The sequence below is a fragment of the Desmodus rotundus genome, chromosome 2 (genome assembly GCF_022682495.2).
Source record: "Desmodus rotundus isolate HL8 chromosome 2, HLdesRot8A.1, whole genome shotgun sequence".
Classification (NCBI taxonomy): Eukaryota; Metazoa; Chordata; class Mammalia; order Chiroptera; family Phyllostomidae; genus Desmodus; species Desmodus rotundus.
This window is the reverse complement of record NC_071388.1, coordinates 173,220,371-173,364,549: the sequence shown is the minus strand read 5'-3', so window position 1 is coordinate 173,364,549 and position 144,179 is coordinate 173,220,371. Positions and strand designations below refer to the sequence as shown.

The 144,179-nt window shown below is 39.8% G+C and overlaps 3 protein-coding genes and 3 pseudogenes across 10 annotated transcripts; 2 read left to right on the top strand and 4 right to left on the bottom strand.

The window, feature by feature from the left end:
- Positions 1–10,758: 10,758 nt before the first annotated feature.
- Positions 10,759–35,199, bottom strand: INPP1 (inositol polyphosphate-1-phosphatase). 2 transcript variants are annotated; one of them, XM_024564216.4, is made up of 6 exons: positions 34,435–35,199; positions 20,451–20,716; positions 18,052–18,112; positions 15,252–15,452; positions 12,637–12,811; positions 10,759–11,502 (listed from the first exon to the last, which is right to left on the bottom strand). In XM_024564216.4, the coding sequence occupies exons 2-6, from the start codon at positions 20,652–20,654 to the stop codon at positions 10,935–10,937; spliced, it is 1,209 nt and encodes a 402-aa protein (XP_024419984.2). In that variant the 5' UTR covers positions 20,655–20,716; positions 34,435–35,199; the 3' UTR covers positions 10,759–10,934. The 2 variants fall into 2 exon arrangements, with proteins under 2 accessions (XP_024419984.2, XP_045054285.2); XM_045198350.2 differs by lacking the exon at positions 34,435–35,199 and adding an exon at positions 34,238–34,413.
- A 9,449-nt stretch (positions 35,200–44,648) lies between these two features.
- Positions 44,649–46,762, bottom strand: LOC112307646 (actin-related protein 2/3 complex subunit 2 pseudogene; annotated as a pseudogene).
- Positions 46,763–47,466: 704 nt separating this feature from the next.
- On the top strand, positions 47,467–106,821 carry HIBCH (3-hydroxyisobutyryl-CoA hydrolase). Of its 2 annotated transcripts, XM_071220682.1 has the most exons (15): positions 47,528–47,662; positions 56,893–56,935; positions 64,154–64,245; positions 66,300–66,440; positions 68,165–68,249; positions 72,391–72,462; positions 77,103–77,155; positions 83,585–83,663; positions 84,049–84,194; positions 86,651–86,737; positions 90,770–90,828; positions 91,497–91,578; positions 99,196–99,315; positions 103,157–103,190; positions 106,211–106,821. In XM_071220682.1, the coding sequence occupies exons 3-15, from the start codon at positions 64,240–64,242 to the stop codon at positions 106,324–106,326; spliced, it is 1,080 nt and encodes a 359-aa protein (XP_071076783.1). In that variant the 5' UTR covers positions 47,528–47,662; positions 56,893–56,935; positions 64,154–64,239; the 3' UTR covers positions 106,327–106,821. The 2 variants fall into 2 exon arrangements, with proteins under 2 accessions (XP_024419990.3, XP_071076783.1); XM_024564222.3 differs by lacking the exon at positions 64,154–64,245 and having other exon boundaries at positions 47,467–47,662.
- LOC112307850 (hypoxanthine-guanine phosphoribosyltransferase pseudogene) lies at positions 71,009–72,232 on the bottom strand (annotated as a pseudogene).
- Positions 106,822–107,792: 971 nt separating the features above from the next.
- C2H2orf88 (chromosome 2 C2orf88 homolog) lies at positions 107,793–131,286 on the bottom strand. 6 transcript variants are annotated; one of them, XM_053918872.2, is made up of 3 exons: positions 130,458–131,173; positions 116,757–116,870; positions 111,257–111,421 (listed from the first exon to the last, which is right to left on the bottom strand). In XM_053918872.2, exons 1-2 carry the CDS (start codon positions 130,992–130,994, stop codon positions 116,790–116,792), a joined length of 618 nt encoding a protein of 205 aa, XP_053774847.1. In that variant the 5' UTR covers positions 130,995–131,173; the 3' UTR covers positions 111,257–111,421; positions 116,757–116,789. The 6 variants fall into 6 exon arrangements, with proteins under 6 accessions (XP_045054454.2, XP_024419988.2, XP_024419989.2 ...); XM_045198519.3 differs by lacking the exons at positions 116,757–116,870; positions 130,458–131,173 and adding an exon at positions 131,184–131,286 and having other exon boundaries at positions 107,793–111,421; XM_024564220.3 differs by lacking the exon at positions 116,757–116,870 and having other exon boundaries at positions 107,793–111,421; positions 130,458–131,144.
- Positions 131,287–138,930: 7,644 nt separating this feature from the next.
- On the top strand, positions 138,931–142,293 carry LOC112307647 (rho GDP-dissociation inhibitor 1 pseudogene; annotated as a pseudogene).
- Positions 142,294–144,179: the final 1,886 nt, after the last annotated feature.

Here is a 144,179-nt window from a genome sequence, read left to right as displayed (position 1 = left end):
ACTCCATTCCTCCTTCAGATCCCAGCTAAAACATCATGTCCTCCATGGACTTGGCTTGCTGCCGCTCTATGGCTCCACGCACCACGTGGCCCTTATTAAAAGCTATTGTAGTGACTGTTTTCCATGCTGGACTATAAGCTCTCAAACCCAGAAACAACTTTGTCTTGTTCAAGATTTGCATTATTTGTATTAGGTTCATGTAGCAGTCCACATCCAGTGGTTTAAACAAGATAAAAGTGTGTTTCTCCCTCATATAAAAGTTTAGGTAGATAGGCGACTCAGTGGGTTGAGGACCAGGGGATTTGTGCTCTTCTGATCTTATTGTTCTGTCATCTTCAGCATAGAGCTACCATCTCAGAACCCCACAAGGCTGCTCCAACTCTTCCCACTGTGATCATATCCCCGTCATTGGGAAAGAGAAAAGGAGAAGGGGAATGCTTCTTCCTCTTCTCTCGCACATCGATGTTTCTCTCCCTCTCTTTCTCCCTCCCTTAGCCTCTCTCTAAGAAAATAAACAGATAAAATCTTTCTTTTAAAAAAAGAACAGAACCAGAAGTTGTACATATTACTTAGTTTTCAATCCAGTGGCAGAAATCTATTGTGTGGCAACATCTAGCTGCAAGGAAGGCTGAGAAATATAGTTTTTAACTAGTACCCATATGTACAGATAAAAATTCTATTGCTAGAGAACAGATACTGGGTGCAACTAGCAGCCATTGTAGCCACATCACAGAATTCGACTGTCAGAATATGATTGTGTAAGTAAAGGGAAAGTCATGGAAGGAATAACATTGAGCTCTTGACCTTGATTGCCCTGTGTAGGAAGAAATGGAAGGGTCATGGAGGGAGAATTGATAAGTATTTATTGAATAAATGAATGATAATAAATACATAAATTTAATGGTGACAATAGTAATGAAGATGGTTCCTTTTAGCTTCGCCTACCATCCTCCCTTCTTTGCTTGGCATTGGGTAAATGGAGGAAATAGGACTTTTACTGGACTTGAAAGATAAGTTAAAATGTAAATAGGAGGCTATCTTTAATTCTGATATTTTTTTGCTTAATTCTCTTGAGTGTTCCAGAGATGGATGATTATATCAGCCTACAAATAATGATACTGTGGTCTCCTTTCCAATAGATGTGTCTGTTTTTTAAAATATTATTACATTGGCAAACCAATTATAAATATTCAGGATGATCAAAAGTTGTTTACTTGTCTTATTGCTTTCTTTACTATGAGGCACTCTATAGCTTTACCACTGAGTATGAGGATGGCTATTGCTTTGAATACATAATTCTTCATTAGGTTACTAAAGTGTCTTTCTATACATGTTTAATAACAGTCTTTAGTAAATTAATAATAGGTGTTTTAATTTCCTTCATGTATTTTCTAAGATGTTTTCTTGTCTGTTCCCAATCCAGTTCCACATCTTATGTTGTTTTTTGTCTTCTAATTATGGTCATCTTAAATGACAATCTACTGTAGTGGATCAGAGAGTTAAACCCTTGAGATAGCAGGAGTATAAAACCAGGTCTCTTCCATCAAGAGGCTTGTAATTTACTAGAAAGACATGACTATAAATAGGTCAATTATAACAGAAGGTAGCATATGCTATGGGTGGTACACAGTTTAACTTTTCATTATGGTCCTCCTCTCCTAAGGAAAATTTATTACATCCTTATGGCCTAATGCAGAAAGTTTCAAATCTTTAACCACAAACACTAAAGTCTTGACAGGTTTTTCTCCTTGGTGTCTCTCCAGTGTTTCCTCTTCCCTATCCCTACACGCCCACTCTGCCTACAGCCCTCACGCAGCCGTCTCCATAGTGGCCTGACTGTTCCAGCCTTGCACATGTATCTAGTAGAATCCAAGACACTTAAAATGGAACTCAGTTACGTGATTTTTAAAATATACTTACCTTTTAATTTATAAAATTTTTATTATAAATACATTCAGAAAAGTGTGTAAGTCACAAAGGTAAAATTCATAAGTTCTAATAAATATAATACAAAATTTGTGTAATCATCTCCAATACCCAAAATTGAACATTACGGCACTCCAAAGGCTCCTTTTGTGATCCTGACAAGTTTCTGCCCCTCCCTGTTACCCAACGGTGACCATCATTCTGATTTCTAACCCCACAGACAGGTTTGGTCTGTTTGACCTTTATATGAATGGAATCAAACAGTATATAATCTTTTGTGTTTAATTTCTTTTCCTCAAAATTACATTGCTCTGTGTAGTTATTTCATTTCCAATATACAAAGAAATCACATAATTCTTTTTTGTTCTTCTGTTGTTGGGCATTTAGATTATTTACATTCTTTGGCAATCACAAATACTGCAGCAGACAAAAACAGTCCTGTATTTGTCTTTGGCACACATATATATGAATTTCTGTCACGTAGGAGCATAATTGCCAAATCACAGGATATACAAGTTTTCACCTTTATTAGTTAGAACCAGTTTCCCGAAGTAGTTACAAAATTTATACATCTACTCTCAGTTCTTACTTCATATCCTTACTCTTAGTATTGTCAGTCTTCTTTGTTTAATCTCTTATTTTGAAATACTTTTATACTTACAGAGAAGTTACAAAGACAGAACACAGAGCTCCCCCTACCCCAGCTTCCTCTGATGTTAACATCCTACGCAAACGCCCCACAATGATCAAAAGGAAGAAATTGACATTGCGGTCAGTGCCCTCACTGAACCCTGACACAGACCTGATTTTGATCTCACTGGCCTTCCACCGAAGCTTTCTGTTCCAGGATCTAACTAGGATTCCACGGGACGTTTATGTCGTCTTAGCTTCCTCCAGTCTCCAACAGCCCTCCAGTCTTTCCTTGTCTTTCATGACCTCCATACTGTTAAAGGGTACTAGTCAGGTAGTTGGTAGAATGACCCCCAAGTTAGTTTTACTGACACATTCTCATGGTTAGATTGAGGCGATATATTTTGGAGAGGAATGTCACCGGTGATGTGAGCTTCTCAGGTCACATCAGGGAGCACATACATCATACATCCCGTGACCTGCAACGTTAATCTTGTCCCCTTGAGTAAGGTGCTGTCTGCTAGGTTTCTCTGCTCTAAAGTCACTGTCTTTTTCCTTCAGAGAGTCAACAATATTTGGGAAGAGACACTTTGATGCTTTGTAAATACACTGTTTCCTCCGAACCCTTTATTCATTAATTTTAGCATTTATTGGTTGTTCCTTCTGCAGCTATTGTTACTGTGATATTCTAATGGAGATTTTCTATTTTCTGTATGCCTTCTATATTTATTAATTGGAATGCTTTTGTACAGAAATGTTTTCACTTCTTTCCCACTTACTTATTCAATTATTTCTTATGTCAGCACTGACTCATGGATATTTATTTTATTCTTTGACTTGAAATTCAATACTATCATTATTTGTTTTCTTTCTCAAATGGTTCTTTTGCCATTGAGTGTTTTTTTCAGGTTTATTTGTGTCTTTTTTTTCAGGGTGGAATTTGAGTAAAATTTCTTCATTTCAGCAGAATTTTAAATATATAAGTAGAATAATTTTGCCATGAACTTTGTCAAAAGATCTTCTAAAATTAGTCTTCATATTATTTGGTTCATAAACTTGTTTTTTATTATAGTAAAAATATATAACATAAAATTTACCATCTTAACTACTTTTCAGTGTACTGTGCAATAGCGTTTAGCACATTCACGTTGTTTTGCAACTATCACCACCATCCACAAAACTCATTTTTTAATTTTAAAACATTTTATTAGAGTATAAGATATACATACAGGAAAGTATACAAGTCATCAGGCTAAAATTCAATGAGTTATAATAAATAAAATAAAAACACTGTGCAAACATTACTAGTACCCCAAAAGATTTTCTTAAATAGAATATAAAAAATGCAAACTATAAAAAATAATAAATCGGATTTCATGAAAATTAAGAGCTTTTGCTCTTCAAAACATAATGTTATAAAAATGAAAAGGCAAGGCATAGAATGGGAGAAATTATTTTGAAGAATAGATCCAATAAATGACTTGTGTCTAGAATACTTAAGAACTCTCACAACTCAACAAGGCAGACAATCCAATTTTAAAACTGGACGAAAGGTTTCAAAACACACTTTGCCAAAGAAAATATGTAGATGGCAAATAAGCACACGAAAAGATGTGTGGTGTCATCGGTCAGTAGAGCCGTGTTTCCAACGGGTCAGTTTTGCCCCTGCACCCTAGACTTCTTTGACTGTCACGTCAGGGGTGGACGATGCTCCTGACATGCAGTGAGTAGAGGCTAGGGATGCAGCTCAACTTCCTACAATGCACAGGACAGCCTCACGTGCAAAGAATTATATGGTCTGAAATGTCTGTAGTGATAAGGCTTAGAAACCCTGCATTACAGAAATGCAAATCAAAAGCACAATGAGATACCAATATATGTGCAACAGAAGATGAACAAAGAGGTAAATAAAAGGACTGAACATACCAAGTTTTGAAGAGAATGTGAAGGAACAGGAACATCATACAAAGTTGGTGGAAATATAAAACTGTTATACCAGTTTGGGCAGTTTATTAAAAAGTTAACCATAAATCAATCCTAGCTATTCCACTCCTAGGTACTTCCCCAAGAGACATGAGGGCATATGTTCACACAAAGACTTGTATATGAATGGACATTGCAGCTTTATTTGTAATAGCCAAAAACTGAATACAACTCAAATGTCCATCAAAACTGGAATGGAGAGACAAATTATGGTTTACTCATACAATGGAATACTAGTCAGCAATAAAAAGGAACAAACTATTGATATTCACTAATGAATATACAAACATACAGCCCTGATTGATGTGGCTCAGTTGGTTGGGCATACTCCTGTGGAGCTAAAGGTCTCCAGTTTATTCCCGGTCAGGGCACAAGCCTGGGTTACAAGTTCCATCCCCTATCGGGGCGCCTGCAACAGGGAACGGATTCATGTTTCTCTCTCATCTTAGTTTCTCTTCCTCTCTTTTACCCTCCCTTCCCCTTCTCTAAAAATAAATAAATATTTAAAAGTTTAAAAATATATATCCAAACATACATGAGTGAATATCAGAATAATTATGTTAAGTGACAGAAGCCAGTTACACCCCCTGCAAAAAAAAAGGAGTTCAGTATGCTTCTATTTATAAAACTTTAAAAATGCAAACTAATCTATAGGAACAGAAAGCAGGTCAGTGGTTGCCTGGGAATGGAAGTGAGGTGGGTGGGCCAGGGAGGAGAGAGAAGGAAGAAAAACAAATGGACATGAGAAAATTTTGGAGGGTGATCGATGTGTTCATTATCTTGATTGTGGTGATGGTTTCAGTGGTGGTTCGATCAAATTGTACACTCTAAATATATGCAGTTATTGTATGTCCATTGCAACTCATGTTCTGTGTTAGTTCCATGTTAGTCGTGTCTTCTCTCCTCGTCACTACTAACTGGACCACATCTTAGTTTATAAGCCAAATGCAACTCTTCAGTACTAGATCGAAGGGAAGTCAGTACTTCAGAAGAGTCGTGACTTTAAAACTCCACGCAGTAGAAGTATCCCATATTGGATGCTTCCAAAGAGCCCAAGATATTGCATAGAAAATTAGGAAATTTCTCTTCCTTCCTATATAAAGTTGTTGTTTATTTTTATAATAAGCTGTCATCACCAAGAATAATCTGTACACATTAAGAGCCAGAAAAGTACACCTACTTAACACTCATCCTCCACAACTTGCTGAAGCATTCTTCCAGAACTTCTAGCCAATGCAATAAGAAAATAAAAGATGGGTTTATACATGCTAGAAAGGAAGAAACTAAATCATATTATTTGTACCATTTGATCATCCACCTAGAAAATTCAGGAGAATGTGACCAAAAAATTATTAGAATAATAGGTTTATGTAATACAGCAAAGGTACAAAATTTAAATACCAAATTCAGTGTTCCCTTAAAAACAAACAAACAACAACGTAGGGTGGGAAAAAATGACACCATTCAGAATAACAAGAAAATCTTTACTATTCTGGTCTCTTCCTCTGAACATTTTCTAGTTCTCTGTATCCTTCTCAGTGTTATCTTGGGAATCAACAAACCTGTATTTGTGACCATTATGCCTTTCTGGAGAAGCTGTCACCATGGGATCCAGAGTGTCATCATTTTCTCTTGACTCAGTGTAATACCTTGGCTTCTATTTCATTCAGCAGCTCAGTAGAAAACAATGTTCTGCATGGCCTGACTCATCTCACCATTTGTTCTCGAGGACTTCATTAATACGTTAACTTCAGTGAAAGGGTGTTTACTATTGAAAACGTTCCAGCTGTCCACTGTGGGACCCCGCATCCTTGCGGGCACTAGTTCCCTCCTTCCTGTGTGTGAGAGTCTCTTATAAAAGTGAATGAACTGGGAATTTGCTAACTTTCAGGTCTCTAGCCAAACAGATTCCCTATAATCTATCTGTATACTCATAAGCCAAAGGTTTTCATCTTCCTGCTTTTAAAATATTATGTAATAAAGAATGTTTTACTTTAAAGCAAAATGTCTATGGAGCAAACATAGGCTTTTATGCTGCTATTATTGAAAATTGGATCATAACGTCACTGTTGTCCTGCGTGTCCTACATTAAAAATATGATGACACGGCACACAGGGAATATGAAGGGGCTGTAATTCTATGTGCACTTACCTAGATTAAAACTTGACTCTATTAAATTTAATATTACTAAAATAAAATAGGAAAAAGTTTACTTCCTTAAATACCAGGTCATCATCTTTTTCACTGATAATAAGAAATAAAATATCAATAACTAATTATTCAGTTAATATTTACTAGGAACTCAAAGTTCTGGTACAGTCTGTACTGAAATGTGGTGGGACAGAGCTCAGACAGAACAGGCCATGATGTTAGGGAACTTGCAGTCTTAGCAGAGAAGTAAGTACATTAAAGAATATTTCAGGAATGTATGTTGTTTGAGGAAAAGCAGATGTCCATATTCAAGTGATCCCCCTTATATTTTTCCATCATACTAGATGTCTACTCCTTTGGAGATAGCTAGATATTTGAAACTAGCTCCAGTGTCTTAACATTTTGTCAAATATTTTGGGGCATGTTCATTCATTTAACCAGTATTTACCAAGTGTTTACTTTGTGACTCACACAGCTCTAGGCGTGGGGAGCACAACCGCACATAAAACACCCCTACCCTCATCAAACTTCCATTCCAGAGCGTCCTTATAACTTGTAGCCCAAATGCTACTATTTTCCTAAAGAACTGTTGTAGCAACTTTATTTTACTGGTTCCCCTAGTTATAGAAGTAATTGTTGTATATTGAAAACAATGTATGGTGATACAGAAAATGAAGATTCTTTTGTAATCCTACCCCTTGGCATAATTACCATGAATAGTTTGGTGTTTATACTTAGAGACTATAAAAGTATTTTTTAATATGCAAATTGGATCATTGTTCTATAAATTGTATTTTTTTTCACTTAGAACACAGTCTACCAATACAGCATACCATGAGTATGTTTTCATAACAATGCATCTAGACCTAACTCTTCCTTTTTATTGGTCACATAAATACCATTATATATAGACTTAACTTATTTAACCATTCTTCTATTGATAATCACTGAAGTTATTTCCAGTTTTTCCATTATGATTTTTCCATTATGATTAGTATTTTGTTGAAGAAATCTTTGCTTAGCTTAAGGTATTTTCAAATTCATATTGTGGGGCCTACAGCCAGACAGAGAGAGCCCCAGTGTGCAGCTGTATCACTGGACTGGGGAGACAGAAATTGGAGTTTAGAGACTTTGGGCAGCCAATTCCTAAGGGCTTAAGATCCCCCCAAAAGAGGGTATAGAGCTGTGAGCCTGGTGCTCTGTGTGCAGTTTCCCCTCAAGGCCTTTTCAGTTCCTAAATTGTGCGTGCTCAGGGTAAAAGGCTGAGAAACCCAGCAAAAATCAGCTCAATGCAAACAATCTCAAAATCTAAGGAGAGCCTCACGTGCTTTTCTTTCTTCATTTTCTTGGGGAGGTGGGAGGCAGGAAGAAGGCCTTGAGTGCCCTGCTAAAGCCTAGGAGCCAGTAGAAAGCTCCCAGAGGGTTGTAAAGGAAATGAGGGCCTGGCTAGGAATCAGTTTATCAATGTTGGCCTGGAAGAAAACCTGTGACTCTCCTGCCAATGAAGAGACTGCAGCAGGGAGTAGTGCCCCCTCACAGTCACACTCACCCACAGCAGCAGAGCTAAGACTATGACCCCTAGTCTCTTAGAACTCCTGCAGGCACTTAAAGCCACATGGGTCGTGTGTGTGCAAGAGCAGGTCAGCGGCAGGAGAGGTCTGCCCAAAAGTGGTGAGTTGGAAATTTGAAAAATGAAAGGATGTTGGAGGCCAGGAAATGGGAAGAGAGTGGGGAAGAAGAGTTCAAGGATAAGAACAGAACCCAGAGTTCTCCCTCAGGGAAGAACATGGAAGAGAAGACCTAGAATGAGAAAGTAAGAATGCTAGAGGAGCCTACTGGGGAAGGGGCAGGACGGGAAAGACGATTGCTATGGGAGCTGCTGAGTTTCATGGACTGGAAAGACGTGGAGATGGAAATGGCCAGCAGGCAATTGGAAATAAGGGCCTGCAGTTTAAAGGTTAGGGCTTTTACCTATGCCAGTCCATTCCTTCCTTTGTTCTCTCCTCCTGTCCATCTTCCCTTTTATAAATTTGGAGATCAACATATAGTTGAAGTTGCAGAAATGGATGAGATCATAAAGAAAAAAGTTTTAAGCATGGTGTATTTGCTTTCACTATTTTTTAAAACCCAATATTGATCATCTGATTCATCATGAAAATTAGATGTCAAGGCTAGAATCCCAGAAAAGGGGTCATCTGGATATTACTTGTCCGTGTACTGCCTGCAGGATGGACAGTAGGTAGAGTGCAGTCCACTCCATGCCTGGACGTCTCAAATCCTTCGAAAGCTTCTTGTGTTGAGTTCAAACTTGCTTATTTACAATGTTTGCTCACTCGTTCTATAATTTAAATATTTAAACTTTTATCTACTTTTCACAGTAAAATAGTACAGCTCAAGGAACATAGTATGCCTCACTAATTACTTACAGTTGGCCAACTAATCACCAGCATATAATTATTTCCAAAGAAGAGCAAAACAACCTGATCTACTTTTTTTCATCTACTAGATTTGAAAGCTTGATGCCATCTTTCATTGGCAAGAATGTGGGAAATGAACATTCTCACTCTCTGTTGGTGAGGTACCAATTGACACACCTGTTCTGCAGGACCCTCTGCAAAAGGCCCCTGAGTTTAAAATGTCTGTTTTTAATCTAGCAATTCTATTTCTGGGAATTTATCTTAATGAAATAATTAAGAGAACTGTTCAAATATGCACATTCATCAAGTATATTGTTCATTGGCTTGTTTTCATTGTAATTGTTTTCATTGAAGTATAACACACCCACAGTTAGTATACAAAACTTAAGTGTATAGCTCAATGAGTTTTTACTAAGTAAACACACCTGTATATCTGCCATCGAGGTACAGAACAACAATACTGGCACCCCAATCTGCCACATGCTAGCTTATAATATATCAGTATGGTAAATTGATAAAACTATTTGTCCTGGGGAAAGATAGTATCAAAGTTATGTATTTGCCACTGTAATGGTACTCTATCACTAAATAAATTGTTGAATCTGACGTATGCAACAAAATACTATTAGAGTCTGACTTATTTTCATTCATTTTTAATTGTCAAAAAAAGATGCTGCTGCAGGAATATACTCTGGCCCCCAGAGGGCGCAGGGTGGAAAGAAGTCAGAGCTGAGTTTTGACGCCACTAGATGGCAGCACTACCTCCTTCCCAGGGCTGCTGAAGAGAATAGGAAGTGGTCTAGGACATTCAATTAGGGGTGCTAGAAGACGCAAGGACTGTACATATTTAACTCGACCTCTTTTTTTTTTTTCAAGCTCCATGGCCAGTTTTCACTTAAGAAAATATACCTTGTTATTTAGGGGCGGGTGTTGCCCAGAGCAGAAGGCTGCTGTGGGTCATCTGGTGTGTGGCAGGATGAGCCGAGGCTGTTCTCCCACTTTCTCCAGGACTGTGCGCTCTGTTGGTGGGTATGTGTGTGGGTGAAGAGTGGGGAGAGGATGCTCGGGTCCCAAGACCTGGGTTTCTCAGGGGACTCTCCCTCTGGTTTTTGAAGTGTAGAACCTATGCAAAAATTGCAGAAACCTCTACTCTGTCCCCTTCTATCTTTAACTACCAAGATGGAGTGTGCATGGAGTGTTGGTGAGGGAGAATTAGAGAGGACAGGTGTGTGTGTGTATGTGTAAGAGCATTACAGTACGTATGTGTGAAAGAGGGTGTGAGCGTATGTGAGCAGGTGTGTGTGGTGGGAGGGGGGTGCTAGTAGGAGGCTTCCGGCTTTAATTCCTATAGCAAACACAAGGATACTGTTGAAAGTATATGAACTTGGCTAACTGATGCATCAGACTCACAGTTCTAAATGTTCTGCAGAAGGCTGAAGCTGCAGACTTTCCCTCGAAGACAGGAAACAAAACACAAGCACAACCCCCTCTTGTGCTCTCCTCATTTCAGAAGCATTTTATTTATCACAGATGTTTAGAGGAGTTTTACTAACTGGGCAGGTTTTCTTCTTCTTTCTTCAATAGGTTAATGAAATGTTTCAAGCAACACTGATAGCACAATATTTACTATAAGAATTCACACATCTGTTATTGCATGAATGTCATTTATTTATCGAAATAAACATTATTATGAACACATAATGGAAAAATGCTCCTCAAAAGAGGAAGGTGACCATTGACCATCAATAGACAAAGCTATCTTCAAACAATAGAGATGTAGGACAGTTTCACAGTTTGGTCTATAATTACACTGGGGAAAAGGCTCATCTATGTGTGTGTATCCGCAGGTGCCAGGTTTTGGATGAGGAGGCTCAGGAATGTCTCCAGCTGCTTGCGTGATCTGTATGCAATTAGTCCTCCCCTGTTGGCCCAGCGATCCACTCCACTAGTATTTTCATTTTCCACGTGGTACACCAACTGTGGCAAATCAGGCCCCGTTTCTAGATTTCTATCCAAGCATTCTTTGAAGTCTACCATTCCCCCACCCATGGCCCTGAGTATGGCATGAGCAGCACAAGAGTCCCATTTGAATGTGGTATCTTCTGAAAATATATAAAAGTCCACAAGGCCTTGGACAACACACAGGCTCTTGTAACCAGCCCCAGCTGCCCGGAAGATGCGGTCTCCACATACACGTGACAATGCAGCTTTGATGGCCTCCTTTTCGCTGGTGCTAATGACAGCCGAAAAACGGTGAGAGAATTCAGCCTCCGAGCTGGTGTTTTCAGTCAGCTGGCCGCGAGATTCACTGCCGTTCCTTTGAGAGATGGGAGGCTGATGTGAATGGATGTTGGTTCCCATGTACGAAAGGCCCCAGTAGCACTGTCCTTTCCACCTGTGGAAGAGAACTTTCAGCTTGTGGAGGTAGGTTATCACATTTGTTTTTTATTATCCATTTTGCTTTCCAACCTCATGATATGAAAACATATTTAATGTAATGAATCTCAATGCCCTTAAGCCTAGACTTAGATATCAAGTAGCTACTTTGTTTCTAAAATTTACTTTGCGTGCAGCTGTCTGTGCAGTTGCAGACTAGGAATGCTTTCGGTGTCACAGCACCGTCCCATCAATCCAGGGTGAGGCTAAAATACTTGGGGGATGTCTGGGCCTCTAGGAACACAGCAAAATCTCATTGCCACTTTTGCCATTTAAAGTTTTCTAGGGAAAAAGATGAACAGATAGATAATCTTTTTTCAATCTGCTAGTCATTTACAATCCTCATAAGTTTTTTTTTTTTTTTCCCCACTTGGTAGCTCCTTTTCATTGTCTTATTCACAAGCTCCACTTCAGCTTTAACATGTATTTAACAAATATGTAATCTTGTACAAATAGAATGGTAAGACCTACTTCAATGAAAACTCTGAAACCACAGAAGAGCTGCTTGCTCCCACCTGGACTCTGCCCTGCCCTGGAGTCAATCCCAAAGCACGGGCCATGGATTGGAGGCAACTGGCAGCCCTCCACGCCCTGCACAGGAGCCTGCAGGACAGGGACGAGGGAGGAGGCTGACAGGTCTATGAGGATGGCGCCCAACAGTAGGTTCTAATTTTCACATTTTGTTTTGAATTTTTCTAAAATTGTGTCAGAGTTCCACAGGCTGTGTAGTAACAGCAATTTTCTTATTCCAAATGTATTAGAACACAGTGTTACCACTGCTGTAATGATCTGGTTTTGAATGGGTTCTAGGAATAGGGAACAGGATTGCTACATTCCAGCAAAACAATCATTTCTCCGGGATATTGTTTCTTTTTAAAGTTCCTACCAGCATGCACTTAGCCCCAGATAAAATTATGCCAATAAAATTATGCCAAATAAAAGAACTTTAACTCAAACATGCAGACTTTTAGTAGGAATACTCCCAAGGTATAAAGTCATAGGAATGTCATGTGGAGTGGTAATCTTGACATGAAGCAAAGCTGAGGCTGTAAATTCTAAAAACCATCATATTCCTAAAGTGTTCATCTTTTACCTGAGGGTATTTAGGTCTCGTGATACGAAAGGCTGGTTGATGACTCCCATCAGGGGCACCCCAGTCTGTATGTCATAGACACCAATTAAAATGGTGACGCACTGAAGGCCACTCGGGAAGATTCCTTGGTTGGATTCAATGTCAGCAGAACCCTTTATATACTGGTAAGTTGAATCTGAAAATGAAGCAAATTTGTTTGGATTCAGGTAATGACTATTGAGAAAATAGTGAATATATCTATAAACTCTGTCCTATATCATTTCCTTCTAATTTACTAACTGCTGTGGTCTGAATGTTTATGTCCCTCCAAAATTCTAACCCCCAAAAGGCATGGTATCAGTAAGTGGGGCCTTTGGTAGTGCTTAGCCATGAAGGTGTATCAGTGCCCATACAGGAGACTCCAGGGAGGTCCCTAGTCCCTTCCGCTGTGTGAGGACATGGTGAGGTACTGGATGTGAGCCGGGAACTCAGCACTCCCCTAACCATGTTGGCGCCTTGATCTTCGACATCCAGCCTTCAGAGCTGTGAGGAACACACTTCTGTTGTTTATACGCTACCCAGCCCATGGTATTTTGTTATAGCAGCCCCAGCGGACTAAAACAGTAACCATTTGTTTTTTACCTTTGGGAGTCACTTGTTATTTGACTCTTGTACTCCCCTTTTAAGCTACTTGTGTTTGATTTTCCTGATTGTATGGGAACTCGAAGGGAGGGGTCAGGTCTACGGTTCCTGTGGCATCTAGCATAGCACCGTGTATATAATGAGCACACAAAATTCATCACGTTGAAGGCATTTAAAAGCTAATAGCTCAGGACAACTGGTGGGAGTTTTTAGAGCTCTTGCTCATCATGGGACAAGTCCAATGTGGATGAAAAAGCCTCCTTACAGGAATTTGTCTGCGGTGAAATTACATTTTTTTTGTTTTGGTCACTCAAATTAGGGGGAAAGAGACAATTATGGTAGCACAAAAGGAAAAAGTAATGGGGCTCCTGTGAAAAAGCAGCTGAGGAGCTAGGTTTCTTTTAAGAGATGGTGCGAGCCAGCAGTTGACTGCCAGCATCGAGTGAGGTAACACCCAGTAAAGGATGTGCTGGGCAAAAGGTCAAGAGGGCTAGCTCACAGTCAATTCAGGATAGAACCAAGAAATGGGAGATCCCTGTCCTCAGAAATCTTAACTGATGCTGATGCTTTAAGTGATAAAAAATTCGGAAAAGAGTCTTAGTCTGCATTTATAACCTATTGGCTGAATGTTCTATTGGGTTGGCCAAAAAGTTCATTTAGTTTTTTTTCCATATGATGGCTGTATTAGCACCTAGAAGTCTTTAACTTCATTTGAAGCACTTTTGTTAGATTGTATTGTGACAGCTCTCATATCAGCGTGCATTTTAAAAACAAAATTGGTGAACTTTTGTGCCATTTTAATATTTAAGATGGAAGAAGATATGCAACATTTTTGGCATATTATGCTGTTTTATTTCAAGAAATGTAAAAACACAATGGAAACGCAAAAAAAGATTTGTGCAGAGTATGCAGAAGATTCTGTGACTGATCAAACGTGTCAAAAGTAGTTTGCAAAGTTTCTTGGTACTGTTGACATTCTGGACAAATAATTCTTTGCTGTGGGGCTGTCTTATGCATTGGAAGAAGTTAGCAGCAGCCCTGGCCTCTACCCTCTAGAAGCCAATAGCAGGAGATAGCCAACATACTCAAAATACCCAAATCAATAAGTTATTGGTGAAAATGAAAAATGTCTTTTAGTTTATGGAAAAAACTAAACAGAGTTTTTGGCCAACCCAATGTAATTCCTCCACGACTGAAGGCCTTTCTATAACACTGTGTAACGTGCTTGCAGTGTGGGGAAGGTGGAGGAGTCTGCGGCACAGCGCAATGAATGGTGCCAGTTGTATGGGGTGGAATATGCCAGGCAGGTGGGAAAGAATAAAAGGAACTTCTGAAAACTGATACCTAGGGCATTGTATTTACAGCATCTTTGAGATGAGGCCTACACTTTTAAAAGGATGCGCTGCAGATTTTGGTTCTATCATAATCATGATGAAATAAATAAATACTGGGTGAAGTTTATACAGGGCTTACAAACTACTGCTCATGAATCATATTTAGCTGTGCTTTGGTTGGCCTGTACAGTGCTTTTGAGTGCTTGTTTAATTGAATTAGTAGGCAGTGCTTAAAAAATGGAGAGATCTTACTTAATAACCTGAATTTTAGTTTCTCTTTGAAAATATGAAGATCTGGCTTGTGCTCCCATGTGGCAAGTATCTGCTGAAGCTGAGTGCTCTTTAATTGGCACGTGTGCTCAATTAGGTACAGCTGCTATCACGTCGTTCTTCTCTCAAACTTAGCAGTCTGGCCCCTGAAGTCTTTAAAAGATGACTTCATTCAGCTTTGTATGTGGCACAGATACCACAGACACACATATCAGTTATATGTTATAGATACACATCTGTTTATAACAGCACATCACAATAATTTGTCATTTTAAAAGTTTAAAATTTTTTTAACTTTCAGGAGAGTTAAACTACATTCAATTTTTATTTTTCTAAGCCTCCCCACCCCAAAAGGATTATTAATAAGCAAACACACTATCCGCTACTTACCTATGGGATCCACCCAAATTCCCAGAATGTCCTGTGGAATGGTGATCTCTACTGAATCCAGAGTTGGGTCGGTAAGGGCAACATCCTGATGTACAACCTTGGCTAATGCTTCAGATGCCGACTTGTTACCATTTAGGACCTTGCTAAGAAGCTCTACTGTTTCTTCCTCTGTTGGACACAGTCTCAAGATAATCTTTTCTCCTAGAGTAGAGACAAACTAAAAGTCATTAATTTCAAGAGTTGCCAGGGGGAAAGAAAAAAGGGGGGTGGAAAAAGCTGTGTACTTAAGACTGGGTGAAAGCAGCCTATCCATATGAGTGGTTCCTAACCTGGCTAACTGCCGGGGTCATGCTGGGGTGGGGGGTCATAAAGTCACAGATGCCTAGTGGTTACTCATGCACTTACTATGAATAGTGAGGGATGGCTTCCAGGAATTAAACCTTCTCCCCAGAAAAATGCCTGCAGGGGCGCATGTATACAATTTTGTATGCAGTAGAAGGGGCTTCATGGACCAGTTAAGAACCCCTGAATCCTGAGTCCTTTTGACTTTGTAATATACATAGGTTCCCCAGATGTGTTTGACTATGTTATTGCAAAGAATGGTATTTTTGTCAACATTTCAAAGTGCTTCTACCTCTTCTATGGTGCTGCTTTTAATGAAAAATGTTTATGCTCAGTAAAGTAGTAAGATGAAGTATACTAATCTTTAAATGTAGTAAAACTGTATGACTTGAAACGACATACATAGAATAGTTCTCCTCTGTGAAACACTGGAAATCAGAATGTAAGCCAAGCTGTTTCTCTGTGAAACCACAATTTACCAAGTTCAGGTGCTTTACCATCACTTTAAACACGCTTCTTAGCCTCTTGGCCAATGTGGTTTCCAGCTCCCATCAAAGGTGAGGAAAGAGGCTGGCAAAAATAGGCCATTTAATAGCAACAAAAAGTGACAGCAATGGAGAACATAAACTTTTAAATATTAAGGAAACATGGCACCTTGGGGCTTTTTAGGAATATAGACAAACACTCCTAGCTGCCTGAGGCAATCCAAGGACCAGCAGAGTCCGCACCACCTGGGAGCGCTAGAAATTAAGAACCTCGTACAAGTCGGTAGTGACGAAACAGTCACAGGGATGTAAAGCACCGTGTAGGGGATGGAGTGAATAACATGCCATGACCGTGTATGGTGCCGGGTGGGCACTGGGAATATCAGGGAAACACTTTGCAAAGCACGTGGTCGTCCAAGCACCACGCTGCACACCTGAAACTCATGTAGAAGGAATACTGAATGTAAATTATAATGGAAAAATAAAATTCAGAGTCCTCTTAAAAATAAGAAAGAAATTCAGAACTTCAGGCCTCATTCCAGACCTACAAAATCCCGAGGTGACTGACATGACTATTAAAGTCTGGGAAGCACAGTATAAATCTATTACAGTGAAGCAGCCGGAAACACTCAAACTCAGTCCAGTTATATTCCAATTAAATTTGAGTACTAAAGTTGAGGAATAATAATAGTGACCACTGCCACTTATTAAGCATCTAATCTGGGCTCAGTAAAGTCTTGGGATCATTTAGAGGAGCACGTCATCTCACATCACACCTTTGCTTAAAATTCTCCAGTGAATTTGCATCACGTTAGAAGAAAACCCAAACTTTTTCCTACAACCTTCCATGGTCTATTCCTGTCTCACCCAACAGTCCTTCCCCTTCTCCACATTTCAGCCCCTCCAACATGCTAAGCTCATCGTCTCCCTCAGGACAATGTAGGTGGAATACCTTTTTGCCCCTATAATTCTAGGTAAGTAAAATACTAAAATACTGTGACTGTTTATGAAGTAGTCACATATGGGATTTGAAGTACAGGGCTTGTTATGAATTAGTCACAGGTGGTTTTTCTTTTAACCTTCAGAAGCTTAAATGGGATTTTCCTTCCTTCAGTGTGTCACAGACCTAACTGCATCCTACATAGCGCATGCAGAGACAAACATTTTTTCCGGAGTTAATCCAGAAATTAGTTTTTCCTTTGTAAATGTGCCCCTAGATGTTTAACTTTTTGTCACAGGATTAGTGTTACAGTTCACTATTTTAATCTCCCACCATTAAGCAAACAAAAAGCTCAAACTAAAAATAATTTATTTCTCTGAAAACAACCAGGTGGTGATTTTGATATTTTTTTTCTCTGTACCACAGGGAATGTGGAGGTCCATCAAAGGAGAATCTGGCACACAGGAAACTAATTAAATAAGGCTTAAAACCTGGTATTAAAAGGAAGATTTTTATTTAGTCCAACTCCCTTCTGAGAGGTTTGAGAACAGAGAGAAGTGACGTGATTTGCTCAAGATCACACGGGATTTAGGAACAAGGTGTCCTCTACCTTCTCAGCCAAGGTGCACGGCCCCCCAGCAGAGCCACAGATAGGTTCAAACCTCGGACCTGGAATTGTCGGCACAGGTGTGGAGATGTACGTCCTTCTGGGGCATCTGTAACTTCCATTAGGCTCCCAAAGGACCATGCAAGCTTTTGCAAGGTTAAGTCATACATTATTTAAATACTACAGAGTTATATCTGAAATAATCCATGTGGCTTTGTTAAGTAACTCTACATTAGGTACCATATTTCTCTGAGTTAAATGGCCTGGTATTCTGAGGTATTGAATAAAATCTAACATTCAAATATTAATATATTGTCATTTACATGAAAGGCTTCCAAACATCCATTGATTTTATAATGTAAATTGAAAATTAGAATAGAAAATATGAATTAAGTTACAAAAATACATTAAGATTTGTATACTTACCCAAATCATTAGTAAACTCATTGGATTCTTCTCCAAATATTTTTTTTTCCAAGCCTGGAAACTGAATAATTCAGAGTATGACAACAAACCAAAAACAATAACAATAAAAAAAACCCTATTATACATGTTCAATTCTGAATAGATTTCCATTTTATATTTCAAATTACAGTAAATAGCACAATTGGATCTGAAATTTAGAAATTTACAATTGTGGAAATCAATCTAAGCATAAACAAATGAAGTCAGCTTGGTTCAGTACTTAGTTTTCTAGTATTTTCCTGCTCCTTTGCCCTTACGAAAAGTCCAAATCGTGGTAGAAGTCTGGTTTCCTTATGTCCTGTTGAGTTTGCAGAAGTATTTCTAGAAACTCCTATTTACTTAAGGACCATAGAGTTAGAATGTTTTCAAAGGAAATATTTTAACAGTTGCTTTTACATAGCACCCTAGTGGCTTATACAAGTTAATATTATTCATCAAGTATATAAAATTATTACTTGAGACTGAGTAGAAAGGATTTGTAAATAACATTACATTTTTGTTTTCATTTTTCAGGTGTGTTTTCAGCACCTGTTGGAAGTATCATGCACCTTCAGGGTAGGAAGGTGATGTAGCAAAAAAGCAGAGGGAAACATTTTATTGAGCAATAATGTATGCATCACTGTAGAATGAAAAAATCTTCTCTCATCTTCGCATAACCAGAAAGCTTTCAGATATATTTTGCTTCTGGCTTTCTCTACAGTAAAGATAATTTTTCTCAAAATATGTGCTGAATTATAATATGTGCAATGTTCTCAGGGAACAAAAGGAAGGAGATGCTTTAAATATCTGAACTCAGTCATTCACAGGTGGCCAATACCTTTAATAATGCCCGCAACCCCTTGTTACGTGTGCGGTTTTGAAGAACAGTGCAAGCCAACAAGGGCTGGCAGTAAGCCTAGTCATCAAGGGCTGAAGCTCAGTGCCCAGGCCTGCTTCTAGGCCTGTTTCTGAAGTGCAGGATGTCAGTTATGAAACAAAGGGATCTCATGTAGCCCAAACTGAACATCATCTATTGGTTCATAAGTCCTGGCATATACCTCATCAATGAGCAATTGCCTGAACTTGTTGTAATGCTCTGGGGCAAGTATTAGCCCATAAAAATTAATGTGGATGCATTTCTAATCCAGTTGCTCAACAGTCCCTTGCAACCAACTATCTTGATCACTATCAAAATAAACTTGCTTCATTTACTGTACTGTAGCCAGATGATATAGAGCATGAAAAAGTATAGTTGGTAGAGATTTCAAAGGGTTATTTATTCTCTCTTTTTGCCTGTGGTCAAGTATTTACTTAAATGATTTTAAATTATTCCTAATATTTTGAGAATTTCATAGAATACTATTTCAATATTTTATAGTATCTTCTGTCAAAGTCCTATCCTCCTAAATCTAAAATATATACATGTAATTAGTAGATCATATAAAAGGCCATATAGTGTTGCAAAGAGTACAGACTCTGGAGCCAGGTGGCCTGTGTTCAAAACTGGCCCTGCCATTCACTTGCTGTGTAACCTCCGGCAAGTTGCTTAATCTCTGTGCCAGTTTTTCACCCATCAATTAATATAACATTTTATTCTTCATAAAATTGTTATAAGAGTTAAAAAGTTAAATAAGTCTTTAGAACAGTGCCTGACACATAGTAAGCATTTATAAGTGTCTGTTAGTGTAATTGTTTATTCTTACTATTTATGAATACAGTGTTCCCCCAATTAGCTTTAGATACCTAGAATCACAATCATTGTTAGTTATAAACAATATTTTTCTACTAAAATAAAGGGGGAGTTTAAGCCTACAAGCCCATAACCAAGGCAACAATTAGATACACAAATATGTCAAAAAGATGGGACTTAACATATCAACATTTTTTATAAGTTATAAAATAACTGTCAGTGATAAAGTAACTAATAGTTGTCATGTCTATTGAAATAAATGTGCTGTGCACACGTGCACACAGAAGGAAAACACTCTAACAACATATACCAAAACATAGCTGTGGTTTTCTCTAGTGGTGAAATGAAGAGGGTTCTTCTTGTATTTGTTGATTTTCCATAGAATGTGTACTATTTATCAAAAAGAAGCTTAATATAAGGTTCTATTCCAAAATGTTTCTAGCTATTAGACTTGTGAGTGATTTTTATTTCATTATTTGCTTTTCTGTATTTTTAAATTTTTCTGCAGTGAACATTTTAGTACATTGTAGTCAAAACAAGGCAGTGGGGGGGACAGTTGTTTGCCTATTTGAATCCAAGGTGCTTATATTCTGAAGGAGAGGGGAAAAAAGAAAAGACGTGCTATTTTAACAGAGAACAGAAGCCACAAAGGCAAATATTTTGTGATTACCTTGGCTGTGACCTTTCTTACCTTGTTCTCCATATTCTGTTTTATAACTTCCTGTACCAGTACATCAGCCAGGGTCTTGAAATCAACTGTGAACTTCTTGTTCTTTTCTCCTTCTTTCTTTTCTTCTATCAGCAGCTGGAAGAGAGCTTCCTGCTGCCTGCATGCCCGGGCAATGTTGGCAGCTTTCTCAGAGACGTGGAGCAGCTCCCGGAGGATATCTGACATTTCTGAACCTTGCTTTTCAGTGGCAGCTGTGGGTGGAATCAGCACCTACCCTCTGCTGTCAGCTGGAAAAGTACAAGAATGTGAAAGAGAAAGCAGTTCAGAGGGTGAAGTCAGGCAACCTGGTCAGCATGACTGCATGGCCCTTACACAGAGCGGGCCAGAGTGGGCTTCCAGCTGTTCGTATGGACAACAGTACAATAGCTAATAAATAGCAATACAAGAATAAACTGTTTTCACACTCACAACTGTAAACCTACTTTTGCCCCACCTTGTATATCAGTCACATCCTCAGTGTGGAAGAGCAGATATCATCTAAAATTTAAAACACAGTATTTATAGTCTCAAAAATCCATTAGGCAAAGAACTGACTTCTAGGCATTTATATTTATAAATCCCTAGACAGACAGGTGAACACACAAGCATGATGTTAAAAGGAAAGTCAGATTCTTGTAATGACCTCAGAATGATCACACGAGCTTAGGAGCGTTCTTTCTTTCACCCTGCGGGGGAAGTTGGAGGGGATTTATCCTATGAGTTCTGGGGCAACTTCCTAAAATACTAAGCACCAGTAAGCCCTGTTGTGTTCCGCAAGACTGAGGCAACTCTTGGGCTTGCAACCCAAGCAATCTCCCAGCCACCTTCCCCACCCCATAAAGAAGCCCCCACTGTCTGTGCTGCTCTTGTAGTCAGAAAAAGTTTAAGTAATAAAGTGAAGTGAAACATGCAGCTTGTTGGGACTTGAGAAGTTCTGGCTTCTAAGAGATATGCTCTCACACCTTGATATCCTATTGGGTAATTAGGAGAGAAAGAGTTCTCATTTTTCAATAGTAGCTACATTTTCTTGAAAGCTTTAAAAATTGCTCTCTCATTATTGTGAGAGTTATGTTGGGGATTATCAGTCCTGTCTTAAAGTCAAGAAAACTAGAGCTTAGGGAGGTTAAGTAACTTCTGGTTTACACCAGAACATAGGCTCAGCAGCAGCGCATGTCCTTTATTATCATAATAAACACTAAACTTCTTTTTTTAAAGTTCCCTTAATAGATATTACAAGGCTGAGAACTAGGACCACATAAAGCAGTCAATGCAATGATGTTAATTGTGATTGTCATAGCTGGTTTAAATTAAACAAATTGCTATAAAAATATATGCAATTTTCTTAAGACTATGGGTCAATCACCATGAGAAAATACATCCAACCTCAATAGTAATAAAAGGAAGTGAATAAAAGCCATGAGACAGTCCTCCTTCTCTATTACATAGACAAAGCTGTTTTGAAGTTAGTGTTCATTCCTGGAAAAGGGGTGGCAAAGCTGTTGCTGATCTCTGCTAACAGGTGTGCACACGCATGGGTTTCCAGAGGGCGATTTGAGAAAAATGTGTCAGGTTCCCTCGAGATGTCACTACCTTTGTAGCCAGTAACTCCAGTCCTGCCGTAATTTCTGGTAAGAAAGTCAGAGTTGAGTTAAAATATTTCTGTGCAAGAAGGATTAACATTATTTACAATAGCAAAGTGTTGAAAGTAATCAAACATTGGTGAAATGTAAGATAGACTACTCTATGGTCATTAAACTCATGCTTTTGAAGAATATTTAACATGGAAATATGTCAATACTATAATGGTAAGTGGAAAAACCACCTGGGGGGGGATATATAAATATATACATACACGTATGGATATGTGTGTGTATACATATCTAAACAGAATATACAAGTCCCAAGAGTATAAATTCACTAATTTTGATAATTTTGATTTTTGTTCTGGATTATTAAAAGTAAAGGGAAAAGAACCAATGAGCTAACAGTTACCTTCGTAGCTTTTTATCTTAAAAGCAGCATGACGATTTTGAGGAATCAAATTTGAAAGTTTTCTAGATAAACACTATCAGTATTATCTATTTTACTCAACTTTGTCAAAACCAGTTAATATTTTTTTCCTAAAAGAAACACCATTGGGTAACCTAAGAAACCCTTCCTACCCCTCAGAACAATTAGTGAAGGAAACAGGTTTTCATCGACAGTGTTCCAACCTGGAGGGGGTAGGGGGCTGAGAGCACTCCTGCTAGGAGTCCTGCTCTCCCTGAAGAACCAGCACTTCCCTTGCTCCCCAAAAGACTCTAAGCCAAAACCACGCCCAGATGTTCCCCATATCCTTATCTGTTCTTAACCTGGTCCCACAAACAGGTTTCCATCCTCTCTGGAATGTGCACTGTGGGTTTCAGAGTCGCCACCTCTTACAGCACTGCTCTCCTTCAGGATCTGGGGTGCATTGTCCTCAGCCTCCATGTGGTGGTTCAGGAAAGCATGTGCCGTGTTACACTGGGTCGTGGTGGAGTCCAGGGAGAGCACACGTGCCAAAGAGTGACTTCTCCGTATGTCCTTCAGGGAAGCAGAAGTAGCTCCTTTCTCACTACAGACAGCTTGGCTTCTCCTTGTGGAGGACTCTCTCCCTTACACACCAGACCTCATGGTGGAATGGACCCCTTCTCTTTCAGCCCACCCTCATTTTAAATCCTTGGCCCAGAACTTCCAATGTGACCTCATATCTGGCCCCTCCTATGATGTGCCATTTTTGCCAGTTCCCCTGTATCTTTTACCTTCTTTTGGCCACCATCTTTAATCAGGGCAAGAGTTCTTAGTAACTTCCGAGGTGGGCATATGCCCCCCGCCTCTAGCACAGGCACTATATAAGCTCTCCCCACACCCCACATCACCAGTCCCCAAATGCTCTCAGAGTCAGGTACACCTTTCACCTTGGGAGACAGACCTCTTCCTTCCAGCAAGGCACAGCTGTTGACTTGCCATTGTTATGCAAAGTATCTTAACCACTGTAGCATCCACTTCCGCCTTCCTCCAATCACAGTTGTGGGGGGTTTTCTCCTATTTTCAGGGGACCCCCAACTCTGCACCCTGTTACACTGATACACAGATTTCAGGAATTTTAGGAATTTGTTGTAACACAATAATCAGGGTTTTCAGTTCCAAAGTAATCCCAGAATTCAACCTTAATAACTCTTTATTCTGACACTAGGCAACCCTATTATACTTTGTCAAATTCCTGCTTGACGGCCCAGTGTCAGTTTGAGACAGCTTTCTCCAGCCATGCTATGGGAACCTCATCCTGTAAGAACCTAGCACTTCTCAGCTATTTACCTTTCCCTGGGTCCCAGCTCCATTAAAAAAAAAAAATCTTTTATAGCTATTAGCATCTACATGCAAATCTTTCTAATGAATTTGCATAGTTAGCTTGCTACTTTCTGATTGAATGGACCATTTTCTCCAAACAAATATAATCACCATTCTTTGCACTTCTCTGTAAGCTGCTTCTTTATACTGTGTATCTGTCCATCTGTCCTCAACTCAATTTACTCAGGCAAGCCACAACCCTGAGGGGAGTAGTGAACAATTCATCCTCACCTTGAACGATGCAACTTGAGATTGTCTACAAATAAACTGAGGACTACATCCAGTACAGAATTTCTTCAGGCTTAGCAGCAGCTCTTATTAATACTTGTGGAAATTACCTTTTAGATGATTTTTAAAAGATTTTATTTATTATTTTTAGAGACAGGGGAAGGGAGGAGGAGAGAGAGAGAGGGAAAGAAACGAGGAGAGAGGGAAAGAAACGAGGAGAGAGGGAAAGAAACATCGATGAAAGAGAGAAGCGTCAATCGGTTGCCTCTCTTAAGTGCCCCGTCTGGGGGCCGACCCCACAATCCAGCACATGCCCTGACCAGGAATCAAGCCAGCAACCTTTCACTTTGTGGAATGATGCCCAACCATCTCAGCCACACCAATCAGGGCCTTTTAGATGATTTTTATAAGCAATCTTACACCTCATTATTGACCTAAATTTTATTTAAACATCTCAAATACCTAGAATGAAAATTATTAGGAACTCAATGATTAGTAAGTTATGACATTTACCATAATTTAATAGTTTTGAATACAAAAGAACTCCTTTTGATTAGTATTTTAATGGGTGTACTAAGAACCACCTGTATCGGAATTACCCAACGTGCCTACTTAAAAGACAGATTCCTGAGCTCCATCCCAACTCAGTGAATCAATTTCGGAATACAGGGCCGGAAATCTGTATTTTCGTCAGCCTCTAGATGATGCTAAACACAGATTTAATAGCTACTGTTCTTCAGGTTGCTTATTCTCCTTGAACACTACACTGGCAATTTTGTGGGGGTGGGGGAAAGTGTGGCACCTGGTGGCAGATAGCTTGGTGAAAGCATGTAGGTCCAGCGGTTCTGCTATCACTTATCTATGTGTAGAAACAGGACCAAGTTAAGAAGAGCTAACACTTATCAGGCACTTACTCTATCCTCCTAAGAACTTTACATATATTAACCCATTTAATTCTCACTCAGCCCTATGAAAAAGGCACTAATCTCTCCATTTCATAGATAAAGAAACCAAGGCACAGGAGGTTATATAATTTGCCCAAAATCATACAACAAGGCAGTGGCTGGGACAAGATTGAAGCCCAGGCAAGCTGGCAGAAGCCCACTCTGTTAGCCAGTACTTCAGCCAATAAAATTCCCTTGTAAATTACTAGCAGTTAACTAAGGAAAGAAATGAGTAATTATTGGATAAGTAATCATAAGCTTATTATAAGGTACATTATATAGCAAAGAATAGAGAACACACACCTAATAGTTGTTGCTAGTTTGGCTATTACAAACCACTATGTAATGGACATCTTATTTCCTTCTCACAGAAGAACCTTTGCCCCCGCTGATCCTCAGCCCTACTGTAAACCTTCTTTGCTGGACAGTAAAAGCTCATCCATCCTCTTCTATGGATACCTCACAGGCTGTCAAGATATCAGCGGTGAGGGAGGAGCTCAGCTCAGGCCAAATTTCTAATTCCTCTTATATTAGATCCTAGAACTGCCTTAACAAAATACCACCACTGGGGTAGCTTAAACAGCAGAAATTTAAGTCTCACAGACCTGGAGGCCAGAAGTTCAGGACCAAGGTGTGGGCAGGTTTGGCTTCTCCCGAAGCTACCTCGTTGGCTTGCAGATGGTCACCTACCTTTTTGTCCTTATGTGGCCTTTCCTCTTTGCGTTCACATCCCTGTCTACCTCCCTCCTTATAAACACACCAGTCACGTTGGATTAGGGCTCTCTCATATGGCCGCTTTTAACCTTAATTGCTTCCTTAAAGGCCCCATCTCCAAATACAGTCACATTCTCAAGTATTGGGGGGTAGGCTTTCACCATACAAATTTTAAGGAATAAACCTCTCCTAACAGAGGGACCTTGATAATCTTAGCAAATGCTAACACAACCTATTCCTTTGTCTTTTATTTTCTGGCGAAACAGTAAAAATGGGGTAGGGCTCTCTTTCCCACTTAGGCGGTCATTAAGTTTAACTGTGTGAGGCAATCTTTCCCACATGGAATTATTTAACAGCCAAATCATTAAAGATGCCATAAACCTTGAAATAAGCTCTCATAAGCCTTACTTTGTAACAATGTATTCCAAATCACAGTTGAGCACAGCAGGTTTAAAGAAGTTATATTCCTCACCATCTCAGACCAAAATGTGTGTCTATCCCAATGTCAGATATAAACAGTCTCTTTAGTGTTTGTGGGATTTTCATATCCAGTTGGAGGAATATTGACGAAATTGAGGAAGGTCAGTTACAAATGAGGGGGAAACGAGTCTCTTAAAGATTTCCTGGAAGCCCAAATCTCTCTACGAAGATAAAACTCTTTTAATTTCTGACCATTTCATCATCTCATGAGAAAACCGGAGGTTTAAAAATCATATCTGCATCATTTACACATACTTTAGATGTGATAAACAGTAGAGTGGGAAAGACAGGCTTTGGAATCAGATAAACCTGGGTTCAAAACCTGGCTCTGCCAATTGACTAGCTGTGTGGCATCGGGTAATTTACTCCCCCTCTCTGAGCCTCTTTCCTCATCTGTAATAGGAAGAGAGCACATACTGTGCAGAGACATTGAGAAGATCAAATGAGATTATTTCTGGAAAAGGACACAGCACACAGCCTTGAACATAGCAGATAACAAATGACATGTATGACTATTAAACACAACTTCACAGAAACCCCAGTCACGTGTTTTTATTTGAGCAGCAACTTTATATGGGTCACTGAAGTCTTTTTTGAATACTTACTAGTCCATTAAATCCAAAAGGCTGGGACCTAATTGTGCTTCTCGGAACGACCCAGAATAAAGTTCCTTTATACCGGCCAGATCTGATTACTTCAGTTTCTGGGCGTCTGGGTGGAAACTTGGCTCCTGGAAGCTGTAAGACTACTCTGGCTTCATGGCAGGCCATCTGTGGATGGCTCTGGAAGGTCGCTATGCCTTTACGGGGATATTTTGTCAAGAAATTTTGTGGAGATTCTAGGGCCAGAGGTGGTGTGTGAAGAGCCTGGCTGTACCAGAAGCTGTCCCTGCCCTGTTGCTCTTCACAGTGACACGAGTGTGACGGCACAGATACCACCCCCAACAAACTGGGGCTGCCCTCTAATGAGCAGGCAAGTGGGTCAACGCGTTTCCGTTCACATTCCCTCCTTCCTGAAGATAATCCACTGCTTCTACAGAGCCCACATTTTTGCCCTTTACAGTGACTCCACCCGTCCCCCGCCTCCACTATTCACATCCTGAATTCAGTCTTTCACTCATTCTCTAAGGCAGGGGGTCAAACTCATTTTCACCAGGGGCCACAGCAGTCTCACAGTTGCCTTCAAAGAGCCAAATGCAATTTTAGGGCTGTATAAATGTAACTACTCCCTAACAGTTAAGTGAGAGCTTGGCGCTGCTGCCAGGTAGAAAGAAGGTGCCAGGCCGGGTAAAACAAGGTGGAGGGCCGGATTCTGCCCGCCTTGTGTTTGCCACCTGTGCTCTAAGGAGTGGCCATTGAAGCTACTGTGTGGCGGCACTGCCTGACAGCTATCGCTGTTGAGGGGAAAGGCCGGACTTCCATGATATACCTGGGTGTTGGACAAGAAGGTACTTGCAGTGACCTCTCTCCAGGGGGTGCAGCTGTCCTGGAGTCTCAGGTGGGCACATGCTGAGGAGCTGGCCCAAGGCTCATCTAGCTCACACTGCCATTGCAGGGTAAACACAGACCTTGGTCTCCTTCCCTTTTGCTCCAGTACTTACGGCTGCTTTAGGGCAGTGGTCCCCAACCTTTATGGCACTGGGGACCAGTTTTGTGGGAGGCAATTTTTCCACAGTGGGGACCAAGCTCAGATGGTAATGTGAGCAACAGGGAGTGGGATGAAGCTTCCTTGCTTGCCTGCTACTCACCTGCTGTGCGGCCCATTTCCTAACAGGTCGTGGAACTAGTACTGGTCCGTGGCCCGGGGGTTGGGGACCCCTGCTTCAGGGAGTAGTTCAAAGAATGGAGACTGTCCTGGCTGAAGGGAAAGGGAACTTAAGTGGGCACCTATATAATGAAGGTCGGGGGCTCAATTTGTTCAGCTTCTGGAGCAACCAGGGATGAGTGAAGTGCAACGTGGTAACAGTAGCTTCCCACGATATAAATATGAGATGCTCATCTGCTCACCTGGTTACCTAGGTCAGAGAGAAATTGTATCAAAAACATTACTGGGGACTTACAAATACTATCTTTTAGCTCATTGGAAACAAAATTGTCCTTGCTCAGGTTTCAGATATTTGACTGTCAAACATTTCCCAGAATCCATTAAATAGTATAGTATGGGACTGCCTATACCTTTTTGGTGTTACTTTACTTTGATCTGTGTGACATTGCAGTCTTCACTCCATGCCTCTGATTAAATTTAGCATTGTAGCTGATGTCCCATATCTGTCCATTTACTCTCACGCTCTGTAGAGACCATTAATTTGCACATGCTCTTCCTTCTGGTTGACTGGCCTGCCTTCTGCCTTCTCTACCTAATGTCTACTCACCTTCTCAGAATCAGTTCAAGGGCAAGAAACTCGAATAGATATTTCATAAACAAGTCGTTTAAATGACCGATAAACATATGGAAAGACAGTCTGCCTCATTCGTAACCAGGAAAATGCAACTCGAAATCACAACAGGATACCACTGCATATCCAGTGAAACAGCCAAAATTAGAGACTGAGAATTTCGAGTTTGGGGAAGGATACACTGCTGGTGTGAATAAAATTGGCACAACCATTTTGGAAAACTATCTGTAATTTGTTGAATATAAGCAAAACCTATGATCCAGCAATTTCCCTTGTAGATATATACCTGACAAACTGATTCACATATCCATTAAAAAACAAGTGCAGGATATTTATGAGCAGCGGAATTTGCAATGACCTAACACTAGAAATAACCCAAATGACCATCAATAATAAAACGGAATTAACTGTGGCATTTTCACATAAGAAAATACTATACAGCAGGGAAAATGAAACAATTACTGCTCCAGGCGACAACATGGACGAACCTCGCACACACAAAAATACTGTTGAGTAAAAGAAATGTGCTGTGCAATTTAATTTATTTGATGTTCAAACACAGGCAAAACTAACTGAAGGTGTTAGAAGTCACAGTGGTGGTTACCCTTGGAGAAGAAGGAAAGGCTATTGATGGGGAATAAGAAGGGGGGTTTCCAGCACTGATAATTCGGGGTGGGGCAAAGGAGGTTTACAATTGTTCATATGGAAAATAAATAATCCAACAATAAACCCTGTTTTGCATACTCACAACTGTAAACCTTCTTTTGCCCCACTGTCTTCTGTATCTGAATGATGGTTACATGGGTGGGTTGACTGTATAAATCCATCAAGCTATATACATTTAGGACTTGCATACTTTTCTGTATGTATTTTTAATTCGATAAAATTTTTTAAAGAGAGTATTCGGGTGTGCGTGCCTGTATGGGCATGCATGTGTGTGCACGTGTTTGCATGCGTAGAGAGTCAGTTCAACAGCTGGCTCCTCCAGGAGCCATTCCTGACCCTTCTTTACCCTGGGCTCCTGGGCCATGGAAGAATCGAGGCAGGCCAAATCTCCACCCCAGCTCTCCAACACAGTTCACATTAGTTTGCTTATTTATGTTCTGTCTGGCAAGAGGTTTAAATGTGTGTGGGTTCTCAAGACTCTTAGCACCTACCTCAGAGGTGTTCAAACTTGGCTAATGAATTTCCTCTTGGCTTTGTAAATACAAAATTCATCCTCATCATATTATTTATTGTACTTGGATTTTATCAGCATTACCCAGGTGATGTTAAGCATCTGGTCCCATATTTATTTATATGAAAGTCTACATATATGCTGCAGATGACTAGCAGCTGAATCACATTTTTTAAAAGCACAATTCAGATTCTGAAATTATGCTCTGTCATATAGGGGTGATCTATCTTTTTTAAAAGATTTTATTTATTTATTTTCAGAAAACGGGGAAGAAAGGGAGAAAGAATGGGAGAGAAACATAGATCATTGTCTCTCACATGCCCCCAAACTGGGTATCTGGCCTGCAACCCTGGCATGTGCCCTGACTGGGAATTGAACCAATGACCCTTTGGTTCACAGGCTGGCACTTAACCCACCAAGCCACACCAGCCAGGGTTAGACGTGACCTATCTTGACAAGATTAATTTAGTTGATTAAAATGGTAAGTATAATTTAGTTCTGTTATAAAGGACATTAAACATGGAATATGTAAATCCACCCATTCAACCTTAACATTCCCCCATCCCCCCTCCTAACATTCAAATAGTGTTGACATACATGCAGTGTCTAGGCTGACCAGTCCAGCTCACCCTAGCTCTGTTAAGGCTACTAGTGGACCACATGAGTCCACATTTTTGCTCACTGATGCTGCACAGAGAAATAGACCACAAAGACGTCTTCTGTTCTCAAGGCTGCTCTGGCAGATTGTAAATGCGAGCTTATGCTAAAGCAGTGTTTTCCAAATTAGTGAGATCAAGAATTAATTGGAATGCTTGTTAAAAACATAGTTTGGTTTTGTTTTGTTTTTTACTTTTTCCCTGGAGGTATTGATTTAGTAGATCTGGGTTGAAAAACAGGGAATGTCTTCTGAAATTTTAAGGAACCCAGGTGAAACAGTCAGCTGTCTCTCGTTGGTTACTTAGGAGCAGAACGTGGAACCGTATAGGTACTGCAGCTAAGAATGATGGCCTTGGTCAGCTAAGGGTCAATTTATATGGTCATTTTTGTAGCAAAAATTAAGTGCTGGAGAAAGGTAGGTTGATATACATAATAAGAATTCTGCGCTAGCATAATACTTGTATAAGGTATGCATTTCAAAGACTTCCCAGAATCCATTTGAAAGTTATGAAAAAGTATTCCATTTAAAAAACTTTTAAGTCCTGGCTCATATGGATCAGTGGGTTGGGCATTGTCCTGCAGACTGAAAGGTTGCAGGTTTGATTCCTGATCAGGGCACATGCCTGGGTTGTGGGCCAGGTCCCCAGGGGGGGCACGCGAGAGGCAACCAATCGATGTTTCTCTTGCACATCAATGTTTCTCTCCCTCTCTTTCTCCTCCCTCCTCCTCTCTCTAAAAAATCAATAAATAAAATCTTAGAAAATAAAAATATACTTTTAAATTTGATAGTGACACTTTTTACCCCCTTCTCCACAGTTACTAACATTTTCTTAAACAGAAACACTTTATTTAGATAGTTTTCTATCTGCTATGCTCCAGCTATATGCTTAAACTTTAGTATGCTGAGATGTTTTTAGAACAACCATGGTGTCACAAATGAATCCTGAAATCACATAGAATAAAAAAAAAAAAAAGCAGATTCAGCGTAACCTCTTAACTGTGGGAAAGAATATTGTTAAAATTACAAATTTAGTATAATTCAAGGCAGAAAGAAAAGACACACATGTATGGCTTATAAAAAGACTCTTTTGCATTGAATATTGTTTATAGTTTTGATCACTGTTAACCAGGTTCAAGAATCTTATTAATCCTTAAGTCCAGTTTGAATTTTTTTAATAGAAAATTTACAGGAATGCTAACAGAGTATGTTAGCTATTCATTCCAGCAACAGTTATTTTTCCACCTGTGTGTAGCAATCTTGCCTTTGTTTATTTTGGTCTGTTCTTTTAAAATGTTATTATTTTGGCCTACATTAAGTACCTTTGTTTTTTCATCCTCACCCAAGGACATGCTTATTGATTTTAGAGAGGGAAAAGGAGGGAGAGAAACATCAATGTGAGAGAGAAGCATCGATAGGTTACCTCTTGCAAACGCCCCAACTGGGTATCGAACCTGCATCCCAGGAATGTGTCCTGACTGGGAATTGTCACCGTGACCTTTCGGTTTACAAGATGATGCTCCAACCAACTGAGCCACACCAGCCAGAACAAGTAGCCTCATTCCCTTAGAAATTTTGATTCAGGAAGTCCCAAGTTGCAACCTGGGGGTCTTTTTAAGCCACTATTAGCTGCCACCAGATAAACTTTAAAATTAGGTAAGATTGGGAAACACAACTTCACACTAATCATGAGAGGGAAGCAAAGTGCTGTCAACTCTGCTTTTATTTCTAAACTCTAAACCAAAAACCAAAAACCAAAAAATTAAGAGAGAGTTTTATTAGTTTCATCACAAAATTCAAAATACAGCGTGGTGCAAAAGTAGGCTTACACTTGTCTGGAAAATAATACAATAAATAATAAATGTTTCATGTACTCATGACTGTAAGCCTACTTTTGCCCCACCCTGTATTTTAACAAAAACATTTATAAAGATACATACCCAGAAAAAGTTCTCATGTAGACCACCCTCATCTTTAATAAAAGAAGACGGCATACAGTTTTATTAATCACTTTATATAACATAATTATCTTTTAGGCAATTTATCGACAAGATGAAATTGAATAAAACATTTTCATATTGTTATCAGAGCCAGAAATGCTGTAAAAGGGGAAATACATATCTAATAAATAAGTTTATAACTTTTTTTCCAAAGGCCTTATATGTCAAATAAAGCACATTCTCTTTTTTTTTCACAACTACTCCAAGTATAGCTTTAATTAAATCTGTAATAAGATATTTCATATTAAATGGCATGAGACCAAGCTGTTATTTCCAAGTGGTGGTTTAGTCCAAAAGCTTGAAAAGAAATGGTAGCTTATTCTATGCAAGAAGTAAAGCATAACTTTATTCACCTTACATAATCCTCTTCATGACTAAGAACTAACTTCAAGAGTAGTATAAAAATTGCAAAAGCTTAAAAGTAAAGTAGGTTGCAAATAAGAATGCAAACAAATATTTGCATTGAAAAAATAAACTCTTCCATTGCCTTTACTTCCCCCTGATAGTCCCTATTTTAAAAAGTGAAAATGAGGTCATCAGCCCATATCAATTCAGTGGATTATTTTCATCATTAAACTGTTGTCACACTGAGCAAGGATGATCCTTATCGATTTCTTTGGTATCAAAGCTAGGCATCACAAAAAAGGGGCCAAAAAATGTTTTATTCAACATATGGGATGCACTTAAGTGGAACATCCATATAGCCTTAACCCACTGTCCTTCTGAAGTGAAATGTCGTTCACACAGTGGGCAAACGCCTGGTTATTCAGCTCTAAAACTAGCTTTAACATTAGCTTTAACGCCCTGGCAGGGTAGCTCAGTTGCTTAGAGCGTGGGTGTCCACATGCCAGCGCTGGGGTTCCACCTCCTGTCAAGGCACAGGAAAGAATCAAGCAGTGAATGCATACATAAGTGGAACAACTTGTCCCTCTCTCTCTCTCAAATCAATTAAAATAAAATAAGCTTTAAAAACTGGAAATCTCTACGCAGCAGAAATAAGGAGCTCCTACCCTTTGCAACAGCATGGATGGAACTGGAGAGCATTATGCTAAGTGAAATAAGCCAGGCAGTGAAAGACAAATACCATATGATCTCACCTTTAACTGGAACATAATCAACAGAAGAAAAAAGCAAACAAAATATAACCAGAGACATTGAAAGTAAGAACAATCTAACAATAGCCAGAGGGGAGTGGGGAGGGGATAGTGGGGAGAAGGGTTCTCAGGAACTACTATAGCGGACACAAGTACAAAACCAAGGGGGAGGATGGAGGCGGGGGAGGGAGGTGGGTTCGCCTGGGGTGGGGAGAAAATGCAGACAACTGTAACTGAACAACAATTAAAAAAAACTGGAAATCTCTAAAATAGACTCCTTGGTTGTTTATATGTATTCATCATGGATATATTAAATAATCTAGGGACTTTCCTGCTCTCTGTATCTCACAGTATACATGATTTGGCCAAACCCACGTTAAATATTTTCTCCCACAACTACTCTGGCCACACCAATTACGCACATCTCCCAACACCGCCTGTCATAACGCGGAGAATTAGAAACAAGGAGGTACAGACTTTTCTAAGTATAGTCCCATCGTGCTTATTTTACACCCATCTAATGGTCTGGTGGGTCAGTAGCGGCAGCCAGGAGCTTTGAACACTCGGAAGCATCTCCCAGAGCAAAATCCAGGGGCGCTTGACAGCTACGCCATCTACCTGTTGAACCTGAGCCACTGCCCTCGACAACTGTCAGATCAGCTTCGACCTAGAAATGCTATAGATCAATTAAAAAAAAAAAGTTGTTGGCTAACCTTTCTTCCCACTGTCTACTTCTTTCGGGTTGTGGCCTCAGTGCCCAGGGAGCCGCAGGACCCGCGATCTCCTCTGCCCGGCTGGCTGCAGCTGCCGTGCGGGTGAGCCGGCCCGGCGGCAGCTTCGGGGCAGCGGACCGAGGTCATCAGTGGCCGGGCGGAGAGGCCAGCAGCCCTCCAGGCCCAGATTTACTCACCTGCCGGCCCGAGAGGCGATCGGAACGTGCTGTTTGGCTGGACCAGGAAGAAGACCCGAGGCGGAGGGAGTGGTGGCGCCGGGACGAAGGGGCGCAGGGAGGAAATCGTATTAACTAAGCCGGGGATGCGGAGCCCAGGAGGAGGCTGCAGCCTTTCCCTTTAGAAACGGAAGAGGCGGGGGAGGAGGAGGAGGGAAATGCGGAGAGAGAGGAGGTGACCTGGCGCAGGACGCTAGCCGAGGGGCGCCAGGCATCTGGCCGCAGGCGCGGGGCAGGGAGCGCAGCGGAGGGGAAGGCGCAGCCGGCTGGCGCGCTGCCTCCCTGGGCCCGGGCTCGCCGACCTCTGCATCCGCCAGGCCCCCTCCCAGGGGACCGCTGCGTGGAACCGCTGGTGACTCCTCGAGCCTCCCCGGGTGGGCGAGGGCATCCCACGCCAGCAGGAGTCGGGCGTCTGCGACGTCACAAGTGGAGCGGGATGATTCAGAGGGGAGTGCCAGGAAGAAAAGGGCTCCAGTCACCTAATCCACCTAATGCCCTGTTTTTGGTTCTTGTAGCTGCCCATAAATTCAATTTTAAAAATCCTCCTTCATTCTTCTGTACTCTTTGGGGGAGCAGGGTCTGGGCTTGAAAGAGAGTTGGCCACTGTGAAGGTGGACTTCCTGCCCGAGGCAATCAGGTCCCATTGTTCTAGTAGAAATGTCAAGTGTGCCGGTTGTTCTTCAAACGCAGCAGTGTCCCCTGGGTGCTTGCCTTATAGGGTGTGGGCCTGGTGCCACCTTGACAGTAGCAGGCCGTGGGTAGGAACTCCTCTCTCGAACCCTTTAAATGGTGGTACTCAGTATACTTTAAAGGTGGTTTTAAACGGTGAGTGAGGCTAGGAATGAGTGATGATGGGGTGGGTGGGGAGCAGCAGAAATTTTTAAAAGGTCACTAAGTTTTCAGTAAAAGAGGCGTGGCAGCCAGCCCAGCAGATTGATTGTTGACTAGGAGTGTACAGGCCTTATAAAGCAGTGATTCATACACCCACCTCATGGCACACCCAGGAAATGGTAAGGTCTGAAAGGCGCAAACTGGGGTAAACAGAAGAGGCTGCTGTGCAGGAGTGATTGGGCCTTCCCACCTGGGGTGCTGAGGAGACCAATCTCTACGGGCTGTAACTAACTCCTTCCGTGGCATGAAATTGGAAAGCTTTGTTTAAAGGTCTACCTGGCACGTTTTCTTTACCTGCACTTTCCAAAACCCCCCAAGACTGCCTCCTGAATTGTCAACACTTGGTCCTCTGAGCAGTGAGGAACCACCAAGACAGAAGCCTGGGGCAATACTGGACTTGTCACACTACAGGAAATGGTGCATAAAACTTGACATTTCCCAAGCCGAAGTCATCTTTCTGCTTCCAGCCTGCTTGTGTGGTCTCTAACTCGGGACTCCTCCTCCTCTTCTACCCCTCCCCCATCTCATTCCCAAGCTTTCACTCACTAGCAAGTCGATTCTTTCTTCTGAGTCATTGTTTATTAATTAGTTTAATAGTCATGTCTATGATGACAAAATAGAAAAAGTTTAAAGGTTACAAAAATAGTTTAAACATGATTTTTAGAAATAAAGAGGCAAAGACCAGGATAGTTAGGAAGTAAAAGAATTTGCCACTAGAGCTCTAGCAGGAATTTGGTGAGAGGAGGATGGAGCTGCTACTTTTGTGACAGCCATATGATTAACGTTCTGAATCTAGTCTGTTTTCCACTTTGTTACCGCAGAGCTCTTCCAGGGTCACACGTTTCGGTGGGGTTCTTGCTTGCATAAAAGCTTTCTTTGGCTCCAATCTCTGGTAATATCAAGAGCAAGCTCCTAGGCCTGGACTTCAAGGCCATCTCCCCCTCCCACCTGTCAACCTTGCCCCTCACACTTGACACCCCATGTTACCATACCACATCTAGTTTCTTAAATGCACAAACTTGCTTCATAACTTTCTACCTTTATACATATTATTTCTTTTGCCTGGAATATTCCCTACTGCTATAGTAATAGCTAATGGCACTATGCTAAGTGCTTGTACATTCTTCCATCAACCCTATGGGAGGTGTTACTATTATCTCCATTTAATAAAGAATAAAACTGTGATTTAGAGATGTTAAGTAATTTACTCAAATGTGTAGTATGTAGTGAGGCCGAACTAAACCCAGCAATGTAATTCCAGGATTCACATTATATTACCTATTCACACTTTAAAAGCCTTTCTCAGACATTAAATTTGAGCAGGATTAAAAGATTTAAAATCTTAAAAAGACTTAGTAGTGCAATGAGAAAATATAAATGAATTGCCTATAATTTCAAAGTAAGCATGAAATAGCCCTGGCCACGTGGCCCAGTTGGTTGAGCATTCTCCCACACACCAAAGGGTTCTTGTCGGATCCCTAGTCAGGGGTGAGGAGATTGAGGTGAGGCGCAGAAGAGGAGGCAAACCGATCAATGTTTCTCTCTCACATCGATGCCTTTCTCGCTCGCTCTAAAAATCAATGAACGTAACGTTGGATGAGGATTAAAAAAAAACTAAGCAAGAAATAAAGGGGAAAATTACAAAAGAAAAGTGGCAGACTTGACTATAGAATTTTTAACTTCTTTTATCAAATAGTCCTATTATATAAAATAAAAAGATAAGTAAAAATTATCAAAAAGTTTGCATATATATGAAAGAGAAGAGATTGTCTTCCTTATTTAATAGAGGTCTTACAAGGAAATATAAATACCCTGTTTTTAAAAAATGGGCAAAAATGTAAATTAAAGTCAAGAAAGAAAATGGCCAAATGTGTTTTTAAGGGAAGTGAAAACTTAAAACGATAATGCACCATCGAGTCGACTGAGAACAAAAGAATACTCAGAGCTAATTAATGTTTTGGGCCAGTGACCCTGGAGGCAGAACGCATGGCAAATGATTAAGCTAGTACTGAAAAGGACATAAATTGCTTTAATGTTTCTGGAGGGCAATTTGGCAGAATGCAGTAAAAGCCCCCAAAACTGTTCACATCCTTTGACTCAAAAATAACATTTCTTGGAATTCATAATACAGGGATCGGCGATGTTTTCTATAAAAGCCCAGATAATAGCAGGCCACATATGTCTCCGTTGCTTTTCTTCTTTGTGTGTGTCCTTTTCCTTGTATCTTTAAAAAAATATGAAAGCTATTAGTTTGAGGGCTGCAGAAAAACAGGCTGTGGTCTGAAATTGGCCTGGGAGCAGAAGTGTGTGAAAGAGCAGGCTACAAGGAAGCTCACCACACGGTGCATTTGGTAATTGCCAAAAGAGAGAGCAAACTGAGTATCTGAGGATAGAAATTAGTTACCAGAGAGAAGGAATCAAGGTTTTTCAAAGGTTTTAAATGTTTTTTATAAGTTACAGAATGATATTTATTGCATGAGGACATATTTTTGATTTGAGTGGAAAAATACAGTTTACAAAAGAATGTGTTATCATCCCAAACAGAACATAATCATCTGTGTATGCATACGTGGAATAAGACCTAAAAGCCATAAACACATTCAGATGTTGATAGTGGTCTTCAGGTGGGGGCAGGGGTGAGATCCTAGATTTTGTTTTTTTATTGGGTGTGTGTCTCCTAGAATGAATATGCTTTGTTTTTGTATAAAACAAAAATACAAGAAACTTTGCTTGGGTGACAACCAGGCACCTTAACTTTGATTTGAGAAAAATCTTCCCTGGATCTACTCCCTGCTCCTGCCCCCATAATGGAGTTGGTCACCCTTTCATGCTCCCTAAACACAAAACGGTCTTTTGGGCACCATTAATTACTTAATTGTAGAGTGATTAATACCATTATTTAGTTAAGCATGCCTCTATTATTGGGCACCTGGGTTCTCAGTATTCCACTATTATAAACATGCTGGCTATTTTCAACTTGCTCTCTGCCAGAACCATTTTCCATACGTCTCTGCTACACTGTGCCTCAGAAGGCAGAGCTTCCATAGATTATTTTCTCTGGGCTCCCTTGCCAGATGGCTTCCAGGTAGGATTGGCCAATGGGTAACATCAACAATAGGTTGGAGGGTGGAAAAGGAGAAAAGGTAGGGTATTTCTCCCCACCTTTTCTCCGGCTTTTGTTCTCTAAGTCTCTTGCAAGGCAGCTCCCCCTTCACTGCTCTGCTAATTGGACTTCCTCACCTTATTGCTGCAGACCTAGTGGGGGTAACAGCTTCTTGGTGTGTTAAGAGCCCGGATACTTCCATGTCGCTCTCTGGTCATGGCCTTGTAGTGTAGGGTTATTTCCCTTCGCCCAACCCAAACTCTAAATCTAACCAAAATTTCTGCAAACAGTTCCTTCAATGAAATCTCTTCTGTTGAAACATCTGAGTGGAAGTTCCTGTTAGGACAGACTGATATATTAAAGAACACTGGCGAACATCATAGAACACAAATCTTTTATTTATTATACAACAGGCCCTGGATAGTCTCAGATTTTACATCTGAGGTTTTGACTATTTGCAATTCCTGAAGCTGGAATTTGAGTTACTGTTGAGGCCAGTGTTTGGGAATGCAACACGCAATTGGTCTTCACTTCTCCAGTAGTTAGACAAGTAACGCCCCATTGCACTTTATTGAAGAAATCTCATACTGCAGGACAGTGGTGTTCAAATTTTGATGTTTTTAGTGGAATCTTTAAGAAAATATTGAACCTAACATATAAATGAGATAAAAGTCACATGCAAGGTAAGGGGAACCTCCTTCCTTATCTTTGAGACTCACCAGCAGACCCCAGGACTCCTTGGAACACAATATGGAAACACCGATTTGCAGAGCCCCAGAGGCTAGATGTAGCCTTCATAAATATCAAATATCTGCTGTATTTCTTTAGGCCAGATTCTAGAACTGCATGGTCAACAATATGACCACCAATGGTCCTTCAAAACTCTCCACACTCTGAATGATGTTGCCTGTCTCATTATTGCATCTATTATCAAGTACACACACACAAACAAACAAAACCTCTCCTAATTTCTTGTCATAGTTTTAATTGCATTTTTATTACTGAAAGGATATTTTACATTTCTGCTTGACATTTGTATTTCCTTTCTCCTCCTCTTCTCCCCACTTTTGATGGCCTTTCACAGGTAACCAGTACTCGATTCAATACATATTAACTCCTTGTACTGCATCCGAGCATTATGCTAATGGATATGAATGTTAAACAATACAGTTATGACTCTGCCCCCCCAGAGCTCTCAGACCAGCAATAGTGTAGTCTTATTATTTATCTTGTTGAATTCAAATAACAGTATAGGAACTATGGCGACACTTTGTCATTTTTTGCTGTGAATGATTGTATTAGTTTGCCTTTTAATTTTACTGAAGGATTTTTATTGGCAAAATTAAAAATGTTTTACATAGTTACATCTACAGACCTTTGTTTTTTATGCCTATATCCTTTTAAACCAAAATATTAGGTCAATATTCACTTGTAGTTCTCCTAATATTTTTACTGTTTGATTTTTAAGATTTAAGTCTTTAATAATCTGGAAGTTATTTGAGAAGCTCTAAATTGATTTTCCCTCCAAATAGCTAGCTAATTTTTTCTGATATCCTTATTAAACAAACATCCTTTTCCCGCTAATCCTTAATGACCAGTGTATCATCTATTAACTTCATTTATGCACTAGGTCATATTTATTTCCAGGTCCTCTGTTTTCTTCCTTCACCCTTTTTTGGGCTACTGTGCCAATGGCATAGCTTTTTAATAGCAATAGGAAAGCTCTTTCCCAAAATTCACTTTTTCAAAATATTTTTAATATTTGTACTTACCAATAAAATTTATTAACTATATTTAATTGATACTTTCTGGTTATAAAAGTAATGCATTATAAAGAAAAGTTTGTGGAAACTTTGAAAACATGTGAAAAAATGTAAAGAGGAAACAAAACCCACTTCAAATACTATAACCGTTAACAGTTTAGAGTATAACTTTCCATCTTCTCTCTGTGTGTATGTGTGTAATTTTTTACAAATATTACTAAACATATTGGTAAACTGTTGTTTAATCATCATCAATGAGCATTTCGCTATGTATTAAATATTCCTTTGAAATATGATTTTTAATGACATGCTAGCCAAGGCCTTTACACGAGGAACAGTAGCAGTGTCGGCCTTCACTGTTACAGCAAACTAGCATTGAAGTCACCAGTTGTCACACAGATCAACATTGCATGGCCACCAGTGACACCAGCTGCTGGGAACTTGAACTTGGTTTTGACTGTAGTTCACTGGATTAAAGTGAGTTTTGCAGCGTCTGCCCCCTGCATCTCTTCTGTTAGGCATACGTGAAAATGACCGGAGCGGGGGAGATTAGGTAGGTAGTTAACAAGTAAGGGGAGTGTAGGTTGCCCGCACGAGGACTAGATTTGGATTGATTTAGTTGTAAAAGATTCCTAGCACCATATTGCACAATCTTACTTTTGCGTTTCTTTTAAGTCACTAACTAATATAAATAAATCATTGATACTTGTCTTAGAAAAGATGAAATAATTCTCATGAAAACAAAGCATGTCTGTGATTTTAAAAAAAGTTTTAGGGAAGGAATCCTTAACATTTATGATAAAATATTTAAAACTCTGAGTTTTTAAGTTAAAGTGCAAGTTTACTAAATTATATAAACTAGGCGGAGTTGAATGTAGTATTGAGGACAACAAGTAGCTTAGATATTTAAGTCAAAGAATATACTTCTAGAACAAGTCACGCAGATACATTTATAGTCACTTTGCAATACGTGGGTGTATACGCTTCTCTCTAACAAGGTTTCACTGGGCCTGAGTAATTTTCTTTATTCTATCACACCACACACACACACATGCACACAGAGTGTATATATGTTAAACTTCATAAAACACAAGTTATCTTGTTTTTCCCTCTTAACTTTTCACAGAAGTGCTGCTTACTGAATTGCCACATGTAAGATATAATCAAAGTCTGGAAGTATATGGATCCTTAGGATCTGAGTTTCCAACTCAAGGGAATTAAAGGCTGGAATCTGAGAGCAAAAACGTTCAGGGAAGGGACACTGCATTGCCTTTCCCTGCCCTTCATCTGAACATTTGTAAATAAGCTGCCCGGCCTAGTGCTGCTGATTAGGTGTAGAGTTCTGTGCTGTCAGTACAAAGGTTATCCTCCGGAGAACATGTTATCGGTGAGCCATTTCCTTTCCTTTGTAAGCTTTCCTGAATATTTTCTTGTTTATTTTAGCTATCTATGGAAGACCCTAAAATCAGCTTACTGCTGGGGCCCCACTGATACTCTTTAGTTTGTAAAATCATCATGTTGCAAACTTTGTTCTCTCAAATGTTACATACTGATTGCTGATTCCTTTGTGCATTTTGCTTTGGAATGTTTGCCTAGCTTTATTTTTAGAACTGTTAACAATTTCATAATCTATCTTTTGGACAGTATGTGGCCAATATGAAAATGAAATTAATTTCCTAGGGTATAGTGTATTGAAAGTCTTGGACTTGTAATGTTTGGACAATAAGACGCACTCCCCCCCCAATTTGGTAGGGAAATGGGGGTGCGTCTTTTAGTCCCAATGTAGTTTACCTGGCTCACGGGGAGGGGGAGAGGAAGGGGGGGCCGTGGTGGAGCTGGGGTTTTCCCCCCTATTTTCATCCTCTAAAGTCTAGGTGCGTCTTATAGTCCAAAATACGGTAATTTCTTAAGCATTCAAGATAGAACTTGAAGAGGCTTCGTTAAAATTTCTTACAAAATAAAATTTTTTCTTAAACCACACCCATTGTATCTCCTTTTCCAAGGAGAAAAAGGAATTCCTTTTTGCCACTTTTCCAAATCATTCTGGTAAAATCTTAAGCCAACAAGAGAATGGAAAGGCAAGGGGAGACAAGAAGTAGATCTCTCATATGCTGATGACACTGTGTTTTAATTTGTTCAGTACCTTCCTTCTGTGATAGATAATGTTACAGACCACTGCTGTTCAATAATAATGTCACCTATGTAATTTACAAACTTTTAATTGACACATTAAAAAAATAAAAACACCGGTGAAGTAAATTTTAATAATAAATTTTCCTAATCTAATGTATCTAAAATATTATCATTTTAATGTACACTCAGTATAAAAAATTGTACTGCTTCCATTGTTAAATTTAAATTTAAAAATCTAGTTCCTCAGTTGCATGAGACACATTTCAAGTGCTCAATAGCTACATACGTTTAGTAATGGACAACCTAGCTATAGAGAATTGTGAGGTTATTTAGCAGCCAAATAATTGCTCAAAAGTGGCATCTTTGGAAGATCTGTTGTCAGTAAAACAGTGAATTGAAGGATATGGTGATTGTGAGAGAGAGAGAGAAATTAGTCCTGGAATGAGTTACATGTGGGAACTAGAATGGTGCTTTGAGGTGTTAAGAGCAAATTTGAGAGATGTTTCAAAGGAATCATTAGTATACACTGATGACTGACTGGTAATGGGAGAAGGAAAAAAGTTTGAGTAGTAGCCAGCCTCCCAACAGCCCTCCATGATCCTTGCCTCTTACTACTCGCACGCCTGTGTAGTCCCCTTCCACCAAGGGGTGGTCTGCGTGATCAATAGAATAAGGCAGTAGTGATGCCTTGTCACTTCCAAGGTTAGGTTATAAAAAATACTACACTGGCTTCTGTCTCAGTGGTTTGTCTCTTGGATTACTTGGCCTAGAGGAAGCCGGCTGCTACATCTGTGAGCAGCACTATGGAGAGACCTACGTGGCAGGAAACCGAAGCCTGACAGCAAGCTGGTGAAGTGAGTTTGGAAGTGGGTCCTCCTCCCCTGGCTGAGCATACAGATGACTGCAGTTCCAGCCAACACCTTGATTACAACCTCAGGAAAGATTGTACCAAAACCAGCCAGCTAAGCATCTCCCTGGCCTCCCTGATTCCTGAGCCTCAGGATCTGTGAGAGATAATAAATGTTTGCAGATGCTAAATTTTGGGGTAATTGGCTACATCAATTAATAATCAAATGATAACCCAATTTAAATATGGGCAAAAGAATTGAATAGCCACTTTACAAAAAAAGATAATAGCACATGAAAAAGTACTCCATATCATTAGACATCAGGGAAATTCAAATGAAAATACACACCAATAGGCTAAAATTAAAAAGACCAACGACACAAAATGTTGATGAGGTTGTGGAGCAACCAGATTTCTTTTTTAAAAAGTTGAGATATAACATACATACTTACCATACACTTCATTCACTTCAGGTATACAATTAATACTTTTAGGATAATGCAACCATCACCATAATACATTTTAGAATATATTTACTACTCCAGAAGGAACCCTATACCCTTTAGCTGTCACTCTCCAACTATCCCACCACTCCTCTCAAATGCTAGGTTGTCATTGGTCTACTTTCTGTCTCTATACATTTGCTTATTTTGAACACTCATATTAGTGGAGTAATACAATATGTGGTCTTTTGTGCCTGGCTTCTTTCACATAGCATAGGGTTTTTAAGGTTCATTCATTTCCAGCATGAATTGGTATTTCATTTTTTTATCGACAAATAGTATTTTGTTGTATGAAATATCCCTTAAAAATTCCATCATTCGATAAACTTTAGGTTATTTCTGCTTTTAGGCTATTATAAATAATACTGCTATAAACATTTGTGTGGACTATGTTTTCATTTTCTCCTCGGTATATACATTCAGGAGATGAATTGCTAGGTTGTGTTGTAACTCCATGTTTAACCACTTGATGGATTGCCAGACATTTTCTGAAATGGTCACGCCATTTGACACTCCCACCAGCTCTGTGTGAAGAATCCAATTTCTCCATATCTTCCGCAACACTTATTCTCTGTCTTCTTGATTGCATCCATCCTACTAGGTGTGATTACCTTGTGGTTTTGATTTGCACTTCCCTGATGGCTAATCATGGGGAGCATCATTTCAGAAGGTTACTACTGATCATTTATATATCTTCTTGGAGAATGGTCTGTTCAGATCTGTTGTCCATTTTTTATTCTTTAAAAAAAGTGCTTGGGAACTATGAAGTCCTCCTAAGCACGGCTTGCTTTTGCAGATTATTTCCAAGCGTGTACAAAATGGAACCAAGATAGAGAATCTCCTAAGAATCTGAAGAGGTGCAACATTAAAAGCTACAATTATCCAGTAATAAGGGTTGCAGGCTTCAGATGCCAACCACTTTCTGTTCCCAAGAGTTAGCGGGATGAGAACATCCTCCCCATGATTGTTTTCATTTATATTTTCTCAGCATCTGGGCCTGCAGGGTCTAGCACCTTAAGGAATTGGGATGTTTTTGCCCACAGACGTGTGTGAATATTGGCTTTAGACCTCTTGATGTGTTAGTGCAGCTAGTTTCAGAACATGTGGGTCAGGTTGATGGAGGTGTCTCGAGCACTGGCACTGGTGTGGTGAGGGAACAGCACGAGGGCTGTCACCCACAACCGCATTGGTGTCTTACAGCTCCAGAGGAGGTTCCTGTGACTAAAGAGGACCAAGGGGTGCTGTGGCTGGCTCTGTGTCCTTCTTTGGACTCCTGCTTCAAATGACCACATTGTCATCATCCTTAAACACTGTGATGAAGACTACTGTGACTCGGTCCTTTTTAGACTCAACATACATGGTCTCATTATTTCTATACGGAATAATTGCTCTGTCCTCTCCTTCCTTGCCCCCTTCTTAGAACTGGAAGCATTTTTCAAAGACAGAGTCAAAACGATTTTGTTTCAACATACCAGCCTGATGCACAATGGAATTCTTGGGTGCAGGCAGTGCTATAAAGTGCTATATAGCAAAGAAACATTGTATCCTGATTCTGGATTTACCAAGAAAGTCCCATACACTCTCTTTAATAACTCATCAGCACCATTTGCCTGAAGTTCCTGATCATCACTTTTGTTTTGCCTCCATTAGGATTTGAAATATTATAGAGGACCCCATCAAAATCTTCAAATGTTATTTCTATAGCTTCTGGTTTGTTTCCAGTGGCCATACTCTTGAACTTGAGCATGATCATCTCCTCCACAATGTGGTTGTTCACCTCCAGCAACCCACCTGCTGCGCTGCCACCACTGTTGCCTCACCAACCCCGTTCTCCATTTTTTAATTGGGCAATTTGTCTGTTTTATGATTGAATTTTAATAGTTCTTTACATAGTTTAGATACAAGCTCCTTATCAAATATATAATATGTGAAAATATTTTCCATTCTGTGGGTTGTCTGCAGCTAGAAATCTTAATTCAAAGTGATACAAACACTTTTGAAAAAGGTCTTGGGTTACATGATTTGCCCAGGGTTGCTAAACTAAGCACGAGGCCTTGCGTGACACAGGTTGCACACACGCGAAGTTCGGTGGACAGGGAAGAATTGAATCTTGGGGCAAGCTCTTTCCACTAAAACATGCTGGATCAGATGACTAGTTTGTTTACTGTGTACACAGAATGAGACATGCTGGCAGTGTCGGATGGTGATGTCAAACAGCACTGTCCCATAACTGTTTAAAAACTGAATTGCAAATAAAAACGAGTGGTCTTGCAAAGCCCAGTTAGTGACACTTTCTACAAGGTTCTTAGCTAGATTATCCACAGTATTCTATGAAATTCTTATTTCTAAATTCATCTTCATATCATTTTTTAATTTCCCCATCCTTGAAATGAGTCAGAGGTTTAAGGACTTACTAAACTTGTTAATATAGCCCTTGAAAATTGCATGGTGGTCTATCTCACAACTCATTTGATAGCTGATATTTATCATATCTTGGCACCTCAAGTCAAAACCTTGAATCTAACATTCCATCACAGTAATTACCGGAGAGAGAATAATTTATTGTTATGCAAGCCTTTTCCCCGCCAGACCATAGGTTAGGACTGTCTCAATCATCACATTCAGGTTCTCACTCTATCACTCCTCTATTTATCCCGGAGGGGCTTTTCCAGTCACTTGCCCTTCTACCCCTTTTTCCATAGCAGATAGAGATAAAGATGGTATCTTATTGTGGAATATAAAGTTCAAAAAGACAGGGTCATTTACTTTTTTTCCTTCTGGTATTTCTAGCCCCTCACAGTTTCTAACATAAGTTATGAAAAGCAAGCAAAACTGATTTGCCCAGCAGGAGTCCTGCTCTGATGCCTGTTGTCTGTCCTCTGTTGAGTGTGTATTTGGGAGTTATATTTGACCTAGGTTAGAAAGTAATTTTGATTTAAGACTTGACAGTATCTTCTTAAATGTCAAGGAGCTAAGACTAACCCCTTGAAGTTCCTTCCCTCTTTCTCAAATTCTTCACTGAATTGTTCCTTTCTGATGAATGAGTCATTGTTTTAGTGGTGATGAAATGTTTGCTGCCAGACATCTGGATGTATCTGGATGCAGAGAGACCTTTTTCTGAATCAATTTATCAGTGGATCCTATTGGATGAGTTAAATCTTGTTTTCATTTAAAAGTAGGCTACTTTCTGAATAATCACACTTCATGGCTAGAATAACTTTTAGCTTAGTTGGCGAAGACATACACAGTATTGGCTTTCAACGAGACAACGCTTGTCCGTTATTGAAGAAGCGGGGTGGATCAAACTGGAAATATCCCAATCCTAATGTGAAAGGAGTTCTGCTATGTTCGATTAGGAATAAACTACATCGATGTCCTCCTGTTACCGTTTCATCTGTTTGAGTCCTGAAAGAAAAGAATATTAAATTTACATTTTTAATTTAAAAGGGTTAAACTTCTATAAGACTTTGTCATGTGAATTTCCTTTAGTGAAATTAAACACGCCAAGTATAGGCAGGCTACTTGGGCTCTTCCAGACGAAGCTTCTGGAAGAGAATCTCTTTCCAACCAATTGGCACGCAGAAGCTCTGGCCTGCAGCTCCAGCCCCCGCCCTTCGCCCCGCCCTCCTCCTTCGTCTCGGCCCCGCCCCCAACCCAGGCCCCGCCCCATCCCTCCCTTTCCCCCTGCCTATCATCCCCCCCCCCCCTCTCCCGCCCTCAACCCTTTCAAGCAATTTCTCTCGCCCCGCCCCTCGGCGCAGCTTAGCGTAACATCCCGCCTTCGGCCGCTCTGGTCCCTTGGAGGACTTGTCATCTGTTTCCGGCGGCGCTCGGCGGCGGGCGGGTGTGACGTGGGTCGAGAGGAACTGTCTGGGTGCGCAGTCGCGGCTGCGTTGGTTCTCCAGTGTTCGCTGATTAGGCAGCAGGAGATGTCGGGCCTCGTCGCGAGGTGAGTGAGTGAACGAGAGAGCGAGCTCCGGAGCAGGCCCGTCGGCTGCGCTCGCGGAGGTGAAAGAGTGTCGGGACTGGGGACTGCCTGGCTTGGAAGCTTCGTGTCGCCCTTGGGGACGCAACGTGCAGACCTGAGTCCTGTCCCGGTCGCAGCGCCCCCGGCCCAACTTCGTGTTTCGCCCTTCCTCCTTCTGGCGCCTTCTTTGAAGCATCTCCTATTTCTGCCACTCTGGATCTCACTCAGCCTTGACCCCACAGGGTTTTCGTTCCTTTCTGACCCCAATCCCTTTCCTTTTCTTAACAGATGAGTGTAGTTTGGGGGACACGTAGGGTTTCAACCTGGAGGAATTTCGTGTCCTGTTTTGTGCAGCTAGCAAACGCACGTGCGTTGCTGGTGATTGCACCTGTGCTCCAGGTGTGACTTCATCGTTCGGCTCTGTCGTATGGTTCCAAGCGTTAACACAGGTGCCTGGAAGTTCCAGGCCAGTGCGGCGGGCACACAAGGTGGGCTGGTGGAGAGTATGTGTGCAAACGTTGTGTGTAACTTTCGGGAGTGCTGCTCTGTGCAGCTCGAGCTAGCGGAGGTCATCTGGGAGCAGTCATTTTAGGAAGTTAGGTTGCACCCTCAGTCTCCGAGCCTACTGTCTGCCCCCATGCAATACCGGGTAGCCGCAATACCATCCATCGTACTTCCTCAGCAACTGAAATTCCTGCGTTTTTCAGCCTTTGAGGGAGGGAGATATCTGGGAGTGGTTCTTTGACTTAAGAGGAATGGCTGTTGCTCTATAACATTGTATCCACAGACTGGATTCTCAATAAATATTTGAAGAGAAATCGAAGAATTGCTTTCCTTTAAAAACACCTTGAAATTAGTGGTGCCTGTGCCTCTAAGAAGTTCACAAAGAGAGACTTGGTTGATACTAAGAAAATCAGTACATGCCATTGCTGCTGATTTTTTGAATTTGTGGGCAAATGCCAAATTATTTGAGAAATAAATTGGGAAGTCACGTTTATTAATAAAGGTAACTGACTTGGGAAGAATTCGTCAGTCCCAGAGTTCAGGTTGCCTTGATTCCACCCCACATTTCAAGGTGCAGACTGGTTAGGTGAGTTCTGGGGTAGGTTTGGGGCTTCAGCCCTGGAGTGGATATTATCCTAGCAAAGCAGACAGCGGATCCCAAGGTCATTCAGTCTACAACAGTCTAACCCACAAATTCATTAAGAAATAGGGCATCACAGGGAGTGTTAGTGAGAAAAAATAAGGTTTCTGTGCTGTGGTTGATGTTGTTGGGTAATCCCTCTCGAGCTCTGGCCTTCAATTCCCCGCAGGGTCTTGATTCCTCCTCCTACTCTCCACTACTTACCTTGAAGTGTCATTTCAGACCTTGGACACTTTTTGTTGTTACTGTTCCCCAAAAAAGCACCTCTCTCTAAAGATAACTCTCAAATTTGTATATTCTAAGCTCGATTTATCCTGGGATCTAGTGCTAGTCAGAACCACCTATTTGCCTCATTTTGGACTTCAAATATTGGGTTGGCCAAAAAGTCTGTTTAGTTTTTTCCATAAACTAAAAAGACATTTTTCATTTTCACCAACACTATGGATTTGATATTTTGAGTATGTCGGCTATCTCCCACTATTGGCTTCCGGTGGGTAGAGGCCAGGTGTGCTGCTAAACATCTTCCAATGTGTAAGACCAGCCCCACAGCAAAGAATCATTTGGACAAAATGTTAATAGTACCATGAAACTTTATGAACCACTTTTGACATGTTTGATCAGTCACAGTACCTTCTCCATACACTGCACAAATTTTTTTGTTTTAACCTTTCTTGAAATAATAAAGCATAATATGCCAAAAATATTGCTTATTTCCTTCCATCTTCAATATTAAAATGGCTGCACAAAAATTCACCAATTTTGGTAAGTTTTTAAAATGCATGCTGATATGACAGCTATCACAATACAGTGTGACAAAATTGTTTCTAATGAAGTTAAAGACAACTAAGCACTAGAACCACCATACAGAAAAACTAAATGAACTTTGACCAACACATAAATTTGCACAAAAGTGCAGCCTTTATGCAGCATCTGCACTTTCAACTTCTTGGCATTATCATTCTAGATTCCTGAAGGTATCTGAGTTCTCTCACATTCTGGATCCTCATCTCTTCCTGCTGATTAGAATTTGAGCAAGCCTCTCAAATATATCACTAGTCAATTTTTTCCAGAAATTTGATTGGTGGACTTACCTCTCCCATTTTGAATCTGCACATGACTGCCTTGTTAATCTTGGCTAAAGTTTTCTTCGGTGCCTGCCATTCCTCTGCTCAGAAGCCGTTAGATAAGGTGCACTCCTTCCTTTGGAATTAACTAAAAAATTCCCAGCCTGGGTTTCAAGATTTGGCCCAATGTACTTCCATGAATTCAACAATACTTTCTATTATGTTCTTATTCCTGGGAATAGGTAACTGCTATTAGTAATAATTTTAGGACTGTATAAATGTAACTACTCCTTAACTGTTAAGGAGTTGAAATTACATTCGGCCCTTTGAAGGCAACCAGGAGGCTGATGTGGCCCCGGATGAAAATGAGTTTGACACCCCTGTATTATACTATAGCCAATCTGGACTACTTGATGTTCTAATTGTTTCTTATGTAAGATCCTTGAACAAAAGTAATATTTAGTAACACTTATCAACTCTGATAAGTGTCTTAAAGGGAAAGTACAGTTATGAGAGAGTCAGGGTTAGAAAGGAAGATGGGTTCGGGGTGCTTCTTCAAAGAGGTTCATCTTTAAGTTAATAGTATTCATTGACTTCTCCATCTTCTCTTCTGCATTGTTTTGGTTCTTGCTTCTTGAGCTGCCTGTTTATTTTACTTCTATGTAGTTGTTTCTGAAGGCTCAGTATCTGATTCTCTGCCATGGTTTTTCTGTCACCCACTTGCAGAGGCTAAGGAGGAAGCACTGAGTGTTGCTGGCTGGCTGGAAGCAGCGCTCTGTCTAAAGGAGGCAGCTTCTCAATTCCAGGCATTGTGGCCATTCTAAATTATGGACCTGGGGTTTCCATAACTACCAATTTTTCTGGGAGGCTGGCAAACTGCATTTTTTTAGGTGAAATATTTTTTATTTTTAAATGTTTGTATTGTAGTTTTAAAATGCTGCTGACCAAACAAAACACATTTATAGACCCAGGCTGACTCCAGGCCACTCGTTTTGGACTGCAGCCCATTTCTCAGTTATTCCTCTATTGAGCTGCCTCGGTGATGGTGAATGTGCCCGCCTAATCTGTCTTCAGTTATAACCTTTCAAGCTCCATTCTCTTTTCCCACTTCATGTTGAATATTTTTACTTATGTCACTATATCCTCAAGAAATTCAAAATGAAATTCATATTTCATTCTACAAACCAAGCTAGTTTCCTTCCCAACCATTTCAGTACCTATATTTTATATTCTTCTGACTTGAAATCTGGGAGTTGTTTTTGGCATAATTCTTTTTTTATTGCATTTATACTTCATAATGACTCTTAATAAAATTCTTCACTTCTGTTACCACCGCTGCTATTCTTCATCAGTTCATACTTGAATTATTTTGCCTTGTACTTGATTTTTTTGCTCTAGTCACCATTTCACATTCTGTTTAATACCTTGCCTACTTCTGCTGCAATAAGCTTCATTTAGTGGGGGGGGCTCTGCCCACAGAACCACCCCAGCTGGATGAGAATAAGTCTACCAAGACATGATCTGCTTGGGGAAGAAAGGTGGCCAATCTCTCAAGGGAGAAGGGCCAGGAGCCTATTCCTCAATGGGCTTTTATTGGGTTCAGTTTGCACAGGAATACAGGTAAAGCTGATCAATCATTGTCAGGCAGTAAGGATCAAACAATAGATAACATCAAAGAACTAGGAGGGCTTATTCTGAGTCAGGGTCAGTTAGCTAAAGGGCCATAAAACTTTGGAAAACAAACTCATTTTATCTTGGACCCTTATCAGAAAATTGAGGGCATTCTTGGCAAAGCAGGTTTCATAGGATTTTATGTATTCTTTCTTAGGACTGATCGCCCCGGGGAACTGTCTGTTCCTGCCCTGGGCTGCATTGCCCTCCAGCATTGTTTCAGGCTTAAGTCAGGCAGGGGAAATAAGGCAGCCAAGAGAGTAGGAGATTTCTTGCAGACAGAATGAGGACTCAGGCTATGTCAAAGCCAAGGGTCCATCACCCCCTTTTTCTATAACCTCCCAAGTCCTTCCCTGAGGGCAGCTTCATGACTGTGCCTTTCTTAGGTCATCCTTCCCTTGAGGAATCTTACCCGTGGTTAGCTAACTGGTCATCCACCTGGGGCCAAGCAGGGTGAAGTAAAAGGGGGCAATGGCAGCACCCCTGCCAGGGAGATAAGCTTTGTCTCCTTAGTGGCTTAGGGTCCCCAAGGTCTCTCACTCAGCCTCAGCCATGGGGGGTTACCAACAATTTAGCTTCTTAAACAGTTTCATGAAAAGTTGTTTAATTTTGTGAGCTTGTGTGTGTTTTATAGGATAATTGTAAAAATCTTCTACGATAAGTTTATCCCTTTAAGACAGCTGTTTTTAACTTTAGCATGTATCAGAATCACCTGAAGGGTGTGTGACACATTTCTGGGCTTCACCCCACAGTTTCTGATTCAGTAGGTCTGGGTGGGGCCAGTAAATTTGCATTTCTCACAGGTTTTCAGGGCATGTTGATGGTGCTAGTCAAGGACCCACACTTTGAGTACTGCTCCAAGCGGCCAATTTGCGCATAACCTGAAGGAAATAAATCTGATCAAGTGAACTAGTAAACTAGCAGCTAATATCTAACAATACAGTAATATTTTATTTTTTATCCTTACCCAAGCACATTTTTTTTATCGTGTCTAGAAAGCGAGGAATGAAGAGAAACATCAATTGGTTGCCTCCTGTACGTGCCCGGGCTGGGCATCATAGACGCCCAGACAGGGGAATGAACCTGCATCCCAGGCAGGAAGGCACCTGGACCAGGAATTGAACTTGCAACCCTTTGGTTATGGAATGATGTTCTAACCACTGAACCACCTCGGCCAGGGCTATAGTAATATTTTTAAAACTGTCATCTACACACAAACATTACACAGCCAATAAAATATTTATTTAAAAATACTTAAATAATATGAAAGATATGGAAAAATAGTCATGATGGAAGTTACAAAGAGAAAGCAGGCTACAAAACAGTAAGTACAGTACATTTTTAAATTTGTTGTTTTAAAAGTGTTTGTTAGGCTAGGAATGCAGACATGCTTGGCAAAAGTGATCAGTAGTAACAAATTAGAATGGTGGAGAGTAGGGGAAGCTGGGAAGGGGCATCCTCGAGGCAACATTGAGTGTTGGAATTGCCTGTATCTAGAAGGTGGTTACAGGACTGTATACATATGTAAGAGTTCACTGAGATACAGACTTCGAAATAGCACATTTAAGAACTTCATAAGAAAATACGAAAGTAAAAGGAACATAGGAAAAGCTAGTGGCTAGAGGGGTATGAGGAGGCTTCTGGGATGCTGGTGCTATCCTGATTTTTGATCCAGGTGGCAGTAAAATGAGTATGTCCGGTTTGTGAAAACTCATCAGATTGTATCTTTATGTTTTGGGCCTTTTAAAAAAAGTTCCCCTAAAGACATCACTCTTGCCATTGAGAAACTCAAGAGTACAGTGAGAGAGATGCATATGAAAATACTGTAGTTAGAACACACTGGCGTGCATGCTGAACAAAAATGAACTGGACAGATGTCAAAGCTGGAATCAGTAGCAGCAGTTTGGTAAGTAAGCACTGTGCAAATGTGTAGGTACATAGACTATTTGATAGAACTGAACACTTGCCAATTTTTTAATTTTTCAAGGGTACTTTGAGATTATTTGAGGGGCAGTAGGGTAGATGAGGCATTCAAAAAGAGGGGCAATATGGCCATTGTTATCACTTGTAACTACATCTTAGATGACTGAATTTATAAAATTATTTGCAATCTACCCTGACTGGTGTGGCGCAGTGGGTTGGGCATCATCCCACAAACTGAAAGGTTGCCAGTTGGATTCCTAGTCAGGCACATGCCTGGGTTGCAGGCCAGGTCCTTGGTTGGGGGTGTGTGAGAGGCAGCTGATTGATGTTTCTCTCGGACATCGATGTTTTTTCTCTTTCTCTCTTTCTCCCTCCTTCTCTTCTCTCTAAAAATAAATAAATAAAATCTTTAATAAAAAATTTGTAATCCAACTTACTTTACAGAATTTATATTACTTTATTTTTACATTATATTTAATACTACAAAAGAAGGGTAGGGAAGTCACTAATTTGTTTAAATCAGTCATGCCTCTCATTTCTGGATTAGTATATTTTGAATATGCCTTGCTTGCCTCAAGTGAAATATTCTAGTCCAGTGATTCCACAATTTGTATGCACATTAGAACCACCTGGAGACCCTTGCAAATGTTCCAAGGCACAGGTGACATCCAAGACCAATTAAATCATAAGCTCTGGAGGTGGGACACAGGCTTAGGTATTTTGTTTGACACTCCCCAAATGATCCCCAAATGATTCCAAAACACAGACAAGTTGTCATTAAAATCAGTACTTTATAAAAATTAAACTGAAGTGATAGATTCTACCTCACTTAGGGATGTTTTCTTTCTTTTTTCTTATTAATACAGTATTTATTTGTCTTCCCTTTGTCAAACCGTGAACTTACCACTTTGTCCAGGCTGCCTGGGGATTTATAGGAAAAGGAGCATACAAGTTACCGGAGAAAGAACCATGGGAGGTGGAGACGCCTCCTTTACATGACAAAGAAAATGAGAAAGGCCACCATCAGGCAGAGAGTCCCATGGCCTCTGAACGGTCAAAGGCCTGAGTAGGAAAAGAGCTGTTGGTTAAGAAGGGGCCCTTGCATAACCAATGATGAGGCTTCCAAACAGTTCCCACTGCTGCCCCAGAGCCTGCCAGTCCTACTGTGGCAGCTCCAACCTCGCTGAGCTTGGCTGCTGTGTCAGGTGTCCCTTGAAATGGCACTGATTTGGAAACTGTGGCTAGAAATAAGTGAGGCTGGAGGATATGGGGCTTCCAAGCTCTGAGGCTTTCATGTGTCAGTGTCTCTGGTCGTTTTAGCACCACTGCAGACAGTGACCAGCTCCCCAGCAGAGGCGCTTCTGACCAAGGAGGGGGTGGAGTCAAACTGGGCACCGGTGCACACTTTCAGGGGATGAGGGAGGGGCTGTGGCAGAAGAGCTGCTCCCAATGCAGAGAAGACAGAGTTAGGGATGCTTTCTAAATAAGGTTTTCGTGTAGACATTTAAAATCTGGACTATACTTACCCTGTAGCACCATTTCTACAGCTTTTTTCAACATAATTTCAATTTTATTTTTTTGTATCAAAAAATGTAAGTGCTTTTTTTTCCATTTTTTTAATCGTTCAAGTACAGTTGTCTCCATTTTCCCCCCACCAGTGCCCCCCACCCCAGCCATCCCCACTTCCCACCCTTGGTCTTACCCCTTTTTGGTTTTGTCCATGTGTCCTTTTTCTTTAAACCAGAATAACTTTGAAGACCTTAATGAGGCCAGTGCCAAAATGCCAGCTCAAGGTTAAAGACCCTGCTGCCACATTGGCAATTTCATGCAATTTAGAGAGTAAACAGCAAGAAAAACAGGTTTGGCTTCAAGTCCCAGTTTTATTTGTGAGACAGAATTTTATTTCATTCAAAGTTAATAAAAACCTACCAAATACGAGTACAACACACAGAGCATGGCATTTATAGGTCACAAAAATCTCTGCATCAAAACAGAAAACAAACCGAACTACAGCCGGCCCTGGTGAGTAGCTTGGTGGGAGCGTTGCTCCCAAATGCAAAGGATGCGGCTTCCATCTGGTCAGGGCAGATACAAGAAGCAACCAATGAGTGCATAAGTAAGTGGGACAACGAATCGTTGTTTCTCTCTCTCTCTCTCAAATCGATAAAAAACTAAGTTCCTTGTTAGGTTTTATATAGTCATGTTGCTTCTGTTCTTATTCATGATACTCATATTCGAGTATTGAGTCTGTAAGTAATTCTGAATTTATGGCCTCTCTTTCCTTCCTGTTGGCTCCAAAACTGCCATCTGGCGGAGATGAAGAGGAAACACACAGCCCGTATTTCATCACTCAACCTGGGCATCTCCAAAACCTTGGAGTCCATGCCTGTAGTAAAAAGGAGAAAATTCCTTAAGAGATGTGCTGCTGGGTCACAGGCCATACAGTGTCTCATACCCCCCACCTTGTTCCACTTAAGAGAGGGTGTTGATACCCTTTGGGGATCTGTAAGTTGAGATCGACATTGTCCTCTAGAGTCACTGGAGCAAGGTCTGTTTTCTACACTGGTTGTTAAAAATAGTGAGTGAATCCTTCTTTGCTTCCAGTTGTATGACCCAATTCCTTTTGTTTGGGAAGATAACCTGGGACTTGCCACAATGGGTCTACTTTCTGTTCATCCTGTGGTTGGTGCTGGCTAAATGGGTTCCTTGAAATCACCACACTCAAAGCCTTGCCGTAGGGACCAATGAGATAGCTGTAGGTTAGTGTCTTGCCTTATGACTTTGGCAAAGTTCAAAAAGACAGGGTCATTTAATTTTTTTCCTTCTGGTATTTCTAGCCCCTCACAGTTTCTAACATAAGTTATGAAAAGCAAGCAAAACTGATTTGCCCAGCAGAGTTCTGCTCTGATGCCTGTTGTCTGTCCTCTGTTGAGTGTGTATTTGGGAATTATATTTGACCTAGGTTAAAAAAGTAATTTTTGATTTAAGACTTGACAGTATCTTCTTAAATGTCAAGAAGCTAAGACTAACCCCTTGAAGTTCCTTCCCTCTTTCTCAAATTCTTCACTGAAGAATTCCTTTCTGATGAATGAGTCATTGTTTTAGTGATGATGAAATGTTTGCTGCCGGACATCTGGGTGTATCTGGATGCAGACAGACCTTTTTCTGAATCAATTTATCAGTGGATCCTATTGGATGAGTTAAATCTTGTTTTCATTTAAAAGTAAACCACTTTCTCTACTATTATAGAATAGATTCACTGCCCTCTTCTACCTAAACCTTTTTCTTTTTCTAAATTTTTTGTTCTAATACTTTTTAGAAGAGGCTAAAGCAAAAGGGAATAGAGTATTTGTATATTGAAACGTGACTAATCCCATTACTTTGTTCATTGTATTCTACATTTGTTTCAGGTTTAATTCCTTCAAAAGGATTAATATCACACTGCGTCATTTGGTAAGTTTGTATTTTGTTTTGCTGGCATTATTAGATTATGATGTATAACTTAAAATGCCATTGTTTGGGAAGTAGAGAAATACTGGCAGGTGTCATTGACCTTGGCACATCATGGTTCCCAATTTTATAGTGTCAAGACTTGACAAATATAACTTGCAGGGGAGGCATAAGGTTGTGGATAAGAGCATGGATATTCAAGTTGGAAGTGGAATGCCGGGTGTGATGGGTCCACTACGTAACCTTGGGCAGATTACTTGTCCTCTCTCACCCTCCTTTTTGACATACATAAAATGGGGATAATGATATCCACCTTAGAGTGCTCATGAATAATAAAGAAGGTACTTCATTTAAAAATCTAGCCTAGTTCTTAGCATATAATAATTTTATACATGTTAACTACTATTGTACTAATAGTTCCCTTCCAGAGCTTAGATGTCTTTATCACAGTGCAAGGAAAATAATTTTTATTCATATTTGTATCTCTCTGCTGTAGACTGAATGTTGGTGTCACCCCCAAATTCATGTTGAAATCTATCCCCATTGTGATGGTAATTGGAGGTGGGGGCCTGTGGGAGGTGGACAGGTCAGGAGGGTGGAGCTCTCATGAATAGTATCAGTGTCCTTACAAAGAGACTCAGGAGAGTTTACTCATCTCTACTGCCTTGTCACGGAGGACACAGTGAGAAGTTGGCCATCTAAGAACCAGGAAACCAGACATCAGCAGACACCGAATATGCACATGCCTTTATCTTGGGAAGTGTGAGCCTTTAGAACTGTTAGGCATAAATGTTTAGTTGTGTAAGCCACCCAGTCTATGGTATTTTTGATATAGCAGCCTGAACAGACAGACTAAGGTGCTTTTATAGAGCCTGAAAAGTACCTTGCATATAAAAATGACAAGTTACTCTGATGTAGTACTTACTGTATGCCAGGTGCTCTTCTAAGTACTTGATATGTATTAGCTCGATTGATTCTATCTGCAATTCTGAAACCTCAGAACCAAAAGTTTGTGGTAATGGCATTTGGTGACAAAATATGACTCGAAGCTATTTTTGTTTTTATCCTAACTAGTGCAAATATTTATGGTTCGGTGCTTTGATTACAGTGTACTGACTCAGACTCAACTTGGGATGTCTCATATAGTATGTAATACGTACTTTGTTACCATTCCAAAATCTAGAAAATTTTCTGAACTCAAACACATCTGGAATTAAGGGTTTTTGATTAAAGGATTATGGCCTTATTCCTATTTAGTGGATTAGACATGGAGGAAGGACAGAGAGGCTAAGTAATATGCCCTAAGGTCACACAGCTAAAAAATAGGAAGTGAAATTTGAATCCAGGCGATCTGGCTCCAGCGACTGAACCTACTTCACCCTACAGCCTCTGGCACAGTGTTTCTCAGTTAAGTCTAAGTGCTGATGGGTTTATGAAGATTGATGGCTGAATGGTTGGAGGTCCCATTGTTGGCTTTTATGAGTGCTTCAAAGGCAGAGAGGCTGTATCCCAAGCAGTCCATCTGGGACCCTTGTAATAGTGCAGCCAATAAAGAGAAGAGTGATGGAAATATGCTGCTGGTGGCAGTACTGTAGACAGTTATGAGAGGTGGAGAGGATAGGAGAGGCAGGTTTGTTGGAGAGAGATTTTTGGTAAATTTGGTTTTTAACAAGTTGCGTTTGGGGTGCTATGTATTGTAGTTAACTCCTGTGATAAGAAAATCCTGTGTAGTAGGCATTCATTTGGAAATAAGGGCCTAGGCCTCTGGAGCAGTAAAGATACAGGTGCAGGTTTGATTTGGCTACTTAGAGGTAATTGTAGGTGGCAAATAGATATCCTCAGAAACGGTGAGCGAATAGAGCACAGCTAAGGATGATTTGAGGGACCCTAAACTATTGACATGTGGAGGAATTTACTGACCCAGATTGAATTATTCAAATGATGCTTGAGTAATTAGCATTTATTAAATGTTTTTTGATGCTAAGAATTGTGGTTGTATTGTGCTTTGAGTCCTATTTGTGTTATAATAATTTAAATGGCATTCTTCAGTGTTGGCTGGAAATTGATGAAAATCTTAGGAATGGGAAGGATATGAGACTGGATAAAGAGGAATGTTAGCAAAATGTATCAAAAGAATCATGTTCTGCTAATGGTAGAATACCTCCCTGGGTGTGTCTTTGAGTCGCAACCCTGTTCAATGGTGGTGGATGTCACTTACAGTGAAAGGTGTGCTTAGTTAAGATTGGGACTTGGGTATCCACAGTGTGAAGCTTGTCCTAGGCCATTGTTACAGTAAAACTCCATTGGTAGAAAAATGGATTGTATATTAAACTAACTAAACATTTTTGAGATACCTGCTATGTATCAGGCACTGGACTTTCCTCAAAGGAAAGGGTCATTCCTCAGAATGTTTATGAAGGCTGTAAAGTGCTTTCCAAAAATGTAGCCTGCAAAGTAAGTCCCAAGAGATAGTGCATGAAAACACACACACCCAAACCCTCTTTAATCGAGTAAGAAATTTGCTGCTTATTGTATTTTAAAAGTTTACATTGTGTATTTGCATATCAAAGATGGTAGGTCTTATAGAAGTGAAACTTGTTTATATTATTTTAAGGTTTTTCCCAAGCTGATTTGACCAGAGGCCATTTTCTCCTTCCACACAGCAGAAATAAACATCCCTTTTGCACACTTTGGAAAATGCTGCTGTGGATTTTGCCAGAGCAGTTCCATGTTCCAGCAGAGTAGATATTCCAAGTCATGTGCGTCTCATGGGTTTTATTTGGGCAGACTCGACGCATTCAGTTCAGCACAGAGCTGTGTGTGTTTGGTTTCCAGACATGTTAGCGAGTGTCACATTTCTCCTTTGAATGGATGGAGATGATGGGTCACCCAGTCATTGAAGGAGTGCAGAAGACCTTTGTAGTGGGTTAAAATGGGTGGGATTACCGTGTTTGCCGTGCATAATGCGCACTCACGTTTTTATGTGTATTATACATGGGATTATTATACCCATGGTATGTGGTCATTATACCCATGTATAATGTGCATCTTGATTTTTCCCTCAAAAAATTTGGCAAAAAAAAAAGTGTGCATTGTACATGGCAAAATACAGTATATAGTTTGAAGAAGATGATCGGGAGTCAGTTTAGGAAGCATAATGGTTAGAGCATGGGCTTTGAAATGAAATAAACGAAGTTTGAATCTTAGTCCTGCCCCAAAGCTGTGTGACTCCAGGCAAGTAATCTAACTTCTCCAGGCCTGAGTTTCCATATTTTGGAAAGGAACTCCTAGTACTTGACTCACGGAGTTGTTTTGAGGATTAAGTGAAAAGTTTTTCAACTGCTTAGCATAGTGCCCATGGAAAACTTTAACTGTTAAGTTAAAATAAAGAACAGTTTTCTGGACTTTTGGCCAAGTTGGAGGCATAGGTAGATACATTGTGCTTCCTTGCACAACCAAAAGAAGGACAACAACAAATTTTAAAACAAAAAACAACCAGAACTCCCAGAGAATCAAACTGTATGGAAGTCTGACAGCCAAGGAGGTAAAGAAAGATTCATCCAGACCGGTAGGAGGGGCAGAGATGGGCAGCCGGGATGGAGAGGACTCGTGGCAAGGCAGTGGCTGGAAGACCTGCACCGATGAGGTGGTGGATGGCAGACTGGGCGAGGAAGTGGCTGGTGGACTGGGTGGTCCCACATTTGCATGCAGATAAACGGGGAGTAAAAACTGGGGAGCAAGACAGACCATGCAACCCAGGGTTCCAGCATGGGGAAATAAAGCCTCAAAACCTCTGACTGAAAAAACCTGTGGGGGTTGCAGTGGCAGGAGAAATTTCCAGCTTCACAGTAGAGTTCACTGGAGAGACCCACAGGGTCCTAGAACATACACAAACCCACCCATCTGGGAATCAGCACCAGAAGGATCCCGTTTGCAGAGGAAGTGACTGAAAGCCAGCTAAGAGTCTCACAAGCATCACTGCTTCCTCTCAGACCCCTCCCCCATGCACAAAGCCAGCTGAGAGTCTCACAAGCATCACTGTTCCCTCTGGGACCCCTCTCCCATGTACAGCACCACAGTGCAGGCATGTGGGTTGCCTGGCGCTGGCGAATACCTAAGGCTACGCTCCTTACTATGTAACAGGAAAGGAGACAGTTACCTACAAAGGAGTTCCCATAAGACTATCAGGTGATTTCTCAAAAGAAACCTTGCTGGCAAGAAAGGGCTGGAAAAAGTATTTGAAGTCATGAAAAGCAAGGACCTACAACCAAGATTACTCTATCCAGCAAAGGTATCATTTAGAATGGGAGGGCAGATAAAGTGCTTCCCAGACGAGGTAAAGCTAAAGAAGTTCATCATCACCAAGCCTTTATTATATGAAATCTTAAAGGGACTTATCTAAGAAAAAGATAAAAAATATGAACAGTAAAATGACGACAAACTCACAACTATCAGCAACTGAACCTGAAAAAACAAAAACAACTAGAAAAAGCAAACAACTAGAACAGGAACAGAACCAGAGAAATGGAGACCATGGAGGGTTATCAGTGGGGAGTGGGAGGGTGGAGAATGGGGGAAAAGGTACAGGAAATAAGAAGCATAAATGTTCTAGTTTGTAGGTACAAAATAGGGAGAGATTAAGACTAGTACGGGAATTGGAGAAGCCAAAACCTCTGTGTATGACCCATGGATGTATGAACCAAGGGCGGGGAGGATGGGGTGCATGGTGGAGGAGAATAAAGGGGACAAAAATGGGACAACTGTAATAGCATTAATCAATAAAATATATTTTAAAAGTTTTTTCTAATTGCTTAAGCAACTATTCAAAAATATAAATAAACTGTGATCCTCTTGTCTTTCCAGGATGTATAATAAAGATTTAAGAAAGCCTTAATTTTTCACATTAAATCTTTCTGGCTCCTGGCTAGAGACATTTCTTCTTTCCTTTCTCTGTTTTCCTTACCCCTTCTGTCCCTCCACGCCCCACACACTTTGGATTGTATGAGAAGTTCATTTCTGACTCTAGTCTCTGTAATCTTTCATAATATGATAAATTTTCATCATAGGAAACTTTTCTAGCTTTTAGTTAAAAGTTTGTGATGTTTTCTGAAAAGAGTTTTAATTTTTTGTAGAATTAACTAACACATATAAATGACACATACAGTGGAGATTTCCATTTTTCCCCTTCTGACCTTTGCATGTATGATTTTGATTAGTGAATCAGTAGTTTGAAGGTTTTTAGAAGTAGGAACAAATCTGTTCATTCATTCACTTACGTCATTCTAGTGGCATTATCAGTGGAAGAGCCTATATCCTTTACTCAAAGTCTGACCCTCTGTAAACATCCTGCAAAACTGCTTGGCCTAAGTGCTTGAAGATCTGCGCTTAAAGGTACTTGCGCATCATTGTAATAGCAAAAAGCGGAAATTGTGGTTAGGTGACTGATAAAGTGATATGTAAGGATACATAGCTGTTAAGAATAAATATGTATCATATGTGGCAAAATCCACACTGGGAAATTTTACAGATTATATGGCCTGTTCTTTTTCAACAAGTTGTAAGGAAAACAAAGGGATGGAGGGAGCACCTATAGATTAAAAGACTTGAAAGATATATCCAATTTTAAAAAATGGACAGATTATGTTAATGGATGCACATTCTGCATTTATTATAAAAATCAGGACAGTTACTGCTTTTGTAGAGAGGGAGAGGGCTGTGATTGGAATGGGGCAGGTGGAGGGCTTTTGGGCTAGCTGGACAGCTTTGGGTATGGGGTTTGATTTTACCCCAATTACAAGCTAATACTTAGCCTGTTACTATTTCATGGATGCTGGCAGAAGACATGAAACTCTTGAGTTTGAGACAAAGGACTTTGCTATTAGTGGCACAATGCGCAGCATTGAACATCATGTTTTTATTGCCTCTCTGCACTCCCCAAGTCCCACAGTGGTGGCAGAGGGCCCAGATGGATGCCTGCGTGTGCAGTGGGTTGTATTACAGGACAGTGATACTGAAATTGAGGAACCTGCATGTCCACAGCAGGCTGTAAGCAAGCCTACTCTCTGTGCCAGAGGCAGACCTTACTTTTTCCTCAGTTGCTGGAGCAAATACAACCCTGAAAAATGACCCAAGCAAAGAGTGGTCAGGCCCTTGGGTTCATGGCACGCCCAGCAATGAAGTGCGGGGAAACCTCAGGGCACATGACAGATGGCTTCTTCCACCAAGTTGGAATAGGGTCATTGCGGATTTAATTAGTTAAGATGAGGTCATACCGGAGTAAGGATTACTGGGGTAATTCAATATGACTGTTGTCCTTATAAAAAGGGGAAATTTGGAGACATGGTACTAGAAGATGTGCTCGTGTTCCTCTTGGGTTTTCCCTATCCCAGCTGTGGAGTCAGCCATTTCTCCAAGGAGCCCTGGTTTTCTTTATGTGAGAATGGCGTTTAGAAATCAAGATCTAAGCTCTGGGAATGTTCTTTGCTACTGGGGTGTCACCACTTTCTCTTGGGGGATAGAACTAGGGTAATGTATATATAGTGGCACACATACACATTGTATCCTAATCTGTGTGTACATACATGTCTATAATTGTTTCTGTATTTGTTCTGTGTGGGTGTGTATAAGCATGAGCTCATACTGATGTGTCTGACTTTAATTTATTTAGTACCACAAGGCAGGGTTCATTTTAGCCATCCCTACTTGCATATCTGTACCTGTCCTCCTGACACTGGTTCTCACTGTTGATTGTTGAATCCCAGTATGCATGCAAAGCAGTTTCAAAATTGTTAACCACCCCCCGAGAAACAAATTTACCAACTAGAGCACGATGCTAATGTATAGTTCATTTTGCATTTATCCTTACAGTTTCCCACCAAGTCACCATTAGGTCGGCTGTACTGCCACTACCACTGCAGTCTCTTCAGTGAGGTCATGTCATACATGTGTAGTTGTTCAGTTAAGATTCATTTGTCACAGTCTCCCTCTGGGATGTAGCTTAGGCTTGCTTACAGCTTGCTATAAACAGGCAGGTTCCTCAAATCAGTATTACTGTCCTGTAATACAGCCCACTTCATACGCAGGCATCCATCTGGGCCCTCTGTGTCACCCCTGTAGGCCTCCATTGCCTTCCTCACTTCCCTGCAGGTTTAGCCTTTTGTTCTGGATGGAAAATGAGGGGGAAGGATTTAGCTGTATCTATTTTTTCCCTCCCCAACCCAGCGCTATGCAGGGGAGCTTTCTCCAGTCTTCCCTGGGAAAGCCTGATTGGATTCCAGAGGAAATGAGAGCCAGATTGAGAACTCTTCATGACTGTGAGTCCCAGGAACTTCATATTATCACATTTGCTCACACTTGGCCTCCAGCAAGTAATCAAAAATTCTAGTTAACTTTACTAAAGGCTTCTGCCTGAGGTGTGCAAGTATTCTGGTCCTTTGTCTCTGAAGGCACCTCTCAGGATTTTATGAGACCTGAGACAGTTTTCTGGTTGAGTTCACCAAAAGTCATTAATCTGTAGTCTCTTCAGCTCCCTGCCTCTTTGCTATAGAATTAGAATGAGAATCTTTTCTGCTCTCAGAATTTCTGAGCTGAAACTAAATAATAGACTTTTAAAAGATTGCTTCTGGTACTGGGTAGATAATTTACGTTAAATTGTTCAATGAAAACAGTCATGAAACTTTTTTGGCGGGGGGCTGACAAATCTGATTTGGTTCAAATAATGCTTTAAAAAATGTGTTGTCAGCCCTGACTGGTGTAGCTCAGTGGTTGGGTGTCATCCTGCAAAGAGAATGGTTGCCAGTTCGATTCCGGACAGGACACTTGCCTGGACCTGTGGGGGTGTGCAAGAGGCAACCGATTGATGTTTCTCTCTCACACTGATCTCCCTTCCCTTCCCTTCTTTCTAAACATAAATAAATAAAATCATTTAAAATATGTGTTGTCAGGCTGTTTTTCCTAGGCTGTAGTAGTAGTAGTTTATGCTCCTGCAATATGTCTGTTTCCTCATACTCTAGATATCGGAGGATATCAAACTTCTTGATACTTGTGAATTTGTTTAAAAATATATCTTAAGCCCTGGCTGGTGTGGCTCAGTGGTTGAGTGCCACCCTGCGAATCAAGGGGTTGCCCGTTTGATTCCCAGTCTAGGGCACATGCCTGGGTTACCGGCTGGGTCCCCTGAAGGGGGTGCAAGAGGCAACCACATATTGATATTTCTCTCCCTCTCTTTCTCTCTCCCTTCTCCTCTCTCTAAAAAAAAATAAATAAAATCTTAAAAAATATATATATCTTAAAATAGTTATAGTTTTAAATTTTAATTTGAAAATATACAATTATTTTTTGTTTAATATCCTTTCTTGTAACCCCTTTAAGTGAGTATAAATTATTACTTTTTCTGGTAATTAATAAAATTAACTCCAACATTAAATATACAATGGGATTTTATAAAGGAGGACTTAAACATCGTGTAAAGATACTGCTTAATGCTGTCAAAATATGGATTTTAAGGCTTTATTAGATTTCTGTTAATAAGAATGCATTCTCTAGTTAAAAATTTCCAGTTTAAGCTTTCAATTTTATATTGTATGTTGTTCCCATGTGAGGTTTAAAACACTGTCCTTAAAGGAATGTATTAAGTAGTTTGTGCCATTAGCCCTCATAGCTGTATATAGCAGAGACCTGGGAAATGGCTGTGTAGTTTAAAACTTGTTACTTCCAGGTGTTATATTAGTACTATAGTACATGAGCAGTGAGACCTGATGATTAAGTTATGGTGTTTGAAGCCCTTATGTAAGCGTACTAGGCAAGTTCTTCACAACTATATGAGATGTAAGTCTGTCATTTTATAATCTGGCTTTATACTAATTCTTCCTACTTACCCATCACTCATTTCTTCAACCAGCCTTCATTCTGCTTAGGTGTAACATCTTAATATTTTCAAATATTCATTGCTATTTTTGTACTATCCTCTAGGATTCTCACCCTCCTTTTTCTTGACATACATGAAGGCTGAGCTCAAGTGTTGTCTTTTTTTTTTTTTCCAAGTTGTTGGTAATTACTGTAGTCTTAATTATTTGCTCTCTCTATTCATCTTTACTTTCTAAATACCTAGTATATTGCTTGTTATACAGTAATAAATCAGATGATTTAAGGATTTATAGTTCAAGTTGACTTAGTTCACTTAGAAATAAAAATTAAAAGATTTAAGAGGTATATAGAGTTTGATTTGGAATCTAAATAACTTCAGAAATCTTTGTCAAATGTACTTAGCTGTCCATTTGATTAGTGAAAGATGTATATTTTATGTATATGTTTTGATGTTGGCTTGTGACAGAAACTTAATGAATTTTAACGTTATTTGTTTTCACAGAGAATGTCCAACCACACAGATGCAGAACAAGAAGTACTATTGGAAAGAAAAGGCTGTGCAGGAGTGATAACACTGAACAGACCAAAGAACCTGAATGCACTGAATCTTAATATGATCCGGCAAATTTATCCACAGTTAAAGGTTTATAATTTTCCTAAGGCAATTGTATGGGTTATTTTTAATGTATATCTTAATAGTATGTTTCTGGCATTGTCTCCTGTAGAACCATTGGACTGTCTGGGATCAGCTCCCAAGCCCCATTGATTCTTGAGTCTTCAGTCCTTTCCCCTAGTGACAGAGAGTTCATTGCCTCATGAGACAGCCTCCTCCACTTTTACATGGTTCTAAGTTTCTCCTGGTGTTCTGCCACTCCTTGTTTCCCTGACCTTTTAACCAGTGACGCTGGCTCTGTCTCTTGGGGTATGAATGTATGAATCTAATCTGCTTCCACACGACAGCTTTTTGATTTGAAGACAACTGTTTTTTAACTGCTTGGCCAGCCTTTATTAGAGAAGGCCGTAAGCTTTTCTATGTGAACTGCAGGTGCAGTGGACTCCTTGTGTATGGAACTCGGGTTTCTGTTTATTAACTGTGTAGATTGGGAATGCCAGTCCCTGTGTGTCTGTCTTTCCTCCTGTGCAGTAGGGATGATAATATTTCATAGGATGGTGAAGATGAAGTAAAATAGTGTGCCTAATACAGTCGGCCACATAGGTGTTACACAAAGTCTAGTTCTCCCCTACTCACCTATTTCTTAGTTGTTCATTTGATGAGTGAACCTCTCTTCCATTTTGCTATGTCTGTTTGGAATACCTTATATGTCTTTAAAAGTGATACTCAGAAATAAACCAAGTGTTCCAGATTAGAGTTGGACCAGAGTGGAAGAAAGAAGAAACTTCCATGTTAGAATGCCGTATTTCTACTGGTATAGTCCAGTATTGCATTAACCTTTTGTACTTTTAAAAAATTTTATTGATCTGAGAGTGGGAGGGAGACAGACAGACAGACAGGCACATTGATTTGTTGTCCCACTTATTTATGCATTCGTTAGTTGCATCTAGTATGTGCTTTGACGGGATTGAACCCACAACCTTGGCACATCAGAACGGCACTCTTACCAACGGAGCTACTCAGCTAGGGCATGTATTAACCTTTTGGACAACCACAACTCTCCAGCTACATTTCTTCCTTGTGCATTTATATTTTTATTCTCAAGTGTAAAATTTATAGAGCCCTTGTTAATATTTCTGTCTCTAGTTAACTAATTTTTTATTGGTCCATTGTTCTAGTCTTTAGAATTGACATTGGCTCTTGATTCTTTCATCCTACTTAATGATTAGCTGTCCTTACCAACCCCACATTACTTCCAGATTTGATCTATGTTACTGTTACTTAAAATTTTTCAATAGGAAAGAGCCCTATGTTACCACAGTAGAAAAAGGTTATTGCTTTGTTTATCAACAATTTTTGGTTTGATTTGTTCACCAGGTTTCTAAGCTTATGTAATATGTACTATTATTAAGTCCATATTTTTTCTTTCACCTTGTTCTAAAAGTTGTCATGACAAAGATTTCAGATACCATCATTAAATTTGGATCATAGAATATAGTCATCCAGCAACTTTATTGGAATGTCCTCTAATTTATGTCAGGAAAGAAAATGAAGTTGGGATTCATTCTTCTGGATATGTTTTATAAAGCTTATGCTTTATGTATACGGGTATATACATGGGGTGGGGCAAAAGTAGCCCATTCATCTACTGTATCTGTCTGTTCACACAGAGATGTATATACGTGTAGCCGTGCACGTGATACATCTTTAATGAGTTGTGTAGTCATGATCTGCTTATGCCATCTTCTTTTCAGAAGTGGGAACAAGATCCTGAAACTTTCCTGATCATTATAAAGGGAGCTGGTGGAAAGGCTTTTTGTGCTGGGGGTGATATCATAGGTAAAAACTGTTTTCCTCTCACCTAAATGTTTTTTCCCCCTCATTAGAACAGATAAAGTATTAACATATTTCTGTAGTACTTCATAATTTGTGTCACTTTTTAGAATTTGTTTTGTTCTTGTATAGTTAACTTAGAAAAAGGAAAAATTTAAAGACTTACCTTTTGTAGTTTATATTAGGAAAATAGGAAAGAGTGAATTAAAAATACTGCACAAATCAGACTCATAGATACAGAGAACATTTTGACGGTTGCCAGATGGGAGGGGGTTGGGAGAATGGGTGAAAGGGTGAGGGGATTAAGACAAACGATTTGGTAGTAACAGAACAGTCATGGGGCTGTAAGGACGGCATAGGGACTAGTCAGTAATATTCTAATGACTTTGTGAGATGTCAGATGGGTGCGAAGTTTATCGGGATGATCACTTAGCAAGTTATACAATGTCTAATCACTGAGGTGTACAACTGAAACTAATATAATATCGTATGGCAACTGTAATTGGAAAATAAAAAATGATTAAAAAAATAAAATAATGCTATACATATGCCCTTCAGATATCTTGTCTCTCCCCGAGTCATCCCATACAAAATGTCCAGGGTGGTGTGTGAGTCCACTTTCTATTTTAGAATAGCAGATATTAAGCAGTTCAGTACGTCATATAATTGACAGTCTGGCCATGTTGAGTGACTTGCCACTCTCCAGGCATGACATGCTCTCACATATTTCTATGACTTTGCCTGTACTTTCCCACTGTTCATGATTCTAAAGCCAGAATCTACTTAATTGTAGTGTTTTCCTATATATTTTTAACATATTATGTATGTTTAAATAAATATGATATAAATATAGAAGATTAATTCTCCTTGTCTTTCTAATTGTTTATGTCAATCTGTCTTACACTTTTAACTATTAAAGACAAAAGAGATGAAATGTTTGCTCTCAGGACCAATGTCATGTACTTATTGTTACCACAACTGGTTGTCAATATTTTATACATACTAAAAACTGCTTTCGCACTTTGTGTTTTGTTTCTTATGGAGTCGGTAGGGTCCAAGGATGGTTTTTCCTTGTATTTTTATTTTGTATACTTGTGTTTTGTATTGTGTTAAGACACTCATGTTTGGGTTGATCTAGTTACTAGATTTACAAGTTTTTGTAAACCATTACATTTGGAATAGGAAGAAACAAGATTGATTCAGGACATTATTTCAAGTATCTTATTAAATTGAAAGAAAAAATAAAGTAAGTCTTAAAACTATAGCTTAAAATTTTTTGATAGCTTAGATTGATTTGTTAACCGAATTGCTTTTGAAATTCATTTGCCCACAAAATGAATATTTTTAAAACATTGTTTTTCAGCCTGGAATTAACCTTTCCTTTGGAGCTGAGCTTATGATCTTGTCAATTTAAAGATGCCTTAGGTATTCATTTTAGCTTCTTCTGACTGTGAGCTATTTTTACATAAAGGCCTAACTTTATATTGATGTTTGGAAATACAGTCACAAATTCTAGAATTATTCTAGTTTACATGAAACAAAGCAGTGGACTTCAATTCCAGGAAATTTAGTTTCTTTAAAGATCGTAGTTCAAGATGATAAGCGGACACTCAGAAAAAAATTTTAAATGATATTATGAACATCATTTAGTTTTATTTTATACGGAAATAATTGATTAGAATAAGATTAGGAGGAAATTTAAGAAGACTTTTTAGGTAAAAATTTCAACATGCAATACAATTTATACTCCTTTCTTTTTAGAATTGGGAAGTAGTGATGAGGACTGAATAGAAGACAATAAATGAGAGGGGTTTTTTTGAGGGAGGGGCATATATCAGGGAGAGCTTCAGAATGACAAAAGATGTTAAATCTTTCTTTTAAAAAACAGGAAAAGAAGTCAACATTTGGAACATTTTAAAGGAAGATAATATCAGAGTGCTAGAGTTGGTCTAAAACTCTATAAATAGTCAACAATTTTTGTGTAACTTCCCCATAAAAGAAGAAACATGCATACATTATACATTTAATTTGTATTTTAATAGATAATTCTCTTACTACTAAAAGATAGGAAAAGGCATATGAGCTTGCGGTATAGATATGGAAGAGAATGATATTGATATTGACTGCAGTAAGAATACAGTAGATGTGAACTTTCAATAATAGGCAATTGCAATAGAAATGAAACCATTTGATAGTAGTTCTAATTCAGATATTTACTGAGCACCTTTTAATTAAGCCAGGCAGTAAGTTGTATCTGTAGCAACATTTTTGAGAAGTTATATTTCCTTTATGCTATTATACCTCTCTAGCCTCACCTTTTACCATTCTCCTTTTTGATTTTACTCCTTGCCTATGTGCATATGTAGGTACTCCTTTCTCTACTCAAATCTTTGCCTCCATCATTTTCTAGGAAATATCTATCTATTGTTCAAATTTGGCTCAGACTATGAGTTCTGGGAAGACTTCTTTTAAAAATTTTTTTGGGGGGAATTAATTGATTTGTTTTCAAAAATTGTTGACAAAGAGTCACTGAAAGTAATCTGAACAATTTGAAAAATACTGTTAATACTGAAACACTATAAAATAATTCTAGGACATATGGTTTATCTGATACAACAGTATCTCTTAGATGGCTGTCATTAATACAAAACCTGTCTTTTACTTTTCTTAAACACACAGTGGTATAATTAACAGTATTCAATCACTCTGTACTTTCCTAAAATACAAAACATAAAATTCTGAGAAGATACATGCAATAAGCTCTACTAAGCAACTGGCCACAGAACTAGAACATTTGATAGCTGGTGATTTCAGTAGGATTCCAGATGTTTCCAAACTCATCTTGAACTCTCATCTTAGGCTTTATATTTTGCTTTTCCATTTTCACTAACAACATAAACATGATTCAGATCCCTGAAGTATTTATTATAGTCAAGGGCATATCCTACAGTAGACTTGTCTGGAATTTCAAATCCAACAAAGCTTGGTCTGTATCCAACACTTCAGGGGTTCCTTTTTACCAGCAAGCTTGCGATCTTGACCATCTTCGGATTATGCTGCTTGATCAAGGAAAGCAAGATTTGCATTGTTTTGCCAGTGTCAATTATATCTTGAACAATCAAGACATTCTTTCCAGTTAAATTTGAGAGATCATCTCCACCAATTACTTTTATGTCCCCTGGTGACTGCTCATTATAGTAGCTCTCCAGTCTGATAAAATCTATAGTCATAGGAATGGATCTATCACTATTTCTGTTCAGTGCTTTGATGTAATCCAGCAGATTAGCAAAGAATGTACAGCCCGCCTTGAGCACGCAGAGGGCTACAATGTGATGGCCTCCCATCTCCTTCATCACATACTGGGCAAGCCGTTTGGTCCTGTCTGTAATCAGTCCATGAGGAATAGACACTGTTATTAAATCCTTAGCGTAATGACTAGGTATACAGAATAAATTTAGGTCATAACCTGGTTCATCATCAATAATCACAATGCTGGGGCTGCAAGTTGCTTGGGAAGACTTCTTTTAATTAACTTCTCCTGTACCCACTTCCACAGCACCCAGCCTTATAGTGAGCATAGCACTAAGACTGTATTTTAGTAATCTTTCTCATTAGCCTGAATTTCAAGGCAGCCATTTTATATTGCTATCTTGTTATCTACAGCATCTAAAACAGAGCAGATGCTACTTAGTAGATGCTCAGTAAATGTGTCATGGTGAAATGAATGTGACAAATATTTAACTACATGGAATACATATATTTCTCTGTGTATGCATACTTTGTATTAAGATATACTACCAAAGGAAATGTATATCCAGGAAATGTTTATTCAGCTGCTACAGAAAACAATGAAAAGAAAATGCATTTTGTAGCAATATATAGCTTCTAATTTAAGTGTAACAACTTATAAGAAGTTCTTAAGAATTTTTGCCTTGAAGTTTTGACATTGGACTATGAATCTGGGGCTAATTATAATACGCCTGTGGCATGGGCAACTTCAAGACATTAACAGATCATTCTAGAGTTTCTTCCAGTACTGAGTATTAGAATATTTTAAATTTATTTATTTGACTATAATTGACTAGAAAACACTTTAAAAAAATTTGTAATCCTTCTTTCTTTTTTCTCTTTTTGATAACAATCTCAGAAATTATAAAGGGAAACCAGAAGATAAGTCAGAATTTCTTCAGAGAAGAATATATGCTAAACAATGCCATTGGTACGTGTGTTCTGTCGAGAGCTTTGAAAATGGAATCAAGAAAAGCAGCCACAGTAGGAATTATTGAAAATGCAACCAATAGGCACTTATTTAATGTGTTATATAATATGTTTCAGGTATAAATAAATTTGACTAGATTATTCTGATTGCTTATTCCAAAACAGATCACACTTTAATATTATTAATATTAATAGGCTATACTTACGAACTATTTGTCATTTAGTCAATATGAAAACATGATTCTGATCCTGTGGCTGGCTTTCTCGGGGGGTGGGGAACTTGAGTCCCAGTTTTCTCTGTAAAATGAAGTACCATTTCCTAATACTTGCAGAATTTTGGGATGAAAATTTCTTTATAGTTGATGTTCCAGATTTGATTGGAAGTGAAACAGTAGTTTTACCAAGTATGTGTTTCAAATGTTAAATTTCAGGACATGATACAATAAGAACTTGTGTACCCACTAGCACAGAATGAACAGACATCAGTATTTTATTTTTGCTTAAAGTTTTATAACTTATATAAAAGAAATGTAATTCTACAAGTTTTAAAGTTATAGTTGAGCTTTGTTGCTGTCCTCAGTGCCATTTCTTTCTCTCCCCAGAAATAACCATTATTCCTCCTCAGAAGCAGCCATTGTCATTAATTCGTAGTTTATCCTGCTAGACCATACACTTTATTTTTACTACATATTTATGAGCAAAAATAGTATTCTTTGTTTTTGAAATTTACATAAATACTCTTACTCTATATATCATTTCTTAAATTTTTAGTAACATGGAATGTAACTGTTCTTTAGCATTCAGTATTATGAATGTATCCCACATCATTTATTCTGAGTTAATGGATAATTAGATTTCAAATTTTTTTTACCAGTACAGATTGTTGTGTCTTTAGATATGCCCCCTTCATGCCCATGTGCAAAAGTTTCTCTAGAAAATAATAGAAGCAGAATGAATGGATCATAGAGTTCCTACATCTTCAGTTTGTTTCCAAACTCTTTAGTAAACTCAAAGACTTTATTTTCTACCCATCCTTTTCTTTTTTTGTGTGTGGTTAAACTTGCATGTTTATTATTTTATTGTGCATTTAATTTGTATTTCACTGAACAATGGCTAGGTGGAACATTATGTTAATTAAGCATTTAGATTTTTTTTTTCAGTTCTATTTCTTATTCTTTTTTTTTTTTTTTTGATTTTTTGTCTTACTGACTTTGTAGGTCCTTATGTATTCTGGCTTCTTCACTTTTGTAGATTATACCTATTGTAAGTCCATTTCTCTGAGTCTGTTGCTTTAAGTTACCTTTTGGTATATATAAGTTTTTATCAATATTTGATGGGATGAAATGTACCCATTTTTTTCCTTTGTGATTTCTGCTTTTTGCATTAAAGAGAAGCACTTAATACTGAAGTCGTTAAGATGTTCTCTCATATTTTCTTCTAGTAGTTTGAATATTTTGTTTCTTTATACTGCAAGTCTTTAATGTACTTGAAATATTTTTGCACATGACATCTAAATTTTATATTCCAGCTAGAAAGCCAGATGTTTCCATATCTTTTATTAAAAAGCATATGCCTTCCTCACTAAGTTTAATGATGCCTCTGTCATATATCAAGTTCTTACATATGACTAGGTCTGTGTCTGGGCTGCTTTTTCATTGATCTATTTGTTTGTACTTTAGTTGAAACTACAGGGTCAAGATTATTACAGCTTTAATACATGTCTCTGTGTGCTAGGACAGTTTGCCCTTGTTTTCTTTTAGAATTGTCTTGGTTGCTCTTGCACTTTAGAGCTTCCATATGAATTTTAGAATTATTTTGTCTGATTCCACAAAAGATTCTATTGAGATTTTGATTGACATGATAGTGAATTTTTATATTGAGTCTCCTCATCCATGAATGTGGCATTTCTTTGCTTATTCATGTAGAAGACTTAAAATTATGAATTATAACTCACGTATTATAAAATTTAATCATTTTAAGTGTAAAATTGAATAAGTTTTAGTAACCTTGTGCAGCCGTCACCATAAATCAGTTTTAGAACATTTTTAACAGGTTGACTTTCATGTCCTTTCATAATGTTTTGTAATTTTCTCCATGAAGATCTTCCTTTTTAAAAGAGTTTTATTCTTAGTAGCTTATTCTTTTTGTTACTCAATTTAATGGTAATATTCCTGTTACATTTACTAATTGACTATGTATGACATATAGAAATGCTTTTGATTTTAATATTTTGTTCTTATATTCAGTAACCCTACTGAAATGTATTAATTCTAGTATTTCTATAGATTTGGCATTTCTCCTAGGCAGTTCTACCACCTGCACAATTTTTCTCATCTTTCCAATTTTTATATTTATGATTTTTCTTATGGTGTTTTGACTAGGACTTCTTTTATAATGTTGAATAATTGTAGTGGTGTCTTATTTTTTATGTCTATGCGAAAGCATTTTGAATTTCATTCTTCAGTGTAATCTTTTTGTAGACACTTTTTACTAGGTTATGGGTGTTAATTTGATTCCAAATTTGTTAGGGATGTTTTGTTTGTTCAGATGCACTGGTGGAGGTAGTTGTTATTCAGTTCTTGAGCATCTACTTTCTCTGACTTTTCTCTCTTCTCCTGGCACGAACTTAATTGCATTTTTCTGGTCATGTTTTACATATTGAGTAGCTCTTCCTAACATGAACTTTTGGGTGGGTAGCTCATTGCATAAGATATGTGGCCCAAAATTTATTCCCAGCTGAAAAATCAAATACACTCATAATCTTTGGTTATAGCTTCTACTCAGCTATTGATTTGAGTTTCTTATTTATTTCTGGCATGTAGGGATTTACCTTGTTCTGCTTTGAACTTGGAGATACATTATTTTTTCTAGAATATCTATGTCTTTGAGGTAGGAGTGGGAGAAAGAGGCTGTTGCCCATTTTTGCTTGTGGTCTAATTGAATGGACATTTCTCACTTCTTTAAGTCTAAAATTGTATTTATCAAGTCTACTTAGAATGTTTTCTTCATTCTAAAAATGTGCACCAGTACTGCCCATTAGGCCTTTCTGCAGTGACAGAATACTGTGTGTGTGCTGTGCAATACGATATCCACCAGCCACTCGTGGCTAATGAGCACTTGACAGGAGGCAAGTGTGATCAAGAAACTGAAGTTTAAATTTTATTTAATCATAAGTAATTAAATCTAAATAGCTAATTTTAGCTGGAGGTTACTATTTTGGGCAGTGTAGATCTGTACTAAACAAAAGGAGCTGGAAAAAACAGAGCTCTAAGTAGTTTGAAAAGAGAGTTTGGTAAAATGTTAATGCACAGAGAGAAAGCCTTCAGGGTATATTTCTGTACATTGTAATGACAGTTTAGTCAGCAAGGAACTTGGCATTCTGGCTTCATGTGTTGCATCAATTATTCTGATATTTTATATCTGAAATATATGTATCTATAATCAATAGAGAAATTTCTTTCCACCCTGCCCAGGTGGCTTAGTTGATTAGAGCATTGTTCCCAGTACACCAAGGTTGCAGGTTTGATCTTGGTCAGAGAATACACAAGAAACAATAAATGCATGCATAAAATAAGTGAAACAACAAACCGACGTTTCGCTCTCTCTTTCTAAAAAGTCAATCAATAAAAAATTTTTTTAATTAGAGAAAAAAATTTCTTTCCCTAGTTTCTAGGGAATTGAAGTTCAAAATTGAAGGCTATGGATGTCCTTGTGAATATGAAGTTATATTTGCGCATTAGTAGCCTATTTAGTAAATTGAAAATATTTATAGAAGTGCTAGATGGATTAAAACTGCAGTTTTATATTTGTCTTTGGTAAGGAAGTAATATTGGCAACAAACTGTAACAGAAGCTCAGCTCTTTACATTTTTATGTTATGAGCAATTCCCTCTCTCAGCAGGGGTAAAAAGGGAAGGAACAGAGTAAAAGTTTATTTATACCTAGTGTCAGTGTGTCTATTGAATGTAGTTGAAGTGCTAGTTAATGACAAAGATGAGACTACAGTCTGGGGCTTCTGACTTCCAGTCCATGCTTTTTCCTTTAGGCTACACTTCTCTTTGAACCCAGCTACTACTTCAGATGTTTAGAAAACAAATTATGTTCTTTAAAATACAACTGTGTATAGAAGCTTACAGGGTAGTTAACTGTATTTCTCAACAGCTGAATTAAACAAGGCTTTCATTTGTTTCATGGAGGTGTTGAGTTGTTAAATGATAATGAACAGATGATCAGGATTGTTTATGGACTTACGTTTTAAAAAGAACATTTTACAAGCCATACATTTAGTCTACCTTGGTATCTCTTGCAAAAATTTCCCTGGGATGCCCTGGCTGGTGTAGATCAGTGGATTGAGTGCAGACTGCGAACCAGAGGGTTGCTGGTTCGATTCCCAGTCAGGGCACGTGAGTGGGTTGTGGGCCAAGTCCCTAGTGGGGGCACATGAGAGGCAACCACACATTGATGTTTCTCTCCCTCTCTTTCTCACTCCAATCCCCTCTCTCTAAAAATAAATAAATAAAAAACCTTTAAAAAATTTCCCTGGGAAAATACTCAAGAGTTCATATGACATGTAATTTTTGAAGAACAAAAAAGAAGAAGAATTATTAAACATTGCAACTAATTATAGTTCTGTTTCTTTTAGGTTCTTGCCAGAAACCATATATTGCACTTATTCATGGAATTACAATGGGTGGGGTAAGTGGGTGCTTTTCCTCTAATCATTAATATGTGAGCTGTATTAGAAACACATCAATTAAGTGTTTTATCAAGTCATTTATCACCTTTATCAAGTGTTATGTACTGTACCTAATAGTGTGTGCTATATTTTCATGCAGCTGTAGGTTTGTTTATTTATACCATCACCACAGACACGAGTGATGTGTTGTGCAACAACGTCACTAGACGACAGGAAATTTTCAGCTCCATTTTAATCTTATGGAACCACTGTGGTATATGTGGTCTGTCATTGACAGAAACATAGTTATGTGGTCCATGACTATATAACAAATTTGTTTAGTGTTTTTATCATAAAAGGATAGTAGATTTTGTCAAATGCTTTTTGTGCATCTATTGAAATTATTATATGATTTTTATTCTTCATTTTGTTAAACGTAGTGTATCATATTGATTTGCATATTGTTTTTTTGTTTTATTTTTATTTTTTTAAACTTTTTAAAACTTTTTTTATTGTTGTTCAAGTCCAGTTTTCTGCCAGCCTCCCACCCCCTTATTGTCCATGTTTCCTTTATAATTGTTTCCACAAACCCTTCACCCTTTTCCCCTGTAATCCCCTCCCCTCTCCCCTCTGGTCACTGTCAGCCTGTTCTCAATTTCAGTGTCTTTGGTTATATTTTGCTTGCTTGTTCATTTTGTTGATCAGGTTCCAGTTAAAGGTGAGATCATACGGTATTTGTCTTTCACTGCCTGGCTTATTTCACTTAGCATAATGCTCTCCAGTTCCATCCATGCTGTCGCAAAGGGTAGGAGCTCCTTCTTTCTCTCTGCTGCGTAGAATTCCATTGTGTAAATGTGCCACAGTTTTTTGATCCATTCATTTACTGATGGGCACTTAGGTTGCTTCCAGCACTTGGCTATTGTAAATTGTGCTACTATGAACATTGGAGTGCATAGGTTCTTTTGGATTGGTGTTTCAGGGTTCTTAGGGTATAATCCCAGCAGTGGAATTGCTGGGTCAAAAGGCAGTTCCATTTTTAGTTTTTTGAGGAAGTTCCATACTGTTTTCCATGATTTGCATATTTTGAATCATCCTGACATCACAGGAATAAGTTTTACTTGATCATGGTGTATGGTCCTTTTAATGTATTGTTGAATGTGGTTTGCTAATAATTTGCTGAGGATTTTCTCATCTGTGTTCATCAGGAACATTAGTCTATAATTTTCTTGTCATGTGCATGTCTGTTGACAGACATTATTGTTGCTATTGGTTGTGTAGATCAAGGTGATCTGATTTCAGATTCAGGAATATGTCATATGTGAGGTGAGCTCTGTGATCCTTTGCAGGTTTAGGGTGGAAGCTGCCAGTCCTAAGTGTGATGAAACTAGACTGGGAGTGGATGTGCAATGATAAAAGGTGACCAGTTGGAGACTAAAGAAAGCTACTGCAGTGCAATCACAAAATAAAAAGGCCTTTCAAAGTGAGAGGCAACAAGCATTTATTTGAGATTAGAAAAAGAATAGCTATTCAGGAAGCATTGATTCAGATAGAAGCCCAAATAATGTTCTGATTAGGAAATGAATAATGGTTATTTATGAGAAAGGGAAGGGGAACAATTACATCAACAGAAGGAAGGCATTTCTATTGGTGCCTAAAACATAACACAGTGATGCTAATTCTAAACAATTAAAAATTTTTCAGTCTGGTGGTTGTAATATCTGCTCTCATTACCTTTGCAAACATAATTTTGCTTTAGGCTCAGTCCAAAAGTTATTTTGCTGTTTTAATGTCCCAAAAGTTTGATGCATAAGAGGTGCAAGGCAGTTCCTCTGGCATGGCAGCTCCAGCTGCATTTTAAAGTGGCGCTATTTATTATTTCTTTGACAAGAGGAAGGATAATCAGACAAAGGAGGGTATGAAAAATAGTCTCCTTTAGGACTGAAATATTAGTAACAGAACAGGAACTGTGAAAAGAGGAATACAGAGGAAATTTCCCTTGGATTTCTAAGTGTATGGAGAATGTGGTTATACCCATTCATTTTTAAGTGTTCACTGTTGAACTTTCTCCAGTTGTGGATGGATGTCTTCTTTTTCTTGAAAGAGAGGGATAGGTCTCCCTTTCTTCTCTATTAGAGAGAATGGGGTTATCTGTAATAGATTTCCTTCTGCCATATCAGGGGAGAGTTAGGATTGCTTTCAGGTGCAGGATTTCTCATAGGAAATTTTTAGGGTCATTTATTTTCGCAGTGAACCTTTTTCATAGTAAGCATTGTGTTATATTTTTCAAAATGCAATGAATTATCTTTAACAGATGTTCCTGTGGTGTTCAACTCCATCTCACCCTGCTCTCTCTTATTAGGTAGAGCCCTTTATTCTTCATTTTCCTCTACTCCTTCCCCCCTGACTTTTAGCCCAGGGATATCTAAATACAGATCTGGGAAGTGCTTCTATTTCCTTAATAGGAAATTGGCTTCATTGCCTGCTGCCACCCCCAACCCCCGCCTTCATTATATAAGGCAGTGATTTTCAAATTTATTCATCGTATGCACACATAAACTGATTATTAATAATCTATGGCACACCAAAAAACATATTATTTTGACTAAATAATAGGAATAATTTTGACATGTTCACATTGGGTAGCTATTGTTGTGTTGGTTCTTGTCAATTTTTTATTTGACAATCTAAGCAAAAAGAGGTCAGTGCCCCTGACTAAATAGTCAAGTATTGCATGTTTTAAAAATTCTTGTGGCACACTAGTTGATAATCACTCTTATAAGGTATTGAATTCTGGGAAAAAGAACTTTGACTTCCTAGGGTAATGGGTAGTCTTGGCAATTTTATGATCTACAGATTATCAGATCTATAGAAGTTCTCTTCCTTTTTCCTTGGCCATTTCCTGTAGACAGGTCAGTCAGGATTCTGGTTCATTGTTTTTAACTGTAAAAGCACCCTGGGTTCTTGGTGAAGTGTCAGGACCCCTGCTCTCCCTTGTGCCATTCTCACCCTGCCTCGTTCCACCTGCACCATGTTGGGTTGGAGATAATGCAGGGGCAGGAAACTAGATAGATGTAAGGGAGGTATTTAGGAGTAGACTTGGTGGGATTTGATGATGGATTGAATATGAGGGATAAAGGGGAGAAGGATGGAGGCAAGGATTATTTCCAGGTTCCTAGATTAAACAGTGAAATTCAGATTTTTACCCCCTGGCTTTTTAAAAATGGAGATATAATTGACCATATAACATTGTATTAGTTTTAAGTACAAACCATAATGATTTGATATATGTGTTGTGATTACCACAACACATATGTTTGATATATGTGGAATGATTACCACAGTCAGCTTAGTTAATATCCATCGCCACACGTAGTTAACAATTTTTTCCCTTATAATGAAAATTAAGATTTACTGTCTTGAGAACTTTCAAATATCTTCCTGGTTCTTTTGTTTAAAGTAAAATGATACCTTCAAGAATGATAGAACAGTTATATATAAATATTTCTGCCTCAATTATTTGTTTCTGTTGAATATAATTTTTGTCCAAAAATTATGTGAATCATAAGGCCTGCCCAGAAAGTATCCATGTAATATGAAAAATAAAGACATTTATTGAAGAAGATACAAGATACAAGAAACATTGTACATAGGACAATGACACTTCAGTCCCCTTCAAAGTAGGTACCTTGGGACCTCACACAGTTCTCCCAGAGTCTCTTCCATTGTTAAAAATATCTGCAAAATCCTTTGTTTCAATCACCACCAGCTGCCCCATTGTATTTTCCTGAATTTCATTAAGGAACTGAAATCTCTTCCATTTCAAAGGTGATTTTATTTTGGGGAAAAGCCAGAAGTCACAGGGCACCAAATCTGGGTTGTAGGGAGGTTGAGTCACCTGGGCGATTTGATGTTTTGCCAAAAACTCTGCGTAAGACCCAATGCATGAGCAAGCACATTGTCGTGATGAAGCTGCCAGTCACCAGTTGTCCATAGATATGACTGACCATTTTTGTCATTTTGCATCTCTCAAATGATGAAGAACATTGAGGTAGTACTCCTTACTAATTGTTTGGCTTGGAGGAACATACTCATGATGGACAACACCTTTCCAATCAAAACACACAGTTAACATGGTCTTGATCTTGCTGTGACTTTGCCGGGCCTTCTTCCTTCAGGCATGGAGAACCAGGCAACTTCCATTGGGATGATTGGGACGACTGGGCCTTTGTTTCCAGATCACAGCTGCAGACCCATGATTCATCTCCAGTTATGACCTTGTGGAAATCTGGTTCATTGGTAGCAGTTTAAATCAAGTCATGAACAACTGTAGCATGATGTTCCTTCTGCCCTGGTAGCAGAAGCCATGGAATGAATCTTGCCACAACACGTTTCATGTCAAGATCCTGCATCAAACTCTCGGACACAGTATTTTTGGAATCCCCAGATCAGCTTCTAGTTCTCGCACTGTCAGTCACTGATCTTTGCTGATTGCAGCCTGTACACGTTCAGCGTTCTCAGGTGTTCTGCTTGCTGCAGACCTTCCAGAACGTGGATCACTTTCAACAGATTCTTGACCATCTTTGAAGCTTTTGTGCCACATATTTATTTGCACTGCACTCATTGCGTCATCCCTGAAAGCGTTTGGAATCCTCTGAATACTTTCTGTGGAGGAATGTTGAAGCCTAATGCAAACTTTGATGCAGATTTGTTGCTCTACTTGCTCATTTTGAATGTGATGGCCATAGAGTACACACGCTCACTCAGCAGTGTCTATAGCCCCCACTGACTAGTACAGTGAAGTCACCATTGTTTAAACATGTGCGTTCCAGTTCACTCTCCTTGGCTACCAGTTTACATCAATGTCATGCAAACTGTTCTTGTTATATTAACAATGGCTGGCCTTTTTCCGGACAGACCTTGGTATAGGTATTTAATGTGGGATAAGAAATGTGTTTCCTGCTGATCTCTGTACATTAGTCTATGCAAATACATTAATATTTATATAATTAATATATTAATATTATGTGCAGTATTAGCCTATTAACATTCATGTGTGATGCATAGTAAAGTCTTGTTTTTACTGTGGAGCCTGCTGACTAGACTGCTAGCATTCCAGAGATACATTATGAAACTTGTGATATTTAACTTTATAGCTTAGTAATATATAATATAGCGCACCATTTATGATTATAAGTGAGGGTGAGGAAGGTCTCTCACATACTCTCTGATACTGATGCAGTGTTCATTCTGAGCAGGAGCTTACACGTTCTCTCTGATTAGAATTTAAATCCATGACTCTGTGTAAGCACTCATCACATCACCCCACTGAATACCTTTCTGAGTTTGTTTCCTTAACTGTGGTTGTAGGCTCTATTCACATTGGGACATTTATTTTTAATTTTTAAAAACTTTTTATTGTGAAACAATTTCAAACTTTCAGAAAAGATGCAAGACTAGTGTAAAAAACTCCTGTATATCTTTCATCCACATTCCTTGTTCTTGTTTTCCATATTTGTTTTTTTTCTCTTCCTCTCTCCCACATCTATCTATGAATACTTTTTTTCTGAACCATTTGAGAGGAACTTGAAGACCTGATAGCCCTTTATTTCCCTTTCTATTGAGTTCACTCTTATAGAACTCTTAAAGCCTGACATTGTTTCAAATATTTTACATTTTACTAATTTAACCGTGTGACTGGGTAGAAAGGATTAAGGGTGAGAACTGAATCTAATAGAAGTTCTGAACAGTGTGAAAAGAACATAGGCATTGTATGTTACAATGTGACATAAATTTGGATACTTTGTTATTTGCATACCTCTTATTTTATTCAGATGTCTGTTTATTCAAATATATTTTTATTCAGAGATGATCATAAAGTTTGTTTTTTGCAGTGACATTCAACAAATCAGAGACAGAATTTTCAGCTATTTATTTTGTTTTCTGAAACTTGTGTTTTAGTAACCATTTTTCAAGAGTTATATAGTTGGTCCCATTGTATCTGAAAAAAATGATGTTGCTAATTGTATTTGAGAAAATATATGAATAAATGTGTTAGTATTCTACTTAAAGCTACTGGAATTTTCTAGAATAGCTTGGTTGTGTTTTTTTTGAAGATTGGTTCCACTAACAACACTCAGTAGTTCGGAGAAGTCAATATTCTCTGATGCTGCATCTGGTTTGAAATGAGAGGGATCTGGGGAAGAGGACATGAAGCATAACACAAAAATACTGAGTGAAAACATCGTAGCTAGAACAGATCTATTACAGGTGCCAGGGATACCCTCATATTTTTTTGCCTAGTAAGATTTTCTGAAATTGTGTGGTTTAGGGTTTCTCTTCTCCTGAAAGAAATTCCTGTGGAATATAATTTACTTGGTCCATAATACTGTGAGTGTGTGAGTTTTTATTTTTTATAGTATTTTAAAACATTTTTTGTCTTATTTTCCTAGGGAGTTGGAGTCTCGATTCATGGGCACTTCCGAGTGGCTACTGAGAAGTCTCTTTTTGCAATGCCAGAAACTGCAATAGGTATTAAAAAAAACCCAAATTTTTCATAATTACCTTTAAATCATCTTATTTTGATACATTTCAGATTATATTGTTGTTGAAGAAATTGATAGAATCTTGCATGAGATTCAGGCTAGTGCTAATTATTTTCCATTTTGTATTCTACTCAGTGCTCCATGAATCATGAGTTTTTCTAACCTGACTGGTGGGAACAGGGACTATTCCCAGCTTTATGTGGGCTCCTAGTACTCTTGTCTGTAATCCTTTTTTATGATTCTTGCTCTAGCCCCACGTAGTTTCCTCATATATAGGTATGGTTCGATAGCAGTCTGATCTACAGTAAAGAAAGTTATGTTCATATCCTTCATTTGAATCATTGCTATCTCTTTTTGTTATTTAATTACAGGACTATTCCCTGATGTTGGTGGAGGTTATTTTTTGCCAAGACTTCAAGGAAAACTTGGTTACTTACTTGCATTAACAGGATTCAGGCTGAAAGGAAGAGATGTGTATGGAGCAGGAATTGCTACACACTTTGTAGATTCCGAAAAGGTAATTACTTGGATGGTTGCATTTGGTATTGTTGGAATAACTCATATTACATGAGAGGCAGTATGAGTGGTCGAGATCATAGGCCTTTGGTAGCTATGAGTCTGAACCCTGGATCTGCTGCTTAAAGTTCTGTGAGTTTAGGGAAGGTTCTTAAGCTCTCCAGTCTTCATTTTCTTTTATTTTTTAAAAATACTTTATTTATTTTTATAGAAAGAAGGGAAAGGAGGGAGAAAGAGAGGAAAAGAAACATCAACGTGTGGTTGCCTGTCACGCACCCCTTACTGGGAGCCTGGCCCACAACCCAGGCATGTGCCCTCACCAGGAATTGAACCAGTGACATTTTGGTTCACAGGCCTGTGCTCAATCCACTGAGTTACAGCAGCCAGGGCTTCATTTTTTTCATACACAAAATGGAGATGATTTTATCTAGATTCAGAGCTGTTTTGTCTGCTGCCGTCAGTGAATATTTTTTAATGAATAATTACATTCTATGAAAAATATATATTTAAAGGAAGTCTAATATATAAAGTCTAAAGTTATATATAAAAGATAGGCTTTTTTTTTTTAAGATTTTTTATTTATTTATTTTTAGAGAGAAGGAAAGGGAGGTAGTAAGAGAGGGAAACATAAGTGTGTGAGAGAAACATCAATCAGTTGCCTCTCACTCACCCCAGCTGGGGACCTGGCTTACAACCCAGGCATGTACCCTGAGTGGGAATCGAACCAGCGACCTTTTGGTTTGTAGGCTGGTGCTCAGTGCACTGAGCCACACCAGCCAGGGCTAGGCTTCTATTTCATAAAAACATTTTTGAAAGTTTCTTTTGGTTTTTAGTTTTCCTGGTGCATTTGTAAAATACTGTCTTAAAATCTTTCCTAAAGGATATCTGTTACTTTATTTATTTTTTTTTTAAAAAACAGCGTTCCAATTTTCTTAGCACAGTGGCTAAGAATATGTAGCCAGCCAGCCTGGGTTTAAATCCTAGATTGCATTTAACCTCTTCAGCCCTGCGAGTTCCCATCTCCAAAATGGGGGCACTGGTTTTATCACAGTAGTTGAAACTACTTGTGTGAAATGTAACAGAAAACCCAATTCAAGCTGACTTTGTCTCAGAATTCCCAGCAAGATATTTGGAATTTATTCTGCTTCAGCTGACTTAGCTCACTCTGATTGGACTGGTTTATATCACCCTTGAAACACATGGGTGGGTGGAATACACTGACTAGCTTATCCTAGCTAATGTGCTCCATCCCTGTAACTGTGGGGTGAACTCAGCTTTTCAGGAAGCATGTAGATCTCCAAGTGAATATCTGCTCCTGAGGGAGGGGGGTTTTGGGGTAGCAGAAGGAATGTTATAAGAATGAATGAAGTGGACAAAGTTGAAGATTGTCCCCTCTGCACTGCTATGAGTGCCTTCCTTCACATTGGCTTGAAGTTTCAGATCTTTCTCCATGTTATGGCATCCTCAGTCACATTGAGTAGGTGACTATCTCATCCTTCTCTTGAACTGTAACAGGGAGCAAACATGGCACTCCATTATCTACTCTGAGGAGACACTTGATTATAGTGGGATTTGGTTAAGGATGGCAGAGAAAGCTGATTGGCAACCTTTTCCTTCTTTGTTAGCTTGCCCAGTCATAATATCTGCAGTTAGTAGTTTGCCATTCACAGGGTCTATGGAGCATAACAGAAACGAGTAATAACAGGGTACACACTGGGAATGGGGCTGGCTACAGGTGGGTACAAAATGTAAATAACCGTCTGTCTCATAGGACAGAGTAAAATATGACAAATGTAAAGACAGTACAAAGCAAGTACTCAGTGGTTATTGAAGGGAAGAAGGGCTTATTTGAAGGACTGGATGTTTTCTCAAAGAGTTGCAGTTCAGCTGGGTTTTAATATGTGTATGGTCAGGAAAAGGCATTCTGGATAGAGGAAACATTTAATGAGCAAGCACACAGGGGCAGGAAAGCATTAGCTATGTTTTGGAGACAGTAAAAAGCCCCATTTGGCTGAGCATAGGATAGGTATGTGAGGGGTATAAATGGAGATTTAAGTGTGGCTATGATATAGAGCTGTGTGATTATAGTAGTCATTAGTCACACCTGGTAATTTTAGGTAAAATTAATTATAATTCAGATCTTTGGTTGCAATACCACACTTCAAGTGCTCAATACCAGAGGGAAACAAAGGTGAATGTCTCTACTCGTCCTCTTTAATTTTCCCACCTTTATTCATTCCTTGCAAGGTGACATCTGCTGTGGGGGACTGTGTATGCACATCCTCATCGAACATGTCCGTCTTTGACTCAGCTGAAGAGAGCAAGCAGCATAATTTTAAGACAGGGATTTTAAAAAGGAATATAAAAAAATAAAAAGAATATAAGATTTCTAAGAAATTGTTTTTCTGTTACTACAGTTTCAAATCTGTTCCCACCTTTTTTTTTTTTAACCTTTAGTTGGGCATGTTAGAAGACGATTTGGTAGCCCTGAAATCTCCTTCAAAAGAAAATATTGCAGATGTCTTAAAAACGTACCATACAAAGGTAATACGATATTCTAAACTCAGATTTTAACTCATGGGGAAGGGTAAGTGATTGAAAAATAGCAATTGATGAACATTATGGTTGTGGATGTAAACAATTGTAATGGGATTTATTTACTTCAAAGCTTGATGGGAGGATTGTTACAATAGCCATCTAAGAGTATACTACTGTGCAACTACACAGCTTGTCTTCTCATTGCTTGTGAATTTCAGTGCATAGCCTTGTGATTGGCCCTTGCAGGGGCTTTTTGCAATACACTGTGGCATTTCTGTAATGGAGGTTCAATGCTGACATTGTTTGGGGAGATGCTAAAGTGACACTCTGGTATACAAATAGATACAATACAGTATATTGCTGTGTTTACATTTAATTCCTTACTTATGCTATCTAACTTAAATTTACTTTTAAGAGCCAAGAATCTATTAAAATGCTACATGACTCCTAGTTAAACATGATGGATTGAATATATGCTGTCTCCTAAAACCCCACTTAAATAGGAATAAGAAATAAAATGGTCATGAATCCACAAAGACAAATAGAATAGAAGAGGAAACAGTGGCAGGCAGGAGCTGCCAATATGTTGGAACCCTGGAAGAAGGATGAGGGCAGCGCCTTTAGAGCGAGAACACTAAAATCTTATCCGTTAGTGGGGAAGCCAGTAAGAAGCAAGCCAGGTGTTGTTGTAGACCCTTTGAAAGTTACTACCTCACTCTGAAGACAGGGCTGTGGAATAGGGCAGAAAAACAGGAAGATCTCTGCAAATTTTTCTAAGCAGCAGCTGCCCTCTCGTAGCCTGGCAGGAGAGTAGAGACTCCTTAAAGAGACGGAATCAGACAGGCCCAGCTGGGGCAGGGGTAGGTGAGGTGATCTGCTGAAAAGAAACATACTAAATGGGAAGACTTCTAGCCTCTCTCCCTGGTGGCTTCCAGAACCATTACATACCATCCACCTTAGTCAGTTTGGACAGCTATAACAAAGATACCATAGACTAGGTGGCTTAAACATCAGAAACTTATTCCTCACAGTTCTGAAGGCTGGGAAATTCAAGATCAATATGCCAACCAGGTAGGTTTCTGGTGAGGATCCTCTTCCTGGTTTGCAAATGGAAGCCCCCTTGCTGTATCCCCACATGGCAGAGATCAGAGAGCAACAGCAGACAGCCTTCATGAGGGCTCTATCCTCCTGACCTGATAACCTCCCAAAGTCCCTCCTTCCAAATACCATCACACTGGCGATTAGGGTTTCAACATGAATTTGTTGGGGGGATCACAAATATCCAGTCCATAGCAGCATCCTACTCTCAGCCAGTATTTAGAAGAAAAAGAAAAAGCCTGTAGATACTGACATTTGAGGAGTCTTCTAGGGAAATACCCAGGTCCTTGCCTGAATGTCTTGAATGCATCAGACAGTTGACAACCCTATAACTGCAGCTGACACACACAGAGCTTCCTAACTTTAGTGCTTCACACAGAAAAACAAGGGTTGCCAGGCATAAAACACCAGAGACTGACCAAAGTGAACAGAAAACTGACTTGAAGGAAGCAGATAATGCAGGGAGAAGAAGGAAACTTTAAAAAGAAACAAACCTATAATTGTTATCATCAGATAAGAGGTTATTTCATATATGAAGTAAGAACAGATGTTATGCAAAGAAGTCATGAAAGAACAAAAAGAATTTTAAAATAGGATAGCAAGTGGGGAGAATAATCTTCAACAGATGAGATTAAAATTGATGGTTGAGGGAAAGACTCTAAGGACAAAAAGAATAATAAAGTGGAAATTGGAGATAAAGGAAAATTAGAGGTATTATTCCAGGAGGTCTAATACATACTTACTAGGAATTCATAACAAAGATAGAGGGGCGGAAATATTTAGAGAAATAGTACCAAAAAATTACGCAGAATTTTCATTCGAAAAGCACATTCGAGTACCGACTGACAGGGGACTTGAACACTCCGCGCAGTTCACACGACACAGCATGTGCGCGTTTCTTCAGACTGTTGTCAAGCACTTGCCAGCCTTTCGTGTTGGCAAGTTGGGTAAACATGGGGTGGGTTCCGGTGTGTGGGGGTTGAATAGCCTTCCCAAAGAGTTCTGTGAAATCCGTAGGCATTAGTCTGTGAGAAAAGTCACGTTAGCCTTGTCTTATTCAGTGTTTTTTTCAGTGATTTGCATGCGAATGTTGACAGTGTTTTGGATCAAATTGATTTCAAACTAAAAATATAAATTAAATTAGGTAAAAGACTATGGATTAAAAACAACCCTTTGGGTTTAGAGTGATCTAATAGCAACAAATGTGAGATTTAATAGATTTATGAGGAAAACACTCCCTGTGTTTTTCTTCACTTGCACTGTACTCCCACATTCACTTCTGACGCCAGAGGCGTGAGTTTTCCACCCATTAGGCCATTCTCTATGGCACCGTCTGGGTGTCCTTTAATTCATTTCGATGCTAACACCAGCTACCTGGACTTAGCATCAGATCACCCAGTTTAGGGACTCAGTCCCATAAGACTGACCCCACTTCAGATGGCAGTCCCATGTCCTAGGATGGCTCACAAAAATAGGGAAACATTTCACATTTATTAGTTTGTTATAAATGATATAGAAAAGGACATGAATTAACAGCCAGATGAAGTGCGAGGCCTAGAAGGGTCTCAAGCGCAGGAGCTTCTGTCCCCATGCAGTTGAGGTGCACCCTGTCCCTGAATGTGATTGTGGTCACCAACCCTGAAAGCTCTTCAAACTCATCTTTTTTGAGTTTTTATGGAGGGTTCATTACACAGGCATGGTTGATTAAATCATTGGATATTGGTGACTGAGTTCAATCTTCAGTTCCTTTCCCAGTTGGAGGTGACAGGGCAGTGGAGAGGTGGGGGTGATGGTGGTGGGGGATAGGACTGAAACTTCCAACTCTCTAATCCAAGTTTGGGTCCCCTGGCAACCAGCCCCCTTCCTTCTGGGCTTTCCAAAAGTCACCTCATTAACATAAACAGAGGTGTGGTTGGAAGGGACTTGTTAAGAATAACAAGATACCCATTTCACCTTTATTTCAGGAACTAAAGACAAAAGACCAAATATTAAAACAAAAGATGCTCTGCTTACATATTCCAAGGGTTTTGGGAACTGTGAACTATGAACAAAAGATCAAGTAGATATTTATTTTAAATCACAATATCACAATAGAGATAAGTGAAAATTTTGGATTATAATCCAAACTACCAAATTCTTAAGTACTGGATAGGAGTAAGGTAGCCTAAAATGGCACAGGTTAAAAAAATGTTGTAATGTTTAGTGTAAATCAGCAGTCTAATACGATTGCCCCCAAACTAACCCAGACAGAATTAGTTCTGTTAGTGAAAGCATTGTGTCCAAAACAAACAAGGATACGTGGAGTCCTGTTGTACTTTCTTATAATTCAGCTGCACCTGCAGCAAAGGTATGTGTTCCACACTTGATAAACTGGAATTTGTGCATCAGAAGGACCTGGATTGTGAGCGGGCACAAAACTGCACTATGTGAGAAGATTAAGGTAGAAGAGGGATTAACCAGAACTAGAAATAAGAGAGGGCTTATTTTTGGTTCAGAATTTTAAAGAAGTTCTAATTATAGTTGTTCAAGCACTTTTGAGTTTCTTCCTGAGGCCCTGGTTTACCCTGAAGGTCAGTGCTGCCAGGGGTATCAGGGATGTGGTAGGAGTTTTCACATCACGTGGAAGTCTGGGCAGGGCGACTTCTCACGCCCTTTACAGTTCTTAAATTTATTGACACACTTTAATGATAATATAGTGTACATAATGATGTGAAAATAAAAATACAAGAACATTTTTGGCCTTTGACACTTTCAAGTGCTAGTTTGAAATAATACGTCTGAATTTTGAACATATGGTAGTAGTAATTTATGAGACTGTTGGGTGTAATTTGACTGAAGATGATAATCTGTCACAAAGTGTATCATTAAATATGAAATTGTTAAGGATTTTTAAAAAAAGATTTGTGTTACTTAAAATTAATGATTTTTCTTTTCAAACAGTCCAAGATTGATCAAGGCAAGTCTTTCATACTTGAGGAACACATGGACAAAATAAACAGGTACTTAAAGAGAGATCTCAATTATGTCTATTTCTTTGGAAATTCTATATTAATTGGAATTTGCTAACCTTGTGTTTGATAATGTACCTAGTTCTGAAATCCAATAGCATAGTACTTTTATTTTCACTTACTTTTGAAAATAGCTTCTTGATTACTCTTTCAGAGGAAACAAATCCATTATATTTTTTTAAAAATCTTTTTTTTTTCAAGTGGGGAAGAGAGACTAGAAAATAATTGAATTAACTTACCTTTTATCTTTGTAAAGTCATCTCTCTGAAGGTCTTACTAAGCCCATCTACAAATGGTTTTGTGCAGTGATTTGAGAGATTGACAGACTGGCTTAAGGAACACAGAGGAGAAAAACTATTGGAAAATAAGACAACTATCTCCTCATTTTAGAGGCCTCACTTTTTCACAGTTAAGGTATCATTTATTTATATGGATGCAAGAGAGCAAAAGAGAAAATTTAGGCTTTATTTTATATTCGCGAAGGTAGACTGAAAACACTTACCCAGGGAAGCAATGTTTTATTTCATCATCCTGTAAAATAGGATGGAAAATTTTTCATTTTTGAAATGGAATTTGGGGGATGCCTATGTGTAGGTTCATTGCTATCTCAGAAAGAAGAAATATTACATTGGTGAAATCACGTGTGTCCTTTCTTATAGTTTGTTCTCCGCCAATACTGTGGAACAGATTATTGAAAATTTACAGCGGGACGGTTCATCTTTTGCCCTAGAGCAGTTGAAGGTAATATATGGATCATTTCTGTCCTGAGCATGGAGAATTCTTATGACAGGGAAGCCGCATTGAGGGGTGTCAGAGCTCCGTGGTGTCACATAGCACACTTTTTTTTGTTAGTTCTTTTTTTGTTTTCCTGAACTCGGTTGAAACTCAGAAAGCAGTTCCACAAAACCTTACCAAAACCCAAGTGTTTTGTCTACCTGCTGGATGCTGAAGGCGATGCTAAGCTGTTTTTAGGTCCTTTAACTATAATAGAGAAGGACTTCAGTCAGCATGCTTCATCTCCAGTAGTCTGCCTTGTCTTGTGGGAGAGACAGTGGGACGTTTTTATTAGAAGGGCTGGGTAACTATAGGATAGTCACCTTGCAATATATTGCTGTTGTGATAATCTAAGTTCTATTTAATATGCAGGAGCTCAATACATGATCTTTCTAAGCAGTAGGTTTAATAATAATAATAATAAAAGTGATCCTTTTTAAACTAACGAGATTATATCTACAGCCATGGCTGAGTCTTAAGCAGTGTTTCCCAGTGTTAGGTACACTTTGGCCTTTCCACAGCATGACTCAGCTGGTAACAGCCGAAAAGCTATTTTGTATTAATGACTGCACATTGGGTACTGACATTCTTAGAGCTGTGATATGATTATGAAACATAGTTTTTCAGACTTCTAGACAAAGAAAAGAAAAAAAAAGTATATCCTTACACTTAATAGAAAAGTTGTTTTAGTTTGTCTTTATCTGGTACTATTTTTCATTTTATTGGTATGATTATAGCCTTTCAGTTGTCAGGAAACTTGACAAGAAAATTTAGATAAGGTCTTTCCTGTGAAGATGAAAACCATTCTTACCGTATCCTTAAGAGGAAATCCTAAGTTAATTTGTCTCTTAGGATTTTACTCAGTATTAGAATTCTATTAACTTTTAAGGATAGACATACATTAGAATAAGTAGAGCCCTGGCTGGTGTGGCTCAGTGGATTGAGTGCCAGTTTGTGAACCAAAGGGTCATGGGGGTTTGATTCCCAGTCCAAAGGACATGCCTGGGTTGTGGGGCCAGGTCCCCAGTAGGGGGCGCATGAGAGGCAACCACACAAGAATGTTTCTCTCCCTCTCTTTCTCCCCTCTTCCCCTCTCTAAAAATAAATAAATAAAATCTTTAAGAAAATGTTACAACATAAATATAACCAACACACAGAATCAATTATCAAGCACTCCAGATGTCCCTCTTCTGTGTGTTCCCGGTGACTACCTGTCCCCTAGGACAACCATTACACTGACTTAACAGCATAGATTTTGTTTTCAGGTTTTATATAACTGAATCTATGGTTTTGTGTCTGTCTGCTTCTGCTGAACATTCTAGTTGTGAGATTCACCCATGTTGTATATAGCAGTAGTTTGTTCGTTCTCATTGCTATAAGGTATTCCATTGTGTGATATATCACATTTTATTCATTCATTTCTACTGTTGATAGGCTTTGGGGTTATTTTCAGGTTTTTACTGTTAGTGCTGCTATAAACATTTTTGTCTACATCTTTTGGCAACACTGATACACATATTTTTATATACCCGGGACTAGTACTGCAGAGTCATCATATATGTTGTTGAAGAGATAAACTGAAGCATATTAAAAATTTTAATAGTTCATTTATGCAAAAATTGTTTGGAATCAGGCAGAGCCAAACCAAAAGTGGTTAGGAAAGATCCACTGATAGAAGCTGGAGAAAGACTTTTATAGAGAAGAAGTAGAAACAAAGCAAAGCAATTATTTGATGAGTTACAGCTTAAGTGTTTGGATTACGTGGGAAAGCCTGGTTGGCTATTCGTGGTTGATCGTCTTTAGGTTTCAGTTCTTAACCTTGAGTCATTATATACTTAGGTTTTGGTTTGCTTGTAGGCTACTAAAGCATGAAGGTCACCTCAGTCTAATGGCTTCCTTTTTAAATTAGTTTAACAGTGTGTACATTCATCTTAGTAGTTACTGTCAAATAGCTTTCCAATATGGTCATATTAGCTAACATTCTTTTTAGTAATTTTTTATTTTTCAGTTACATTTGGCATGCAATATTTTATTAGTTTCAGGTGTACACCCCAGTGATCATCCCAATAAATCTCCTACCCATCAGACACCATACATAGTTATTAAATGTTACTGACTATATTCCTTGTGCTGTACTCTACATCCCCATGACTATTCTGTTACTACCAATTTGTATTTGTATCAATACTTCTTAATCATTACCTTCACTTTTTTCACCACCCCCCAGTTTGGCAACCATCAAAATGTTCTCTGTATGTATGAGTCTGTTTCTGCCTATTCATTTATTGTGTTTTTTAGATTCAATTTTTAAAAGATTTTATTTATTTATTTTTAGAGAGAGAATAAGGGAGGGAGAAAGAGAGGGAGAGAAACATCAATGTGTGGTTGCCTCTTGCACACCCCCTACTGGGAACCTGGCCTGCAACCCAGGCATGTGCCCTAGACTGGGAATCAAACTGGTGACCCTTTGGTTTACAGGCTGGCACTCACTGAGCTACACCAGCCAGAGCCATTTTACATAATTAAAAAAATTGTTTTTATTTATTGATTTTTAAAGAGACCAAGGGAAGGAGGGGGGAGAGAGAGAGAGACATCAATTTGTTGTTCCATTTTTTTAATGCATTTGTTGATTCTTGTATTTGTCCTGACAGGATATTAAGCCCACAACCTTGGCATGTTGGGGTGATGTATGTAATTATTTTGAATAAGTGTTGGATTTTATCATAAGTGTTTTTCCTGCATCTATTGAGATGATCATATGATTTTTTTCTTTTATCTTCGTTAATGGGGTACATTACAATAACTTTTTGCTGATCAAAAGCTGTTAATTTAGATAAGTCTAAGTTAACTTATTTTTTCTTTCATGTGTATTTTCTGTATCCTAAGAAATCTTTACCTATTCCCAACTTCAAAAATATCCTCCTATGCTTTCTACTAAAAGCTCTTAGTTTTTGCTTTTTTGCTTGGGTCTAGCTAGATCCATCTCAGATTAATTTTTTAACAAAAACCCTGGGGTCCAAGTTAATTTTTTCACAGAGTGTTACAAAATTGTTCTAGCACAATTTGTTGAAAAGAGTTGCATTGCAAGATATTGGATTGCATCGGTGGCTTTTGTCGAAGATCAAGTGATCATATAGACAGGGATCTATTTCAGGGACAAAGATTACTTTTTAAATATTGAACTAATTTTGCATTCCTGAAATAAGCCCTGTTTGATCATAATGTATTATTCTTTTTATATGTAGCTGGATTTGACTTACTAATACTTGTTTAGGATTTTTGCATTATATGTGAGAGCTATTGGTCTGTATTTTTTCTTGTAATTTCCATGTCAAATTTTGATAATTAGGTTGTTCTAGACTCATAAAACAAGTTGGGAAATGTTCCCCTTTTTCTCTAATTTTTGGAAGACTGTTAATTTTTTTTAGCAGCGAAGCCATCTGGACCTGGAGTTTTCTTTGTGAGAAGGTTTGTACTTACAGATTTAAAAAAAAAAAAAGATATAGGACTATTTAGAGGTATTTGCTTCTTGGGTCAGATTTGATACTATCTTTCAAAGCATATGACACTTTCATTTAAGTTGTCAAACTTATTGGAAAGTTGCTCATGATATCTTTTAATGTTTGTAGTACCTATAGTTATTGCTTTTTAACTGGTGCTACTTATTCCTCTTTTACTTTCCCTGATCCACCATCCCCATGTACTTTATTTTTTTCCCTTTATAGTTTCAGATTCTTTACTGGTCAGAATTCTTGTTGCAGAAAACAGAGTCCACTCCAGGTACTCTAAGGAGAAAGAGATTTATTATGGGGAATAGACAGTCCACAAACCCTTTGGAATACCTAAAGAGAAAATGTTTATTCAATTTTATCTATTAGAAAGGTAGAGCTGACACTGAGGGTAACTTTCAGGTTGTGGAGAAGGTGTCCAGAAGGTTGGGGACAGCCAAAATGAGAGATTTAAGTATAAACTCTTTACATTAACCAACTATAACGTAAAGTAGGAGTTTGTTATTTGGGGGTTTTGATACCTGTTCATTTAACTGTTATGTTTTTATGGACTTCTTAAAAGTGATTGGATATACTATTTTAGATTTTTCCTTTAGAAAATAAATCCAGTGGTATAAGGTATTTCTATCTGTAGCATCCCTCAGTTTATCTTTATTTTCTAAGCACCATTTGCTCTTGTAGAAAACATTGTTTCTAATGAAAATGATTTCTATACTCTTACAAGTAATTTGTTCTGACCTGTTTTGCACTGATTTATTTCTCTTGTGCCTTTGCAAGCATTAAAATATCTGCTACTCAAATTAAGCAGTTTTTGCACTGGCCAGTTTTAGAACACTGGCCAGTGTTCTATCAAGAAGTAGAACTGTGTTCACTAGGTTGTCTGGGTGTGGGATTGTATGCACAGACATTTCTAGCATAGCTAAAGATCCAAGTCCTAATCATTCATCAACACTTCAAGAACAGTCTCGGTGCTCCCTTGTTAATGAACAAAGCTGTATTATATGAGCAACTTCCACTCTCTTCCATCACCACCTCTTTGATTGCTCTAACCTGTGTGGCATCTCACTTCCTTGTCACCGGACACATCCTCCCTGCGCTCTCATTCATCCCGTGCTTTCCTGCCTCCTCTGGGAACTCATTGTGTCAGACACCTCTGACTCTAAGTGTCTTCAATTCTGTGTTCTCGAGTTAGTGGCACATTAGTGTTATTTTCAAACCTTTCAAACCTTACAAAAAGCCTTTCCTTGACTCTTCTTTCTCGGGCTACCATCTTTTGTCTTCTCCTTGCCATCAAAATTAAGTTTTTAGTCACTTTTTCTCTGTTTCACCTGACACAATTTACTCCTTTTATCTTTGCTGTTTTTTACTTTTCTTCAGCCTTTGACATTCTTGACTACTTTTATAGCCCCTGTAGTAGAAGGAGGTAGGTTTTGGAGTAGGCAGGCTTGGGTTTGGATTCCTGCTCTGTGTGACTTTGGACAAATTCATATCCGAGTCTGGTTTCCTCATTTGTAAAAGGCACCTGCCTGTGAAAGTACTTGCCTTAGAGATAAGGAAAATGTGCTCCCTAAGTGTTCCATCCCATCCTTGTTTTGCTTGGTTTCTGACACAGTGCATTATCCTGTGTTGCCATACCGTTTATGAGGTGGGTGGTATTACTAGCTCCATTTTACGAATGAGGAAACTATGATCATGTAGGAAGTGGTGCTGCTGGGACTCTACCCCAGTGCTGTCTGACTCTGGTCCAAACCTAAGTCTCTGCGCTAAATTGCCAGTGTGCTTAGAGATGTTGGAAACAGCAGTTTCTTTGGGTTGTCAATATACCTGTTTCTCCTTATACAGGGTGGGGCAAATGCAGGTTTACAGTTGTATGTGAAACAGTTTATTCTTTTACAATTTACTATTGTATTATTTTCCATACAACTGTAAACCTACTTTTGTTCCACCCTGTGTATCTGTCTGATGAAAATATCTTTAATTAATATAATTGACCCTTGAACAACACAGGTTGGAACTGCATGGGTCCATTTATACATGAGTATTTTTCAATAAATACAGTAAATGTATTTTCCTTATGATTTTCTTAAAAACACTCTCTTTTCTCTAGCTAACTTCATTGTAAGAATATGGTATACGATACATGTAAAAGTATGTGCTAACCGCCTTTTTATCAGGAAGGCTTCTGGTCCACAGTAGGCTATTAGTGCTGTTGGCCCTCTGCGTCAGCGGATTCCCAAGTGCAGATCAGAAATACTGACTTCAGCCTACACTTGGTTGAACCTGTGGATGCAAAAACTGCTGATACCAAGAGCCAACTGTAGCTAAGTTTTGGGGGAGTGAAAACTTGCATGCAGATTTTTGACTGCACAGTGGGGTCGGCGCCCTGACCCCACTGTGTTCAAGCATCAACTTATTTCACAAAATGTCTGAGCCAGCGGACCTTTTTGATTGAAATTTTCTCCCCATTTGTACCTAGTATGTGTGTGTGACACAAAGCAGACAACGGGGGCCCTTAACTGGCTTTTTAAAATGAAATTAATTGGCAGCCAACTGAAGAAGGATAGCAAGAGACGGAGTTTTATGTTTTGAGATTGTAAAATAGTAAAGTGCCAAACCCAGAAATGAGGGCACCAGCAGGTAGCTGTACCTGTAACATGCAGGTACATGATGGTGGGCTCACACAACGCAGCACTGTTGGAAAGGAACCTGTAGCAGCGTGGACTTTGCAGGTGGTTTGGCAGGATAGAAGGTGGCTCTGTCACTCCTTGAAGTACATCTTTTAGCACGTGAGTGAGGTACCTCCAGGATTTCATCTGTGATAATAAGGACATTATTCTGGCTAGAGAAAACTAGTGGTTTTGTTAGCAAAATGGACCCACTGTCCTACTTGCCTGTGGAAGGGAGGGGCCTCCTAGCACAGTGTGCAGACATTCTGTGCCATCCTCCTCGTGGCCTGCAACTGAAAAGGCAAGAACATGGAGTAGGATTGCTATTCGGGGCATTGTATGAGGTTGTCCATGTAGCACCAAGGCAGAAGAATGAGTTCCTGCGAAGATGAACCAGATTGATAAAAGCCTTTGTCATTTTCTCTCTCCTCTCCAGCAGCATGTGGCTGTAGGTAGGATACTGATCTTCCCTGAAATTTCTCTGTACAGTAATCATCTAGTTAAGCTTTGACAGCTAGGATGCTCTCCTACACACTCTGTTCTCTGAATCTGTGCGCCAGACTTGAGGATGCTGCAAAGAATCTGGAATTTTGATGTGGGGAATTCTTTGAATTCAAAAGTGAAATTTATATCTTTGAGACAGTCACTCAGCAGTACGCCTGCAAACTGTATATCCTAATGATAAAGGAGAGGGCAGACATCAGATTTACACAGCACCGTGCAGCAGCTGTTGTAGCCACAGCCAAGCACAAGCATTGGAGCACTGGTAGCAGCATCTTTAAATGCAAAAGGCAGTGGCATGGCACTGTAGCTAAGGGGTTAAGTCTGTAATTCTAATTCTATTAAATGTTTAAATACTATAGAAGAGCACCTCATGATACTTTGAATAGTTTTCTCTCTTTACTTTTAAGGTAAGAGGATTTATTTATAGTTGAAGACAAAGTTTAGACACTTCTAGAGTCACAAAATGGGAAGGAAGAGCTACTGTATTTCTACCCCTTTGCCTTCTTTATATGGCAAAGTGAAATGTCCTCTGATGTATCAGTGGTTTCTAAGATGTGCATTACATTTATTTAAGTATAATCTCTGTTTGCTTACCCAGTTGGGATCAAATTTATATCAGGTAAGCTAGAAAATGTAGATTTATCTTACTACTTAGATTATAGGTGTAGAATTTATTCCACTGGTGGTATAATCTGTTTTCTTATTGTAATGTACTTGAAATCTTTTTTTTTTTGATGCTTTGGCAGGATTAGCCTAAGGCGTAATCTCACTTTTATAGGACTTTGTCATATGAAACTGCTATTAAGGAGCAAAGTTTAATATGGTTTATATCAAAACTCAGCTGGTTTATTGTAGACAGTAAAGGAACTATTGGTATAAAACCAGTAAAAAATTTTTCTTAATAGGTAATTAATAAAATGTCTCCAACATCTCTGAAGATCACATTAAGGCAGCTCATAGAGGGGTCTTCAAAGACCTTGCAAGAAGTGTTAACTATGGAATATCGGCTGAGTCAAGCTTGTATGGTAAGAGTTTTTAAAAAGCATTATCATTTTATAGTTATAATATATGGTCATTGTAGAACATGTAAAATACAGAAAACTAAAAATAAGAAAATTGAAATTCCCTGTAAGTGTCCTCTATGAAAACATATAGTGTGTATGTTTTCTGTAAGTTTTACTGAAAACTTACAGTGTGAAAGCACAATGGGCCAGTTAGCTTAAGGTGTGTGGAGGTATTGCTCCCAGGTTGTTACTAAGCCTTTATGAAACAGCAGTTACATTACTATGTACCTGTAAGGCCTCTAACCTTATGAGGAATTCAAAATCGGAATTAACCATTTTTCAGGCATGGTCTCTGACCTTGGGCACAAGGCATAAGCTTTCTAAATCTGAATTCCATCATAGGTAAAATGAGGAATGCTTGTGTGTACATAAAATGACAAATGGAAGTTTTTAGTCTGATACAAGTTTTAATTAATAGATTTGCATTGAAAGTCCCGTTGTAAGAAACTTAAAATAGGTAGTAATCACATGGAATATTATTGATTTCATGAAACATTTCAGAGTCATAGTGATTTCTTCTTGCAGATGATAAATTCTTTAAAAGCAGAATCATCCCTTTTGTGTTATGTATACAGGGCCCTTAGATTATTATAGGGTCTAAAGGAAATATTTTCTTTAATAACTAGAAAAAAAGACATCCCTAATGGACTTTGATGTGCTGAAATAAGTATTAAGATATTCAAAGTAGTTGCTCTAACCATAAATCTCTATTAGTCATGTCTTAAGTCACTCCTGGCAGTTGGGGTCTGTTGTTATTACGAGTAAGTACTGCACTAGGTACTTTTACATGCATTCTCTCTACTAAATCTTCCACCATCTCTAGAAGGGTAGGTACTCTGTTGTCTCCATTTTACCGACCAGGAAACTGTGGCATAGAGGAGACCCTGCCAAAGGTGGCGCAGAGACATGAGTAGGAAAGCAGGTGGCATTACTCCAGGGTCTGCGTGCTTGACCAGTACCCGGTATACCTCACACAGTCCGTTTTTCACCGTACGTTTAGTGCACTGCCTAGATTGATGGACTCCCGCCTTCCTTCATTCTCTCAGCTAGTGTGTTAGCTACGTGCCAGGGACAGTGCCAAGTGTTACCTTGTTGAAAGAATGACACTGTCCTTGTTCTTAAGGGATTTTATAGTCTCCTGAGACTATAAAGAACAAGTAAACAGGGTAAGTAATATAATTACAAATTGTGGTAAGTGCTCTAAAAGGAATATAATGGGTTGACAATACAAGAGAATGATACAAGAATGGGACAGGAGGGAGTGAGGAGATAAAGGTTAACCTGCTTTAGGTAAGTGGGTCAGGGAAGACATCTCTGAGGTGTTAGCTCATCTGTGACCTGAAGGATGAGAAATGAGTATGTTGAGAAGCCTCTTGGGTTTCAGCAGGTGGTGATTTGTTTCCATTTGTTTTAAGGTAATTATGCTGCTAAATGGAGATGGGGTTGCAGGGGTTCAAGAGTGGATGTAGAGGCCAGCTAGTTCATTGCAATAATCCAGGTACAAAAGAGCAGTGGTGTAGACTCGCTGGTGGCAACAGAGAGAAATAAGTGGATTTGAGGTAAATGTAGGAGACAGGATTGACAGACCTTGATGATGGATGTGAGGGAGAAAATGCATTTAGGAGTTGGAGCTTAGAGGTCTGAGAGTGGCTTAGAGACTTACATCTAAAAGACACAAGCACCAGTTTTTAAAAACCTGTAGAGATTTATTTATTTACTTAACAAGTTAGAGTACTTACCATGTGCTAGTCACTGTTTGAGGCACCAAGAATACATAGGTAAACAGACAAAATCCCAGCCCTCATGGAACTTACTTTGTCATGGGGGAGATAGACCATAAATAGACAGACTTGTAAAATATACTGATTATAAATACTAAGGAAAAAATGTAGCAGAGTGGAAAGGGGATATGGATTATAGGGGTAGAGAAGGGGTTTGGAATTGTAGATGGGTTGACCAGAGAGGACCTCACTGAGATGTTACATAAAAACCTGAAAGAAGTGAGGGAGCGACGTGTGCAAGTGTCTGGAGGAAGAGCACCCAGGCCGAGGGCACTGCCAGTAAGAGCTCAGATGCGGGCTGGGCCTGCCTGTTTTAGGGACCTCGAGGAGGCCTCGTGGGTGGAGTGTGGCAGGGGGTGGATGATGAGTGAGAGGGAGGTGAGGTCAGAGCCCATAGGGTAGGGCTGCCCAGAACATATATGGCCTTGATGGTCTTTATGAGAGTTTGGCTTTTGTTCTGAGTAGAGTGGGATGCCACTGGATGTTTTGAGCAGAGGAATGACATGATCTTATATTTTAGCAGAATTGACCACTGAGCTGCTGATGTGTTGAGTATAGAATGGATAAGATCATCCAGAAGGAAACCGAGAGAGCACTGAGCCCCAAGGAGCTCCGACATTTTGAAGTGGGCTGGAGGAGAAAGAGCAGTAGATGAGGAGGGACAGAGGTGGGGGAACCAGGAGAGTGAGGTGTCCCGAAAGCAAGACAGCAGTGTCTCAATGAAGAGAAAGCCCTGCCGAAGCAGCTAGTAGATGAGGATACAGGCATCTCATCTACTGAAGTTATGGGTGATTTGGGCAAGCCGTCTGAGCAGAGTGTTGGGGCTGAAGTTGTGGTGTGGTAACTTGGAGAGGAAAGGAGTAAATGGGAGGTGAAGCAGAAACAGGGCAGCAGCTGGGACTGTGGAATCAAGTGAGGTTGCTTTATCTTGTATGGTGGAAGATACAGAACATATTTATAAATGACTGATAGTGATTCAATAGAGAATGCATATTATGTTGATGAACTAATAAATATAACAGTTACCATTTATTGAACATTTACTGTGTATCAGGCACTGTGCTGGGATCTGGATAATCCTATGATGGATGTATTGATATTGCCATTTCAGGAAATTGGGAGTTAGGGAAATTACTATGCCAAGATCACATAGCAACTATGTAGTAGAACCAGGGGATGAACCTGGCATGCACTCGGCCACTAAGTTATACCGCCTACATTGATGAAGCCAGGAAAAGAAAAAGAGGGCTGGCCTCTGAGAGGGGATGGTCCCTTCTTCCATCATCAGGGAAGGGACATCATGGTACAGACGGCTGCAGTTGGGTTGCAGGTGTTTTAGTGGTAGGAAGAAGGGAATTACATGTGTTAGGGCTTCTTCTTTTTTTTTAAAGGAAGTAGAAGGTTAGGTCATTAGCTAAGAATGTAGTGAGAGTGGAGTTTGCTAGGGGTAGAGGCTGAGGAGACACAAGACAGTTTAAATCATTATCTTGGGAGTGGGGAAGAGAACATGGACTATTGAGCAGTTTTTCATGCTTGAGATTTATGCTCATGAATTTTAAATGAAACAAGTTACAGTTGTATGATTTTACTGCTGCAAGAATTAGCTGCTCGAATGCAGGCAGTCAAATGGTAGGGTTCAGCTGATGCTTGAATTTTGCCAGGACAGAATAAAAGGAAGAAAAAGGCATGGGGCAGATAAGGACATTTTCAAGGAAAAGTGAGCACATTAATGGACTGGGGAAACTGGGCTGGATGAAGAGCGAAGTGAAGCCGGAACAAATGGTGAGAAAGTTGTAGGATCAGTGGAGCCCAGAGTCAAATGAGGGATTTGCAGCAGTGGAGACACTGGAGCAAGTAAAGATGGGGTGGTGGTCAGAGCGGGTCGTCAGAGTTGGTCCAGTCTCTGATGCTGTGGTTCAGGTTGTGGCTGTGGGGGGTGGGAGGGTCACGTGGGGGTAGAGAGAGATCACCAGGAATAAGGATACTCAGAAATTCTCCATTTCATCTTGATTTTCTTTCAGAGAGGACATGACTTTCATGAAGGCGTTAGGGCAGGTAAGTGACAGTTGTTCCCCTCCTGGCTATTATGGAAATAGAATTTATGAGTACACACTGATAATCAAAGGTGATAGTTGTTTTATTAATGAAAATTAGACTTGTGTAAAGATTGCGAAGTATTTAAAAAATATTACCAACTGGCATGTAAGGGAAGATAAATCTTCGCATCCAATATTGTTTAAAAAATTCACATAACCTGGCCACAGCTCTCTAATTTCTATGTAAGAGGTAATCCTGCTTCTATGGTCACATGCAGAGGTAGTATGAGCTCATAAACTCAGTTGGCTGCTGAAGCCTTTGAAAGGTGCATTTATTCCCGTGCAAAAAGCCCTCAGGTCCTCTACCTTCCCTCTCCCTTTTGTGCAGACCTGGCAAAGCCCAGCAGTGTTCAGCCTCCCATCCACCTCCTTGCCTGTACCTGAGCAGTTAAACACTGATGTGGAGAAAAACCATATGACATAATTAGTAAAATTTGCTAATGTTTTTATTAATTTATTTTTGTTTATCATCTTCAGAGTCAGCGTATTTAGAAAAAGCAAGTGAAGTGGTTGATATTTTTTGTTCCTAGCAAATTTGCAATAATTTTTTATGTATATGCCCATATCCCTAAAAATAATAGCTATTATTTCTGTTGTATGTTTCCTGCATGTCCTTTGCATATCTAATTTTCTTATTTTTTTTATTGATCACAATATAGTAAAGACTCTGGATATACTTTGTCTGAATAAAAGGTTATGTTCTCTAAGATAGAAGCTTCGATAAACACATTACTATTTCTGTAATTTTCTGAATCTGTGGCATGATATAATATCAGAAATAAGCAGTGGGTTCAAATCCTTTCAGAGGACACATGGAATTGAGTCAGAGGAGATAACTATACGTTTTACAGAAACCAATTAAATATGCATTTTCCCCACTAATTTCCAGCAAATTCTTACTGCATGTGGGTCAGCCTAGATTTCTGGTTTTAGGAGGATCTGTGTCAATCAAGTATTCACTATCTGTCATAGCAATACTTCTCAAACTTAATTTTAGGTATACTGTTGATGATTTTAAAGAACAAGAGTTAAAACTGATCAGCATCAAAGTTCTGATATATAATGCAGGTTCTTATAAAGCTTTTTAATAAAGAGAAAGTATATTGCCTCATTTTTCAGCATAACCTTTTTATTCAGAATGCAGTACATATTCTGGGTAAAACTGGTATATTGCATAACCAAATGTTTGCTTCAATTTGTTAATTATAAAATAAGGTTAGCAAATCAGATAAAAAACTAGCAAATTAGGTGAGTGGTTGTCAAAAAGTTTTACTCTTAACATCTTGAACAAACTTCTTGGTTGTAGAAGAAAATAAAAAGATGATCTTAGAGCTAGAGAGCTACCAACTGGAATTTGAGGGGGTGTCTGATGAGACCTGAAAACCTGAGCGCCTACAGGGCAGAACTTGTGATATCTGTGCCAGGCAAAATGTTCTGTTAGTCTGAAATAAAATGATGCCTAGATTTTATTCTTCCCTGTCCATTTGCCTTTCAGTGGGCTGTCAAAGAAGTAGACAGCATTGGCCAGAGGGCTTAAAAGAGATCATTGTAGAAATCAGGAGTTTTACTTACACTGTTCAGGGAAGGTACAACTTTCAAGTTGGCAGGGATTACAACATCAGTGTTCGATCTGTGATATTGGAATCCTGAAGTTGGGCAGCCAAACCTGAAAAATCTCCTGCGTCCACGTTTAATTATGTATGAAGCTCCCTTCTCTCTACTTCCTGAGACAGCCTGCTCCCTTGGTTCCCAGATTGCTTCTTTAATTATTTAGCCTTTTAATGCTAAATGTGTTTTTTTAGGTCCACTGTAGAGTTTGTATGTTTAAATAAATTTCATTCTTCATGGAACTAAGCACATTTTAAGCATGATTAAAATGCCATACCACAACCATACTAGAGCCCCCTTCCCTTAAAAACAAAAAGTTTGAGGTGACTAGATTCATATGCAGTTGTAAGAGCAGCAATTTTCAACTGGTGTGCTACAAGAAGTTTCAAAACATGCAATACCTGACTAGTCAGGAGTACTGACCTCCTTTCCCCTAGATTGTCAAGTGAAAAATGACAACAGCCAACTCGATATCTGTCCAGTGTTAATGAATCAAAATTATAACTGTTTTTGTCAGATAGCAAAAAACATATTTTTTGGTGTGCCATAGAGTTTTAGTAATCAGTTTGTGTGTGCCGTGAGATTAAGGGTTGAAAATGGCTATTAAAGAGAGATCCCACATACCCTCTATCCAGTTTCTCACCTGGTAACATTTATATAACTATAGCATACCGTCACAGCCAGGAAATTGGCATTCTTCTCCCTTTTTAAAGGAGAGTATACAGATTGCCTCATACTTACTTTAATCCTGTGGGGTTACTATATGGCCACACTAAATGATGACTACATTGAAATAGAAGTAGGGTTTCTCATGATAACCTTGAAGATAGTCTGGTATTTTAATTCAGAGCTATGTGAACTAGGGGACTCAGCAAAATGGCAATGTCCACATTTAATTATGCCAAAGCCCCCCTTTCCTCTACTTCAAGTAATTTTCCTCTCAACTCATTGCGGAGGAGGTTAGAAGGCAGATCTGGGTCCTCCACCCTTTCCCGCCTTCTCTTTAAGCCTACCAGCTCTGGTGTTAGCTGTTTCATGAGAGGGACAGTTCATTTACTATTTTGTTTGAAGAAGAAAAGAGTTCTAGGCCTTAACCCACTGGGCTCGTTCAGTAGGCTGTGTTCAATCAGGAGGCATCAGTCGGGCTGAGCAGGTTAGAAAATAACCACATGCTCATCATCGCTACGTTGCCACCCCTTCAAATTCTGTGGGGGCTCAATTTACAAGAAAAACAGAACACATAGAAAAGCTCACGCTTTTCAGAAAAGTGCTATAGAAAAATATGCCTAGTACAAGGGAGTTGTCAATTCAGTAATTAAAATCTGGCAATACCAGAAACAAACTAACATTTTTTATATCTTCACTTGACAGTTTTAATAGATAAAGACCAGAGTCCAAAGTGGAAACCAGCCACTCTAAAAGAAGTTACTGATGAAGATTTGAACAATTCCTTCAAATCTCTGGGAAGCGATGATTTGAAATTTTGAAGTGACTGGATTTGGAAGGTATTTTGGAGCAGGGGTTAGCAAACTATGGCACGTGGCCCACATCTGGCCTGCCACCTGTTGTTTATATATTCCACAAGCTGGGAATGGTTTCTGCATTTTTAAATGGTTGGGGAAAGAAATCAAAGACTATTTCATGACCTGTGAAAATTGAGTGAAATTCAAATACCAGTGTTCACAAATAAAGCTTTATTGGAACATAGCTGTACTCATCCATTTACATATTATCTATGACTGCTTTGAGCAATTATAGCCAAGACTATAAGACCTGCAAAGCCTAAAATATTTACTGTCTGGTCCTTTTCAGAAAAAGTTTGCCAACCCCTGTTTTAGAAGATGGGAAATTTGAAGGTCTCTAGATAGTCTGGAGTTAGTGTATCTGATTGGGAGCTTAATGTTTTGGCTTTGGGTAGTGGCTTATATGTTGATTAAATAAATCTGTGTATAGATTATAAAAAATAAAAACCCTGGTATGTTTTTGGATACTGTAAATGCTTCATAGAATTTTCTCAATATATAAATCTGTTTAAAAATAATTATGAGTTACTATAGCAGAAGTGTTCCTTTCGTAACATTAGAAATCTCAGGCAAAGAAAGATTTTTATAAGCTTGTTTTTTCAGTATTATTAACTCAGCCTTGGCATTTTCTACAGTTAACCACAATCCCTTCCTGTGGTGAAAGTGAAAGCATTATTTTTTGCTGTTTGCCATATTCACTAATCTGGCAGAATGATGGATTAGGAAACTCTAATTGCTCTGATAGACTGTTTTCTGCAATTTACATCAAACTTTTATGTGATAACTGTTACTTTGTCCTTACACAGTTCAAATCAGGAGGGAAAAAATGAAAAGAGGACTTTAAAATGAAGTAATTCCTTCAGTAGTTGGTATTGTTGACAAAATAAGGTTTTTTTCAAGGTACACAAGAAACTGCAAGGTATTTGAGACTTGGGACCTTAAAGACTAGGTAAGAATAATTTTATGTTAAAGATCAGTTTATCATTTACTTTGTAACTTGTCTAGTTTTTCCCTCATCATGAACCCTTCAGAAACTAAGAGAACTTCAGGTTTGTAAGAGCAAAAGGCAGAACTGAAAATGACATCAAAGATTTGATCTTGTACGATTCTCATAGATGGAGAAATTGCAGTCTGGAGGAATTGCTTTAAATTTTGTTCTTAATATATTAAAAAAAGAAGGATTTTTCTTCAAAAAACTTTAGGAACAGATTTGGAGTAAAGACACCAAGATAATGGCCATGTTTACAATTTACATTACTATAGCTCCTAAGCTGAACCTGAATGATCCAAGAATTCCTCGTAAAGGTGATTTTTATTCACTTAGTATTTGTTAGAAATGCAGAAAATGCTAAGTCCTCTACGTGAAAGGTTTGGAAGTACACTGTTGAAAAGCACTGGCTTACTGAAATTAAAGGAGAACTCATAGCTAGTTAGTTGCAACTAGACTTTTATTTGTACAGTTACCAAAAAATGTTTTCACAAAAATATTTGGGAAAAATACACCATTTCATAGTTTAGTCTTTCAGGGCAGAGAATTTGCTAATAAAGCTTGAGTTTTGCAAAGTAAGATTTGTCTGAGCCTGTGCCCAGTGCTCCAAGCAAGACATGTCCTATTTGGTCACACAAATGCTGGATGAGGGCATTATGCTCAAGCAAACAGTTATTTGTTAGAACTTTGTTTTTAAATTAACTTTTGATTTCCAAAACTGTGTAATACAAATTACAGTTCCCCCACTTCATAAAGTGTCGGATATTGAGTAGGATATAGGAGTACCATGCATTGCTCTATTTTTCATACTAATAAGGCAGTTTGACACAAATTATTCCTTTAGGACTGTGACCTTTTTTATCCCCTTCAAAATTGTGCTTTGGGTACTAATAATAACCATAGGTAGTTTGCAGAGAACTGGTAAGGCAACCGAAGGTGGAGATCTCACGTCACAGGCCTGTAACGGAAGGGTCACTGAACTGGGGAAGGGGTGGTGAAGCACGCTTGTGGGGTCATGTGAGTCTGTGTGAATGAGGAGCTGGCACATTTCCCCTGATGGTCTGCTGCGTCCACTTTGTGCCATCTGCAGGCTCTTCGTCGCGCTGGTAGCCTCTCACCTGGCCCTATGCTGGACCCAGTGGTCGGGCGTGGGTCAGTGTGGTAAATGGCTGCTGTGTCCTTTCCCTCAGTCGAAAACACTGGAACCTTGTTTTTGCAGTGCATCTTCTGATGGGGTTTGGCACTAGTGCCATTTCTTGGGCTCGCTTTTCCTCTCCCTTACTCTTTGGCTATTATTATTTCATCTGTGTTTGTGATATAAGTTGGAGCAAATGTTTCCCTTCCCAGTAGCTAATAATTCTTTCAGTCTTCTGTTTTACCTGTCTCCTCCCTGAAATAGTCGTTTTACTGTTTTATTGCTCATGTAAGACCTTTAAAATGAAGTAAGTCCAATGTTTAAATATGAAGATAGGAAAGAAGCTGAATATCCTATTAAAGACGTTCTTATCTTTCTTATCATCAAGGCCAAACTGTATCTTGATGACTACCATGTGCAGTACAAATTTGTTTATCCAGCTCTTTTCCTGCCTGCTCCCAACTTGGTTTATCCACTAATATACCGATTACGCAGGCCTTGTAGTTCCTTGTCCATGGTTTGACATAAATGTGGCATACGTGTCCAAGATAAGTCTCTGTATGTCAGACGATATTATACTCTGTTTGAATGATTCAGGGACAAGGGGGTAGTGCTTGGTGACAAAACTGTGCTGCCCTAGTGTCAGAGAGGGTGGCGACAGAGTTTACACTTCAGCTAGATTCGGATCTGGAAGGCATCCCACACCCTGGGAGAAATAGGAGCCCGGGGCAGAGGAGGAACCTGCGGTTAAAATAATTAGATATAACCAAAACCCAGTAGCCTGTGTCCCTATGTGTGCGGAAAATTTTAGTGCGATGTGCTGCTTTTATATGGCTTTGTGTTCTTACCGTATGTGTATTATTTTATATACCTCATTTATGTTTCAGCAAATGACCTTGCAGCAAAAGTGTCCTAATGTGAGAGAGAGAATGAATGGAAAACGACAACATCTAGGCTTTTGTCTGGCTCAGTATTAACACTCAGAAACCTGAGTTTTTCTTGGTGAGCTGGAAATATGTTTTGCAGTTTTAGGAAACTTTCTGTTCTCAGCCTTATATAAACAGGGGTGGTTTTTTTTTATTTTCTCAGTTGCTAAGATGGTCTGGGACTAGGTGAGGTGAAAGTTGAATGACCGAAGGCAATGGAAAGAGCACATCACTCCAAGAAATTTTCTTTGCCCAAGTAACTTGGAGAATTCACTCTATTTGATTGTGGGTTTCAAAGTATAACTGTTAAAATTAGAGGTAGCATTTCTGTCTGTTTAAAAGGCCAAATGCATATTTATTTCTTTAAAGAGGTCACAAGCCTTTCTCTGCCTTCCTTTAGATTTCAGTGATAAGAGTCTGTTGTATCTTAGTAAAAGGATCTAATGCAAATAGGCTTAAATAATTCCCTTTCCAGTTAAAATCAATGTGTAGCAAAATCTTGATGTAAAGATAATTCTAGAGACTGATTCTCAATCTTCCTACAAGTTATATTTTAGTATCATCTTCCCTCGCTCCTAAATTTTTTGTCACCAGTGATCTCAAACAGTACTAAATTCTTGTTTTTAAAAAGGATTCTTAAAAAAGCCAAATTTATGACAGTAGTATAGTATATGGCTGTAAATGCCCTGTGGGCATTGTTACTATAAAAACAAAACACACAAAAAACAAACCCTGCACATCTCTGAGACAGCAAAGCTTAATACACAGCACGGAGACTAGATTATGCTTTTTACCTTGCCAACTAGGGCTTCTGTTTTAAAATTTATTGGATTGCTGTTTATAAAGGTACCCAAACTTGTTTGCTTATATAGTTATATTAATATATCACTGGGCTTAATTCAATGCGATAAACATTAACGCCATGACTTCTATAAATTGTGTCTTGTTGAGAGATGCTTTATACAAAAAGTGTGAGCCATAACAGCTGTACTTAGGGCCTTGAGGGTCAGGCTGAATCTCTTCTACGTGGGTTGCTTTCTAATGCTTGATCCTTTGTGTTAAGTAGGGATCCTTGACACAAATGGTTGGACAAACAAAAGCTACTGCTAATCACTATGGCTTGAGTACCATTCACTGCCAAGACATTTCAAGAACAATCCTTTTCATATCTTGGTTTTGGTGTAAATTAACATTATTTTAAAAGAGTGTCTTTAAATCATTTGGAGACTTGGGGCATTTTAAAATTTTTATTTCTTTGGTGATGCTATACTGTCTGAAGCTGTATGCGACATAGCTGATTAGTGTGGTACCACAGGCCCTATGTTTAGCCCTTTAAGTGACTACAATCCAAGAACAAGCAGATAGAAATTGCTATTACCATAGAACTGCTTAAAACACATTTCATTTTAGGTACGCCTATACTCTTGATATGATCATAGACTGATTTTTACATTCAGATGGAATCAGTATTTATTCATACAACATTTTGCTTTTGTTTCATGTGTTTAAACTAGCACCAACTCTATCCACAGTTCAAGAAGGTGTCATAATTCTACAGCATCAAGGCCCCTCACTCTCAATGAATGGGATGTCACAGTACTTGATGTTACTGTCTGCCCACTGCTGCAAGGCGTCACTCAAGATTTCCCGGGACAGGCGATGTGCAAATTTGAAGACCACGATTTCAGATTCCGTAGGTTCCTTCACTTCCTCATTGATAACTTGAGAGGGCATCCTAGGTTGCAGTCTCTCGTCTGGCATAAAGCTCTCTGCACTTGCTTGCCGCTTGTCTCCCTCAATTGTAGTAGGAAATGCAAAAATTTGCTTTGATTTCATGCAGCCCATGTTATGAAGAACTTTGAGTGAAGCAAAGCAGTAGGGAGACTACTTCAACAGCATCTTTGGAATACACTGAGCATCTGTCCACGTGATGTTAACCAGTGCTTTTCCTCTCCAGGCCACTTCAGAAATCACTGTTCCCTTCTACCACTCTTCACATGTAGTGTTTATCTGTCAAGAGAAGAGAAGTTTCACTGTGAAGGTATAGAACACAAAGTACTGTATGATTATGTAGCATGTAGAAACAGTCCTTTTTAACATTCAGTCACTTGGAGGAAATGTGAGATACCTAAAGTTTTATCTTCTCAATAGAAGAAAGGATAGTCACTCAAAAATGGCAAGTTACAAACTAGGAAGACATTTTTTCCAGATCTTCAAAAGTTGATAAAACTGAAAACAGTTAAACTTTTGCTAGCTTAGATGTATTTATGTTCACCAAGGATCCACAAACTCTCTACTCTCTATAGTCTTCGGGCCAAATTCTAGCTGTCTGTGTTGTAAAGGAGGTTTATGAGACACAGTCATACCCATTCATCTTCATATCGTCTATGGCTACCTTTTGTTTTGTGAGTACTGGGTGGATTTTTGAGTTTTCTCACTCTCCGTGGGCTTTACACAAGCTGACTCCAAATCAGGATCAGACACACGCAGCACAACATGTACACACTGCACAGTCGCTTGTAGAGATTGACGGGCACCTGCCCCACCTACCTAACCAGGTGGGAGCTGAGTGACAGGACAGGCAAGATACAGAAGTGACGGAGCCACAAGAATGATCAGACTCGTTTCTGGCCATGGCCTAGGTCTCCCAGGCTGAGGTGGCAGTAGTGTGGGAGCTAAAATCAAAGGCTCACAGTCTACATGCACACGAGCCAACAACATGGCCGGGCAGCACGTCCTGGTCTGCGGTCCCAGGCGCAGTGTCCCACCTGGCGTGGCCTAGGCGAGCTCCCACGCATCCTTCTGTAGGTGGTCCTCGTTCACTGGGCAGCAAAGGTGGCTTTTTTCCAAGCCAAAATCGGACCAGTTGGTAGTCTTTGTCAGGTCTATCTGGTAATCCAAGAAGAATCCTTTGAAATACTCACTTCCCTCTTGGTCTCATCCATGTCCACACTGTCTGGGTTAGTATCTTTAGGTAGAAAGACATCATGGAGTGAGCTGCTGGCTCTGTCTCCCTTCTTCCTGTTTTTCCTGCTCTCGTCCCTGGGCTGAGGGGAGTCAGTCAGCCCCAGATGCTGCTGTGCACGTGCTCACTGGGGCAGGCCCTCCTCGATGTGGCTCAGCTGCTGCCTGTTACTGTTGCTGTTGGCTTTTCTCCCCTCTCCTCTTCTGCTCCACCAAGGAAGTGAGGTCAAGTCCTTTAAACTTCGGGTTAGTCTGGGGCCAGGGTCTGGGCTGGCCCTTGGAGGTCCTGGGGGGCTCTGTGGGTCTCCTGCTTGGCTCACTGCAGGCCTTCCAGGCCTGTTTCAGTTTCTGCTTGCCAGTCCCCTCCTTGTGGTGATGTATTATGTCCAGGAGGAAACACAGCAGCTCCTGCTGCTTCCCATTCACCTTCTCAGACAGGAGGACCTTGGAACCCCTGGTGTCCCGGGTTCCACTATATCCCCACCCACTCCTGGCCTGGGCTGTGTGGTCATTGAGACTGGAGGGGAGTGAGAGGAGGTTTCTGGTTCTTCCATCTCCTCTATGGAGCCACTGTGCACGTGCATAGAGTCAGGTACAGACCCTGTTGCTCTCTGGACAGTCTCAGCAAGTATGTTGAACTTGGGACAGTCTTTGCTTGGCCTCTCCTTCCTCTTTTTCATAGCTCGGAGCTTCAGGAGCTCCTGCAACTGGTGGAACTCCTCTAATCTATGGCTACTTTCATGATACAATGGCAGAATTGGGTAGTTGTGACAGACCATGGGCCATCTGGCCCTTTATGTTTGCCAGACTGTCCTATACTGTTAAGGGAAACATATCAAAATTTGCTCCTGCCTCAAACCTCATGAACCTGCACATCTTGGGCTGTTATTAGAAGGAGGCTTTGTCCCTTGTCAGATGCTTACAACTCAGAGTGGGAGAGAATGATGGCCTTTACACGAGGGCCAACAACTCCAACACATTAGATGTGTAGCAAAGCCACCTGTTTTTCTTCTGAATTAGATACTGCCTGTTGAAAGCTCAGATTAATTTAAAATAAGGTTAAAGGTTTCTCACCCTAAATATCTCTTTTTTTAAGATTTATTTTAGACAGGGGGGAGGTTGGGAGAAAAAGAGGGAGAGAGAAAAAGAGGGAGAGAAACATCAATGTGAGAGACAAACATCGATTGGTTGCCCCTTGCACGTACCCTGACCCGGGACTGAACTGGCAACCCAGGGATGTGCCCTACTAGTGATTAAACTGGTGACCTCATGCTTTGCAGGATAACGCCCAACTGAGCCACACAGGTCAGGGCTAACAACTCATCCTCAATCTTGTTTGATATGTTGACCAAAAAGGGGTGCTATAATAAACCATAAATTCCTACTGGGAAGGTAAGGTGGGTAGTCACACCCATGCCTATAACTTCTTTATTGAAAAGTTTTTAAGCAGGCCTGTCTATTGTTTTTGTGCATCTAGGTCAACACACTTTTGAAATGCCAGAAGTAATTTGCTTACTCCTAGAATGTGTAAGCACCCTTGAGAAAGTTCACAATCTTGTAATCCAGATCCTGCCTTGCTTTCTCTCACCCTCATGTAACTTCCTTCCTTACATTCTTTCCTTAATTTCAAATGCATAAAAGAAACCACAGACTTATTCTCTGGACCACTTTAGATTTTACTTTCAGGTATTTGTTGTCAGCTTTGGCTCAAATTCATAAAAATTGTTGAGAACTTCCGGTAAAGATGGTGGCATAGGCAGACATGGCTCTCCTCTTCACACAACCACAACAAAATTTACAACTAAAATGTAGAACCACCACCACTCAGAACTGACAGAAATTGAGTTGCATTTGAAGAAACCACATCCATCCAGACTGGTAGGAAGGGCACAGATGCAGAATGGACTAGTCCCACACCCACTTGTGGATAAAAGTAGGGGAGGGATATCTCAAAAGCAAGGAACCCCAGCCCCACACCAGGCCCCCCCAGCACAGGGTTCCAGTGCCAGGAAGATAAGTCTCCATAACTTCTAGCTGCAAAACCCAGCAAGGATTCACTTGGTGGAAGAAAGTGCTGGAACCCCAAGCAGTTCCTCTTAAAAAATGCACACATAGACTCACCTACTCAGACTCACTTCCTCTGGGCTCCAGACACAGGGTGGCAACTGGAGGGACACCAGTGGAGGTGTCTGGTGTCAAGGCGAGCAGAGGCCATTTTCCCTTTTCTGGGCCCTCCCCCCACAGAGCGGGCAGACTGGTGCTACATCTAAGATTTCATCAACTTGGCTAACACTGTTTGACCTGCCTTAGAGATCCCCAGAGACACCCCCCCAACACACCTGCGGCCAACTTATGGGCTCCTCATGCTTCTTTTCCATATGAATGGTCTTCGCTCTGCTTTACAACTTCCTAAATCCTCTCAAACAAGCAGCAGCTGTTCTCAGTGAGCCCCAAGCCTGGAACTAGCAGCCTAGATTCACAGCGCCGCTTTGACTATAAATCTCCAAGCCCAGCAGAAGTAGCAGCCAGATTGCTTTATAGCTCAGGCAGGGTTGCCCCAGACAAAGCACAGGTGGGGCTGACCTTCGCCTGCACCACCTGGGAAACCCCAGGGCCAGTGGACCCAGTGGACAGCTACAGACCACATTGGAGCACCACCAGCCTGCCCCTGCCAGCTGATCCTCCACAGAGGGCAGAGGTAGGTGGTCAGTGGTCACAGCCAGTCCTTGCAGCTGACTGGCCTGGGTAAACCCCTCCCATTGATCTGCCAACAGCAACCAAGGCTCAACTACAAGAGGAGCATGTACTCAGTCCACATGAAGGGCGCACCTCGAGCACCCAGCTTGTGGATGATAGGGGAGGCTGTGCCACTGGACCCTATAGGACACTTACTACATTAGGCCACACTACCAAGAGTCAAAGCACCTCTATCTAATACACAGATACAAACACAGGGAGGCTGCCAAAACGAGGAGACAAACATAGCCCAAATGAAAGGACAGATCAAAACTCCAGAAAAAGAGCTAAACAAAATGGAGATAAGCAATCTATCAGATGCAGAGTTCAAAATACTGTTTATAAGGATGCTCGAGGAACTCAGTGAGGACCTCAATAGCATAAAAAATATCCAGTCAGAAATGAAGGATACACTAATTGAAATAAAGAACAATTTACAGGGAGACAATAGTAGAGTGGATGAAGCCAAGGATCAAATCAATAATTTGGAATATAAGGAAGCAAACAAAACAAAAACAATCAGAACAAAAAAAACGAGGATAGTGTAAGCAGCCTGCGGGACAACTTTAACCAACCCAACATTTGCTTCATGGGGGTGCCAGAAGGCAAAGAGCAAGAACAAGAAATTGGAAATAGATTTGAAAAAATAATGAAAGAAAACTTCCCTAATTTGATGAAAGAAATAGACATGCAAGTCCAGGAAGCACAGAGTCCCAAACAAGATGGATGCAAAGAGGCCCACTCCAAGACACATCATAATTGAAAGGCCAAAGCTTAAAGATAAAGAGATGGGAGGTTAGGGTGTGGGAGAATGAGTGAGAAGTGAGGGGATTAAGAAGTACAAACAAGCAGTCACAGAATAGCCATGGGGATGTGAAGCACAGTATAGGAATACTCCACAAAAGGAATCTATATGTCACTTATGTATATTTAGGTAATAACAAAAACATTGCACTTAAGGATTAATTTAACAAAACATGAACAAAACTACATTATATATTGTATGAATGGTACATGAGAAATACAAAATGTTATTGAAAATAAAAAGAAAGAACCCAATTGGATAAGCAATGCTCATGGCCTAGAAGACAATACTGTTAAGATGTCAGTTCTCCCCAAAGTGATAATAAATTCAGCACAATTCCAGGTGGCTTTTTTGTAGACACTGGCAAACTGATTCTGAAATTCAAAAAAATATCCCAGGACGATTGGTTATAGATACAGACATTTGATTCTAAATTGTATAAGGAAATTCATAAAGAACTTACACAACTCAACACTGAAAAACCAAACAATCCAGTTTAAAAATGGACAAAGGACCTGAACAGACACTTCTCCAGACAGGACATACAGATGGCCAACAAACATATAAATAATGCTCAATATCACAAATCATCAGAGTGATGCAAATTAAAATCACAATGAGCCCTGACCAGTGTGGCTCACTTGGTCGGTCATCATCCTGCAAAGGGAAAGGTTATTGCTTTGATTCCCCATCAAGGCACATGCCTGGGGTGTGGGCTCTGTTCCTGGTCAGGGTGCATACGAGAGGCAACAGATCAATGTTTCTCTTTCACATCAATGTTCTCTCCCTCCCTAAAAATAAATAAATGAAATCTTTTGTAAATATTACAAGATATATTACCTCACACTTGACAGAATGGCTATCATCAATACATCAGTAAACAACAAGTGTTGGCAAGGATGTTGGTGGGAATGCAGATTCGTGTAGCCACTGTGGATAGCAGTATGGAGTTACCTCAAAAAATTAAAAAGAAAATCTGCTTTATGACCCAGCAATTCCACTTCTGGAAACACATCCAAAGAAACCTGAAACACCAATTTGAAAGAATATATGTACTCTATGTTCACTGTGACATTATTTACAGTAGCCAAATTTGGAAGCAGCCCAAGAGCCCATCAAGAAATGAGGGGATAAAAATGTGTGGTACATTCACAAATGGAATACTATTCGGCTGTAAAAAAAAAAAAAAAGGAACTCTTACCCTTTGCAACAGTAAGGATGGACCTAGAGAACATTATGCTAAGTGAAATAAGGCAGTCAGAGAAAGACAGGTACCATATGATTTCACTTATATGCGGAATCTAATGAACAAAATTAACAAAATAGAAACAGACTCATACAGAGAATAGACTGACAGCTGTCAGAGGGGAAGTGGGTGGGGTAGCTGGGTGAAACAGGTGAAAGGATTAAGCAAAACAAACACAAAAACCTCACAGACAGAGAAAATAGCATTGTGGTTACCAGAGGGAAAGGGGGGTGGGGGGAAATAGAAGAGAGTAAAAGGGGGATAAATGGTGATGGAAGGGGACTTCACTTAGGGTGGTGAACACACAATACAATATACAGATGATGTGTGATAGAACTGTATGCTTGAAACCTACATAATTTTATTAACCAATGTAACCCCAATAAATTCAATAAAAAATAAAAAAAACAAAAGTCATATACAGAAAAGCAAAGAAACTAGGGTAGCCAAAATAATTTGAGAAAGAGCAAAGTTGGAAGACTTGCATTACGCAATTTTAAGAATGACTGTAAAGCTATAGCAGTCACGATAGTGCATATTGGAGGAGGCCAGACGCACAAGTCTGTGCAACAGCAGAGTGTCCAGAAACACACCCCCAAAAATATGGGGAACTAAGTTTGGACAAACGTTCAAAAATAATTCAATACAAAAGATAGTCTTTTCAACAAAAGGGATCGGAACAACTCGATGCACATATACTCCCCCAACTGAACTATCCCTTACTCTTTATACAAAAATCCACTCAAAGGGGATCATAGATCTAAACGTAAAACATAAAACTATAAGGCTTACAATACGACAGGGAACAGTTGTCATGGATTAGGTGAAGAGTTCTTAGATATGACATCAAAAGCATGAACCATCAAAGAAATAAATTGGACTAGATCAAAATACAAAACTTTTTCTCTGAGAACACAATGAAAAAAAAAAAGCCCTAGATCAGGAAAAAAATATTTACAAATCATTTATCAAATAAATGACTTCAATCAAGAATATATAAAAAACGATCAAAACTCAACAGTAAGAAAACAACTCAATTTTTTAAATGAACAAAACATTTGTACAGACTTTTCACCCAAGGCCACCTATGAAGGGCAAGTATACGGAAGGAAGCTCAACATCACTAGCAGTTAGAGAAGTGCAGAATTCAAACCATGGTAAGCTACTGCTCTGTGCCTATTAGAAGGAGTAGAATAAAGACACCACCACATGCTGGTGACTGTGCAGTGTGACTGGACTTTAGTCTGTGCCAGCGGGAATGCAAATGGCACAGCCAATCCAAAGCAGTTTAGCAGTTTCTTATAAAGTTGGAGCATCCGCTTACCATATAACCCAGCAATCCCACTCCTATGTATTTACCCTAAAGAAATGTACTTTGTGTTCACCTAACAACCTTTACACATGTTTGTGGTGGTTTTATAAATGCCAAAAGAAAATGAAGATAGGATACCAATATGGATGACTCTTAAAGGTATTCTGCTGATTGAAAGAGGCTAGTTTTAAAAGTGAACATTCTGCATAATTCTATTTATATCACATTCTGGAAGCGGCAGAGTTATGGGTAGGGACAGACGGGTGTGGTTGCCGGGGGGTAGGGGTGGAAGGAGATGACTACGAAAGGGCAGATCAGGAGGGAGCTTTTCTTAGGTGACAGAACTCTTCTGTGTCCTGATTGTGGTGGTGGCTATTTGACTCTATAACATATAGTAAAACTCAGAACTATTCACCAAAATAAAGTCAGTGTCACTATATGCAAATTAAAAATTAAACAGGTATGTTCAAAACCACAATGCAAATACCATTAGACACCCACTAGGATTGCTAAACTTCGAAAGCCCAACAACGCCCAGTGTTGGTGAGGATACGGAGTGCATATATAGCTAAGCAGTGGAAAATGGTGCAGCCACTTTAAAGAACTTGTTTAGCAGTTTCTTACAAAGTTAACCATGCGCTTACTCTATGAACCAGCCATTTTATTTCTAGGTATTTATCTAAGACAAATGGAAACATGTCTGCAAAAAATTTACATACCAATGTCCATAGAAGCTTTATTCATGATAGCCAAAGCCGGAAACAGCCCCTATGTCCAACTCTTGGCAAATGGGTAAGCAAATAGGGATGTCTATAAAATGGACTACTACTTGAAAATAAAAAGGAATGAATTGCTGATATGTGCAATAATGGAAACATGTTGAGCTAGATATAAAAGACTGACATTTATATGACTTTCAAGTATGGACAATACTTACCCCATGAATAGAGAGCATAACAGTGGTTGTCTTTGGGTGGAAGGTGGTAAGGACTGCTTGTAAGGGGACATGAAGGAACTTTCTGGGCCATGGAAATGTTCTATGATATCTTGATTGATGTGTTGACTACAAAGGTGTATACCTTTGTCAAAAGTTGTCAAATTGTACCCTTAGCATATGTGTATTTCACTGTAATTTTTACTTCAATAAAATATACAGGTTTTGAGAACATTCTGGGAAAGAGAAGTCCAGAGAATGAATATATTTATACTTAAAAGAGGCTGTCTGCCTGAATTTGTCACACCAAATCTTAAAATCAGTCCAAAATTCCAGCTCTTAACATGATGGGGCAGCTTCCAGAGCACAGACCTGCTGGTGCTGCTCTAAGCCTCCTGCGGTAGGTATGTTTCCTTTACTCTCACGCTGGCCTGAAATCAGCCCAAACTCGGTGGTCCTATTCTTCTGGATCTACAGAACAGTGAGAAGCAGCCCCCTACTCCTAACTACCAGTTGAAGGACTTTAACTATTCATTTCTCACTTCCTTTGGAAACTTATAGAGTGCTTTGATTTTGAGTGGCAATAAAAGAAATCAATTTGGAAATTAAATGTGAGAGTCCTTTGCCCGTAACAATTATTCCTGAACTTGTAGATAAGTGGGGCGGGTGCAGTGGGGAGAGGGTGTGTAACATTACCCAAAGAGCTAGATGAGTAATACTCCATCTCCCCTACACTTTAGTTTGAGCACATCTCTGGATTATCTATGGAACTTCAAAGTATCTAGATAGTAAAATATGCCATCAATGAGTTTAGTCATAGTGCTTCTATCAAGAACAGAAGACTTCTGTAGCTGTTCATCACTTTTAGTTTACTAATTTACATTACATTTACCATCACCTTCCAACAAAGAGATGAAACAGGCAGATAGGCCTGGCTATTTCCACTTGCAGAGGCAACTGACCCAGAGAGATCACATGGCAAGTAAGCATGGAGCTCCCAACTCCTAATCCTAGGTTCTTGAAATAATAGTAGTTTCAACAGTACTTTATCCAATCCTAGCTTATGTTTTTAAGTGTTAAAAAACCCCCCTCTTGAATTTATAAAACTTCCACTCCTAGTTGTAAAGGTAATTTTTACCAGTAAAGACCAATGTAGCTCCTTCCCAGGGTCTCTTGCCACTCTCTGCTCACTGTCCCAGTCCCTGAGCTGGTCTCCATCAGCAGGGACATGATAGCCCAGAGTTTCTGAGGCTCCCAAAAAGACCACTGTCCTAGGACTAGCTGTCAGCTCTGGCCTTCAGGCCCCATCTTGGGTAAAATGACACCGCTAAGTTCATGTCACAGGTACTCAACTGGTCTGGTAGCTGTCCATCGGAACTGCTCACCGCACGCTCAAAGAAGGGGCAGTTGCCCTGATAGAGCAGGATTGGCCACCTGCCCCACGTTTTTGTAAATCAGATTTCAGTTCTGTGGTTTCTGTCCCACAGAAGCCTCCTGGGATATAAGGAAGTGTGATCCTTAAAGAAAAGTCAGAGCCAAAACCAGAAAGTTTGTGCTACTACTTACTGTTCACAGTAGCAACTATTCAAATACATGACATGTAAAAGGCAATTATAGACCCATCCTGAACACCACTGAAGAATAAGCTTTGTATAATTTCACTTTCCCCTAATAAGATAGTTGATTCATAATTAGGAAACAAAGTTTCAATAGGAGTCAACAGTTCAGAAGATTATATGACCTTAGGACAGCACAAATAGCTGTACTGAGTTCTTAGACTGTAGTGTTCATCTGTCAGGTTAGGAAACTATTACGGCTATCAGCTGAAGGCATAAAACAGTAAATGCTGGGTATTAACCAAGAAAAGTATTTTATCTCATTTGTCATTTTATCTGGCTGAATACAGAATATAATGTTTAAAAACAATATTCAGAAATGTTGAAAATTAGGTTATTTTATTTTTTATAATCATAAGATATACAGAGAGCTATTGGTGAGAACATTCCTTAGCCATCCAGCCAGTCTTTACTGAGTCTACTATGTGTCCAGGACCCAACGTTAATACGGGGTTTGAAAACTTACTTAACAAAACAAAATCAAAGGAGACAGACTGAAAACGAGATGACAACTTATTCAGGCTGTAAGCAGTGCAGATGCCCAGAGAGGGTCCTTAATTTCCCTAACGGGTGATGTGGCCATTTTTTCATGACACTGCAGCCAAAAATAATAAAATATAAGGGGGCCTTTCCTGCCACCACTCCCTCTCCTTTTGTTCCCAAGTCCCAGCACATATATATGTAAAGAAAAGAAAGCCCCTTTTATTATTTGTTTCCCTCAATGTTACTTTGAAGCCTCAAAGCACTAAGCATACAAAGTTTTAGGCCACCTGGCACTTCCCAGAAATGGGTTCAGCAACTACTGGGTCTCTACTGGGGCCTTGGAACTGCAGTCCATTCTATGTAGCTCATTTTGGAGCTCTGGTCAGTGAGCCGGGAAAGGTCTCTCTCGTCTCTTTCTCTTCTCTGTCTCTCCCTCTTTCTCTCTCTCTCTTTCTCTCTCACACACAGCCATGACTTGAATATGAGTTGGGACCTAAACCCACACGCAGCTCTAGCAAAAAAGAAAGACAAGTCTAAATCTGCTCTGAAGATACACAGGCTGCTAAATCTCTGACAGTCCGTCTGAAATAGCAGGGTAACAGAAATGGTGATTACTGCTGTCTTACTCTATATTGTGTTCTAAGCCTCTAAATAGGTTTCTAGTGTTTTACATCTCAAGTTATGGCTTCAAATGGACCCGAGCCCTGAATTACTGTGAATCTCTGTATCATAAACGCCACGTTGTAGTCTTCTAAAAAATGTCTTGTGTATGTGTGTTTCAAATTTCAATGTAGATGCATTTAATAAGAAATGCTAATTCATTAAAAAATATAACCGACTTCATTTAAAAAAATAACAGTTCTAATAGCATGTTTGTCATTATTTGTTCTCTAATAACAGTAAGTGCATTTTCTTCTGGGGGGAGGGTTCATGAAAATTGGACATTAAGCAGAGGTTTCTGAATTGGTAATACTGAGAATCCATGATTTAGACCATAAATTTAAAACAGGGTCAAATGACACCCGTTAAGCTGTTTAACATCTAGCAAACAAAAATAAACTCAATTTAAATTTAATACTATCACTAAAGGTAAAAGCTAGAAAATAACAGAAATATTGGGTTGGCCAAAAAGCCTGTTTAGTTTTCTGTAAAATAAAAGACATTTTTAATTTTCATCAATAACTTCATTGATTTTATATTTTGAGTGTGTTGGCTATCTCCCACTATTCGCTCCTAGTGGGTAGAGGCCAGGGGTGCTGTTAAACATCTTCCAGTGCGTAAGACAGCCCCACAGCGAATTATTTGTCCAAAATGTCAACAGTACCAGGAAACTTCACAAACCACTTTTGACACGTTCGATCAGTCACAGCACCTTCTGAAAGGTGCACAAATCTCTTCTTGCTTTTCTGTTGCATTTTTACCTTTCTTGAAATGATAAAGCATGATATGCTGAAAATGTTGCACATTTTCTTCCATCTTCAATGTTAAACTGGTTGCACAAAAATTCACCAATTTTGATGTTTTTTAAAAATGCACACTGATATGACAGCTGTCACACTACAGTCTAACAAAATCGTTTCAAATGAAGTTTTAAAGACAGTGCCACTAAAGCCATCACACAAAAAGAAAATAAATGAAGGTTTTGGACAACCCAGTATGACCGGTCGAAGGTCACCAGAAAAGCACTGCTGCACAGTCTTTGCAGCCTGAGCACACAGCTGCCCCACCCTTGGGCACACACCAGTGGGGCAGCCTCAGGATGAATTCATGAGGTCACACGCGGGCCCATATTTTCTCAATGAAGAGGCAGAGAAAAGAACATGAAGTGAAGGGACAATGCTGGAGAATCTAGTAAACCTGAATAGCAGTGCATGGAATGAATTCATCTGTAAACTGGGAATCTTCCTCAGATGTTCATCATAAACATGGAGTGAGCTTGTACGTGTAACACATCTGGGACTGCCTCAGGGCGTGGAAGACGTTCGGTGTTATTTCCTTTCCTTCTCGTAGACTGCCCCCCACTAACATCAACTCATTAATTATGTTCAGTGCTTTAGTTATAATATTTTAAGATTATAATTAAGGAAAGAATTATAGTCTAAGAATTCTGATGGTCACTTAGACTCAGGTGATGGATCTACGTCAGGTGCCAATGCTTCGTTTCATTTACCATGCCACCCAGGTAGAGAAGAGAAACAGGCAGGCATTTCCCTCAGCCCTTCCGGGCTTTACTCTGGGTACACGTCTGGCTTCATCTGACCGCTCCTGTTTGTGACTATGAGTATTGAACTTCAGTCTGCAGCAATTCCTCCAGCACTGTAATATAAATCCTTGCAGGAAAGTGAAGAGTAGCTTCTGACCAACTAGTTGGGGAAAAAACCAAAATAGTTGAAGAAAACCTGATCTAAATCACCACTAATATTCTGAAACATTTAAACTTTATATTCTATACTCATTTCTTAGTCATGTCGCATCCTAGCTAAATGACACAATAGTACTCGTGACACATGAATTAGGCTCTGTGAAATTCTACAGCCAGTTCCTTAAGCGACTGTTGTTAAATGGAGAATGGGGGCAGGGGAGAGTGGGTAACAAAGTCAGAATATTGTCTTTAGTTTGTTACAACTGGACTATTCTTTAGATCCTGTAGCTGAAACTAGACATCTGAGCTTGAATCAGAGCATGAAACCAAAACCAGTGCAAAAAGGAGCCCTCCTTTCTCAACTCACCGCAATCTGGAAAGCATGATCCAATCACCCTTACACACTAGGGCAATTACTTACTCCATAGGCTCCTCTGTCATAAAATGCTTTCTCTTAAAATGGTTTCTTATAATTTCCCACCTTCTCTTTAGTATTACTTCACACAGATTTGTTCTCTTTAAAAGTTTACCTATTCTTACGTGTCCATCTCAAGTACACTTCCTGTGTAAAGGCCTTCTAACTACATAGTATTACTTTATCACTCACTCCCTTGGATTTCCATAATATATTCACCTCATCGCTGCACTTTTCCTGTTCTGCCTTGTTTACAAGTCTGTGCCCACACCAGACAGACTTGAAGGCAAAAACATGGTTATACCACTTCAATTCTTGACAAAAAAAGGATGGGTAGTGAATAATTGTTATTCATCTTTGTAATCTCACTTCTATATTCCTAGCACAATGAAGGGCCTCAGTAAATGTTAATTGATTTAAATAATTTGTTTAGACAACGTGAAAGAAATTCCTGTATTATTACAAAGAGCAACAGAGTGTGTGTGTACAGCCATGAGTTCCAATGATAACTGGGTGTTGAATTTTCAAGGTAAATAATCTGTTTCTATTGAGCGCATATCTCGTCTCCATTCTCCCCTTGCCTCTTTCCCTGCTGCCTCAGAATTATTTTATACAACACAAGGAATCATTTTCCCTCACTGTACAACACACATGGATGTCCACCTGTGCACTTCAGCAGGTTAAATGTCAGGCCTGGGGAACGTGTGGCCTGGATGACATTGTAGGAGGGACCCAGTGCACAGCCTGCTGCGGAGCCCACACCTTTTGATGCTGGTTTCAGGGACCTTGATGCTCTATCACATTACCTCCCTTTCAGGTTTCATGACATGCTAATTCAAATAACTGCCTAATTATGGAACAATTTATTTTACAAACCCATTCTTGGAAAGAACTGTCTTAAAGGGGAGGGGCTGCAATGGCCGCTCTCAAGCACGGGTGTTAGGGGCGAAGGCTGGGTCAGCAGGAGCAGGACGGTTTATGTGAAAAGCCCTAACCAAATATCCCACTCTCAGAAACCTACCCCAAAGGAACGGCCAAGTGAAGACACAAATGCCGATATAGAGATTTTCACAAAAGCCTTATAATTAAAAAACTGGAAATAACTTAAATGTCCAACAATAAGATTTACCATAATGTCTATATCCTGGAATATTATGGAACTTCAATAACTGTGGTAGATCATCTCTAAAATGGCCTCCATGGTTTCTCCCTCCTGGAGTTCCCATCCCTTGCTTAATCAGGTCTCCTAAGTGTGGGACTAACGACTCACTTGTAACACCAGAGTACAGCAGCAGTGATGGGGGCCACTTCCAAGACTAGGTTTTAAAGAGATTGTGACTTCCGCCTTGCACTCCTTCTCTCACTCTGATTGACCCCAACTGCTGTGTTGTGAGCAGCCTTACGGAGATGCCCGTGAGGCGAGGAACTGGGGGCTCTCTGCACAACAGTGTGCAGGGAACTGGGCGGTCCCTTCAGAGCAGATAGCAGCCCCAAATGACAACTGACTGAGAGGCACAGGCACTCGGCTAAGCTGTACCTAGATTCTTGATTCACAGAACCTCTGAAATTAATATGTGTGTTATTTTAATCCACCAAGTTTTAGGATAGCTCATAACACAAAAATAAATAACAAAAAATATTTAGACCCTGGCTGGGTAGTTTAGCTAATTACAGCGTCTTGGCCTCTTCCACACTTAATCACCATTTGTTAAGATGGGTATGTAAGTCTCCAATTCTAAGTGTCTCCTTGAATCACATTTCTTTGTGAACTCCCACGCAGAAATAGGTAATTAATTTTTTTCCTGTTAATCTATTATTGGCCCAGCCAATGAATCTGAAAGGATAGAGGAAGGGTTTTTTTCTATTCCCTGCAAATTCAAGACAAGTCTGTATGTTATGTAGTATAACTACTTCAAATATTTTAGAACAAGTAGGAGGCATAAATAATAAATTAAAAGAGTGTTCAGTGCTATGCACTGAGTTAAATTCCAGGCAGTAGTATATATAACTTTGAATCCTTAAAAGAGTCAGTTTTCTTATGTGGAGACATGAGAAAGCACAGTGTCCAAATCCACTTAGACTCCAAGTCAAAGGACCAAGAATTCAAAAAATTTTGCTATTTAAAATTCAGTAATTATTTTGTGATACATTCACAATACTCCTAAGGAGCCATGGTGTTCGCTATTCTCAGTGGCTGGTGGTGTAGTATTTTCAGGGGTGAGGGGAGCAGAGGTATATTTAATTTAAACATTTTTTACAACCCTATTTTTCACCTATTGGATTTCTCACTAATCCAAAGAAATTTCCTCTCCCATCAAGCTACACTTCTTATCATGCTCACCGAGGTTCATTTTTTCCTCCTAGCCTTCCGTGATGTTGAAACATGCCGCCTCCCCCTTTTCTCCACCAGCAGCCTTTCCCCTCTTTCCTGCCAAAACCAAAGCCGAATCATCCTCCAGGCTAGAAGGAAGCCCATCTCCTTCATGCAGACTTCCTGGGATTCCTCCAAACCTTACTCAAAATTCTCTTCTTGAACTGATGTCCAGCCCATTTCATTTATAAATGCTGTCTCCCCAAATGAGGTTAAATATTCCTCAAGGGCAACAGTCATTTCTCCTTTTATTTTGCACAGAAGAGTTCTCTACACTGAAACACTTAAAGAATGCTAACTAAGGTTGGGCTGTTTATCAAACACCCATGTGCTTCATAGTGTGTTAGATGTTGGGAAGGAAAGTGAAATATATACAGTTCTACCTCTTTCAGGGCACTTAAAGCAAAGGCCACACACTCGTAGCCACGTGTGGGCCAGGGTTTTGTTTCACCAGTGCGAGGTTCAAACTGTTCTGAGCTGGGCGCCCACCCCGGTTCACAGCACTCTGTCACTCCCTTGTGTCTGGCACACTCGTCTGGGTTCACTCACTTGCTTCCTTCAGCCCCTTGTGAAACATCCTTGATTTCACAACTCTTAATTCATAAGATATAAACTAATTCTTAAAGTGCAGGCTCCTCCCATATTAGATACTCACTGGAGTTATTTATTACTCCCCAAACTTTCAATATTATCATGCTGTGATTGGTTGTATTTCTTCACCACTAAGAAATGCTGCGTGCTGTTCATAGTACATCTTACTATGGAAAACAGACCCAGTTTTTAAAAAATTCCCAAATGCTAGGGCAGATGGTATATTAATTAATTAGAGAATGAAAACAGAACTGCTCAGCAACTGTTTTGCTTTCCTAAAAGCAAATGGTCTTTAGGCTGAAAGGACAGAAGAAACCTCGTTCAGAGAGAACCAAGATAGAAGCAGAAGAGGTCACTTTAAAAGAATTCATATCTTCAAACTGGTGAATTATATTCCAGGAAGAACCCACAGATGTGAGCACAGAAATATTCTGACAACCTTTGGAAAAACACAGTAGAGGAGATGGTATCAAGAGGCAAGAAACTCAAACACCCATTTCCCCCCACCAAAATTTTACAACTGAGACCAATACAAAATAATATAAGCCCTGGCCAGTGTGGCTCGGTTGGAGCACCCAAGAGACTGGAAGGTTGCGGGTTCAATCCCCAATCAGGGTGCGCGTCAGAAGGCAACCTCTCTCTCTCTCCTTCCCTTCCTCTCTCTCTGAAAGCAATGAAAAAGTGTCCTTGGGTGAAGATTAAAAAAAGTAATATTAAAGATGAACTGTAGTTGAAAATATAAAATAAAAATTTTAAGAAATTCTGGATCAATAAAAGTTAGTTACCTTTCTTTGAAAAAAAAAATCAAAACTGAAGGACACAGTTAGAACTCCTAGGCATTATAGACCAGTTAGTTTAATACGAGTCCTGGCAAAATTCAAGGTTTAATCGGTAAACAGGGAACATTTGTGGGGGAAATATTAGGAATGTTTGGGAGCTAGTAGTTCACTCAGAAATAATCATCCTGAGCTAATGTCATTTACTTTTGTGATGGATCAGAGAATACTCAGGATCTTTTGGCAAGGCATTTGATTAAAATTTTTCTCATGATGTCCCTATGAAGAAGACTGATTTATGAGCTAGAATCATCCGATAAATAAGCACAGTGCTGAGTTCAGCTGCTTCATTAATTTGTCTCAGTGTTATCTACTGGGCGGGCGAACTAGATCCCCACCCAGTGCTGCGCTTAACAGTCTCAACGCACTGGCTTCTAACAAGCACCCTGAAAGGTACATGTTACTAACCTCATTTCGTTAACATGGTTAAGAGGTTTCTCAAGGTCATGAAGCTAATAGGTGTCAGGGTCAGACTCCAAAAGTCCAGGACCATCTCTACGGTGCCTCACGCTCCCATGCGTGCCCCCACAGCAAAGGCACCCACGCCACACATTCCCAAAGGCTGGACTGTGGTCAACACTGACGCTCAGTGTGCAGGAGGCACAGACCAAAAGGCAGAATTAACGTGACGAATGCCACAGTCAAGATTAAAACCTATTCAACAAACTGGAAATTGGAGGCTTTAAGTAATACAAGAGAAAAAAATGTTCGCATTCAGGAAATTTTAATTGCATAAGTATTAGAATGATTACATTGGAAGACAGAAACTCATTGCACTCTGCACTGCTCCGGTGAGAATGAATTACTGAATTCAATTTGGGGCTAAGGATCTTTAGCTCAGAGAGATCTTAAGTAAGGAAGGAAACAAAAGTGATTACTATTTAGTGAAGATAATTAACATTTCCTGACTTGTAGGTAACTACACTAAGTACTTTACAAAGATAATCTCATGTCGTCCTCACAATAACCCTCTGGGCAGAGAGAGTATAGTATCGTTCCTACTGTACAGATGAGAAGCTGGGGCTCAGGGATCTGAAAGGCTGTCAAGTAAAGGAGACATAACTCTAGTTTGGTACCGCTTTAGACCTTTGGTTTCTTAACTGTTTTTTGTTTTGTTTTTTTTTGTTTTTTGGTCATGGACCCTTTTTAGATGACAGCGTTGGAACTGTGCTGAAAAAAAATCTGCGTGTACTTTCACAGGTGGGGGCAAGGAGGAGATTGGCAAACGCAGGACTATTGAGAAACAGGCCCAAGGAAGCAATGGTCAGGTCTGTGTAAACAAGGATTTCCTAACAATAACAGGAAGGAGGGATACCTCAAAACGTAGTGAGCTCCCTGTCGCTGACGTTTCCATCAAAATGTGGTTAGTCTGTCAGGAGTTCTATGGAGGATATATTAAAACGAACTGGAGGTTGGTCTATGATTTTAAAGTATGCTTTTGCTGTAAGATTGTGGGCCTTAATAAGTAATTTTTGTTTAATGGCAAAACAAGGAAGTTAAAACTGGAGTTATTGTTGTTCCAGACTGGTCTGCTGAGTATGTCAAGCAGAATACCGAAATAATGTTATTACTCACCTACATATGATAGCTGTATCAGGTACTTGGCAACAACCTCAAAGAAAAAGGGTATACACAAATGTTGCTCTTGATGAAACTTATACTTTGTCATAATAAAAAGATTACTTATTCCTCTGAATCCTGAATTAAAAATTTCCCTAAGATAAATAACCAACGCACCAGATCCTAAAAAGATAGTCTTTGATGAGAACATTTCCTGCTTGTAATTTTGTTAACTTACATCCATGAAGGATGGGGAGGGGTAACTGGGAAGCAGAAGAGAACTCCAATTGTTCTGCTCTGCTTTAGATCCCTTTGCTAACGGCTGAGGGATTTTACCTGTCTATTCCAATACATTTCCCATTTGCATCATAATTCCCCTCCAGATTCAGCCTCCCACAGCTCTAAAGAGTACAAGAATTAATACTTTGCTCATTATATGCTATTCAGGGCATAAGCCTGGTAGCTTGGCATACAAATTAAATGTTCATAAGCAAATCTTTACCTGAAAATCTTCACTCAGCCGTCAGCTATAAAGGAGGAAGGATGGTGCCACTGCAACTTACAACGCCTTTCACCTGGGGGCTCAGACGGAGGTGGGAGGGTCGGGGGCTAACTCTCCCCAATTAGAGGACGGAGGCGCGTGGCGAGAGCTCCGGCAGCCCGCCGACTAGGGTTTGCGGGGCTGGAAGCCGCCAGTGACTCACAGGTGTCTGCCATTGAAAAATCCAACCAGCAAAGCTGACGAGCAGATACCGACACACACACACACACACACACACACGCACCCGTGGCGCCTCTCCCCGATGTTCACTTACCGACCCAGAACCGGGACAGCCTCGCGCCGGTCGCACGTCCGGACAGCTGCCGGGCTGAGAAGGCGTCCCGCGGTCTCCTTGCCCAGGGTGGACCCGGAGCCCCCGGCGCCGGCGCTGCCCGGGGGGCGCGCTGGAGTCAGGGCGGGTGGGAGCCGAGGGCAGTCCCGCGTCCAGGGCAGCGGCGCCGCCTCCTCGCCGCGCCCGGCTCAGCCAGGGGGCAGCAGTTAGAGGACGGGGCGTCCTTCGGCCGCGCTCCGGGCCCCTCCTCCAGCCGCCGTCGCCGCCACCGCCGCCACCGCGCCCGCCGCGCGCGCGCCCCGCTCCCGGCCGGCTGGGTCCCGCGGGTGGCACGCCGGGGGCGCCCTGCTCCAGGGCGAGCCCTGTGCGGGCCGCGTGCAGCCTCGTCCGCCCGCGCCGCGTGGGAGATGGGAGGCGCGGAGCCGGGAGGCGAGACTGGGAGGTACGCCACCGCCCTAACGTCCACCCCCAAACTCTATCCAGGGTGCTGCCGCCTGCCCGCAGAAATCGCACCCCCATAAAGTTCAAACAAGACGTAAGCGAGCTAGTCACTTCACTGCCCGGTCCCCAGGCCCTTCATCTGAGCCACCTGGGCCTCTACCGCTCCTGGGCTCTGCCCAGCGAAGAGGACCGCACTGGGCCGGCCCGGCCTGCCCGGGAAACAGGTGCGCACAGCGCGGGGCGCAAGTGAACTCGCAGCAGCCTCACCTCCACCTTCCCAGCTAAGAGACCTGGCAATTGGGTCCAGACTTAGCAGCCAAACCTGCTTTGACCTCAAGCCCCACATTTTGCAGGGCTAGGCCAGGGACTCTGCCAGTCCGAACTAGCTCGCAGCGTGAGTATGCAGTGCAAAAGTGCTTCAAGTACTTAAACATTTAGGAGGACACACCCATTTTGTACTTCTCTATCCAGAAATAGTCAAGAACAACATCAGGACTGTTTCTCCTTAAAACAAAACACCTCTAAATGCCGTTTTTTCACTCGCTGAGGTCACTACCTCAAAATATGGGCATTACTCAGTTGCGCTTCCCTGCACTTTCCAGGTGGTGTCTGCATCTGCCAGCGTGATTCCTCGTAAAAGCAAGCAAACAAACAAAACTCTACAAAAGCACCATTATGTTAGTTTGTTCTACAATGGATTAGTCATGCAAAATCATGCGTGAAGGGGCCTTAGTGATAGGTAACTTCGCCTGACTCCTTCGCAGATGAGGACCCTGTGGCCCAGAGTCCAGCAGCAAAACTAAGTGTGAAGAAGGAAGACTGGAACCTACAAAGCTCACAATCTGTAGACTAACATGAGAGTTACCTCTCTGAAGGTATAACGTAGTGAAGAATATACCTAGATTGCAGAAGAGTCAAAAAGCATAAATGACACAAATTTCAGCCCAGAATCTTAGCATTTAAATGAATTGAAGATTTTTTTTTACTATGATTAACTCAACTAAGGTAACACATACAAGCACAACAGGCCAGAAATGTAATTTTTCTTCATGAAAATATGATTAAATTGGTGTGGGTACATTCTGACCATCATAGAATGTGAATATACCTACATTGATTTATTTGGTAAATATCATTTTTAATGTACACAAATTGATTATACTGAGGTAAAACAAATATTTGCTTTACATATTTCAGTCATATCATGCTAAATAATTATGATTAAATGCAAGGTTCCACCTTTACACCTAATTCTCACTCACGGTCCTTTGCTCCTCCCTCTCCCTTCCACAGCTTTAAGGTTTCACCAACCTAGTACTGGGATAATCCACAAAAGACCTCTGGGTTCCACACTGAGCCATCAGTGTCAGTCCTTGATGTGCTCAGGACAAGAAAGGAGAAACTTAGAAATGAGACCTTTTTACTTCCCAGTTACCAGAGCAGAAGTGGATGAGGAGTCTCAGCCTCCACCAGAAAAGAAATAACTTACATACATATACATTCCTGTCTTTCACTCAGAGATACTGTATCATCTTTATCAAATGGTAGTTCCCCTCCGGACCTTTAGTTTCAGTTCATTTAGGAGCCAATGGGGGAGTGAGGCCTAAACATAGCGCCAAGTTGTTCTGCTGGGCCCTTTACTTGGCCCACTGCTCCCCCCAGATCCAGGCCAGGCCCTCCCTCCACCATTCTGGGGCTGGCCAAGATGGAGAAGACCCGTAGAGCAGTGCTCTCCCCTCTCTGAGGGCCTCTCCCTGAGCCTGGCCGTACACTCAGCATCCAGACTGAGTCGGAGGTGGTCCTTGTGGTGGGGCTATGGCTCCTGGGCAGTCCTGAGACTTGGTCCTCTTGGGCCCTGCACCTGCTTTGGCCTCAGAAGAATTTGATCCTTCAAGAGCCTTTGAGAGGAGGCTTGCCTCCAGCTCTAGGACGTTGAGAGGTGAGCTAGGCCTTAAAGTCTGCTAGGACTGCAGGCTGTGCTTCTGGTCCAGAGGGGAGATGGCAGCCTCTGCTGGTGGGCTCAGGATGGTTGGCTTTCCTCATGGCCACCCCAGACTGGAATTGGGAGTTCGGGCCCAACCTTTCTGCCCTCCTGTTGTCCTCTTGCCCTGGCTGGGACAAGATGGGAAGGGAGTTGGAACCCACAGCTCCTCCAGCTGGTAGTGGCAGAGACCAACTGTAAGATTTTTAAAGTGTGCTGAATACAACTTTTAAGCTGGAATGTGGTTAGGGTGAGGGTGTCTGGGCTACAATAAGTATTCAGTGGGTTTTCTTTTTTTTTAAGATGAAAAACAGTGAAGAAATGTAAGAGACTTAGGGGGCAACATTAATATGTTTATCCCATGTGAAATTAGAATTCCAGAAACAGAGGAGGGAGAGAACAGGGCATAAGCTATATTTGAGAAGGTAATGGTGAAGAAATTTCCAAATGATGAACAACATCAAGCCACAGATTCCAGTTCTTCTGTGAATACCAAGCAAGACAAATTCTAATAAAATAACATCTAAGTACATTATAGTAAAACTGCTGAAAACCAAAGACAATTAGAAAATCTCAGAGCGAAAGAGGAAAAAGAGACACATCATCTTAGAAAAACAAAAACAAACAAACAAACAAACAAAAAAAAACAGCAACCGATTGACAGCTGACCTTCCATAGAATTGATGAAAGCTCAAAGACAACAGAATGACAACTTCAAAGCACTGAAGTATAAAACCTGTCGACATGTTAGTGTTTTTTCATGAGCCTGGGTAGGCAAATACTTCTGAAACATGACACAAAAGCATCTCCACAGGAAAAATATTGATAAATATTATATGAAAAGAACTTTTTTCATTAAGTGATAGCATTAAGAATTAAAATGCGTAACTTATCACAGGTAAAGTTATTTGCAATAAAGTTATCTTATACATGACTCATGTATAAAATAAAAAGAACTCCTGCAAGAAAAGGATAAATAACCCAGTTTTAAAAAGTGGGCTAAAAACTGTGCACAGGAGGATATCTAAATGGCTAATAAACATAAGAAAGGGTACTCAACTTTATTAGTCACTGCAGAAGTACAAAATAAGACCACAATAAGATTCCACTACATACCCATTAGAAACATTGAAACACCAAATGTTGGTTGGGATGATGAACTGGAACTCCTATGTACTGCAAATGGGAGGAAAAATTGGTATACAACCACTTTGGAAAAAGCTTGGCATTGTCACCTAGAGCTAAATATATGCACCAAGAGACAAGAATATTCATAGCATCGTTATTTACGCTAGCTCCAAAACTGCAAATGCTCACCAGGATTAGAGCCAAATCTGGCAATTAGAGTGTTCTCAGTGAATATAAGTTGTATTATTATTATTCTTTTTAGCCTATGAAAGTCTTTCCATATTTTGTAGATTCAAAACCTGCCCAGCTGAGTATCAATGACATTAACTCAGAAATACCTAATTAAATAGAATAAATGAAAATGCTTAAATGAAATAATTCTTACCTCAAGGATTGTTAAAAGCTCATGGTAAAGAGTGTGGTGTTGGCCAGGGGGAAGGAGGAGCAAGAGTGGGGGTGGGGAGAGGAGGTGGGCAAAGGGGGGGAATGAGGACATCTGTAATAGTGTAAACAATAAAAATAAGGTAAAAAATGTATGGTAGATTTAATCACAGTCTTTTAAAAAAATCTGTCAAATACTAGATTCTAACAATAGGCATTAATTAGATTCACCTTTATTTTTAAGAGGTATATACTCTATTACACCAAAATAAAGCATTTGCTTCCTACTGAATTGCAGAGCTAAGTTTTTCAAATAAACTCTTGTAAGGAGACAAAGCAAGGTTTTTGTTTGTTATTTCACCGCGAATCGCCAATTAACCTATTCTGTCTCACAGATAAAAGCTGAGAAAATAACCTGAAGTTATCAGGTTCACTCACGTGCCAGCACGGCTCTCATCCAGTCGTTGTGAACACAGCTCTGAGCTTCTGTGTGGATCTTAGGGCCTTACATTTCCAAAGCCTCTCGTGCTCCCTGTCCAAGTTATGGCTGAAAAAATTTAATCGATGCAATCCTAATCCCCAAAAGCATTGATTCAAAATTTTGGGGTACCAAATGCAAACTGGATTTTACTATAATGTTATTGTTAAAATTCTTATTTTTCTTAAAATGGGAAAACAAGAGTCCATTCAGTGTGTAGCAAAGAACCTAGTTATAATCCCGTGCGTTGATTTAGGAGCTCTTCCCCCATCTTCCCATTACGTTTTATATGTGTGTGCGTAACAGTAGGTACTTAATTGTTATGGATGGCACGTGTTTATGTATCATCACTGAAATGGTAGAAATAATGTCTTTTCATTTAAGTATCCCCAATTCCTAGCTGAGTGCTTGGCACTTAGTAGGAACTAAAGATATGTCAAACAGATGAACACTACAGGAAGGTGTGAATATATTGTGGAGAACTGGATTCCAGGCCAGGATCACAGGGCAAGACTCAATGTTTGCAGGACTTGATATCTCCTGGATGACTTACTAAAAACCGCATTTCTAAAACTGAAGTCAAAAAGCCTACCAGCTGGATGCTATTTACCGCAAGATGATCCCGTAATCTGTTTCAACCCTGACATGGTCTTACTCGTGTTTATTAAAATGCATTGTTCTGCTTATTTTAAAAAGTATTTCACTGTATAAGAACTTTTATTTTTTTTCTTTCTAGGGGATAAAAAATACATTTACTCTCAATATCTGAACAAATATATAACTTCTCAAAATTACAAATTTATAATCATTGTTTTCCAGATGAGAAATATCTTCATTAAAATGTCTCTTAAAAATTGCTCCCATGCACCCAACATCTTAAGTAACCACACTGTAAAAGAATCCTCTGATATGTCTATCAGAATTTACATTTGGGTCGTTTTTGTTATCAATAAACCTTAAACAAGGGTATTAAATAGTCAGCTTTGTTTTGTCCTGGTATTTTGTACAATGGGGGTATTATCATTCTAATTTTACTGATGGAGAAAACCAAACGCATATATGAAGCCTTACCTCAATCCTCATAAATGTCCCGGTAGAGATTACAGTAGAAATTGTTTCTCTAAGGCGTTGCCTTTGTGGCTCTATAAGCAATCCTACTTTCTTTTCCAAAGCTTCTTTTCATAGAGTTTTAACTACAAGTTTCTCTTCTGTATAAGTTTCACATTTAGGCCTTGTTTTTTTTTTCAAAATATTTTCACTCCATTTTTTCCCCCTAGGGTGATTGAGGAGAAGAATATTCTGCTTAAACAAAAAGTTATCATAAAACCAATATAAGCATAACCAATTTACCAGTTTTTAAAAATTTGATTATATTAGAATAAAAGGTTTACTCATATCACTACTTAAATTTTCAAAGAAAATAACTGCTCTGTTTCCTACAGGCTATCCTAATCGACCTCCACTCCACTCGGTGGCAGGCAGACAGAAGGCGAGGGTGGGACTTGGGGAAGCAAACAGGTGTGCTCAGTTAGCCATCTCAGTCCAGAGGATTCTCTGGGTTAGCTCTCATGTCTTCTGCACCAGAAGGGAGCATCCTAGGTAGCAGTGAGGTTTAGGAAACTGGATTAGTACGGCTGTCAACTACAAACCGGGTGAGATATCTACCTAATAAAGACCTTGGTTTTGGAATGATTGATCTGAAATCATTTTCTTTTTTTCTAGCAGCGATTATAAAGTAGAACCAATCATCTTCTAAGGTCACTCGTGGTTCCTGATAATAAACTCATATCATCTGATTACGGGTCTTTTCTTTTTGGTGGCTGAGAGGAAAAATAAAGTAAGCTGTTTATCCAAAAGTAAGTCCAGAGCACATCCCTATTTTAATGTCCTGGCAAGTATTTTCTTATGTGACAAGAGAATACAGACACTGCTCGGTCCCTACTTCTGCATAAGTATTCGTAATGGTGCTGGGGGCTCTATACTGAGCTGCTGACTTTCACCTCATTAGCTGATTCCAACCCCAGGAGTCAAAGGCCGATGAAAGATGAACAAAAACAAAAACCAGTAATCTGTTTTACAGTGAGTCTAACAGATCTCTCCACGAGATCACAGGACAGTAGTAAAAAAAGAAAAACTGGAATGGCTACGCCTAGGGTCCACTTCTTCAGAGTGTAGGCCTGAGAAGCCCAGATGTGTTGTTTATGGAAAGTAATCCCGATATAATTTTAGATGGAATGTCTATTAAACAAAAAGTGTGTCACTTGGATAGAGGAAGGAAATACCTTTTAAAGACTGGTACACACTACATTCTGGGTTCAATCATATCGGGCCATCCATGCGGGGCCGGGGAAGGTAAATACAATGATTAGTTGGTATGTCACCATAGGAAATGTTATTGATTATTCCTGGAGGCAAGGATTTCCTGGTGTAAAGTCTTCCTTCCAGCACAGTATCACCAAATTTAGTGGAAGCCTCTTCTGTAGAGCAGCTGAAATCCAGTTTCCCCTTCACAGCTGGCTCCCTGCTGCTACAGTGGCTGACAGCACTGGCAGACAGCTGTGGGTGGCTGACTCTTCCCTCAGCAACATTAGCACGAATGATCGAAGCAAGGCTTGAGTCCTAATTTAGAATTAGCCTTAACTACAAGGAGCAGCATCAGAAAATTACCCTTCCTATAAATAAAGGGGGATCTGAGAACTCTGATTGACCATTGCCAATTGATTAAATTGTTTTCTCTCTTCATATTTACCTTCACTTTTCACCATACACACACACACAGACACACAGACACACAGACTTAAAAGAAAGGCTTCACCCAAGGATATGTTTATTGCTTTGGGAGAGATGGGGAGGGGCACAGGGGGAGAGAGAGAGACAGAGAGAAACATCGATGTGACAAATATCAATGGGTTGCCTCCCATAAGTGCCCCAGGGATCAGACCCGCAACCTAGGTACGTGCCCTGCCCAGGAATCAAGCCTGCACACTTTCTGTTGTACGGGATGATGCTCCAACCAACTGAGCCACCTGCCGAGGGCTTCACCACGTATATTTTTAAGAAAGAAAGTTTAATTTAATTATAATAATCAAGATAAATGAATTTAAGCTCTGGTTTTGTCCCTAAATAGTTGGGAAGCTTTAAAAAATTTTAAGTCCCTTAGAAGAATTTTAAAGTCTCTTTAAAAATTTTACTCTTAAGTCTCTGCTCATCTATAAATCAAGGAGTTTCTAATGAATCATCTAAGACCAACTAAAAGTTACATGTAAGCCTTCTTCGTTTGTCAGTATTTTATTAACTTAGTTTCACTTAAGACTATAAGTGATTGACTAGAGGTTAAATTAATTCTATGAGTTCTTTTAAGATTAAGCAGAATAAAAAAAGTTAGTGTGCCTTTCAAAAATAAAACCTTTTAATATTTTGATATATTTCCTTTCGATCTTTTATATATTTTATAGTAAGTGTCTATCCTCATGTTTTATATGTGGTTACTATACATTTACTGTTTCATAACATAATTCTTATTTTATGTAGCAGTAAATAGAATTGACTTTTAAAATATTTTTTGAGCATATAATTACAGAATTTCACTGAGTGAAACCATGGTTTCATTTAGGCAAACCATGTGGACAATGCTATATTTCTTTCTGACTTAAAGCAAGTGTGACTAGACTTTTATGTAATGCAGATGGGCACGTGGCATCATTAAGAAAATTTTACTATTATATTAAAAATTAAAAGTTACTAATCCATGGGATGAATACTTTATTTGTCTTAGAACCTCTCAAACATTTGTCATTCCTCATGCTGAAATCCTTTTGTGGTTAGTATTTACTATTTATCTTTAATTTTTCAAAGGCTATTCCTCTTTTTAAAAATAGCAGATGAAGAGAGCTAATTACAGAAAACATTTGTCTTAATGTCACCTGGTCAGTGTGGATCAACACGAAAGTCTAGCCACACTGCATTAAATGAGAAAGAGGTATATCCTAAATTTCCAACGTATTTCCCATTTCTAAGTCAGCACATGTTCATATTTCGTAAACGTCATGGGAGAAAACAAATTTCAAAGTACACTCATTCAGTGCAGGATATGGTAAGGTATGCAATTTTCATAAGGACGGAAAATAAAAGGCCAAGAAATGAATACTTTGGGCTTGGCATTTGGATGTGGGGGAAGAAGAACATGAACTAATATGCCTATGGCAATGGCTTTAAAAAACAGAACACCTTCTTCTAGAGCCAGTGCCATCAGGCAAGCAGGAAAAACTGGACAGGAGTAGAATGTGGGGGTGACAGAACACTGTGGAAAGGCAGTTCCAAAACAACCTTATCATCAACCCATCTGAGGCCTTTGGATATGCAGTTGTTTGCAGAGCACCTTCATTGAAGAGACAGAAACCAAAACGATCAAAGTAACTTCAGATCGAAAGTCACATCAAAACTAAATCCATGAAAAGATCAACCGGCTCCTGATTGTCCGTCTAAAAAAGTTCACGTCTATGTCTTTGAAAACGAGCCTCCACTCTTGGTGGAAATGCCTGGATCTCAACTCTCAGCTCATGCCTGACTTCTAGCTTGGCACTGGCGAATTCTAACAAATACCTTAATGTTTTCAGATAAAGGCAACGGTTTGAAAAGTTAAAAAGAACAGACATTTTGAAGGGGCCAGCAATGGCTCTCAAGAATGGATTATTGCAGCTTGAACCTCTTTGCATTTTTCCCCTCACTGGCTTCCTTGAGATTTCCCCTCCCGTGTATGCCAAACATCTAGCTTTGCGAGTCACTGAATTCAGCCTTTTTTCTTAAAGGATCTGTGTGTCTGAGGTATTGAATGTTACTGGTAAGCTCTATCACTTTACGTCAGCTGGATAGAAGAATGTGGTTACAAAGCAGTCATCAGGCAAGGACCTTAGGGACAAGAGAACTTGGAACGCCGAGCTTCACAAAACAAAGGGAGCTGAAAGACATGAGTCCCCCTCACTGCCAAATAATGACAGAACTGCAACACTCTAGCAGCTCTGCTTCACAAATCAAAATAGGGCATGTTCTGAATTCAATGAAAAACGATAACAAAGATCTCCAGAAACTGGGTTCAAATAGGTTAGCTCATGACTAAAGAGGAAATATTTTGTACTCGTGAAAATGCCACTGCTATCAGTTACTTACACAGAAAGTGAGAATGCCAGAGCACGACAGTCAGTGCTCATCAACCTAGAACACCCAAGAACCTCCTGGAGATCTTGCCGTTAAGCCCCGCCACCGCCACGAGGCCCACGTACACAAACAAGTACCCGAGACAGGTCAGACAGACCGGGACCCTGGGGCACCAGCAGAGTTTGTACCAAATTGGGTGGAGGCCAACCATATAACATAACTCTCCTGTCTGGGGAAAAAGGCAAGTGCTTAATCCCAGCTCTGACCACCTGCCTTCTCTAGTTCCCTCATGCCCTTCCTTCTGTTTTCTCAGCCCTGGTGAATCCCACTATTACCCCTCATCTCAGCCCCTTTCACTGTAGCCTTTGTAATCTTAATGCCTTCAGGCCCTAAAGGAAACCTGGCCCTCCCCTGAGGCTGGCGCTTCTCTGCAGCCCTCTCTTCAAAATGGATATGACTCCTCCTCCCACTCCTGTCTCTAAACATAACGACATTTCCCCTGTTTCTTGAGGCTCCTGCCTTGTGATCACACTCTCTGTTGGAGCAGACAAGCATCAAGGTTAAACATTGTAAGATACTACTAAAATTGTGTTGGAATTAAAGGAAATCCTAAAGATGTGATTGCAAACTAATTTAATTGCTTATATATGTTGCAAATATCTACTCCACCCTCCAAAAGTACCATTATCTAATCTCATAGAGGGATCTTTAAAGAATGTGTAATTTTCATACTATTTAAACTGTCCTAGATTTTAGAAAAATGAAAAGTCCCAGACTATTTTGTAAATTATAGCACTGATATTAAAATCTAATAGATTATTAAAAAGATGATCTATTTTACTTATTATGAACATGAACTCAAAAGGACAATAAATATTAATAAACAGCACATTCACAGAATAATGTATCATAATCAAGTGGGCTCCTCCCCCACTTGTGTAAGAATATAATAGTTCAACAGTACAAAATTTATTCATATATGTTAGCATATTAATAAAAATTGTGTTTATATACAAAGTCATTGAAAAGGAAGTTGATAAAAAATCAACTCTACTTTTTTTAAAAAGCACTCAAAGTAAGAGTTGGTGAAAACTTCCTTTATATGATTATACACTCTTTATCTCAGTCCTAAGCCTAGCACATTTCCTATGGGAGAAATACTAGAGACATTCCTTCTGAAGCCAGGGACTGCCCACAGAGGCCCACAATCACCGCTATGTCTTCATATTGTCTAATTGACTTCCTAATACCACCCAAACCCTAGAAAAATTAAAGGTATAAAAATTGAACAAAATAAAGTATCTCTATATTTGCAAATGATAAGATTGTATACCTGGAAAATCTAAAACACAGGAAACGAAACTAATACAAAAACTCAGGTTCGTCATTTTGTGCGGGAGGGAGCGGGAGTACGGTGCAGTGGAGCCTCCTTCCCGGACCCAGCTGGAGGTGGGCCTGGCCACGCAGGAGCCAGCAGCCTCAGCCCAGCAGCTGGCACAGCCTGCAGCCAAGCACGGGGAGGACGCACACTCAGTCAACTACAAGCCCCGGCCCAGAAGAACATCCAGGAGATCCAGGAGCTGGACAAAGGATGACCAGAGTCTGTGCAAGTACAAGGAGGCAAGTACAGCAGGGGCTGGGCCGTGGGGCCGTGTCTGCCAACATCAACTTCCCTAACATCAGTGTGACCTGCCTGACTCTGGTGTGTAGCAGGGCCTCAGGCCCCCTGGAGCTGGACCTGACAGGTGACCCATAGGCCTTCAAGAAGCAGTTCTCTGTGCTGAAGGAAGGTGTAGAATAGTGGATAAATATCTCTTTCCGAGTGACCCACGAGACCGTGTCTGGCCAGAAGTACATCAAACACACAGACTAGAAATGCATCAAGGTTGACAAGACTGACTAGCTGGTAGGGAGCTATGCCCCGGGCCAAGGAGTTCGAGTTCCTCACCCGCATGGAGGAGGCACCCAAGGGTATGCTGGCTTGCGGCAGCTACAAGTGCCACTTTACAGATGACAAAACCGACCACCTGTTCTGGGAGTGGAACCTCAGCATCAAAAAGGATTCAAAGAGCTGGGCCTGGCCCAGGAGGCTGACAGGGCTGACACATGGAGGGATGTGCGCACCCCACTCTAACACACCCCGACCCCGCGCCCCCCACTATACCAAAGTGCTGACAGGGCCCCTGCCCCCGCTGCCATCATTTCCCTGCCTGCCTCCTGCCAGCCTACAGGCCCCAGCCTCCTGGATAGTCTAGTGTTGTTGCCGCTTCCACCTAGGCTGTGGGGGTGGAGGCTTCAGCTCCGGCTTCCCCCCACCCTGGGTCCCTCCGGGGTCCCCCACTTATCCTTATCTGACCCGAATCACCGATGGCCCTGGCTTTCCCAAGGGAGTGGGGTGTTCAGGTACCCGTGGGCCTTTTCTGTTGTTCCGCTGCTCCCTCCAGGGCGCCGGGTTGGGGTGGGATGCATGATGCAGGGCCTTGTGGGGGCCGGTCATCCTTCAGTTTCCACTCCTCCCTGGTCAGTTTATCCATTGCTGCCTGTAATGGTCTAACCATGATGCCTTAACATGTGGAACTTGTGCTGTGGGCGCCCTCTCTAACCTCTGACTTGCATCTGCGTGAGCATGTGGTCTCCACCAGTCCCTACCGCCCCATCCGCAGTCCCTGTGGCCGGGGAGGTATGGGACATGCTGCTGTTGTTCCTGGCCTGCCAGGGCCTGGCCAGCCCATTCCCCCACCCTCATCCAGCCAGGGCTGTAGGGGCAGCTCCAAGGGCTTGGGGAAAGCCTAATTGCCAAAACTCAAGTCGCCTCCAGTCCCATATGAGAGGTTGGGTGTCCTTAGGCCTTTGCATTCTCTGTCCCAGTGGGCAGAACCCACGGTCCCAAAAGGGAGCCCTTGGCAGACAAGGCCCAGGGCCGAGCTTTACTTGTCCCACCTGGGCCCTCTGGCCTGGAGTGGCATGCCCTGGCCTGTCAGTATTTATTGCCTCTGTCAGTATTTACGTGCCATCCTCTGGGCCCCCTGGCCTGCCACCTCTGCCCCCAGGATCCGAGCCTACATTCCCGGCAGGCCCTCCCTGGACCCAGCCAGGACACCTGTGGGACCAAGCATGCACAGTTGGAGCTTCCCCTGTGCCTCCCCTCCCAGGTCAGGCCCTGGTTGGGATACACAGGAACCTGTCCCTGCTTCTCCTCTTCTGACCCGGAAAAAAACTCCCCCAAAGGAGAAAAAAAGAGAATTCAGTAAGGTCGTAGGATATGAAATTATTAATATACAAAAATTAATTATACAGAATATATATGCACATGTACAGACAATGATAGAAACAATAGGACAAGTAGACCACATTTAATAACAAAAGCAAAATATTCGAAAGAATAATATCCAGAATCTAAAAGGAGAACCTTTCTAATGTTCACAAAGGCTATAAAAGTTAACTTGGGAGGATGTGGAGAAAAGGGAACCCTTGTGCACTGTTGATGGGAATGTGAATTGGTACAGCCACTAGGGAAAACAGTATTGAGGGTCCTCAAAAATTTAAAAATAAAACTACCATATGATCTAACAGTTCCACTTCTGGGTATATATCTGAAGAAAATAAAACACTAACTGGAAAAGGTATCTTCACCCCTATATTCACTGAAGCATTATTTATAATAGTCAGACATGGGAACAGCCTAAGTGTCCACTGAAGGATGAAAGGACAAAGAAATTGTGTGACACACAGACACACACACAGTGGAATATTATTCACCATAAAAATAGAAACCTTGCCATTGGCAACAACATGGATGGACCTTGAGGGCATTATGCTGAGGAAAACAAGTCAGGCAGAGAAAGACAAATATCATGTAATCTCACCTGTATGTGAAGTCTAAAACAAACAGAACTAAAACAAAACAAATAAAACAAATGGAACGCAGAGATAAAGAGAGCAGATGGGTAGCTGCCAGAGGCAGGAGGTGGGGGATGGGCAAAACAGATGAAGGGGGTCAAAGGGTACAGACTTCTAGGTACAAGATAAATAAGTCCAGAGGATCCATATGTAGCATGGTGACTATAGTTAATGGTTTGAAAGTTGCTAAGAGAGTAGATCTTAAACATTCGCATCATAGGAAATAAAAAGTGTGGTGAAA

Coding starts and splice junctions, on each gene's coding strand:
- INPP1 (XM_024564216.4), bottom strand. CDS start 20,654: ATGTCAGATATCCTCCGGGAGCTGCTCCACGTCTCTGAGAAAGCTGCC. Junction 18,113..20,450: donor AACAGAATATGGAGAACAAG/GTAAGAAAGGTC, acceptor TGAATTATTCAG/TTTCCAGGCTTGGAAAAAAA. Junction 15,453..18,051: donor TGAGTTTACTAATGATTTGG/GTAAGTATACAA, acceptor TCTCTACTCTAG/GAGAAAAGATTATCTTGAGA.
- HIBCH (XM_024564222.3), top strand. CDS start 47,643: ATGTCGGGCCTCGTCGCGAG. Junction 47,663..56,892: donor ATGTCGGGCCTCGTCGCGAG/GTGAGTGAGTGA, acceptor CATTTGTTTCAG/GTTTAATTCCTTCAAAAGGA. Junction 77,156..83,584: donor ATGGAATTACAATGGGTGGG/GTAAGTGGGTGC, acceptor TTATTTTCCTAG/GGAGTTGGAGTCTCGATTCA.
- C2H2orf88 (XM_053918872.2), bottom strand. CDS start 130,994: ATGGGGGTGCGATTTCTGCGGGCAGGCGGCAGCACCCTGGATAGAGTT. Junction 116,871..130,457: donor GCTGTCCCGGTTCTGGGTCG/GTAAGTGAACAT, acceptor TAATTTTTTGAG/GTAACTCCATACTGCTATCC.